Source organism: Ipomoea nil, unplaced genomic scaffold, assembly GCF_001879475.1.
Source record: "Ipomoea nil cultivar Tokyo-kokei standard unplaced genomic scaffold, Asagao_1.1 scaffold0761, whole genome shotgun sequence".
Lineage (NCBI taxonomy): Eukaryota > Viridiplantae > Streptophyta > Magnoliopsida > Solanales > Convolvulaceae > Ipomoea > Ipomoea nil.
Window position 1 is genome coordinate 1635769 of NW_017617189.1, and position 144179 is coordinate 1779947.

A 144179-nucleotide genomic window follows, 5' to 3' on the forward strand; every position below is an offset into this window, starting at 1 on the left:
CCAAATACCCCCCAAGAAACCAACAACTTTAATCCGAAGCCTAAATCGAAGCAGATGTTATCAGCATGGACCCCGGACACCTTAGGTTCAAGGAGGCATGTGATTACAGGTTTGTAATCAAGGATGAACTGATTTAAGGTGCGGCGAAATGATCGTGACGCCACACCTTGGCAACTCCAAACAAGTATAATCATTGAGAATCCAAATGGGGAAAAGTGTGAGAGTGACAACTGAACTGATTTATTCACTATCTTACAACGGGAATACATAGGGAACAAAGCACAGAAACAGGGAACTAGTTACAGAAAAACCTGAAGACTAGGTAAAAGAAAATAACAAAATAGCAACCACTAATTAAGTTTTAACACGCCCCCGCAAGACGGAGGCACCATCGGTGAGGCCAATCTTGGATATGAACTTAGTAAACAGCTGATTGCCAAGCGGCTTAGTCAAAAGATCCGCAACCTGGTCAGACGACTTCACGTAGCACACTCGCAGCGAACCAGAAGTAACTTGTTCCCGGACAAAAAAATAGTCAAGAGCTAAGTGCTTCATACGCGAGTGAAAGACCGGGTTCTTACACACGTAGGAAGCACTCAGATTGTCAGTAACCAGAACTGGAGAAGATGGTAACCGCACCCCAAGCTCATGTAGCAGATTGTGAACCCACATAACTTCAGTAGCGGAATTAGCAAGAGCCTGAAACTCAGCCTCCGTAGAGGACCGAGACACAAAATGTTGCTTAGCAGACTTCCAGGACACAACATTCGGACCAAAATAGACAACATAAGCCGTAGTTGAGCAACCCCCATCACGAGTGCCACCCCAGTCTGAGTCCGAATAGGCTACCAAGGAAAGAGACCGATCCCTGCGAAAATACAAACCATGGTGTAACGTACCCTTTAAATAGCGGAGCACCCGTTTCACCACTTGCCAGTGAAGCTCAGTACGCGAGGACATAAATTGAGCCAGACGGTTGACTGCAAACGAAATCTCCGGTCTGGTAATAGCCAAATACTACAACCGGCCAATGGCTTGCCGAAACCTGGTAGCATCAAAAGCTGGTGATGTAGCGCACAAATCCACAGCAATACTCATCGACGTCGATACCTCTTTCGCCCTCGTCATACCAAAATGTTCCAAAACGTCAACTACGTACTGAGACTGCGACAAAAACAGACCACTGGTGGTAGGAACTACCTCAACACCCAAGAAGTGATGAAGCGGGCCCAAATCTTTAAGCGCAAACCGACGCACAAGGTGACCTACAAACGCACTAATAAATGTGTCACTGTTGCCTGTCAGAATAATATCATCTACGTACACTAAAAAGTATACAATTACATCATTCATGCAGTAAATAAAAAGAGAGTTATCAACTACAGATTTCTTGAACCCGGATACAATAAGGAACTTAGATAGCTCCAGGTACCAAGCCTGCGGGGCTTGTTTTGGACCATAAATCGCCTTCTGGGGCTTGCAAACATAACCAGGCACCTGTTGATCAACAAAACTAGTCGGCTGGTCCACATATACTTCCTCGAACAGGGTACCATTCAGAAAGGCGTTGTTTACGTCCAACTGTCGAAGCGGCCACCCTTGCGACAAAGAGATAGTGAGAATAATGCGAATGGTCACAGGTTTTACCACCGGACTAAACGTCTCGAAATAGTCACGACGCGGCTCCTGCAAAAATCCTTTGGCCACCAATCGGGCCTTGAACCTGTCTACAGAACCATCCGACTTTCGTTTCACCCGGAAGACCCATTTGCAACCGACCACATCCCGACTAGGTTGCGGCACTAAATCCCACGTTTCATTTTTTACCAACGCATTGAATTCATCAATCATGATAACCTTCCATTGCTCATTCTTTAACGCATGTGACACTGTTCGCGGCTCAACTGATGATGCGATAGGATGAGCAGTGGTCAGATTCACAAACTTATCGTTGAAGTATTTGGGATTCTTTCGTCGTTGACGTTGAGGCCGGGACACCGCGAGGGGCTGAGAAGCCGGGACTGGGGCGTTAGTCCCCGAGGTCGTTGACACCGCCGGTGGTCACGTTGCAGTAGTCAAAGAAGCTGATGCCGACACGGCTGCTGGTTCTGAGGTCACTGCTGCAGGTTCCATGGTGGCCGCCGGTGGTTCCGAAACGGTAGCTTCAGGCCCCGAGGTGGCAATCGCAAGCTCCGATGTTGCTGCTTCTGACGCGGCAGCTGCAGGCTCCAAGGATGCAGCCGTTGTTTCTGAGGTTGCAGCTGTAGGTGTACTTGAAAGAGGAGGCACGGTGGAAGACGTAGAGTCTCCAGGTGAGTGACACTGATTAGGTACGGGAGCAAATGAGTTGGTCATGGACGAAGTATCTTCTATACCGGAGGGAGACACTATAGGCAGCATAGATGCAACAATGTGTGGTCCTGAAACAGTAGACAAAACCGACAATGCTGGCAGATGTGTATTGTGTGTGGAAACTTCTTGCGACACTTGACTCAGCTTATGGAATATAAACTTTTCAGGTACAAACGAGACATGGCGCGAAACATATATACGACCAGTCGCCGGGTCAAGGCATTTGTAGACCGACTGACTCAGAGAGTAACCCAGGAAGACACACGAGATAGACTCGGGGTTTAGTTTATCCGAAAAATATGGCTTTAGCCATGGAAAGCATAGACATCTGAAGGGTTGGATTTTGTTGTAATTCGGCTTTTTGTGGAACAGTTTTTTATATGGTGAGGAGTTGTGTAGGATAGGAGTTGGCATACGGTTGATTAAATATACCGTTGTTTGAAAGGCGTACGACCAATACGAGGATGGCATGACCGCAAAGTGTAAGAGTGCCATACCACTTTCTACAATATTTCTGTGGCGCCTCTCCGCAGAACCATTGTGTTCCGGGGTGTGGGGAGGCGAGGTAAAGTGTGAGATGCCCATACTATTGAAGTTGGAATTAACTTAGTGTATTCCCCGCCATTATCTGAAAAAACAAAGATTATTCTGTACCCAAAGTAGTTTTCGACCAGAACTTTAAATTGAACAAATATTCTGTGAACGTTAGACTTAAGTTTCAAGGGAAATAACCAGACATACTTTGTGTAGTGATCTATAAAATTAATGTAATACTTGAAACCATCTACAGAAACTGTTGATGAACACCAAACATCAGTGTATATAAGTTTAAATGGTTTGGTATTAGACATGGAGTTAAATGAAAATGGCAATTTATGACTTTTATTTATATGACAGGAACGTTATTACTTCTGAGAACAGGACCATGTGGTTGGGATGACCATATTGATGATGCCACTTAGGAACTGAGGATGTGACATTGGCTTGACACTTCTGGACAGCGATATTGTAGACGTCATTCACGACCGGACCTCGCACTAGAGGGTTGCCCGATGCCCGATCCTTAAGCAAAAAATAAGAGTCAAATAATTCAAACGACACCGAGTTAGTTTGACATAGTTTGGAAATAGACACCTAGTTCTTTCGTAACCTAGGAACACATAGGACATTTGAGAGAAGAAGGGGAAGACTTGCAGAGGGAAGATAGACAAAACCTGTATGTGAGATACTCAAGGACTTACTATCGCCCAGAACAATTTCGTCCGGGATACTCAAGGACTTACTATCGCCCAGAACAATTTCGTCTGGACCTGTGTAGTCAGGAAATGATTGTAAAGACATAGGATTTGTAACAGTATGGTGCAAGGCACCAGAGTCCATCAGCCATGATTTGGATGTCGCAGGACTAGTAGCAGTAGTGTGCACCATAGGGGACTGATAACCATTGTTCTGAGGGTCAACAACTATCACATTATTTTTTTTTCAAGAATTTAGCCAGTTTGCGGTAGTATTTGGCGTCATGGCCGGGGTAATTGCAGTGCCGAGATGGACGGTTGCCGGTGTACCGTGTTTGATTGTGCCTGCCATTAGACATATTCGCTCCACCTCTACCGCAACGATTATTGGAATGAAAACTAGAGTCAGGCATTGCATTGGCCATGGGCATGTGAACCTTAGAGGAGGCGTCATTCTCCTTTAGTAGCTGCTCGTAGTTTGTGAGAACATCATGTAGTTCACCGAATAAAATAGCCTCAGTCCGCACACGGAGCGCTGCCACAACTGAATTGTATTCATCACCAAGTTGGGTGAAGATATGCGCAACCAGGTCCTCGTCATCCACCGGACTTTGAGCAAGGGCGAGGTCGTCCGCAATGGTGCGCATCTCCCGCATGTAGGAGTCAATGGACCTGTTGCCTTTGGGGTTCTTTGCTAACTTCGCTTTGAGTGAGATGATGCGTCCCCAGGAAGAAACCGCACACGTAGTGGATAAACGAGTTATGCTTCTCGCGCAGATGATGCCATTGAAATGACCGGTTGTAGGGTGTCTGTCAAGCTGCCTAAAATTGCACTCAGGATAATCTGGTCCTGTCTATACCACGCCGTATATGCTGGGTTGGGTGTTGTTCGCGCGCGTTTGATCGGAGTATTTGGCCGGGCAGATGTCGTGCCATTCACGTAGCCTACAAGGTCCATGCCTGTGAGTGTAGACTCCACTTGTTTTTTCCAAATGGGAAAGTTAGAGTTTGTAAGTTTGATGGGCAGGTGTGATGGGGCAAAGATTTGAATAATAGTTGGTGGAGTTGCGGCAGCCATAGAGAAGCGAGTAGAGGGAGGAAGCTAAGGGAAAAAAAAAAAAGCTCGCTAGAGTATAGGCTGTGATACCATGTGAGAGTGACAACTGAACTGATTTATTCACTATCTGACAATGGGAATAAATAAGGAACAAAGCACAGAAACAGGGAACTAGTTACAAAAAACCTAAAGACTTGGCAAAAGAGAATAACAAAATAACAATCACTAACTAAGTCTTAACAAAAAGCGCTCAAATGAGCGTGCGGGAATCTGCAAGCAGGCCAATCTGGTAGGACCGTTTCCATCTTCGTCCATTTGCATCCTTCGAGGTATCACAATAAAAAAAAATCCAATCCTTTGTCCGGTGGCAGGTTAAGGATAGGAAGCTTGGGAGTCAAGGGCAAGGATAATCCTGGGTCGTCTTTCGGCCGATGGTTCACAACCGTTTTGGTAACAGATCCTCCCCTAGCTGAGCCTCTAACTATAATTTGGAATTCTTCAGCCGTTGCTCTGGGAGGGATGTTCCCTCTGCCACCTCTTCCTCTGAAGTTGGTATGGCAGCCTACTTGGTTGTCCCTAGAAATCTGTAAGGGTGTAAATGGTTTCTCTGGTATAGCGCTTGACCCATCCTCCGGTTGCATGTTTCCTGAGGGCCTTCTTGCGTTTGTTTTAGCATCCTAGTTTGATACACTGTTTGGGCTGATATTTTTCTAGGTTATCTAACGGGGCAAATATCGAGTTGAAAAGTTGATTGTTGTAGACCGTTGTTCTGGATGGGGCTAGATTTTTCCCAGCCACTGCTGGCCTATTTTGGCTAGGCTTATTCTCAGCTCTCTTTGGCGGGAGCCTAACCTTCCTCGTGACTATCATCCATGATCCATACTTGTCCTTCAAGTGAGCTTGAACATTAACATCTTTCTTGAGGAGGGCGGTTTGTAAACTGTTGCACCTTCTGGTTCTTTGTCTTTGTCCTCATCCATTTGATTCAATTCACTTCTGGAGTTGAGTTCGCTGACTCTGTCAATCAGTGTTCTTGTCTATAGCCATAAGTGCCACACTTGAAGCAAATCTTGTGAATCCCTTCATACTCTACCGGGCATACTTTTTTGGTGAAGCCAAAACTTAGCACTCAAAGGCTTTGTTATATCGACTTCTACGCAAATAAGCGCAAACTTTCCTCTCAAAACCAAGTTGTTCGTGTCGTCAATCTTGATAGCTCGTCCAATCTTTTCATTGATCCTCAACAATCCGAATCAAAATATTCGATAGGTTGGGAGGGCAGGTCAACCCAAACAAAGATCTTTTCTGTTTTATTTGTCTAGGGGTTGAAGTTCGGATGCCATTCTTGAACGATGAAGTAGTGATCTTGTATCATCTAAGGGCCTTCATACTTGGCGTAGTCATAATCACATTGTGATTCAAATCTAGCCAAGTAATAGTCTTGATCTAGATCTATTAGCTCCATGTGGCTCTCCGGCCTCCATAGTGTCTGGAGCCGTCCTAGAAGATACTTAGAACCTATGGATTTGTCAAGAACTAACCCGTATAATGAGCATACGCTTCCAAGGCCGTCGAATTCTTGTCTTCTCTTCTTTGGAAATCAGAACTCTGGGACAGTCACGTTCCCCTTGAATATCCATTGCTTCTTCATCAGAAACAGGATCGTCATCCACAGCTGGTTCGTCTTTTCTGTACAGGATGAAATTGAACAGGCTGGTCTTGTAGTTGACACGTACCGGTTGGTCTATCACCTCCATATGATGCTCGCACTACAAGAAAAATGCACATAGACAACGGTTATTAACCGTTGTCGTAGGGGTATACTTTCTGTTGTTGAAGCCGGTGTTGTTGTAGGTCATGCGCATAGACAACGGTTTTTTAACCGTTGTCTTTTCTACCAACGACAACGGTTTTTTAACCGTTGTCTATTAAGTGTTGTTGAAGCCGGTGTTGTTGTAGGTCATGCGCATAGACAACGGTTATTAACCGTTGTCTTTTCTACCAACGACAACGGTTTTTTAACCGTTGTCTATTAAGTGTTGTTGAAGCCGGTGTTGTTGTAGGTCCTGCGCATAGACAACGGTTAATAACCGTTGTCTTTTCTACCAACGACAACGGTTTTTTAACCGTTGTCTATTTAGTGTTGTTGAAACCGGTGTTGTTAAAAGTCACGCAATAGACAACGGTTATTAACCGTTGTCTTTTCTACCAACGACAACGGTTTTTTAACCGTTGTCTATTTAGTGTTGTTGAAACCGGTGTTGTTAAAAGTCACGCAATAGACAACGGTTATTAACCGTTGTCTTTTCTACCAACGACAACGGTTTTTTAACCGTTGTCTATTAAGTGTTGTTGAAACCGGTGTTGTTAAAAGTCACGCAATAGACAACGGTTTTTAACCGTTGTCTTTTCTACCAACGACAACGGTTTTTTAACCGTTGTCTATTAAGCGTTGTTGAAACCAGTGTTGTTAAAAATCACGTACATAGACAACGGTTTTTAACTGTTGTCTTTTCTTTAAAAGACAACAGTTATAAAACGTTGTCTATTGGGTGTTGTTGAAACACCCATAAACTGTTGTCTTTTGTAGAAAAGTCAACGGTTTCTAACTGTTGTCTATTGTAAAATAGACAACGGTTTTTAACTGTTTTTCACCTGCTTAAATTATAATCATATAAAAAAACAATTTATCCATTCACCATATGTTGCAAAGCGTAGTTACATAATTGTTCACAAGCTAATAAGGTTCAAAATAACAAGTCAAAAGACTTCCATGACCAATTCTAATTATCATCCAAGTCATAATACTACTACACAAAAAACAATTCCACGAACCAATTCAAGTCCAAATGATCACAACGTTCTAATGACCAAATCATACCTACTCTATATGACTTGATAGAATATCGGCCCATTCAGAACGCACCAGATCAATAACCGCTTTGTCATAATCAACTTGTTGAAACTACATGTAAACAATAAGAAAATAAATTAGTATAGATATAAATAATTTGCAATGAAATGCAAAATAAGTTAGGAGTAATTCGGAAAGCTCTCCAATCTGGAAGGTTATAGTACAGAAAAGCTAGACAAGAAACACTAAAATGGCAACTTGCTAGACAGGAAACGCTAAAATGGCATACTAGAGTCTATTCAAGTAGAGTAAAATCAATGCATTGACAATACTTTCCTAATATGAATACAAATGCTCCCAATTGGCAACTACCATGTGGGATGGATGGCATTTATCAATCTACCAGTCATGTTTTGCCTACTTTCTAGTTTTCTCTTCCTCAAGGCCCAAACAAAACAAAACACATCCTCTATATAATGCCACTGCAACCAAGAACTTGACAATCTGGATTGATGAGAATCCTAATTAGCTCTTTAACTGTATGCAAATACTATCAAGTCAAATATGCTCTATACCAAAGTTGGTTGACTTGTTTCTATATTCTGCCATATTTCCATGAAAAAGATCAAATCTTTGTAATTGAGTATTTATAAGCCGGCAGGATTTTGGCACTTAACACCAAAAGTTGATTTTGGCATTTATAAGCCGGCAGGATAATGGGAGGGAACAAAAATTTTTGTTTGAGAGGGAAATAAAAAAAAAATTCGCTAAGTGTACTGTGAGGTTTTTTTTATTTATTTAGTTTTTTTTTTTGGAGGAAACATATACTATATACTATGTACTAATATAATTAGGAAAATAACGAAATTTTATTTTAATTTTATAATAAACTTTCGTTTTTTTTTCAAATTAAATAAGTATATTCATGGTTTTATAGGGACCGGGTCCACCTAAACGGGGTATATAAGTATAGAACGGGGTAAGAAAATATTAACTTTATAATTTTATTATCCGGGGCGCTAGACCCAAAATAGTACCGGGTATATAGGTACAGAACGCGAGGTAAGAAAATAGTAACTTTATTACTCGGGGTGTACCGCGTATATTGGTGCAGAACGGGAAGTAAGAAAATAATAGTTTTATTACCTTAGATGTTGCACTTAAATACATAAGTGTTGGTGTCACTTGGTGGGTTTAGCTTAGTTTGTTATGTTAGATTGTGTTAGAAGTATTGGGTTCTATTCTTCTTAGAGGCATCCTTAACTTATTTTATAAAATCGTTGTCTTGGTTTTCACAGACAACATAGAAGCAACCCAGTTATATATCAGTTGTTGCACTTTGACACATAAGAGTTTGTGTTGCTTAGTTGGTTAAACTTTAATCATTATGTTTGAGGTTAAAGGTTTGACTCTTGTTGTTAACATCCTTGTTTTTATTTTATAAAATAATCAAAGACAACGGTTTTTTATAACCGTTGTCTTTGTAGTGTTGTGTATTCTTTTTTTTTTTTGACGATTAGTGTTGTGTATTCAAATACGCTTAAAGACAACATACCAAAGACAACGGTTAAATAAAGCCGTTGTCTTAAACAAATAAAGAACGCGCAACGACAACGGTTATATAAAACCGTTGTCGTTGTAGTGTTGTGTATTCAAGTGCTATTAAAGACAACACATAAATGACAACGGTTAAATAAAACTGTTGTCTTTTATAAAATAATAATGCGCAAAGACAACGGTTTTAAGCAACCGTTGTCTTTGTAGTGTTGTGTATTCTAGTGCGCTTAAAGACAACACACCAACGACAACGGTTAAATAAAACCGTTGTCTTTTTTTTTTTTAAAAGAGTGCACAAAGACAACGGTTTTAAACAACCGTTGTCTTTCTAGTGTTGTGTATTCTAGTGCGCTTAAAGACAACACGCCAACGACAACGGTTAAAAAAACCGTTGTCTTTAAAAAAAAAAAAACGCACATAGACAACGGTTTTAAAAAACTGTTGTCGTTGTGGTGTTGTCTTTTTACAAAATGCACAAAGACAACACACTTATAACAACGGTTAAGTAAAAACCGTTGTCTTTGACAAAAGTGTTGCATCAAAGACAACGGTTTTGGACCAAACTGTTGTCTTTTATACAAAAGACAACACTTTTCTTAAAAACTGTTGTCTTTCTAGTGTTGTCTATGTGCATTTTTCTTGTAGTGTCGCCTAACTCGGGCATGGGAGTTTCTGGGACCATCTCCGGTAAGGAAACAGTATCGGAGGCCTTCGGAGATGAAGCATGGAGTTTGGATTTCTTAGTGGATCGTTAAAGGAGTTCTTAAACTTCCGACGGTCTTTACCTGGTTTCCAGCGATGATGATGATGAGAGTATTTTTCTCTCTCTAAATTATTGCTTTTCTTCGCTTCTTTAAAGTTGTTATTAAATTTGAAGAATTTGTAAATGATTATGCATTTAAGTAAACTAGTATTTTCGCTCGTGCGATGCACTAAATGAATTTGTTGTAATATATTAAGAATATTTAGATCGATATTTAATTATTTAAATTAGAATATCAAATATTATATAGTGCAATTGAATATGTAGTTTGGATCATTTATGTGTTTTGATGTTATCATTGCTTGAATTTAAGCAATAGTTATTCAAATTAATAACTAATGTGTAAATATATGCATGCGATGCTGTAACTTTGGAGATTTTATTTATCATTGTTTAGTATTTTTTTTATAAATTAGGCAAATGCGCTCGTTCTCTAGAGTGAATTACTATCTTAATTCATTTGTATGGAAGATAATTATATTTTTTTTTTGTTTAGATATATAGCACTTTCGTCATTTAAATAAACATAATATCAATTATTGAATTTACACATTCACTACTGAAAATTATGAAATTTCTGACCACCTGAAAGTGATCTTAAATCAAGTCGAAAACCTTGTTCCGACCACTTTTGGTATTCGGAAAAATCTTTGTTGCTATTTCCGACCACTTTTTGGTTTCAACTTGATTTAAGATCAATTTCAGATGGTCGGAAATTTCATAATTTCCAGTAGTGATTATTGAAACCTCTTTGTAGACGACATTGGTAGTAGCAACACAATCTTGTCCATCATCGTTTAGAGCTAACACCATCAGTCCACCAAGATGGGTGACTCGGGTGAAAATATATAATGGTAGAATATTGCTCAATTAGCGATCTTTTTATATTTTAAGTCGATTAGTAATATCAGATTCATTTTCAACCAATTATTCTTTTTTATTTTTAGTCAATTAGTCAATTATAATATCATATGCACTGTTATTTTTACCTAATTTCCGTTCCATTTTTAATTGATGATGTGTAATATTATTATTGAAATATTTCTGTTCCATTTTTAATTTACATGTACTATTGTTTAAAATATGTATTTACTATTTATGATGTAGAATATTATTATTGAAATATTGCCGTCCAATTTTATTTTATGTTCTATTTTTAATAAAAATGCAATGATCTAAACATTTATTTTTCATATTAGTAAATTATGGATCATTTTTTTTATTTGCAGTCAACTATTAATATTCATTTCCTTTTATATTTTCTGTCAATTAGTAATATCATATTCATTTTCAGAATTTCAGCCAATTATTCTTTTTTATTTTCAGTCAATTAGTCAAGAGTTAATTCCAGCAATGGTCCCCCGAGTATGATGATTTTCCAGATTTGGTCCCCGTCTTTTAATTTGGACAATTTAACCACCCGTCTATTAAATTCTTTCCAATTGAGGTCATTCCGTCAAATGGGTGTTATGTTAGCGTCAATTTCAGGGGCATTTTGGTACATTTACTTGATATGCATATTTGTACCCTTTAATACGTGAAATAAAATAAAAAAATACCCATCTTATACGCAGTCGCTGAGATGCTCTGAAATACCCAATTTATTCTATAAAATCATTTTGATTTGCCCAACCCTAATCGCAGTAGCTGAGAAGGAAGGAAGCAAGCTAGGTAATGAAAATCCCCAAATTTCCCCATCTTAAACCATAATCGCAGTCTAGCGTTGAAGCTTGAGAGAGAACGAACGAAGAACATTGATGGAATCGAGAGGGAAGCAAGCTAGCGTTGGTTGCAACTCTGCTCCAGCAGGTAAGTTTGGTTCCCCGACTTGTTTTTATGGTGTAGGAGAACGAAATGGTACATGTGGGTCCGAATGTCTGTGTTGTGTTGTTTAGTATATAATTTCTGTGTTGTCTGTTGTATATTGTGCTTAGCATAGGTACATGTGGGGACCATAGGTACATGTGGGGACATTTTTGTGGTTGAAAATGGTGTGTGGACCAATGTTGGTCTGATTATGCACATGTTGGGGACCATAGTTGTTGTTATTTTCTAAAGCATTTACTATAAAGTAGTGTAAAGTGGACTTCCATGTTGTGTGCATTACAGTGGACCATTATATGTTGTCTAAAGTGCATTGGAAATTTGAATCATTGATTTCAGGGATTTTTACTCTTAAACTAAGACATGGAGGAATGATAAGTCAAGATTTACCAGCTAAATATTTAGGAGGCAGTGTTAGTGTATTTAATGATATGGTAGAAGATGAGTGGGGGTTAATTTGTTTAAAGGAGAAGGTTGGGGAGATTGGTTATGCAATGGATGATACTTTGAGGTACTTCATGGCCACAGAGATGGGGTTGCAAGAATTGGTTAAAGACTTTGAGTGTTGGAATTTACTTAACAAATGTTGTAGTCCTAAGGTCTTAGAAATCTGGATGGTAAAAGGAGGGATTGGTGATGATGCAGATGTTGGCAGTGCAAATGAAGAGGAGTATGATGGCAGTGGGTCTGAGTGGTGTGGCAGTGGGGATGAATTGGATTGTACTGATGAGGAATACAATTCAGATGAGTTAGAGGATATAAGTGTGCATGATGATGAAAAATTTGTCAAGAATATAGATATTACTGCAGAGTTTGGAGGCTTAGGTGATGTATGTAACACCCTGTGTTACGACCCCTAAAACCAATTAAATCATTTAATCAATTACCTAAAAATAGGATTGAATTACAATAAATAATTTAGAAGAGGCCCACCATAGTCCGTGGCCCCCCCACCCCTAAAACCTAACCCTAGCCCTAAAAGGAATAGAATTAGTAAGCCCACAGTATTAGACCTTAATTAGGAATCCTAGGTATATAAATAGGGGACATAAGGGACACCTAGAACCCCCACCACAATAATCTCTCACCACCCAAAGAGTTCCAAGAACTCCCTTAGGAGATATCAAGAAAGAAGGAAGCTTAAAGAAAGACCCTTCATAGCCAAGGAATTAAATAAGGCTAAGAGGTAACCCATGTCTCAACAAAACCTATTTTCATAGCTATGATTCCCCTCTTAGGATTTCCCCCATATTCATGTGTGATTGATGATTCGTTATATTGATCTTGATAATTGGCATTGTGATTCCATGGGTGATCTTGAGAGGTTCTTGATGATTATATGGTGTTCTTTATGATTATATGATGTTCTTGATAATTGTATGATGTCCTTGATGTTTACGTGATATTCCTACCGAATCTTGATATTAAAGGATGAATTGTGTTCTTGTTAATTTAAAAGTGATTAGAACCCTAAGTTGTATCGTGAAATTCGTGTGGTATTATTCTTGGTGTATTGGGTGGGAATTCACATGTTTGGGTGTTAATTATGTTTAGAAAAGCACGATAGGATTGGTGCCATATGTTTCTTGATTTTGATCCGTTAATTGTCTACGTGTGTTATCAATTGCGTTTGAAAGTGTCTAAGCATGGTTTCAGGTTCCACAAAGGTTCCCGGGGCGTTTTTGGTGAAAAAGAGTCAGTGGGGGGTAGGTGGGGGTAGGGGACCCGCCACCTAACCGCGGCCCATTTGGGCAACGCCGGCAGCGGGCAGCTGCCCGCCGGGCACCCGCTGCCTGGAGTCACGCCACCGGCGGGCAGCCGACGGGTGAACCCTCACCCACCGGCTAACCGCTGGAAAATACCCTACCTCGGGTTTCCGGCTTCCCCGTTTGATGTTCCCCCGACCCCCGTGGCGTCCCAACGGACTCCGTCCATCGTGCCTATGTCTAGTTTGATGTTCGGGTACCATTCGTAGGTTGAATAAGTCTTATATATATATATTGCATGCTAGTGAATCGGTATCCCGTTGACCTAGGTATGAGAAGTATGAACCCCTTAGGATTATTCTTAGTATGTGGATGACCACGCATAGGTTTCGTTATATGATTTCTTCCCCCTTCCCAATGTGCTAATGTGAGCTGCATGTACTTGCTATGTGTTATGTGTGCATGTTACCCCAATTTGGTTGCGATCAAATTGGTTATACGGGCAGTTGGATGGGTTGAGAACCATACTGACTGTTAACCAGGCCGGTTGCGATCGGTCAGGTATATAAATATTATATAGGGCTGCGGTCCATCGTTTGGTTGCGATCAAACGTTCTACATGAGCTGCGGTTCATTTTCCTGGCTGCGGTCAAATGACATACTCTTGGGCTGCGGTCCACTGTTTGGTTGCGATCAAACTATGATGAGCTGCGGTTCATCGGTCGATTGCGATCGACCCCTCCGTGTTGCGATACGGGGCAGGGTGCTGCGGGGCCGTGTCAGAGCTATATGCGCTGACCCTCATGTATGGGCATGCGATTGGTCCTGTGGCGCCAACAAAGTGTGTTACGTGACGAGATCAGGAGGATTGATGTTATGACTGTTATGAAAACGTGACCATAGGATACATGCTAGTAAACTGTATATGCTTGCTTATGATTATTGGTTGTGTTTATCTATCGCATGCTTGTAAATTGTCTACGCTTGGTTATGCCTGTTAGTTGTGATTACCCCTATCTGTCGAGTCTATTCCCTGATTTGAAATCTAGAGTCTCTCAGGATATATCTTCATGCTTCGAAATGGTTTTTCCGTATATCTATGTATATATCTATATGTATTGTATTTCAACGCGTTGGAGTGGGTTACCAGCATCTCTCGCTGAACAGATATATTTGGCTTTCAGGCACGGAAGAGTAGACACTGGAGCGCGCTAGAACCCTGGAGTATAGACGTAGATAGTTTTCCTTTCGGCCTGCGTGCCATGTTATGCATTCCCTTTATTAAGGATATTAGTTAGTTAGCCTGTGCACCCGAGTTCTCCAGCTCAGGTGTGGCATAGCACCCCGTACTCATTGTATCGTATTTTGAGATTTAATGAGATTCTACATTTATTATATAAGTTTTAAAAGTCTTGAAAATCTGGGGTGTTACAATGTAAAACCCCAACTCCCACAACCCATACAACCCCCACCAGTAGATGATATTGTCAACTACTCTGATGAAGGGAACATGGTAGGCAGTGATGGTGAGGGTATAGGGATCAAATGGCAAAAGTTTTTGAAAGAATCTGAACGTACTTGTCCTAAATTTGAATTGGGACTGACCTTTGAAGATAAAGGGGAGTTTAGTGAAGCTATAACAAATTATGCAATCAAGGAGGGGAAGGAAATGAAATATCACAAAAATGACAAAGTTAGATGTGTGGTGAAGTGCAAGCATGAAAGCTGTCCTTGGCAGGTTACCCTTAGGTTTAATAAAGATGATAAATGTTGGAGGGTATCAGTGGTGAAGGACAAACATGATGGCTGTGTAAGGACTCAGAATAATTCAATGGTCAATTCCTCTATTGTTGCTAAGAGATGGAAACAGCAAATTAGAGGAAATTTGGAATGGAAAACTAATTCATTTTTAGAAAAAGTCCTAACCGATGGCCATTACATTCTGAGTAAGAAGCAAGCATGGAGGGCTTTAGTGAAAGCAAAAGGTGAAATTAAACATGAAGCAGAAGATTACTTCAATAAGATTTGGAACTATGTCTTGGAAATAAAAAGAACTAATCCAAACTGTACTTGTGAAGTGAAGGTGAGTGACCTTAAAGAAAATAGAAAAGAGAGATTTTTAAGGATGTATATCTGTTGGGAAGCTACAAGGGAAGGATTTAAGCACTGCAGGAAAATCATTGACCTAGATGGGTGTCACTTGAAGTGTAAAACTGGAGGACAATTGTTGACAGCAGTTGGAATAGATGCAAATGAAAGTTTATTCCCAATTGCCTATGCAGTTGTAGAAGGTGAGAACAAAGACTCTTGGACTTGGTTTCTACAGTTTCTAAAGAAAGACTTGAAGCTTGGTCCCTTAGTACAGAGTGAGTACACACTAATGTCAGACAAGCAAAAAGGGTCTCATACAAGCTTGTGAAAGTACCTTACAAGGAGTTAGGCATAGATTTTGTGTCAGACACTTGCACAATAACATGAGGGTGGCTGGTTTCACTGCTAATGCTATAAAGGATGCCTTGTGGAAAGCAGCAAGAGCCATTATTGTGAATAACTTTTCAACAGCACTACTTGAGTTAAGAAAATTGGATGAAAATGCTTATGTTTGGCTTGGTGATAAGCACCCATCTGAGTGGTCAAGATCCCACTTCACTACAGCTGCCAATTGTGACATCCTAGTGAATAAGATCTCAGAATCATTCAATGCAATGATCTTGACAGCAAGGAAAAGTCCTGTTATTAATTGCTTGGAGATAATTAGGAAAAAGATCATGCTAAGGCTATTTGAGTCAAGGACTAAAGCTGCTGAATGGACTGGATTACTCTGTCCAACTATTGTGAAAAAAATTGATGACATTAAGTTAAGCTGCAGGTGGAATGATTGGCTATCAGTGTGCTCCCATGTTGTTTCAGGTAATTGGGACACATACCGGGCAGTATACTGTTGATCTAGGTAGAAGATCTTGTTCCTGTAGGAGATGGGACCTAACTGGAATCCCTTGCCCCCATGATGTGTGTGCAATATGGATGAAAAATGGGAAAGGACCTATTTGGCATTATGTGGATCCTTGCTACTCAATATCCACTTACTGCCAAACATATGATGGATGTATAAAACCAATGTCTGGTCATGAAGAGTGGCCTGCAACAAGTAGACCACCTCCTTTGCCACCACTGTAATTTGCAAGGCCTGGAAGGCCTAGAAAGTTGAGGATGAAGTCTGCAGGAGAGATAAGTAAATGTGGGCAGTATTTGTCTAGGAGCCTTGTTACTTTACATTGCACCAAATGCAAGGAATTGGGTCATAACCAAAGAAAGTGTCCAAAATACCCAGTTGCCAGGCTTGCCAATCAGGTTAGATACTTTCACATTTGACTTTAAATTTGTCTAAACTTGTTGTGTTAAATAACATAATGAATTTGCAGGTCAAAAGAAGAAAATCAAGTTGTAGGTCAACAAAAGGAGTACATGTTGCTGTTACAAATGAAGTTGCTGCTCAGCCTGAAGTCCATGATGCTGCTCATTCCCAAATCCATGAAGCTGCTCAGCCTGAAGTCCAACCTGATGTAATTACTCAACCTGAAATTCAAGAGACTCAATGGGAGATTCCAGATGAGATATTGGATGAGCAATGGCACCAAATCCAAATTGAGGCAGAGGACATTGTTAGAGGTATGTTATACTGCTTATCCATGTGCCATCTAAATGCAAATATTTGACTCTTATGTATTGTAGGGCCTTCACTAAGTTCCAGTCTGTCCATTCCAGTCACTGTTGTGGGAGAATCAATGCAAGCAAATGTGCCTTGTAAGTTATACAACCAGTCCATTCAGTGCACTTATAATGTCAAAACACACCTTATAATTTCATCTAATCTATTACTATGTGCATATCAACAACACAATAAAATTGATGCAAACCACCAAGTAACAGGAAAAAGAAAATGTCAAAGTGATGGAACCAAGTCTACTCGGAAGAAATTACCAATCAAGAAGCATCGTACAAGATCATCAACCACATTCAAGTCTAAATTCTATGGGAATGACAAAGATCCAATCACTTTGGATTAAGGGAACTACTAGTTACTGCTTTTTTGGATTAGTGACTTTTATGAATTGTTAGGTCACTATTTGGCATGTGTTAATGTTGGCTTAGATAATTGCCTTTTGATCTGTAATGGGATTTATATGCCAATTATGATGTGTTTTGGGGTCTACAGACCTTTAGATATGTAATGGGATCTATCTACTATGTTTTGAAATACATTTGTAATGATTATATTTATATGATATTTTTGTTATAAATGGTATTTGGCCTTCAGATCGCAGTATGCAGTGTGCAAATATGGTATGCATTATGCATTGTCAGAAGCAATTTAATACAAAAAACCATAACTCAATTTTGATTGCATTGTGCTTAGACTCACAATTGTCAAATTACAAATACAATTCTTCAATAAGCATAACTACTACTTAACATAAGGTTATTTTTTCCTCTAGTTACGTTCACAACTATAACTGCAAATAACACAATGCATACTGCTATAACTACACATATCCTAATACCCTTGCCATGTCCACATTTGTTTCTTTTGACAACAACATTAGTTTGTAGCCTCATTTTTAGCAGTGCAATCTCTTCTTCATCTCGATTGATCCTTCTCAATAAACCAGGAATAATTCTTCTTGACCTTGTGCACATTGGAGGATCATGCCATCTAACAAAACCACACCTTTGACCTCCCTGCACCAAAAGCCAATAATTACATATCATTTTGAATTCATTTGCCTTACTTAACAGACATTGTGCCTTCAAATAATACTTGACAGAATGTATTGCTCGAAGAAAAAACAATACATTCACACTCAAATTTTTTTTTTTTGTTTCAACTGCAAAAAGAACCATTAACTATAATGAAAGCACTCACATTTTCAATAGAACATTGCCAATATCTTCTACCGGGATTATCATTCGTCCATGATGTTTGAAGCTTCAGACGTTGCCCACACTCACAATTTGGAATGGAAACCAACTCACCATATATGTATTCCTGCATTCTTGAAGATGAAGAGTTCTCGCTGCTATATCTTCTATCCATCTCGCTGCTAATTCGCTGGAAGGAAGAGGAAGTTGAATTCAGAGTTGGGCTTTAATGAGGAAGATGAATTCGGAGGAGGAAGATGAATTCGGATGAGGGCTTCGATGAGAAAGATAATTCGGACTTCTAGGGCTTCGATGAGGAAGATGAATTCCGACTTCAAGGGCTTCGATGAGGAAGATCAATTCAGACTTCTAGGGCTTCGATGAGGAAGATGTAGTCAGACCTCTAAGGGAGACGATGAATGACTTCTAAGGGCTTTGATGAGTATTTATTCGCGTATATTTCACGTATTAAAGAGTACAAATACGCATATCAAGTAAATGTACCAAAATGCCCCTGAAATTGACGCTGACATAACACCCATTTGACGGAAGGACCTCAATTGGAAAGAATTTAATAGACGGGTGGTTAAATTGTCCAAATGAAAAGACGGGGACCAAATTTAAAAAATCATCATACTCGAGGGACCATTGCTGGAATTAACTCATTAGTCAATTAGCCAATTAGAATATCAGATGTAGTGATATTTTTACCCAATTTCGTCCCATTTTTAATTGATGATGTAGAATATTATTATTTAAATATTTTTGTTTCAGTTTTAATTTTCGTTGCATTTTTAATTTACCTTTACTATTGTTTAAAATATGTCTTTACTATTGATGATGTAAAATATTATTATTGAAATATTTTCTTTTCATTTTTAATTTATCTTTACTTGATGATGATGTAGTATATTATTATTGAAATATTTCCGTTCCATTTTTAATTTCCGTTCCATTGTTTAAAATTATGAAAGATTTATGACATAATTGTGATTTGATGTATTATACTGTGCAATATTATTGTGAAAAATTAAAATCCAATTATCTGAACATTTTCTTTTCCATTTTAATCAGTTATGGATCATTTTTTATTTTCACCCAATTATTAATATTAATTTTCTTTCTAACTAACATAATTTATGTCCCTTTTCGTTCAAGGAGTTCTTGAACATCCTGTGGTCTTTGTCTGGTTTCCAGCGATGATGATGAGGAGAGCATTTTCTCTCTCTATATTATTGCATTTATGAAGAATTTGTAAATGATTATGCATTTATGTAAATTTCAAAGAATGAATTAATATTGCATCTCAAAATTTTAAATTGCTAGTTCTATTTTTATTATTTTTTTAATTAACCAAATTTGATAAAAAAAAATTATGTGGTATTGGATGAATTCTATTTAGCAGTTTGTAATATGTAATGTACGAGTGATTCTTCTGTGAGATCGTGTCACGAATTTTTATATGTGAAATGAGTTGGATCATGATGAAAATGTAAAGATGTAATACTTTATGCTGAAAAATGTAATATTAATCAGAAATAAATTGTTTGTTACAAAAGTCAAATGTAATATTTTTTTTTTTGAAAATAATCAAATGTAATATTATTTATAGATAAATTGTTTAATTCTTACTTATAAGAGAAAATATAATAATTACTACGAAAATATGATATTTTTAAATCAAAATTTAATATTAAGAGTTGGAGAATTATTTATGCGAGAAATGTAATATTTATACGAGAAGTGTAATATTTATAAAGAATTTGATCTCTCTGAAGATCTATGGATGAGAATATATTTTCTGTGTATTGATCAAAAGCAGCCGGATACAAAGTATATAAAGACATGAAATAGAGATCTAGTCTAATACTACTAATATAATAGAGATCTAGTCTAATACTACTATTAGAATCCTAATACTCCCCCTCAAGCACAAGGCTGGGCAGCCAAAACATTGAGCTTGCAACGGAGTAAATTAAAACGCACAGACGAAAGAGACTTAGTAAAAATATCCGCTATCTGATCTTTGGTAGAAATAAAATTGACTTGCAATTCCGTCTTTGCGACTTTATCACGAACAAAGTTGTAGTCAATATCAATGTGCTTGGTGCGAGCATGAAACACCGGATTAGCACACAGATAAGTAGCTCCCAGATTATCACACCAGAGTTTGGGCACAGAAGGCGGCGCAAACCCGATTTCCTTCATCAAAGAGACAAGCCAAGTAACCTCTGTAGAGACATCAGCCAGTCCTTTGTATTCAGCCTCAGTTGATGAACGAGCCACAGTACGTTGTTTTCGACAAACCCATGAAACAAGATTGGTCCCCAAAAACACAGCAAAACCACTAGTAGATTTGCGATCATCAGGATTGCTAGCCCAATTCGAATCAGAATATGCATGAATATCCAGAGAAGGAGAAGAAGCAATCTTAAGACCAAGATGTAGTGTCCCATTTACATACCGTAACACCCTCTTGAGAGCCTCACAATCCGCAGTAGAGGGAGAGTGCATGTGCTGACACAAATGATTGACTGCATAGGAAAGATCAGGCCGAGTTACCATAAGATATTGCAGAGCACCTGCAAAGCTTCGATACTGAGTGGGATCAGCGTATGGTACCACGACATCAGTCTCGGCCTTCATGGTTGAAATCGGAGTGGCTACGGGCTTGCAATCAACCATACCTGCTCGTTTTAGAATATCCTTCATGTACAGTTGTTGAGACAGAAGTATGCCATCAGACAACAAAACGGTCTCAATACCCAGAAAAAATGAGGGCACACCCATATCACGAACTTTAAACTCAAGAGCCAACTTGTCAATAAGAGCAGTCACATGAGCCGAATCAGAACCCATAACCAAAATATCATCCACATAAACCAGAAAATATAGACGAGTATTGCCATGTGAATATATAAATAAAGAGACATCCGTCTTGGATGGTGAGAAACCAACAGAAACCAGAAAATCATGCAAACGAGTGAAACAAGCACGAGGAGCTTGCTTAAGCCCATATAAAGAACGTTGAAGGAGACAAACGTGCCCGGGCATCGTTTTGTCTTCATAGCCTGCAGGGGGCTGGCGCATATAAACCGTCTCAGCGAGATTGTCATTTAGGAAAGCATTGTGTATGTCCAACTGTCGAATAGTCCATCCACGAGAAATAACTAAAGATAAAAGAAAACGTACAGTAGTCGGTTTAACCACGGGATTAAAGGTCTCAAAGAAATCCTCACTAGCAACCTGATTGAATCCTTGGCAACCAAACGAGCCTTGTAATGCTCAATCGAACCATAAGCTTTCCTCTTGCTTCTAAACACCCACTTACATCCAACCACATTCATACCTGATTTAAAAGGAACAAGCCGTCATGTATTGTTGTGCACCAAGGCATTAAATTCCAAATCCATTGCATCCCGCCATTCGGGAAATTTGACCGCTTGAGTAAAACATGTAGGCTCAGTAGTGACATCAGTAGATAGAGCAACATGGTCATGCGGTCCCGAGCTCCGCGTATTCATCGTATGAGACCGAACGGGCGAGGGCGCGGGACGAGATCGACCACGGGGTCGGCCCCTCGGCCGAGCTGGTGGCTGGTCCGTGACTGTCCGCTCGGACTCGGTCATGGATGACTCCAGAAACGGGCTGCTGACGGCGTGGCTCGGGTCTGGTTATGGGCACGGCATGAGGGTCAAAGGCCGAGACAGCACTCGGCTCACCAGGAGGCACAACTGCTGCAATCCCTCATGGCTCCGGGCGTGGTGCGGGTACCTGTGAATCAACAGAAGCAACAAAAGGAAAGACAGTCTCAACGAATTGCACATGGCGACAGATAAAAACCTTTTTAGTGTTAGTGTCTAAACAACAATAGCCACGAAAAGACGGAAGATATCCTAGAAAGACACAAGGAGACGACCGAAACTGCAGTTTGTTGCGATTATAGGGCCGCAGATTAGGAAAACACAAACACCTAAAAACCCGTAAGTATGAGTAAGAGGGCGGAGACCGATGCAAGAGCTAGTGAGGAAACTTATCAGAAAGACACGAGTGGGCATTTTATTGATAAGATACACAGCAGTTTCGAAGGCATAATCCCAGAAACAAGACGGAACAAAGGATTGGGCCATTAGCGCCAGTCCCGTTTCGACAACATGGCTATGCTTGCGTTCTACTCTGCTGTTTTATTCATGAGTATACGCACATGATTGCCTGTGACGAATACCCAATGACGCGATAGTCGAACCAAGCTTTTTGTATTCTCCCCCTAAATCAGACTGAAAAGACAGAATTTTACGAGAGAAGGAACGTTCAACAAGTGACCGAAGCTTATCAAATATCGCATATAAATCAAACTTAGCTCGCATAGGATAATACCACACGTAACGAGTGTAATCATCAACAAATAATACAAAATATTTAAAGCCATTTACAGAAAGTATCGGCTTAGGGTCCCAAATATCTGAATATATTAATTCTAAAGGATGCGAACTAGTACATTCAACACGCGATAAAGGAAAACGAGACGACTTGCCTAATTGACAAGAGGAACAAATATTGGGCAGATCACTGGAATTAAACGAACTAAGACTAGAAGAGGCTAAAACTTGACGCAGGACCCGAGAGTGTGGATGCCCAAGCCGCATATGCCAAACGAAAGAAAACTATGCAGCAACGAAAGCAGCGGGAGCCGGACGCGAGGCAGGCCAGGCATATAAACCCCCGGACGCATGCCCCTTAAAAAGAGTGTTCCTGGTTTGAATGTCCTTCACAAAGAAACACGAAGGGTGAAACTCAAAAAGGACATTATTTTCTTTAGCAAAACGCTAAACAGATAATAATGAAGAAGATAAACCAAGAACATGCAAGACATCAAACATACGAAACGACCTAGAATTAGTGGCTAACGAAGTAGAACCAACAGTAACAATAGGCAAACCTGTACCATTGCCGACCCGAAGTGTCTCCAGACCATCATATGTAGTAGAGGGCGTCAATAAGGTGGGATCAGGGGTAGCATGATTTGTGGCACTAGTGTCGGGGAACCACTTATGAGAGTCGTCCATAGAACCATCAACACTAGAAACGACAACATTCGCCTGAGGATCTGGATCAGGAGTGAAACGACGCCAACACGCCGTAGCTATATGCTCTTGCTTATTGCAAATCTGACACCGAGGGCCTGAGTTGGACCGCCCTCGACCACGACCACCGCGCCCCCTGCCGCGGCCGCCGTGACCCCCACGGCTTACGGCCAAGGCCGTCGGTGCGCCGAGAGCCGCGCTGTCTTCCGAACAGATCCACTCCTGCGAAACCAGAAAATTCGCAACCTCTGGGAGGGGAACGGGAGCACCACGGGCTAGGGTTGCCACCAACGATCGGAACTCCGGGCGCAAACCACGAAACACGTACAGATTCTAATCATCCAACTCAACGTGATGACCGGCGAGAGCCAATTCATCCATCAACATCTTAGCGCGACCAAGGTAATCAGATATGGAGGAGTCACCTTGGCAGAGCCCTTGTAGTTCGCCGAGCAGCCAGAGAGCGCGAGAGCGAGTGGACGATCCTAGGGTTTGTTCGATCACCTGCCAAAGCTGCCGAGAAGTACCCTTGCCGACGGCGAAACGAAGGGTCTCCTCGGACAAGGAAGAGATGAGCATGGAGAGGATGGCTTTGTCTTGCCGACGCCATGCGAGCTGCAGCGTCGGGAGATCGGAAGCCACCGTCGGAGCACTGTCCGCGGTCGACGCCAGCGCCGGTGACTCCGTCAAAAAGGGCGTAGTACCATCAACAAGCCCTAGAAGCCCTTGGCCTTCAAGAAACGGAAACATCTGAGTTCGCCAGAACAGATAGTTCCGGGAGGTCAACTTTAAGGAAACGAAGTGGTGAGCCGATGAAAGGCTACCACTCGCAGGCAATGAAGGAATCTCGGTAACGGTCCGTTCAGAGGAACCAAGAACAGAGCCGTTATTAACACCGACGTTTTTCATGGGAGAAAACCTAGCTAATACCAGATGAGAATATATTTTCTGTGTATTGATCAAGAGCAGCGGATACAAAGTATATAAAGATATGAAATAGAGATCTAGTCTAATACTACTAATATAATAGAGATCTAGTCTAATACTACTAGTAGAGTCCTAATACTATGAGATAATCTTATAGGAGAATTCACTATAATGACATGTACTAAAGGGAAAATGTGCCATTAGCCACAATAATCAAGAATGTGACATTAGTCACAGTAAAAAAATTTCATAAATTTAATCAAGAATGTCAAAGTATAGTGCAAACATACCACGGTACATACATGACCAAATTAAAGAAATTTTATAATATCATGAACTTTACACAGTTATACATTATGCTCTGTTAGAAGTATATATATAGAAGAAGGCAAGAAGCCATAGAAGGAAGAGTACAACTTTGTAAATCACTAAATACACTTCAAAAGTGCATATTACATCCGATCCACGGTATTGTAATCTACAATATTGTAAATTTTTCTTTTACAATAATGAGTTTCAAGAGTTTTGTCACAATAAAATATAAATGAACTTATTTCAGCAATAACTTTTTTTTTTTAATTTATTATAGCGATATATTAATATCTCTATTTACAACATTAATATGAACTTTAATTAAATTTCTCAAATATTTGACTATAATTATTTTAAAGTAGCAAAAATGTTGTCACATGCTTAACTTTTATGATCTCACGTATGGAGCACATATAGTACTATATTGCTTCCAGACTTGTTCAGTTCTTGACTTTGCAAACAAGGTACATACCCCATCAAAGGGGACCATCTAGCTAGCAAGCACATCCCAATTTTTGTGTAACTTGTACTCAAATACCATACCTCAAAGTATAGTAACAAACTTACATATACCTCATGCTTCAAGCAAAAGTTTACCATCTCCATACAATTATCTACTCGAACTCCAGTTCTTACAAATAACTCAATTGATTGATCAATCTAAAAATAGTTAATAGATTTGTCAAAAGACATACAACTACAGAGATATCTATCCACAACTTATGCACCACCTAACAAATTTTCGTTTCACTCAAAGAATACTAAGAGTCAAGGTAGGTGTTTACTTCAAGTGAACAACCAAGAGGGATAATGATGGGATAACCCCAGCTAAGATAGCAAGAGATTCACATCTGTAAGTTGTAACCACAAAGTCACGAGTTCGAATTCTTGTTCGACCCTTTAGTTTGAGTCGGTCAGCTGTGAATAACCTATACTGGTTTACTTCCTTGTGGTCCTTTAATTTACTGACTAGGGTCACAAGACGAGATTTACTCGGTCAAAGTACCTATTAAGTCCCTATACTATACTGTTTTGTTCAATTTAGTCCTTTTACCTTAGTTTTATTCAATTTAGTCCATGTACTACAGTTTATTCTTCCGAAGAATCGGAAGCGAAACGCTATGCCGGGGCGGGGGACGGGAAAAGAAACGGCTCCGAAGAAAGAAATTGGGGTTCCCAATGCTTCTCCACGCTCAACAAGATGCGCCAACCTCGGGATGCTTTACTCCTAACCCCACAAGGTTCCAAGACGGAGCTTAACCTGAGTCTCGGTTAAGAATGGCGATGATCTACGTTTCAGTGAAACAATTAAGGACAATAGCTTATATTTATGTATTTATTTTGGACATATTAATGTATATATTAACGGTAAAAATAATTAATTTTAAATATTTATAAAATAATATATGAGTTGACATGTAAGTATGATGACGTGACAAATATAATGTCAGCGCCATGCCGCCATATCATATATTGCCCTTATTTGTTTCACTTTTAAACATACATAGACTAAATTGAACAAAATTAAGGTAGAAGGACTAAATTGAACAAAACACGTATTATAGTACATGGACCTTATATATACTTTGATCGATTTACTCACACTCAAAAGGGTTCTGGGGTTTCTCAAGTCATCCAAAAAAAAAAAAAAAAGAGGGATAATGATTAGCTAGCTAGGTACCTAGAAGTGATGATGTATATATAAAGGAGAAGTTGAGAATGATGAAGCTAAGCTAAGGTGTAGGGGAATGAGCCAAAAGATGATGATGAGTATTACAAGTGTTGGGAGTGGTGGGAGATTGTCAATGGAGGAGAACGAGGAGGAGGAGATCACCAGAATGGCCATAACTTCATTCCAAGCTAGAGAAGAAGAGATTGAGAAGAGGAAAATGGAGGTGAAGATTAAAGTGGAATCTCAACTCAACCGAGCAGAACAACAAACCAAACACCTCGCACATATTTGGGAAGTATGCACCATATATACATATATTATATATCAATTATTCTCTTCCTTCATATCATCATATACATATGACATTTCAGATTTTTCAGTGTAGTACATAATGTTGTCTTGTGTTCTTTTGAGTACAAAATCTTGCATCATAACTTCAAGATGAACTAAAATTGCATCGTTGATAGATCCACCCAAAACTATCAAAAGTAGACTGAAAATTAAAATAATACATTTTTAATTTCAATCTGAAAAATGAGTTTCTATCTAACTTTTGGTTTGTGGCTTGCTATGGTGGCTGGCTAGAAATTGATCAACTCCACATTGATCAAAGTATTAGCCTTTTTCAATCAAGTTGGTCAGATTATTGACTTGGTAACAAAATGATTACAAGTTCGACTCTCGGATATAATGACTACGAATTTCATTCGTCACTCAAAAAAAACATTAGCCTCTTTCAATTAATTTCATTTATTTATTTATTTATGAATGTTGTATATTATTTATTGCAATTAGAGTTAATGCCATATGGGATCCTCTGAGTATAGTGATTTTGTCACGTTTAGCCTTAAACTTTCAAATTGACCACCTGTGGTCCTTCAACTTTCAAATTGTTACTATCCCTAGTCCAAGTTAAACACCTATGCTCCTTCAATTTTCCAAATTTAACCAACCGCGGTCCTCCTAGAAGGACCATGAGTGGTTAAAATTGATAGTTGAAGGATCATAGATGGATAACTTTGGACAATAAATAGTAAAAATTTAAAAGTCGAAGAACCACAAGTGATTAATTTAAAAGTTTAAGACTAAACAGAGCAAAATCACTATACTCAGAAAGATTCCAGATGATATTAACTCATTGCAATTATAACAATGCATTCACTTGCAAACTTATAATATTAAATATGATTCATAAATTGTTGGTTTTACTGCTACATAAAAAAGAAAATTAATATAATGGGTTTAATTTGGAAATGGTGCAAAATGTACCTGCAGGAACTAGAGGTGTTAACTGACCCTATGCGGAAGGAAGTTGGCATGGTTAGAAAGAAGATAGATACGGTAAATCGTGAACTCAAATCACTCACTCAAGCCTGCCAAAAGAAGGTATAGTAATTAACTACACTCTACAAAAACATCTGTCATATATCCAGCCAAGTTGGTATTAAAAATATATATATGAAACAAATTAAATTCTAACATTATATATTGATGTTATCAAAATATATATATATATATATATATATATATATATATATAGGGATGTCAATTTAGCCCGAATCCGATGGGCCAACCCGATAAAAAACGAAACCGACAGGGCTATGGCCCGAACGGGCTAGCCCGATAAAACACATTAGCCCGACGAGCCCGAAACCGATTAGCCCGAGGCCCGATAGGGCTAGCCCGAAATTAAAAGGGCTAACCCGACAACCCGATCTATTGAAAACTATTCTTTGTTATAAAAGTGATGTGAAACCTAACATACATGAAATAATTATTATAATTAAAAATAAATAAATAAATAAATAAATAAATAAATATATATATATATATATATATATATATATATATATATATATATATATATATATATATATATATAACTAAATGCTACTGTACAGTAAGCATTACACTACTGTACAGTAAGCATTACTAATATATATATATATATATATATATATATATATATATATATATATATATATATATTGCTACTGTACAGTAAGCATTTCTAATATATATATATATATATATATATATATATATATATATATATATATATATATATATAATTTAAATTAAAACTTAAGTTTTTAGTTTTTTAAAATTTAAAACAACATTAATTAAATATTTTAATTAAAAATTAATGATGACGGGATTTTTCGTTCTTGTCAAATTCTAAGGACTATTTTCAATTTCTCAATTTCTCATTGAGGATGGAGACGGGGAGTATACTTCTCGCCCCGACCCGTTATTATTCCGACTCTAAATATGAGTACTCACTTTTAGTTTCTAATATTAGTTCAGATTGTTCAACCCGCCCGATTAGCCCGACAACCCGAAGTTTAGGGTTAGGGCCAAACCGAACCCGAGAATAAAATATTAATTAACCGATTAGCCCGACAACCCGACAGGGTTAGCCCGAAACCGAGTGGGCTGGCCCGATTGACATCCCTATATATATATATATATATATATATATATATATATATATATATATATATATATATATATATATATATATATATATATATATATAGACTTGCACTCGGGTGCGAACGGCTCGCCCAGGCGCGAAACAAGAATGAATTCTGTTCGTCCACGTGTCCAGATCTAATGGATGAGAAACACTGATTTTTAAAAAAAATGCGGTGACATTTTCGTAAATAATTGAACATCGAAGTGCAAGTAAAATGTATTACAAGTGCATGTAAAATGTACTATAGGTGCAAATAAAAATTTACACTGAGCATCAATACTTAGTTGCACTTATAGTAAGTATTTGCACCTATAGTTCTAAGTAGTTGCACAAATAGGTATAAGTAGTTGCATCTAGGTGTATGAATGTTTGCGAGTGGTTTTCAGAAGTATTACTACCCGCTGACTCAGATCAATGAATGTTAACAAGGCAAAATTACATGCACTTATAGGTGAAAGTAGGTGCACCTATAGTTATAAATAGTTGCACCTATAGTTATAAATAGTTGCACATATAGTTATAAGCACACCCAGGTGCATGAATGGTTGCGGAAAGTGAATGATAACAAGGCAAAATTACATGCACTTATAGGTGAAAATAGGTGCACTTATAAGAGATTTTACTTGCACTTCGATGTTCAATTATTTATGAAAATGCCACCGCATTTTTTTTAAGTAATTAGATCTGGACACGTGTCGCGCGCTGATTCGTTCGCATTTCCTTCCTGGGCACTTATTCGCACCTGAGTGCGTCCCTATATATGTGTGTGTGTGTGTGTGTGTGTGTATACACTTTTTTTTTTCGATGAGGAAAACCTGGCTTAGGCATTATGGGAAACCTACAATTTGTATATTTGGTGCATAGTATTTAAGACATGAAAATAACAACAACAACAACAACAACAATAATAATAATAATAATAATAATAATATTAACATCATTATTATTATTATTATTATTATTATTATTATTATTATTATTATTATTATTATTATTATATGTCTCGTTAATTATCATTAATGTATGCTAGCTGTTACAAAATTATGAAACAAATATATATTTGAATTAATTTCAAGAAAACTGGATAATTAACACTTTAGTGTGAAATGGGTGGCAGGAAAAGGAATACAAAGAAGCATTGGAGGCCTTCCAAGAAAAGAACAATGAAAAAACTCAACTCACCTCCACATTAATAGAGGTGATGATTCTCAAATTAAACCCTAGAATCTCACTCACACAAACGCACACATATATAATCTCCCTTTCAAATGTGAACATAACATCTGATCACATCAATATTTGATAAAAAATTTACTCTGATCGATCTGTCAAATTGTATTCTTTATTTTAAATGTCATTCAAGCATTTACAAAATGTGAAAATTTCATAAACTCTTATAATAACAAATATTATATAATTTTCCTAAAAACTCAATGCTATATCTACTTAATTGCATTTTTACGCTTATTTATAAATCATATTTGTAATGATTATTCATTATTAACTATCTTTTTTTTTTTTTTTTCCTTCTATTCAAATTTTGGTTCATAATTTATGGGCTACATTTATCAGTTGGTTAATGAAAGCGAAAAATTCAGACTGGGAAAACTGGAAGAGCTGAGCAAGATAGTAGATCCCACTCATCGCTAATACATACACATACGTATACGTATGTATTTCAAGACACTTGCGTATAAAATACTCCTGGCTTTTAATAAACTTTTGCTTTGGTTGATTTGGTATTCGATATCTTTAGTTTATAAATTTAAGTTTAATTTCATGTGCTTGAATTTCACTTCATATCTTGCTACGTTTTCTTTTTAAGGTTACCTCCTATGTTTATTTATTTTGTAATATTGTAATAATATTACATTATATTATTGTGTTGGTTCTTTTTATATTGAATTACTATATAATTTTTTTAATAATAATGTTTATTTAATTAACTCGTTTACATATAAATTTTTTTTTTTCATGACCATTATAGATGTATATATATGTATGTGTGAGTGAATAGTGAAATGTGAATATTAAAACGTAATTTTAGAAAATGAAAACATCAAAATTTTGCCCTATCAATTCGGCAATTTATATCCCACACCTTGTGCGCCCTGATGCAAAATGACGTCGTTTCAATATTTTTTTTTTTTTTGAAATTTCGCTACTCTGTGTTGGCAGTTAATTTTCTTTAAAAAAATCTCATGTTAAAAAATGTACATAATTTTATACTAGAATACACATATTTGTATACATGAATATACATAATTGTATAACAAAATACACATACTTCTTTTTTTTAAAAGATACTCCGTAATACATATAATCTAACACAATAGATAATATACATAAACTTTTAACATAATAAACATCAACTCTTAACATAATACACATAAATTTCTTGTTTCGGATGTACATAATTGCATAAAAAAGATGTACATGATTGTATTAAAAAAAGAGAGTAAATACCCAAAATGGTCCCTCGACTATAGCTAAATTCACAAATTGGTCCTCGACTTTCAATTTCAACCAATTAAGTCCTTAACTTTGTAATTTTGACACGATTTGGTCCTCCATCTATTTGATCGTTTGTTGACCGTGATAGACAATCTCCAGAAGAACCTTCAGCTCTCGTTGGAGCACGTGGAGGCCTCCAGGATGACATTGCACTGGTTTGGAAACACGTCGTCTTCTTCGCTCTGGTACGAACTCAACTACATTGAATCCAAAGGGAGGAAGAAGAAAGACGACCGGATTTGGTAGATTGCTTTTCGGCAGTGGATTTAAATGTAACAGTGCAGTCTGGAAATGCAACTAGAACCTTAAAAAATCGACGATGGACCATGAAATTGCATATATATCCTCAAAAATCACAGTCAACAAACGGTCAAATAGACAGAGGACCAAATTGTGTTAAAATTACAAAGTTAAGGACTTAATTGGTTGAAATTGAAAGTCGATGACCAATTTGTGAATTTAGCTATAGTCGAGGGACCATTTTGGGTATTTACTCTAAAAAAGATGTACACAATTGTATAAAAAATATATATAATTGTATAAACAAATACACATAATTGTATAAACAAATACACATAATTTATAAACAAATACACATAATCACGTCAACTCCCTACATAACTTACCAAAACAACATTGTTTTGGAAGGCGCGGGGCGCACAGTTCTATGTGCGCCGTGGTGCAGGGTATAACGATTGTATCAATTCATACTTTGTAAATTCATTGGGCTTAGTGGTAGTGTTGAACTTAATAAATAAATTCTAATTCTTCTTCTTCTCCCAAAGAAGAAGTATAAGAAGAATTTGAATTTATTTATTAATTCTTCTTATTCTTCTATAAGGCAAATGGCTTCTCTAGTCATTTTCTAAGTATGATGGATAGAAATTACTTGCATAACTCATTATGCTGTATAATAGTATTTGTTAAGGTTTAGTCTATTCATATTACATTTGTTTAGATTATATTTGTTTATATTTTCCTAGTCTTATGTTTCAGGTGTAACTGCTCCTTCTTTCGTGGCTCTGTATATTATTTAAACACTTTGGTTTACAATGAGTAAACTACAGAACTTCATATTCTCACATGGTATCAGAGCTATCTGTCTAACGAGATTTTTTTTTTCATTCCCTCCTTCCTTTTTTTCGTCAATCATGGTTGTTGCTAATCCCACAGTTATCATTCACATCCATGCTCTGACCCACCTACCAATCAAACTTAGCACCGCAAATTTCCCTATTTGGAAGAAACAGGTAGAATCCACGCTCATAGGACTTTGACCTTCTCGATTATGTCACGGGTTCTACTACAGCTCCGGCTCAGTATTTCAATGAAACTCACACTGCATTGAATCCTGCCTACACTACTTGGTTCAAACAGGACCATGCTAAATAATCTTGAGTACTATCCTGGCCAGTCTTTCGGATGTTTTGCAGTCGGTCATTTCGTCCGCTACTTCTGCATGTGATGCGTGGACTCGTTTGTCCACTAGCTATGCGTTCCAAGTTTGCAACAAAATCTTGTTTCAGTTTCTAAACTCTGTAAGACTAAGTCTGTCTCGTTTGAATTCTTTAACACACATTTTGTTGTTAAGGATTGGCAATCGGGAACTTCTCTCGTCCGGGGACCGTTCGTGAGTGATGTCTACAGCCTTCCTGTACAGCGATCTTAGGGCAATATCACCCTCAAGTCGTCGTTGTCGAATTGGCATCATTAGTTTAGTCATCCCAGTACTCAAATTCTAGCTTGTCTGCTTAGAAATAATAATGTAAATTTTAAGCTTAAAGAGCTTAAATCGTTTGCATGTAATTCTTGTCATATCAAAAAAAGTCACAAACTTCCATTTTCTTTTAGTTCCATGTCTAGTATTCGACCGTTGCAGTTAATTTACATGGATGTGTGGAGTTCTACAACAGTCTCTGTGGATGGCTTTAAATAGGTACTACGTAAATTTTGTCGACCACTACACTAAATATGTTTGGTTGTTTCCCCTAAAACTTCAGTCAGATGTTCACACTCTCTTCCTTTAGTTTAAACGTATGGTCAAGAACTATTTTGATTATAAAATTGTTTCGATCTTTTCTGATAATGGGGGTTAATGCGTTAAGTTAATTCCTATCTTTAATACTCTAGGAATTTCTCATTTCACTTCGCCTCCGCACACTCCGGAGCACAATGGTTTGGCTGAATGACGACGCAGGCACATAGTCGAGAGTGATATGGCGCTACTACATTACACGTCCTTGCCCTCCTCGTTTTGGTCTAATGCCTTTCAAACTGTCGTTTATTTAACTAGTATTTGTCCCGTGCAATGCACGGAAAATATGTTATAAAAATATACCATATATGAGGTTCATTCATATATAAAATTTTTGTTATTTAATAATTATTATGAGTAAATTCCTATGATAAAATTATGAACATAAATATATTTACAATTAAAATAATATTTAAGGTGGGTGATTACTACAAATCTTAAACTATATTAAAAATTTAGTACATAGTATTTAATATTACAAATTTTTAAGAACTTAGTAAACTACAATAGTAATTGAATTATAATTTTAGAGTCACCACGGATCAAAATTTTTAGACCTTTGAAATTTCTAACTCTAGATGTAGCAACATACAATTGACCTTTAAAGACCAAAATCAAAATCTTAGTTCGAACATTGATTTTTTCTTCCAAATACTATCGAATTAAGTGTGTAATCAATAAAAGTTGAGAACTAATAATTCGAGAATATAATCTTAATGTTACTAAGCCTATTTCACGTCAATTAAGTTGGAGAGTATCCGATGAATCCACGAATAACGCATCTTTGTCTCCGTAGTCCTCAATATGTACATCAACAATCTTAAATATTAGGCCGCCTAGCTATGCCATATATTAATTTCAAACTTATGAACTTTGGGGTTGCATGCAATAAAAAGTATATTTTAAATATACTAAGGGTACATTATATATGTATGTAAGGTACTTTTAATATAAAAATAATATATTTTTAATATATTAAAAATGTATTTGATATTCATGATCCATACAATTATGTGGACCATCGTTCACACAATAATTTGCCAGTAGAAATTGAAATATAAATAAATAAATAAATAAATAAATAAATAAATAAATATATATATATATATATATATATATATATATATATATATATATATATATATATATATATATTAGAAACTGTCAGTGGAAATTATTATCATTATTATTATTGCAATTATTATTATTATTGTTATTGTTATTATAATTAACAATATTATTATGGTCTTGTGAAAATTTAATGTTGATTATCACCATTTAATTTTCACAAGACCATATAGCTTTATTATATATAGGATTAATAGCATGCCCACTACACTTCTTAATTATTCCTCGTCATATGAAAAGATGTTCAATAAACACCCGAATTACCAGAAAATTCGGCCATTTGGGTGTTTGTGTTATCCCTGACAAAAACCTTATTTTCCAGCCAAATTGAGTCATAAGTCTCTACCGTGTGTCCTTTTAGGTTATTCGTTAAGTCAGTCTACGTATAGGTGTTTAGAAATATCTAGTGGTCGAAATGTCGAATTTATGTTTCACGTCATGTTGAGTTTGTCCCAAATGAGTTCCCATTTCGCAAACTGAGTTGTTGCTCTGTGTCCACTGTCGCACCATCGACCATGTCCGTGTATATGAGTTTGGATGTCTCTGCCTCCTCCTACTCCTCGCACTGCAGGTACAAATTTTCTACAGCCACTGCCACCTCATCCATCACCGAGTCCTGCCACTCATATACCGACGGTGGCTTCTGCGTTGGGCCCAGCCGTGGCTATACCGCCGATCACAATTCCGCCAGCACCGGCTTTAGAGGTTCCAGTCACTGCCCTGGAGTCGTCGGCGGGTGCTTTGCCTGTCGGTGCGTCGCCATTTCGCACAACACTTCCTTCGTCTACTTCGAAGTCCGTCTCTAGCGTCTGTCGTTCCCGTGGGAAGTTTCTCGCCAACTGGTTCACATATTCATGTGCCTATTTCATCTTCTTTGCCGGTTGATAATCTTCAAGAACAAGAGGGCGAGTTGGTTCAAACGGTGGAAGCAGCAGGTGTTTTGGAGTCAGCGTCGGTAGCATGTTCATTGGAGTCGGCTGCACCATCAACGACTCAGCTGACCAACAAGCTATTTTTGTTCCCTTGCGTAGGTCTACCCAGTCGCGCTGTCCGAATCTAGGTACTTTGATTATAAGTTCCTTAATCTGACGAATTCTCATCCCATTGCTTCGTCGATTGAACCACGCACTGTGGACCTTGCTTTAAAAAGTGATTTGTGGCGGGATGCTATGACCGATAAATTTAATGCATTGGTTAAAAACTCTACCTAGGAGTTAGTGCCCTGGGCCAATCGCAATGTGGTTGGCTGGAAGTGGGTGTTTAGAGTTAAACGCAAGGTTAATGGCTCTATGGATAGGTTCAAGTCCCGACTGGTTGCTAAGGGCTTTCTACAAGAACTGGGACGGGACTATTTTGAGACTTTTAGTTTGGTGGTAAAATCGGTCACTATTCGTGTCATTCTGAGTATTGCATTGTCACATGACTAGGCGTTGCGTCAAATGGATGTCAACAATGCCTTTTTTAATGTCACATTGTAGGAAGAAGTCTATATAGCACAGTCGGCAGGTTTCGTTGATGAGGAGAGGCCCAGTCATGTTTGTTGGTTGAAAAAGGCGATTTATGGATTAAAGCAAGCCCCGCGGGCTTGGTACCTTGAATTATCTGATTTTCTTGTTTCTGTTGGTTTTAAGAAATCTGTAGCAGATACTTCTTTGTTTATTTAATGTACCTGTAGTGCCACTCTATACTTCTTGGTATATACCGATGACATAATTGTTACAGGCAATAATGAAGCTTTCACTGCGGACTTTGTCCGTCGCCTTGCCCTCGCGGTTTTCTTTTAGGGGTTTGGGGGCCTTACACCATTTTTGGGTGTTGAAGTAGTTTCTACTGCGACTGGTATGTTTTTGTCTTAAAGCCAGTACATGGTTGATATTCTAGAATAGTTTAACATTACGAGGGCGAAGCTAGTCTCCACTCCAATGTACCCTTCGGCTGATTTGCATGCAGACACCACGCTTTTTGACTCCATATCCTATCACCAAGCTATTGGTCGCTTGAAGTACGTGGCAATTACCAGGCCTAGTGTTTCTTTTACGGTAAATCGCTTGGCACAATTTATGGCATCGCCGACTGAGGGTCACTGGCAAACGGTGAAGCGAGTTCTGCGCTACGTTAAAGGTACATTACACTTTGGTCTATATTTTCGGCGTGGTTGTCATCTCTCTCTTGTGTCTTATTCGGACACTGACTAAGGTGGCGTTCGTGACGGTGGATGGTCTACCACTGCCTATTGTGTGTTTTTTGGCTCCAATCTCATTTCCTGGAAGTCTGTGAAACAACAGTCAGTTTCTCGGTCCTCCACAGAGGCCGAGTTCTGGGAACTTGCCAATTCTGCTACTAAAGTGATGTGGGTTCAGAATTTGTTGCTTGAGCTTAGGGTTCGTCTGCAATCCACACCGCTGCTAGTCACTGATAACTTGAGTGCCTCGTATGTGTGCAGAAATCTGGTTTTTCACTCACAAATTAAACACTTGGCACTTGACTATTTCTTTGTGCATGAACATGTTACTTCGGGCTCCCTGCGAGTTAGCTATGTCCGTTCAGTTGAGCAGGTGGCTGATCTCCTCACTAAACCTCTTAGTTTTCGTTTGTTTGCTGCGTTTGGTCCAAGCTAGGGCTCGCTGACGGCGCCCCAATCTTGTGGGGGCGTGTTAAGACTTAGGGTCCATTTGGAAACCCGGAAAATGACTTCTGGAAAATGTTTTCTGAGTTTTTAGTGTTTGGATGCAACAGTAAAATCCAGTCAACGGAAAACATTTTCCGTTGACTGGGGAAAATGAAGCCATTTTGGCGGAAAATGACTTCCGCCAAAATTTGGGGGAAGTCATTTTCCGCCAAAATATTTAAACATACAATTTTACTCATTTTTCTAGAAAAGAAAATAAACACACCAAGTTTTCCAAAATGCAACCAAACACTGGAAAGGAAAATGTTTTCTGGAAAATGACTCATTTTCCAAAAAACATTTTCCAGAAGTCATTTTCCTGCTTTCCAAACGGACCCTTAGTATAGTCATATTATATTTGTTTATATTTTCCTAGTCTTATGTTTCAAGTGTAACTGCTCCTTCTTTCGTGGCTCTGCACATTATTTAAACACTTTGGTTTACGATAAAATAAACTACAGAATGAGTCACACGATGGCACAAATGAGTCACACATAACCCTTTAAAAATTACATGTTGCAATGACATGTGAGCGGAGCAATCCATCAATGTTCCATTTTTCGCATTTGCACATACGATTCTCCAAGTGAACTTTCACAAATCTTAGATTCTTAGGGGATCTTGAGAAATGTGGTTTGTGTCAAGAGCAACGACGTACAATCATGTCGCATCATTATATCTTTGAATAGTTGAATTGCATTGCGCATGCTCTCATTTAGACAACTCACAAAATTTTCTTTGCCAACACAACCCAACTACTTCCATCCTCTATCCCAATGTTCGCTTGTCAGCAAACATTGTGCTTAACTTGTGAAAAGTTAGCGTTGCTATTGCTGTGGCAACATCCGACAACTCTTAAGGGAGTTATTAAAAGATTCAGATGAACTGGTTGTCATTATGCCAAATCGATAACCACCATAATAAGACAATAATGTCCACGCTTGGGGGTCGATTTTTGACAAGTAGTTGTATTTATGCATCTAGCTAGAGTTGTCTTAGGGTTTCCATTATTTTTCAAAAATCATATCGTGTGATTGCAGTACCTGCTTCTAAAATTAATACTTTTAGCCTTTTATTTATGAACTTGGTAATCACATTACTACAAATGTGTTTTCGATAATAGCGGCGCTAGACACGGGGGCTTTTTAATTTAGGCAAATCATTAAACGCCACCCAATCTTAGCATGCCTATCCGAAATGATTTACATTGAATCATAATCAGCAAAGACAATACATGTGTTGCTACTAGTTTGAGAAACCAAGTCCAAGTGACATCATTCTCAGAATCGTCAATTGAGTATGTGAGTGGAAATATTTCCTTCTTACCGTTCATTCTCACGGCTAATAGGAAATGACCTTTGTATTTCACATAGAGGTGTATACCGCCAATGGCGATAATAGGGATGCAAATCGAAAACCTTCGATCGTTGGCTTAAAATGCATGCAAGAAATTGCAATACTAAGGTCCCTTTGAGAACTCTGTTATTTGAATGTCAACAATGATACCTGGGTTGGCGATTTGTAAAGAATGCAAGAATTGGTGGAGGTCAATATAAGATTCCTCAAATTTTCCATACAACCTTTCAATGCATTTTTATCGGCTGTACCATACATTTTTTTTCTTAATATCAATCCCATACTCCAATTTCACATCACTTTGGACGTATTTTATTTTGTACTTAGGATCAACAGCGATCTTACATGTTATCAAATTGGTAATTAGTTTACTTGTGCATATTTTGTCCTCACCTCGTGGTTGAAATCATGTATGCAAATGTGTATGTCCGTGAACTTTGTGGACGACCATTCTTCCTTTGCCGCCCCACAATTTTGCTTTGTTTTGTTTTTTTGTTTTTTTTTTTTAAGTTTTTGTTTTTATTTTTTTGTTTGTTTTTGTTTTGGGACAATGCTCAAAACATTTTAATATTGTTTTAATATTAACTTGTATGATTTCAAACTCACTTGTGCATTATCACGATCTAATAACAAGTACGATCGCTTGGTTTTTAACTAGCATTAGACACTCAAACTAACTGGTAAGTAACGTCTAAGAAAACATTCAAATTTTTATTGAACTTTTGCTATTAACAAATATAACTTGCAAGAAATTTTTCTATACATGCACAAACACAACATGTCAATGCTACTGGCACCTACTGCACAACTATTTCATGCGAATAGTCATCCTTGGGAAGTATGTGTTGAACAGATGCAATTCAGGACCAGGTTAATTAATGAAATTAATGGTTATACAAAAATGCCCTTGAATATGGTACTAGTCTCACATGATCCTTAGCATATATATATATGAGAGGATTCAGGTGCGGGTATAAGTTTTCTGTACGGTTGTGTGGTTGACGCATCTAAGTATTAAAATGACGCACCTTAAGTACACAAACCACGCACCTTAAGCACACAAATAAACCACCTTAAGATCACAAACCACGTACCTTAAGTACGCAAACCACGCACCTTAAGCACACAACAAAGCACCTTAAGAACACAAACCACGCATCTAAGGTTTTAAAATGGCTCACCTTAAGTTTCACACAACTAACGCACCTTAAGCATACAAATCACGCACATTAAGAAGGAAAATAACGCACCTTAAGAAGGAAACAATCATGCACCTGAAGTTTTAACAACTACTCACATTAAACACAAAACTCACGCACCTTAAGCACAAAACTCACGCACCTTAAGAAGGAAAATCATGCCCCTTTAAGTTTCAACAAATACTAAGATTAAGCACAAAACTCACGCACCTTAAGCACAAAACCCACGCACCTTAAGCACAAAAACCACACACCTTAAGAAGGAAAATCACGCACCTTAAATTTGACCTAGATGCAAAAATTACCAAATTACCATTGAGGGTTTTTTTTTTTTTTTTTAATTTCGGTAATCCTGGACGTTGATTTAAACAAGATCAATGGCTCAAATTTAATCGCACAATCGCACCTAGGTGCACCAACCGCATTTGAGCCTAATTCTCTCTCTCCCTCCCTGTGTGTGTGTGTGTGTGTGTGTATCTATATATATATATATATATATATATATATATATATATATATATATATATATATATATATATATATATATATATATATATATATATATATATATATATATATATATATATATATATATATATATATATATATATATATATATATATATATGGTCTAGTTTCTGTGCGGTCATGTCAGGTTTGCAAGAATGCACCACAACGTGTTGAGAAATCCACTAGGGTGTGGTGTATTTGTGCATTTCGCCATGGTGCATTTATGCATACCTAATGGTGTATGACCGCACGTTTTAGGGTCGTGGTGCAGTTGTGCATTTTCACTCTAGTGCATTTTTGAATACGTTATGACGCATTTGTGCATACTTAATAGTGCAATCCGCACAATCGCACGGGAAGGCATGTCCACCTTTGAAAACACACACACACACACATAACAGATCAAATGCGAAGAATTGCTTAGGTAAAAACATGGTTAAATCTCACTCATTTATCTAGTCTTTATCAACAGTCCAGAATGAAGATAATTTTTATTAAAAAAAAACGGTGGGATTCTGATAATTTTTGTAAGTTATTTTTTTTTGTTTCCTTTGGGTGCATTATTTCCCTACTTCGAGTTCATATTTTTCCTTGTTCGAGTTTGAGTTCAAATTTTAGTGCCTTTGATTGCACAATATATTTTCGCCTTCGAGTGCACATTATGCCTTGGAGTGCACAATTTTGTGCCTTTGAGTGAACAAATTTGGATGAGGGCACAATATTGGCCTTTAATTGCACTTTTTATGTCTTCAAGTGCCAAATTATGTACAAGTGCAATGTGACACCCCGCAAATCTAAATTCTATTTAGGAATTAATTAAGTAATTAATCCTAATCTAATTGGTGAATTATTCTTTAAATTCCTGAAAATTCAATAGTCGGGGACTAGTAATTGACTAGTCAACCCAAGTCAAGGTGTTGTACCTAAAGCTTTGAGAATAGTTCCCTTGTTCCCTTACACTTCTTCATCTTAGTAAGGGTAATGAAGACATGCATTTCACCTCATGTTTGTATTACAAGCTAACCTAGAAGACACCTTTCATTCTTTCCCTTACACTTTCAAAACACAAGCTCTTCCTTCTCTCTAAAAGTTAGCTAGCTTTTCTTCCAAGCTAAGTTGAGGCTTTCCAAGATCTTCAAAGTTTGTCTCTAAGGTTCCACCTTTCCTACTCTTGAGCATCTAGGAGAGTAAGATCTATGTTCCTTTTGTGTTTTTAGTGCTTTCTAAGGTATCTTTTCCTAAAGATGAAATCTTTTTTATCTTTTGGTGTGTTCTTGAAGTGGGTGTTGAAGGTGAAACTTGTTAGGGGCTTTGAGGAGTGTTTTAAGTGAAGGATTTGTCTTCAAGAGGTAACCCATACTTTACAAAATCTATTTTACTTACCTATATGATGATTTCTTGGATTCTACATGTGATTTTGCTATGAAATGTGAGTGTTAATGCATTGTCTTGTGAAAATGCATATCTAGAGCTTGTTATTAGGGTTCTTGTATGTCATTGTTTGGCTATTCCTTTGATTCAAGTCATTTTGTTGTATTTGGTAAGGTTTTGCATGTTTTGGACTTGAATTTGAGCTTGGTGTTGAAAATCCCCGAAGGGATTAATTTGTTCAGGGTTCGGTACCCGCGGGCGGAAAGGCGGGTAGGGGTCCACCCGCCACCCCACCCGCGGGGTACGTTGGCTTGTGGGACTTGGTTCCCGCGGGCGGAACCACGGGTGGGGGTCCACCCGTGGCTCTACCCGCGGGTACGTGTGTGGTGATGTGTGAGAATTTGTTTCCCGTGATTCTTTTGACTCGGTAATTGATGTTTTGACTTTCTGATGTTCTTTTGTTGGGCTTTTGAGTGTCTTCTTGATGTTTCGTATGTCTAGAACTATATGGTAGGATTCCATGTAGGTGTTTGGTGTCTTGAATCGTGCTAAGTGTTCAACATTGTGATTCGTTAAACCATGATGAGTCTTGTGTGTTCTTCGGAACTATGTTTTGTTTACCCGTTTGATAAGCATGCTAGTTTGATGTTGAAATGCTAGCGTGTGTGGTTTGTTCATTCCTATTGTGGATGATAACTTGTGTTGATCATCGTTGTCGTCGGATTGTGATCCTTCTTTGATTGAGTATGGTTTCATATCTTCGTTGTGATCCGTTGATTGATTCTTATGATGAATGTGTGTGTTGGCTGTACTTGGATTACACGATTAATGGAATGTGACATTAATCACCAAGGTACATATGTGGTCCTCGTGGTAGCCATGCATGAGTTTGGTGGTTTGTTATCGTGAGTATAGCTCACACGGTTTGGCGGTTTTGTGATGTGATCTTGCAATGTACCCTCGTGTACTATGCGTTCGGTGGTTTTGTTTGGCGATTGTTGGAAGGGGAACGACGGTTCCCGGAGGCAAAAGGTAGGACTTGGAAGTATAGGGTGGTACACAGAGGTAAAGGTTGGAACCGTAATAAGGCCGGGGATAGGCATAAGGTTGGAATAGAGCATTAGGTTGGAACTTGGAACTTGTGACATGAAGTGTCATTGTGGCATGAAGTGTCAGTGTGTGGATGTTTATCCTTATCTGTTGAGTTGTTCTGTTGTTGCTCGTGTCTTGATGTGTTTTTGGGATGTGTTTCCCTTGTCCTTGTTGTGAGTGATATAGAGTCTTGTGGTTGACTTCTATCTTTGGTTTTGAACCTCTATATACAGTATTCCGTTTCGAAATGATTTTGTATATATTATCTATCTATATATGCTTTTGACATGTATTGGTGTGTTACCAGCATCATTCGCTGACTGGGCCTCGTCCCATTTATTTATGTGTTTTTCAGGTCCCGAATTGTGGCGAGCACGATCTAGTAATGGATAGTATAGATCCCTCAGACTTTGTAGTTTGTTTTTGGGCATATGTGTCTTCTATGTTGGATTTTAGACTTATGGGTTGTGTAACACCCCTGATTTTCAAGACATTTAAAACTTAATAATAAAGGTAACATCTCATTAAATCCCAAAGCGTAACATAAGTGTACGGGGTGCTATGCCACACCTGGGCTAGAGAACCCAGGTGCACAGGCTGTCTAACTACTATCCTCCGAAATATAAATGCATAACGTGGCACGCAGGCCGAAAGGGAAACTATACTACTTCTACGCTCCAGTTCTAGCGCGCTCCAGTGCTCTAATCCTCTGTGCCTGAAAGCCAAATATATCTGTTCAGCGAGAGATGCTGGTAACCCACTCCAACGCGTTGAAATACAATACATATAGAGATATATATATAGATATACGAAAACCATTGTGAGCATGAAGATATATCCTACGAACTCTAGCTTTTAAAACCGGGAATGACTCGACAGATAAGGTCAGACACAAGCAATAGTTATAACAGTCATATGCAGTTCACAATAGATAAGGCAGATAAGGCAAGGCATAAACAATAATCACAACCCATCATAAACAATCCCCAATACGAATCCCATAGTCACATCCCAAGGCACACATAATCACAATCTCGCCCATATCACACACATAACGCACATTGTTGGCGCCACAGGACCGATCGCATGCCCATACATGAGGGTCAGCGCATATAGCTCTGACACAGCCCCACAGCACCATGCCCCGTATCGCAACACGGGGAGGTCGATCGCAACCGACCGATGAACCGCAGCTCATCATAATGTTTGATCGCAACCAAATAGTGGACCGCAGCCCAAGAGAGTATGTCATCTGACTGTAGCCAGGAATTCCCATCTGACTACAGCCAGCCTCTGAACCGCAGCTCAGGAAAGATGTCACCTGATTGCAGCCAGGAATTCCCATCTGACTACAACCAGCTTCTGGACCGCAGCCCAGGATACCGTCATCCGACTACAGCCAGGAATTCCCATCTGACCATAGCCGGCTTCTGAACCGCAGCTCAGGATAACCAATCCGATCGCAACCGAATTGGGGTAACACGCACACATAACATATAGCAAGCACATGCAACCCACATTACACATTGGGAAGGGGGATAAAGCGTATAACAACCTTATGCGTGATCCATCACGTACTAAGAATAGTCCTAAGGGGTTCATACTTCTTCCACCTAAGTCAACGGGATACCAATTCAACTAGCATGCAATATAATAGACTCATAAACCTACGGACGGTACCCGAAATATCAAACTAGACATAGGCACGACAAACGGGGTCCGTTGGGACACCACAGGGATCGGGGAAACATCAAACGGGGAAGCCGGGGTCCCGAGGGGGGGAAGATTCCAGCGGGTAGCCGGTGGGTGGGGGTCCACTCGCCGGCTGCCCGCCGGTAACGCTGTTCCGGGCAGCGGGTGCCCGGCGGGCAGCTGCCCGCCCGCCGGCTGCCCGCTGCCGGAGCTGCCCGTGAACGCCGCGGGTAGGTGGCGGGTCCCCTACCCCCACCTACCCCCCACTGACTCTTTTCATCACTTTTCGCCCCGGGAACCGATGTGGAACCCGAAACCATGCTTAGACACTTTTCAACGTAATTAACGACCAGGCAATTAACGGATCAAATACGGTAAACGAACGGCACATAACCTATCATGCTTTTCTAATCATAATCAACACCCAAACATGCGATTTCCCCACCCGATAATCCAAGAATAATATCATACGATACAACCTAGGGTTCTAATCACTTTTATATCAACAAGAATACAATTCGTCTTCTTATTGCAAGATTCGGTAGGAACAACACATAGTCATCAAGGATACCAATTAATCATCAAAAACATCATAATCATCAAGAACAATACGTAATCATCAAAACCCCAATTAATCATCAAGAACATCATAATTATCAAGAAACTCCCAATATCAAGATTATCAAGATTCCTCATGGAATCATTATATCGACATCAATTATAATCATCATCAATCGCCATTTACAACAATATGGGGGAAACCCTAAGGGGAAATCATAGCTATGAAAATAGGTTTTGTTGAGACATGGGTTACCTCTTAGCCTTAATTAATTCCTTGGCTATGAAGGATCTTTCTTTAAGCTTTCTTGCTTTCTTGATTTCTTCTAAGGGAATTCTTGGAGCTCTCCTGGGGCGATGTGGCGTTTAGGCGTGTGGGAGGGGGTTCTAGGTGCTCCCTAAGTTCCCTATTTATAGATCCAAGGGTTTATTTAGAGTTTATTCCTATTGGGTTTAGGGGTTGGGTTTATATAATTGGGCCTATGGGCTATGGTGGCCTTTTTCCCTAATTAACCATTATAGTTTATTCTTTCTCCTGGGTTATTAATTAATTAATTAATTAATCAGTTGGTTTTAGGATCCGTAACACGGGGTGTTACAGGTTGTTTGACCTTATCCTTTGTAGACTGATTATGTTGATGTTGTTTACGCATGTGCGTTCACCTTAGCATGGACGTGGCATAACACTCTTAGTTTTCCAGCTTTTATATAGTTAAGACTTCCGCTGTATATGCTTATATTATGGTTAGATTAACTGAATGTTTAAATTTAAATTGGTCTGAAAATCGGGGGTGTGACATGCAAACTTCAGGAACACATTCTGTTTTATGTTTTTATTCTCCTCATGGAAAGATCGTTTATGATTTGTGTTGAAGATGTTGTTTTATTTAGAAATTAAAGACTAACATACAAATTACTAAATGTTATTATGATTGACATACTAGTAAGACATTGTTTATTACATCTTTTGTCTTCTTTTCAATTACGTAACTAAATCTGTAATGGATTTGTGAGATGTACAAGGGATTTGTGAGGGTAATTGCTTCAATAACACTTAAGTTGAATAACTCTCCTTTTTGGTACCCTAATTGCTTTATTTGCACATCTTTCTACCTTCGAGTGTGAAATTTCTACCTTCGAGTACACATTTTTGTAGATTCGAAGTATAATTTCTTTTAAAGAGTAGTAGACCTAGACGAAATCAATGGCAGTCCACATTACTGTTCTCTGGTGTAACATGGAGAGAATCTTATTTTTTGCGACCAAGATCGAGAAATCTCCATAGGAGCTCAATCCTTCATTCTTTATTCCCTCGATGATCTTGTCGCCCAAACTCTGCTTCACACCTCCGTATCTATCTCCAGTTGGCTGTGATATGAGACTTATTTATAATGTTGAAGTAGGTATAGATGTTAATGTAAATACAAATTTTGAATTTTAAATTCACCTCCAATTAATTAATATTAGTCTTGGAGATTGTAAAAGTCATTTACATTTCAAAACATGTGATTTTTAGAATTTGCAAGCATACTTTTTTTATTGTAGTAAATATCTAAAAACATAATAAGCTTCAATCAAGGTTATGTCCCTGCTTTTATATCCGTTTTTTCTGTTAATTTTTTTTGTACCTTATGCTATAAATGTTGTACTACATAATTATTTGGACAAAAATATCACTGCCGTTATAACTTTTGTTATCTTTCACATTATTATTACCATGCACATGCATACACAATATCTTTTTTCTTTTACATTCTTCAATTGGTAAGTTTGATTTTATTTAGATTTAATTAAATGTTACCATAGTTATATTGGTAATATATCATTTTTATAATTCTTACTTCATTAATATTAATATGAATTCTACAATTATATATATATATATATATATATATATATATATATATATATATATATATATATATATATATATATATATATATATATATATATATATATATAGGGTTGAGTTCAAATGAGGACAACAATATATAGAGGACTGTGAGGACAAATAATGGGCACACAACAAATTAATTTCTGGCACACAACTTAATACATAATGGCACACAAGAATAAATGTAAACATCAGGTTTCGAACCCAGGCTCTATAAATTAACAAATCTAGCACGCGACATACAGACTGTGGCACACGACTACATTCGGCCATGCACACGTCATACCGGCTAATGGCACACACTACATCTGTCCTCACAGTCCTCTATAATATACTTGTCCTCATTTGAATACACACACACACACACACACACACACACACACACACACATATATATATATATATATATATATATATATATATATATATATATATATATATATATATATATATATATATATATATATATATATATATTAATATAATTAAGATTTTAACATTAAATATTAATATTGAGCATATATTTTTGCGCATCGCGCATATGAAGTACTAGTAAACACAATAAATGCACTCATGCATGTTAATCTCAATCTATCAAAACTACATCGGTTTCACTGGTCAGGAAAACGAAAATAATTTTTTTTTTCAAAAAGGTTCTGCTTTATTATAGTATGCTAGTTTTTTACTCGCATTGCGCGAAAGGGATAATGCCCAATGTTTATTTTTAACAAGTACTTTAAAGTATATCAATGCAAGATTATATAGGAGATGGTCATGCATAGGTAATTGAATGTTGAATTTGTTTATTTAAACCAGTAATTCAAAGTATATGAATGCAAGATAATATATGAGAGATTGATTATAATTATCACTAAAATAAATATTTGCAACTTTATAATAACGCTAGTCTAAATACTTAGCCTAAAAATGATAGTTTAAATAAATATTACTTTTGGTTGAATTTCTCTAAGTCTTCTTAATTCTCTTTTGCGTAGCATTGTCATTGTTTTTATCATCAGTATTTGTCATCTTCTTTTTATTAGTAGTGTGTCATGTGCAATTGGGTTACTGGTGGTAGCATAGATGTCAGCGTCATGCAATGAGATTATGGTGTAGGAAACTATGAATTTGCATTGTAGTGTATATGACTCAGATTTTAGTTGTACTATGAACTCTTGATCTTGCATGCGTCTGTTCATATTTGGCAGTGATAATTTTTTCCTCTACATGTTTCATGTATTGTGAGATATGTGTCGTAGATTCTCATGTGCAAGTATTGAACAAATATTAATATTTATTATGAGTAGTACCTCTTGTTATAGTTTCATAACTTGTTTACTTGATAGTAACAACAATGACTTTGCAGGTAGTCCAAATACTCAGTGTTTTTGTTGTCAAGGTTGATGCTAATTTTGCCTTTAATCCAAATAGGTTAAGTCTAGAAAATGAAATAAATTGTAAATTTATATTAGTTCTAATATATTTAAATGATGCCAATAAATATTTTACATACAAGATAATGAATGTGCAACGATGACTATTTTTGATTTTTTTTTTCTTCATTTTCTTCAATGCGTCAAATGTGTCATGATGTTCTATTGCCTTACATTGGTATTTTTAATAATGAGTTTTAAATGTATCTACTTAAGATAATAATGTAATTACCATTTACATATTATTATCAACATAAAAACATACAAGTCCTTTAGGTGTTCTCCTCGAGGTACTTTTGGTTCAACCATTATTGTTGAATGAGTTCTCTTGAAGATAGAGAAATTCCTAATTTATTTAAGGAATAAGATTATATAAGATAGTAAAAATTTATACATTTTAAATCATCATAATAAATAAATATGATTTACCTTTAAGTAAACAACTGTGATGTAGTCCATAAATATTACGGGGTAGTTTTTCGCTTCAATTTTTTGGATTATTTGAATACCTTCTTTGTCAACAAATCATCCCAAGTAGTTAATATGACTGGCTTCAAATTATTTTTTATTTTTTTATGGTATTAATAAAATAATTGGTAAATAAATATATAACATATTTTTTTATTATAACTTTGATATTTAATTACAAGATAGTCTAAAAAGAAGACAATGGACAATAATTAATGAATTTGAAAGTAAGAAATCTTTGCATTGTAGAAAAAAGAGTTAAATCCACTTTTGGTCCTATATTTATTGTGCGATTGACACATTTTGCCTGATTTTATTAATTTAACCACATTTTACCCAGTCTTTTTAAAATGTAGAAAAAAGAGTTAAATCCTCATTGACACATTTGTTGTTAATGAGCCGTGAAGTGGGAGGACAATTGTGTCATTTCACGTGCTCTTATTCATTTCTTGGTCTCCCTCGTACCGAAATCTAGACAAGATTAATCCTTGATCTAGTTTATCTCTGCACGGGAATTTGGGCGAGAAGTCACATTTCGTGATCCACAACGCCGACGGCATCCACCCGGCCGTGATGGAGGTTCTGCAGCTGTGGATGGAGAAAGGCTTCGTCACGCTACAGGACATTAGGGATCAAGAAAGGTTCGACGGCTACTATCACAATCAATTCCTCATCATCAACGATTGCTTACATAGGTACAAATTCCAGGCGAAATGGATGTTCTTCTTTGATGTGGACGAGTTCATCTTCATCCCCAAGAAGAGCACTCTCAAATCTGTCCTCGATTCACTCTTCGCCTACACTCAGTTCACAATCGAGCAAATGCCCATGTCTAACAAGCCCTGTCTCCGTGAAGTCGATTCATTCATTGATTTAAACATCTTTGTTTAAATTAATGTAATATAGTTAGATTGATTGCGGTGTTGTTGTGTGTTGTTGTTCTGACGGAGTGGACTGATCCATGGACTCTGTTTTCGCTTCGATTCAGTGCCGACACAGAGAGAATTGCATTCTCACAGCGCGGGGAGTGAAGAATGTCGGCGTGGCGGCGTGTTGTCTTCATTCATCTCTTGTCTTCATCTAGTATCTATTCTAATGTAAATGTTTCTGTGTTGGTAATGTAAATGTTTACTGTGTGTGTGTTGGGATTGTTTCTTACTGAAATTTTGGCATTTTACCTTCATTTTTGTAGTGGAGCCTTATTTTAACTTAGTTTTTTATTTTATTTTTAACGCTTTTGGCTTTATTTTTACCTTGAAGTTGTTGACAAATTTGTTTTTGTGATTGGCAGTATTTTGATGGTGAAAGCTTGGGTCTGCAAATGGTGAAGTTTTGGTCTACAAACAGTGAAGAAGCTGGTGAAATTACAACTGATGAATAATTGCACATGAAAGGACATAATTGCCCTTCTACTTCACGGTAACTTAACAGCAAATGTAACGGTGGACCAAAGCTGTCCACTTTTTAAAAAGGTTGGACAAAATGTGACTAAATTAATAAAACCGGGTAAAATGTGTCCTTCGCGCAATAAATGTAGGACCAAAAATGGATTTAACTCTAGAAAAAATAAAGACAATATAACTAATGAAATTATATTTTTATTTAATTTTTTGATAATGTTTTTTTTTTTTAAATAAAGACATTATAGACATTTAATTTTTAAATTAAAGAAATGCATATGTATTTTTTTTTTGTTTTAGCTATTAATTTATTTAATTTAATAAGAGTAATAGAGTTGAGTACTTACTTTTCATCCATAATAATGAAGTCCTTGATTTTTTTTTTTTTTAAATTTCCGTTCGTTGTTAAGACAAATTATTTTGGAAGTTTTTTAATGACAATTGCTACAATTGTTGTCAATAGTGGATGATGATAAACAATTGCTACAATTGTTATAATGATATAGTAAAAATTAACATACAAATTCTTTAGAAGTTTTCATGCATTGATAAACTTTTGAAAATGATGTGTAATTTGTTCAAATTTATTGGTAAAGTTTTATATTTAATATAATTTGTGTATATATTCAATTTAAACCTCAATTATAATTAATTTGACTCCACATATATAAAGAGGAGAAATTAGATATAAAATAAATATAGTTCTTACATATATAATCTTTTTCAAATGAATAAGTTTTTGGTGGAGGTTTTTGACAAATATCACCTGTTATTTTATTTATTACAAGTTTTATTTAAATACGTTAGTTATATAATTAAAGTAGTTATTACAAATTCAAATTCTTTAAAAAAAATAATCCAATTCAAATAATAATACAATCAACAATAAACTTTAAAATCAACATAATAATAGCATAATTAAACTTTTAAAAATATTAAATATTACATTGTATAGTTATATTAAAATTTTTAATCAAACTAATTCTGATCTCAAGAACTCAAGTACGTATTTTTGTTTCCACAACCATTACTTTATTTGCCAATTCAGAGAATGCCAAAAATTTAATTGGTAAATTTGTTAAATTAATAATAGTTCGTGCATTGCACGAGACAATTACTAGTAATAAGAATGATAACAGGACGTTTGGTTGGAGAGGAGGAATTACGTGGGAAATGAATTGCAATTCCATGAGAGATGAATTACTGAGAATAAACTGGGAATTTAAATTTCAGTGTTTGGTTTACAGGAATAGAATTACTGGGAATTTCAATTTCAATATTTGGTATACATGGTAATTGAAAGGGAATAAGTAGTATAAAGTCAAAAATGTCCATTGTTGTTGTTAACCATTAATTTTAAGTTGAAAATGGAAGGGGTCATTTTGATTCATCACTATCTTTTTTACTTCCTAAAATCATAGGAATTAAAATCTCAAGAAATACATAAGATTTTAATTCCATGAAAATGGGGGCATTGCAATTCCGTAATTCCATTCAACCAAACAATGAATTTTGTGATCTTTGAAATTAGGTGGGAAGAAAATTTAAATTCCCTTCAAACGCTGTATAATAATAATATCGCTAGTCTATAAGTCACGTCGGTCAATATACAAATAGTATTAACATTAACAATACGATATAAACCCTAGCTATTTAATAACTGCCTCCTCTCGTCGCCGACCTTCAACGAACCTATTCTCGGCTCTCTTCATACGGCGGCCTTCTAGGGTTTTCGTTCATCAACATTCAACACAATGGTAAATCTTCCTGGACCTCGATTGTTTTTTTTTTTTTTTTTTTTTTCTTTCAGATCATTGATTATCGATTATTATACTGATCTTTTGTTGTATGAATGCGTGGATAATTGTAGGTTCTACCGAACGATATCGATTTGTTGAACCCTCCTGCCGAGCTCGAGAAGAAGAAGCACAAGCTCAAGCGTCTCGTGCAGTCTCCCAACTCTTTCTTCATGGTGCGTCTCTTTTACGTTAGATTTGTTTCTATGCTGTGTTCTCCTTTAAGTATAATCTGTTTTAGTGAAATTTTTTCGTTACTGTGCTGGGATTTTCAAGTTGTTTTGTGATTTGGGTTTTCTTGTAGGATGTCAAGTGCCAAGGCTGCTTCAACATGTAAGTTCTGTATTCTCTTTATTTGTAATTTTGTATGTAATCTGTCTTGAATTTAGGTTTTTAGGTTTGGTGTTAATGTTAATTACCAATGTAAATCATGATGCTGTTAATGATATTATTTGGGGTGGATGTATGCAGAACAACTGTGTTCAGTCACTCTCAGACGGTTGTGGTGTGTGGGAACTGCCAGACAGTGTTGTGCCAGCCGACTGGTGGGCGTGCCAGGCTCACTGAGGGATGCTCTTTCAGGAGAAAGGGTGACTAATCACAGACCTTTGTCCTATTTCCATTTGAAGTTTAATGGGGAACTGATATGCCTAAATTTTGAGTTAGTTTGTTTTAAGACTCACATTTCAGATTTGTGGCGTTTCAAAATTATGCATCTGAAAGATTATGTTATTGAATGAAAGATTCAATTTTTACTAGCACATGCATCTGTAGTTACTTAATTATTGTTGAGTTGGATTTAAGTTGCGACCACTTTCATATTTCCTTACTTTTACTTGATGATGCCCTACTTGAAACAATTATGAGATTCTGATTTGAGCTATGATGATTCATCAGTGAAATTAGTCAATTTATATAATCATATATACAGCACAAGATGGTGATCTTTTGTCATTAATTCAATCTTGAGATGTGCTTAGTGTTAGGTTGAATGATTTTTACTTTATATATTCATCGTTTGAGTGTTAGCTTTTGCTTGTCTATTGCCCACTAAGATGATGGGATTGGTCCTTCCTGTTTTTCCTTTATTACAAGTTATAGTCAGGTTTGTGCTATACAGAATTATAGGTGTGTACCGGCCTGATGCTTTCCATAAACAAAATTTTTTTTTTAGTGATGTAGTGCTATTGATTTATAGTTATAATTTGTTTGAAGTTGATTGAGCATACTGTTGAATTAGTACATAATTAGTTACGGAGTATAATTTTTTTGATTCTGGCAATGATGAGAAAATGTAGAAACCACATAAATATTCCATGCCACCACTAAATTATGCACCCTTTTGGTATTGGTTTTTCTTTACTTCAAATTGTCTGTACTATCATGTTTCTCTTAACCATGATTCGGCCCTGTGCCATTCCATATCCTGTTTAAATACTAATCTTACTTTTTGCTGGATAAGCTTTTTTCATGGCCACCATTGTTTTCTTCTGCTTTACTGTTTTCCTCATCTCCTTTAATCCTTAATCTACATTTGTTTTTCTTCTTTCTGCACTCCCATCTGCAACACATACTTCAGCTTAGATGTGCACTTGAATATCTTTGGAAATTATAACATGAATATCTCAATGGTAATATTATCTCCTTGTGTGCATTACTTTCTCTGTCACAGTAAAGCTGAATTCTTCATATTCAAATTCATTTTGGAATTACTCCTGCATAATAATCATTGTCTTGACACCCTGTATCTCTCTGGGATCTCTCAAATACCCTTATTATAGTGACTGAATCTCAGGAATGTGAATATGGTAATATTAGATTTTTCTTGTTTGACTCGGGGGGTGTGGGATTTTTGAACTCTTTTTAGGTCCATTTAGATTATAACATACCCTCCGAGTAACAAAACAGCAGCATACATAGCTCCCATAAGATTTGCCAGGTCTTGTTTGGATCTGTTACATATTCATGATTTGATAGATGGAAGTCAAAAAGAAAGTAATCCATTGAGAGTGAAAAGAAGGCAGTTCTGATATTTCTTATGCTATGTTTGGGTCTTAGGCAAGCGTGGCATTGAGTGATGAAAGGTTAGGCGTATTTTGTTGGTAAGTGAAGGTCTTGGGAACCCGGGGCTGGAGTGCTATTCCTCCTGAGAAAATTAGTAAATTTTATGTCTTCTAGTTACCAGTAGAGATCCCTCAACTGCAGGAGCAATGAACAAGATTTAATAAGATAAATCCAGCGACATCATTTTTGAACTGTGGTCCATGGTTCACGCTATTTCTATTATATCATGTGCACCCAGAGCTGCTACCATCTTCACCCCTTCTAACACAATAAACAATCACTCTTTATCTTTTTTTTTGGTTTTGTTTCAACTTCCAAACACAGAAAAGATACTCAAATTCACCGATCCATATACTCAATTTCAATCATCCAGAAGCACACCTGGAATGCCAATATGCCAAATATCATCACATGCTGATCAAATAAAGAACTCTTTCCTTTTCTCACCAAAGTTGATTAAAAACAAGAATTGACCGGGCAATTCCCACTACCAGTTGCATCTTGTTAAAAGGCTATTTTAGAATAATATTACAATGTTTCTTATTCATCTGTATTACTCTAGATTGCATATCAATATATAGGCTTAAAGAAAGCATTGGGAAGAGGCATAATAAAAATCAAACTGCCTGTTGAATTTTGTGGTGAAAGAAGAAATCAAGCTCAATGGTATATTATTTCTCACTTTAGAATTAGATACAAAACAAATTATAAATAGGAGTTTGTCAACCAGAAAAAATTATTTATCAGCTATACAAGTTAAACTAACTTATTTAACGAAAATAATAAGTTGATCTAGTCTACTCCTACTCTAATGCATTCATGGCTTCTTGTGGCTGTAGATTTTAACACCCCCTCACAAGCTAGAGTGTATGCCTAGCTTGGTCTTGAATCGTTGAAATAAAGTGAGAGCATGTGGCTTCGTAAAGAAATTTGCTAATTGATTGGCACTAAAAACATATATAATTTTCAAAATTCATTTTTTGATATGTTCTTGAACAAAATGACAATCAATTTCTATGTGTTTTGTCCGCTCATGAAATACTGGATTCGCAACAATAGCAAATGCAGATTGACTATAAGAAAATAACAATGCCGGAGAAGGTATCGTAATTTCCAGATCAACAAGCAAGAATAAAAACCATTGGATCTCACAGCTAGTAGTTGTAAGGCTTTATACAGCCAAAATATGTTGATGCTTGCGTTCAACAATACTATTCTGTTGTGGCGTGTCTTAGCAAGAAGTTTGATGTTCAATACCTTGACTTTCATAAAAATTTTTCATATTAAATTCCTGGCCATTATTCGTTCGAATACACTTAATATTACTCTCAAATTGTGTAGAAACAAAACAACAAAATTTTTAAGCAATAAGTGTGTTTCTTGTTTACTTTGCATAAAAAAATACCCACGTAGCACGAGTAAAATCATCTACAATTGTCAAAAATAATAGTGCCCATAAATAGACGGAACGTGATATGGACCCCAAATATCCACATGAATCAACTCAAAACTTTTAGTACATGATGTAATACTAGTGGGAAATTGTAACCGTTTTTGTTTAGCCAAAGGACAAATACCACAAACCAAATGGGGATTGCATTCTATTGAATTATCAAGCATTCGCAAGCCTTTTAGTTTCCTGGAAGAGGGATGACCTAGTCTCAAATGCCATATATCAAAGCTAGAAATAGGAGACATAGCATATCTTTCTATAGATAACTCTTCCTCTGTCTCTCTGAAATGATATAGATCCTGCCCCTTCTCAGCATAACCAATCGTCTTCCTGCTCATCCCAGTATGTATCTCACAATATCCAGCAAAAAAAAAAAAAAAAAAAAAAAAAAAACCACACAACAACACATATCCTTGGTTAGCTTGCCAACAGAAATCAAGTGAAAATCAAATTCTGGAACACACATAACATCCCGTAAAATTATGTGTGAAGATAACTGTACATCACCCACATGTGTAACTACAGTTTTATTTCCATTGGGCAACATAACATGCATACGATTAGTTTTGCGAAAAGTCATAAAACATGCAATGTTATTAACAATATGGTCCGTTGCACCTGTATCAACAATCCAGATGGGTGTATGGGAAGAAAAAATATTTTTACCTTCGTAAGCAATCAGCTTAAAAGATGCTACTAATGCATTAGCCTTGACTATCAAATCTGACAATTTTGTAATATGACAGTTTGGTAATGTTTCTTCCGAATTATTACTAGTCATAGGGAATGAAAATAAATAACAACGGAAACAACTTAAAAAAGCTTTGATACCATGTTGAATTTTGTGGTGAAAGAAGAAACCAAGCTCAATGGTATATTATTTCTCACTTTAGAATTAGATACAAAAAAAACTATAAATAAGAGTTTGTCCACCAGAAAAAGCAATTTATCAACTATACAAGCTGAACTAACTTATTTAACAAAAATAATAAGTTGATATAGTCTACTCCTACTCTAATGCATGCATGGCTTCTTGTGGCTGTAGATTTTAACACTGCCTAAGAAAAGTACAAAACTACTCTCCTCAAGGCTCTAGTTGCTAGAGAAAATAGGGATGAGAAAGGGCTGCCAAGACAAATATTTTCTAATATTTCTAACACTCCTCTTTAAATTGAAGTGCACAAATCAAATGCTCCAAGCTTGTTACAAATGTATTCAATTCTAGATCCACAAAAGGATTTAGTGAGAACATTACCAAGTTGATCATTTGACCCAACAAATGTGGTAATGATGTCTTCGGATGCAACCTTCTCTCGGATAAAGTGCCTTGGTCTACTCCTACTCTAATGCATGCATGGCTTCTTGTGGCTGTAGATTTTAACACTGCCTAAGAAAAGTACAAAACTACTCTCCTCAAGGCTCTAGTTGCTAGAGTAAATAGGGATGAGAAAGGGCTGCCAAGACAAATATTTTCTAATATTTCTAACACTCCTCTTTAAATTGAAGTGCACAAATCAAATGCTCCAAGCTTGTTACAAATGTATTCAATTCTAGATCCACAAAATGATTTAGTGAGAACATTACCAAGTTGATCATTTGACCCAACAAATGTGGTAATGATGTCTTCGGATGCAACCTTCTCTCGGATAAAGTGCCTTGGTCTTGGGCGAGGCCTCGGGGCCTTGGCTTTAGCCGAGGCCTCGTGCCTTGGTTTTGGCCGAGGCCTCGGGCCTTGTTTTGGCCAAGGCCTCGTGCCTTGGCCTTAACTAAACGAAGTTCGTGGAGCCGGGAGGTGAAAGCAGTGATGAGGAAATGCAAATATTTCATTCAAAATATCAAGTCCAAATACAGAGCAAAATAAGGAGATAACCAAAGCAAGCTAAATCTAAGCATTCAGGTCGGGAGCACTGGTGGAGGCATTGTAAGCTGCGATCTCATCGCCGAGGGTCTCCATGCTCGCGGGAAGGTGAATATTCTCCAAGGAAGGGGAGATAAGGCTAGCATGTGTAGGTTGATTTTCGAGAAACTGATCCAGCCCTCTCAGTTCCGTCGCACCATTATGGGTAGGGACTCCATCTGATGGGGTTGGTGAGCCGCATGCAGAAGTACCCGGATGGGAAAGTATGTCCGGTAGGCCCCTCGCCACTAGATCAAAAGAGTTATCCTCTTGCTGCAAGATGGTGTAAATGTCCTACTGCATTGTGTATAAACCCGCCTCATAGGCGGCCAATCCCTCATCTACCAGACGGTTCTTCCCGTCCTCCGAAGCGAGCCACTCCTCTAACAGCTCGTGCATGTGACCTCGGGCGTGTGCCATGGTGACCAACTTGAATTGGTGGGACCTATGATAGGTTGGGACGACGCGACCCAGCTCATCCTTCAGCCTCTTCTGCTCAAGCCTGTGAAATTGCCTCTCCTGCTCCAAAACTTCCTCCTTCGACTCCAAAGTCCGAGAGAGCCCAGCAACCCGCCTCTTGAGAGTCTCGTGACTCTCGTAAACGGAGTCGCAGTGAAGGACAATTTGCAAAAAAGAGGGGTGAGACACTTGGTTTTAATTAAGGTGCAAGAGAAGAGAGGGGAGACTTACCTCAAAGAGACGGGAGTTAGCATCATCCAAGTGAATAGTCTCCGGACCGTTGGAAGATATCAAGCCACAGAATAGCTCATGAGTCCGGGTGGGGTCCCCCACGAACTCGGGTAGGACTTGAACGGTGAGGCAAAGGCGGCGGCCGAGGTGCGGCAGGAGGCACTAGGAGCACCGAGGCGGCTGGAGCGGTGTCGCGGCGGGTGGTGCGTGCCCCACCACCTCGGTAGTCTTTTGCCTTTTGGATTGCAATCTCTTGCGGTATTTATCCACACGGTCGCCCATGGTACAAAGAGAGGGCAAACGAAGGGAATGTAGAAGACAACATCTTGGCGAGGATATGGAGAGCTCGAGCTCGGCCTAAGGCGGGGGTGCGGAGGTATCCCCAGAGGAGGGCTCGGTCGTGGCTGAGCTCAAGCGAGAACTCGGCCGTACGCGGTCCGCGCAACATAAGCGGAAGAGGGGTGCCCGGTGTGAAGCATAAACCAGCCATGCTCTCCTCACTCAACATAGGCTCTATGCATGGTGGGGTTGTGCCGAGGGTCTTGTATTTTTGAAAGCGGTCATTCCAAGGGGATGATGAGGAGTTCGGGCTTACAGAAACAAACACAAATGCGAGTTTCCAAGTTTTGTTGGAAGAGTGTATGTCCTGTAGGGTTTTTGTAACACCCCACTTTTCTTAAACTTAATTACAGTTCTAAAACCAAAATCAAGATAATCTAAACATCGGATAAACAAACTAAAATAACCAACTAGTGGGAATGTCACCGCCACAATCACATCTCCACGGTGATTGCACAGGCTAAGGATGGAACTAATTCATTAAAACAAACTAACATTCAAATTACTTAGTTTAAAGTCACTTGGGGAAAAACACCCCGATGTCTATCATCAAACATAGGTAGCATAAGTCTACAATCCTTCATCATAACATCATAAAAATAAAAAGAGTTTGGACTACTAGATCTACTAAGCTAGTCTAACTCGATCAACTCTCAAACGCTAGGCCCACCTGAAAGGGGTTTTGCAAAACAACAAGTAGACAAGTAGGAAAACTCCCGTTAGCACGAAGCTAAGTATAACCACACTCAACCCTGTAAAGTACTACAGTATATACTTTGGAAAAACATTTGTTCACAAATCTAATCAAACAATCTCAACACTTAGACAATTTTAAGATACATCACAGACTTTCTATATGCTCGCAACCTATAATATCAACAAAATCACTCCAACACATACTTCTCATAACAAAACTCATCATAACGAACTCATGCTATTGCTATCAATCAATACGAAATTATTCTCATGCTTTCGAATTCTCATCATGCAAACTAGATATATAAGGCATCAAAATGCAACTAAAGCAATCATGCTCAATATACAATCTTGGTTAATCATTCTCATTATGCAATCTAGTGCAAACATTCTCATCATGCAATCTCGTGCAACATTCTCATTATGCAATCTCGTGCAATACTATAAGTATACTTATACACTCGTTTGTAAATAGAATATTTTTCTGTGGAGGTCTATTAGAGCCACAAGGACTCGCTTACTTTCATTTCTTAGAGTCGCAATGACTTGCTTTCTTTACAAATGGATGAGGTAGGAACTTCACCGTAGCGTGAACGAACCTATCCCGGTACGGCCTCTAGCCGACCTATGCTCATCTCATCCACCGAACCACTTTCTTGGTTCAAAAATCAAATCTGTGGAATCAGGTATCGAACTTTTGGCCTGCACACCCCCTGACCAGGATTCCAAGCCTGGCAGGCAGTTTCCAACCTCGTAACGTGGGAATACGCCACGTTACATAAATTTGGACCGCAATGCCCATTTCTTTCTTCCGAGAGGACGTAGTCCAAACGGGTCCTCCAAAACCTCACATATATAGATAGATAATATATATATCTCTCATGCACCAAACTTATGCATGCCACAACTCAACAACTTCTCAGTGCAACAAGGTAATGATATACCATATGCTCATGAATTTTGGAAAATAATACTTAGGCTCACATTGGCCATTTATGCTCTTATAAAGACATGATTTGCTTGAAATGCAAGAATACTATACAATCATACTTCAATTCTATATAGCACAGTGAACTCTCAAGAATATACAATCATGCTTGTTTGCAAAATGACAAACTCTGTACATTTCTACCAACAAAATAGGCTTCAAATTCCATTGAACATACAACACATTCTAGTCATGTTTTTCTAACAACTCTTATTCACAAAGTGTTCATGCTTCTCTATTCAATACACAAATAGCATTAGGAGGATAAAACAAAGCAATTCCCAAAGGCAGTGAACTCAAATTATATAACAGTGAAGCATTTCATCACAAATTCCATCATAACATGCTCATTTCTAATCCAAATTCAACGAAATAAAAGCCCAAACGTGCGTCAAGACGGCCCCGAGGTACCGAGCCACAAGGGCCCGTGACACCTGGTCCAAAACGACACGTAGCTGAGCCACAAGGGCCCGGCCACTGCACAGGAGCATCTCACGGACCATGGGGCGGGGCTCAGCAAGGCCCGCCCCCTCAATCCGCTAGCTTGCCGGCTCTAGGCAACGACCCTCCCCTAGGGCCGTTCCCTAGGCCCGGCTGGCACGACTCTAACCAACGGTCCCCTTGTTGGGCCGTTGGTTGGGGCCGGTGCCTCTACTGGTGCACACTGCTTGTGCACCAGATGATTTCTTTTCATCTGTAAAGCATTCTCAAGCAATTCTAGCACATCCAAAACATCAACAATACATCATAGGCAAGTAATAGATCACTTAATAGCTCAAATACTTCAAGAATCAAGCATTTATACTCATTTCTATCTATAAAACAATGACTTCGCAGAGCCAAACATATGATGGGAGTCCATGGGGTTATTGTTAGGAATAAATTGTAAATTTTGATGAGCCGAATGTATTTTTTGAAAAATCAAGTAGTCCCCAATTCTATTTTGTTTGAGTCAGTTTTGAGTCTACAGAGTATGGTGCACCCATATCATGCAACCCACGTACAAGTCTTGAAGATCATAATTTATTTGAGGAAGTTAAGCGGTATTATAGCTTAACACAATTATGATGCATATAAGTCACCAAGAACCATGCTAGAAGAGTTGGATGATACGCGTGTGAGCTATGCCAAATGATCTTAGAAAATACCCCTGCACCTCTGAGTTGGTCAAACAAGTCATCGATCCTTGGTAGTGGATATTTGTTCTTGATTGTTACTTGGTTTAACTCGCGATAATCAATGCACAGTCTCATGCTTCCATCCTTCTTCTTTACGAAAAGCATAGGCGCTCCCCACGGTGATGTACTAGGTCGAATATGCCCCTTGTCCAACAACTCTTGCAACTGAACCTTCAACTCTTGCATCTCTTTGGGTGCTAAACGGTAAGGAGCCTTCAATATAGGCGCCGTTCCAGGCACAAGATCTACAGAGAACTCAAATTCTCTAGGGGGAGGCATGCCCGGGATTTCCTCGGGAAATACGTCAAGGAACTCGCACACCACAGGTATGGATTGAGCCGCATCTCCCTTTGCCTTCAAATTCTCGACGGATCACAGATAGACTTCGTGACCTTTCTCAACGTACTTCTTCATCCTTAACATCGATACCAACTTGACTCCGGACTCCCCTGCTGTCCCTCGATAAGACACCCTCTTCCCGCTTGGTCCTCTAAGTACCACCTTCTGCTCACCACAAAGAATCTGAGCTTTGAACTGTCCCAGCCAATCCATGCCTAAGACTACATCTACACCGTCCAAGCCGAACTGGATCAGATTACTGGGGAACTCCTCTCCACCGATGACTATCTTAACATCTTTGAAGAGACGGTCGCACGACCTGATTTCCTCGGAAGCCACCTTCACATTCAGCTTCACTTCAACGCCATTAGACAAACCCAGCTTCTTCACGAGCCCTGGCGATATGAACGAGTTGGATGCACCGGAGTCGAACAAGATTACGGCCGGAAGCGATTGCACCATAAAGGTTCCTGTCACCACGTCGCCGTCTCCAGCCTGAGCTTCACTTAAGACAAGAGTCTTCTCACGTGAAGACTCTCCAGATGAGTTCTGAACTCCCAAGCTTCCAATCGGTTTTTGCTCACGAGGGGGCGGTACCGTAGCATCACTGGGGCTTACTCGAGTGGACGTACCACTCCTGATCCATTGCTCTACGACACTGGGAGTGTTGTGAACTCCCACCATCCTGGGTTTCTTAGCCCCACCGCTAGCATCGTCAAGCGCTACCGCACGTTGGCGAGGCGGAGCCATAGCGATACTTCTACAACAACAACACGGTTACGATAGGCACAAACAACAACGCACCCTTACATGTCGCTAACCAAAGGAACACGAAACTAAACAGAAACAACAAGCAAGCAGAAAAAACTATAAGCAACACACAGCTCACCATGCGTCCTAAAAGTCCTAAGTTTTAAACACTTAGATACTTATGGTCATCTTAGGGTCTCAAACCACACTTAACTTCTTAAAAGTGTAGACTCTAACATCCTAGACTAAAACCTAGGCTCTGATACCAACTATAACACCCCCAATTTTCATGCCATTTTAAAACTTAAATACGCAAGGTAAGGTAGCTAACATATATTATAAAACGTAAGCACAACGAAAGTCTAATATAAAAACAGGGAAAACCAAGGAGTGTTATGCCACATTCACCTCAACGTGAATGCACAGGCAAGTCTAAAACCATCAAACTATTTTGTTCAACAACTGTGGTACACAGGCCAAAACACTAACTACATTGTTCAAGGGAGCTAAACTACTAACGGCTAACGCTCTTGCCATGTCTACTCAAGACCTGTAAAGCAACATAAAGAAAGGGGACGACGCCTGGTCAACGAATATTGCTGGTAACCCATCAATACGTGTTCAATAGCATATATATATATATATATATATATATATATATATATATATATATATATATATATATATATATATATATATATATATATAGTATAATACAAAATCATTTTCGAAACGGAATACAGTATATATCAATTCAAAGTCAAAGAGAGAAGTCAACTGCAAAGACTCTATTTCACTCTCAAAAGAACAAGGGAAATCAACATCCCAAGAAAACGTCAAGACAAGACAACAACAGCACAACTCAACGCGGCTCAAGATGTAATCTACTAATCACAAAGTAGAAGACATCAAGGCAAAGACAACAACAATAAACAAGTACAACTCGAGGCGTATTCTACTGATCACAAAGTAGAATACCACTCGACATGCTCATCAGAAAAGAATAGACATTAGTCATTGGCACTACATGCCACCGTGACACTTCATGTCACATGTTCCAACCTTATGTCTACCCCCGGCCTTATTACGGTTCCAACCTTTACCTCCGAGAACCCCTGTACTTCTGAGTCCAACCTTATGCCTCCGGGAACCGTCGTTCCCCCACCAACAATAGCCAAATAATACTGCCGAACGCTTAGTACACGAGGGTACATTGCAAGATCATATAACAAAACCACCAAACATGTGAGCTAAACTCACGATAACAAACCACCAAACTCAATTCATGGCCACCACGAGGACCACATCTGTACCTTGGTGATTAATGTCCCATACAATTAACCGTGCAATCAAGGTACAGCCAATACACACATTTTCCATCACAAGAGTCAATCAATGGATCACAACAAAGATATGAAACCATACTCAATCAAGGAAGGACTACAATCCGACTCCAAACAATGATCAACACAAGTTGTCATTCTCACAAGGGAAGAACAAACCGCACACACTAGCATTTCAACATCAAACTAGCATGCTTATCAAACGGGTAAACCAAACATAGTTCCGTAGAACATACAAGACTCATCATAGTCCAATGAATCACAAAGTTGGACACTTAGCACGATTCAAGACACCAAAATCCTACATGGATTCCTAACATACCGTTCTAGACATACGAAACATCAAGAAGACACTCAAATAGCCCAATAAAACAACATCGGGAGGTCAAAAATCAATTACCAAGTCAAAAGAATCACGGGGAACAAATCCCTGAACATCACCAAACGTGTACCCCCCGGGTGGGGCCACGGGTGGACCTCCACCCGTGGTTCTGCCCGCGGGAACCATTCTCCCAGCCAAGTGTACCCCGCGGGTGGGGCGGCGGGTATGCCACTGCCCGCCGTTCCGCCCGCGGGTACGTCCTGTACCACAAAATAATCCCTTCGAGGATTTTCAACAAGAAGTCCAAAACACCCAAAATCTCACAAAATAAAAATATGACTTGAATCCAAGAAATAGCCAAGCAATGGTATACAAGAACCCTAATAACAAACTCTAGATATGCATTTTCATAAGACAATGCATCAAAACTCACATTTCATATCAAAAATCACAAGTAGAAGTCAAGAAATCATCATATAGGTCGGAAAATAGATTTTGTAAAGCATGGGTTACCTCTTGTAGCCTAAACCTTCACTTTTCACACTGTTAAAGCTTCTCCTAAAGCACTCCTTCAACTTCAACTTCAAGAACACACCAAAAGACAACAAAGATTCTATCTTTTAGAAAAGACACCTAAAAAGGTACTAAAAACACTAAGGAATCAAGTATCTTACCCTCCCTTATGCTCAAGGCCAAGAAAGTTTGAATCTTGGAGACCAACTTGAAGAATCTGGGATTGCCCAAAACTTGGCTTGAAGAAGAAGCTAACAATTTTCTAGAAAGAAGGTGGAGCTTTTGTGTGTAGGGTGTTAGGGAAAGAAATGAAGGATGACTCTAGGTTAGCTTGGGACACAAACATAAGGTGAAAAGTCTTCTTTGCCCTTACTAAAGTGGGAAGTGTAAGGATACAAGGGAACAATTCATAAAGCATGGAGTACAACCCATTGACTTGGATTGACTAGTCAATTTCTAGTCCTCTGACTATTGAATTTTCAGGATTTTAGGAATAAATTATCAATTAAGCTAGGATTAATTATCTAATTAATCCTTAAATAGAATTTGGATTTACGGCGTGTCAAAAGATCTGCCTAAAGACAAGACACCAATTAGTTGTAGATGGGTTTATAAAGTTAAACACAAGGCTGTTGGGTCTATTGAAAGACATAAGGCAAGGTTGGTTGCAAAAGATTTCACTCAACAGTTGGGGGTGGATTACTTTGAAACCTTTTCTCCTGTGGCTAGGATAACTACCATTAAGACATTCTTAGCCATAGAAGTAGCCATAGGATGGGACATTCAACAGCTTGACATCAACAATGCCTTTTTACATGGAGATCTTAATGAAGAAGTATATATGGTTCTACCTCCAGGATTTAAGAGTGATAAGCCAAATCAAGTGTGCAAGTTTCTAAGATCTTTATATGGTCTAAGACAAGTTAGTAGACAGTGGAATGCTAAACTCACAAAAGCATTACAAAACAATGGCTTTCAACAGTCATCAGCTGATCCCTCACTCTTTACTAAATCCACCACTGCTTCTTACCTGGCTTTGCTTATATATGTAGATGATATTCTTATAGCAGGTACAAACTCTAATCAGATCAAGGAGCTGAAGCAAGTGTTAGACACATCCTTCAAAATCAAAGATCTGGGGAAACTAAACTATTTCTTAGGGATTGAAGCCATGAGAACTCTAGATGGCCTCAGCCTATGTCAAAAAAAATATGCCTTAGAGATTCTTGAATCAAAGCCTGCTAAGACACCATGTGTCATAGGGCAAAGACTCACAAACAATGAAGGACAGCTTCTTGACAGTCCAGAAATTTACAGGAAATTAGTTGGCAAACTCTTGTGCTTAACCAATACATACAAGACCTGATATTTCCTTTGTTGTCCAGCAGTTGAGTCAGTTTGTAGATAAACCAAGAGATGTACATCTGACTGCAGCTCACAGAGTGTTAAGGTACCTCAAGGGAAATCCAGGCAAAGGTCTATTCTACTCTTCCAAATCTGAAATCAAACTCCAAGCCTTTTTTTTGATTCAGATTGAGCAACATGTGTTGAAACCAAGAAGTCTGTCACAGGGTAGTGTGTTTACCTTCGAAGTTCCCTTATTTCTTGGAAGACTAAGAAGCAGGCTACTGTTTCAAGATCCTCATCTGAAGCTGAGTATAGAGCTTTGGCAAGCACAGTTTGTGAGATTCAATGGCTCATCTATTTGCTAGCAGATTTAAGAGCAGATATTAGCAGTCCCATTATTGTCTTCTGTAACAACCATTCAACCATTGCTATAGGGGAAAATTATGTATTTCATGAGCGTACAAAGCATATTGAGATTGATTTCCATGTGGTTAGACAAAAAGTTAATGAAAGGATAATCAAACTGATGAGTGTTCCTTCACATCAGCAAGTGGCAGATTGATTTACCAAGGCTTTACCTAAACCTTTGTTTGATATCTTCCATGATAAGATGGTCATTCAAGATATTCATGCTCCAACTTACAGGGGGTGATGAAGTAGTTGATGTAATTAGGGGCAGTTATTTCTTTTCCTTATCTTGATTAGTTTTAACCGTACCGTTAGTTAGTTCTCCTTTGTATTAAGAGCAGTTGCTCTGCTCATTAGACAATTAGTGTATTCTTTCATTCCTTTAGCTTTCCCCTTCCAGTATGAACAATGTTCACTTTTGTCTCTAATCAAGCTTCTACTCATCTTCTTCCTACTTGACTTCAATGTGATTCAGTTGATTCATCAAAAGCTAATTGAAGAAATCCAAGTAAGGGGTGACAGGAATCTCCCTACACCATAGAAGGAAGGCTAGGAGCAACAAAGGGATAATTATTCTCACTGTGAGTAGGATATCCGAAGTGGGTTATGTTGATAGACAAATGCTGGGGAATCTATCACATCTAGCAGCAGATAGTCTAGAGGATTGTGGCTGCTGTAATCCTTCAGTGATGTGCTTATGTACTGCTTCGTAAAAGATCAATATGCATAAAGCTAAGTATTTTATATCTTTGCTACGGTACTTCAATAAATCTCAAATATATATATATATATATATATATATATATATATATATATATATATATATATATATATATATATATATATATATATATTTTGTTAGACTAAAATATCACATGCATCATATAATATGTGATAACAGGACCGACTAACCTCCAGCCATAGCTCTTAACACGGTTGAACGATCTGGGCTGCTGCAGAGATAACGAGTATTTTGTCTCTCACTTTACTCAGCTCTCTCTAGATGGTGTATGAGGTATGTAATGTGAACAGTGAGAGGACTAGTGACCTTATATAACCACTGGCCATCATTGTGGTTGATTGTCTTTAAGTTTCCTAAACCCTAACTAGACTCCTAATCATAATGGTAGTCTAGCTATTAGGTTATTAGTGTTGCACCACACATCAAATACTGAATATTATCATAACTTATCCTAATGTTATAATAATAGTAACGGATAAACGTTACATTCTCCCACTTGGTGCAAGCACTACCACTCAATAACAGAAAAACACCAACCATAATGATATGTTCTCATTAGCACAAGTAGTATCCATTATGATCAAATGCAAACTGCCATTGAGCACTTAATTAGGAAACAAAACCCAACGAAATAAACCCTATGTTTATTCCAAGTCCCTGAAGTACATTTTCTCATAAATATAAAGCAAATGAAGGTGTACACACTTAATTGAGAAAATGTCCGAATGTCAAAGAATTTTATTAAAACTGAATGTATATATACAAATTACAAATTGGGCGAAAGTCCCATTTTCTGAATCAGATCCTTGAACTTAAATGGTGGCATGCCTTTATTCAAGGGATCTGCTAACATCAACTCAGTACTAATGTGTTCAATGAATACAACTTTATTTTTGACACGCTCCCTAATTGCTAAGAACTTGATGTCGATGTGCTTAGTTCGACTTCCACTTTTGTCGCTCTTAGCTAGGAAGACTGCAGCTGACTTGTCACAGTAGACTTTCAATGGCTTAGATATAGAATCCATAATTCTAAGCTCAGAGATAAAATTCTTTAGCCAAACACCTTGTGAAGTAGCCTCGAAACAGGAAACGAACTCGGCGTCCATGGTAGAAGTAGCTATTAAGGACTGTTTAACACTTCTCCATGAGATAGCCCCACCAGCCATAATGAAGATGCACCCCGAAGTTGATTTTTGAGAATCAACACAGCCAGCGAAGTCCGCGTCTGAATAACCGACAACATTCAAATTGTCCGTCTGCCTAAACCCAAGCTTGTAACCTTTGGTTCCTTTGAGATACCTTAGATATATCCAAGACATCCAACTGCTGCAGCATAAGGGATGTTCTCCATGGATTCTTTCTCCAAATCATTTTTCGGACATTGGTCCAAACTGAATCTATCCCCCTTAGATATAGGAGCAGCGTTTGGTGAACAATTTTGCATATGAAATCTCTCCAAAACTTTGTTTATATAGGTTTCTTGAGATAAACCCAGTATACCACGGGACCTATCTCTCTGAATTTTAATGCCAATTACATAAGAGGCATCACCCATATCCTTCATATCAAAATTCTTAGAAAGAAATTGTTTCACATCATGAAGCATCCCCTTATCATTGGTGGCAAGTAAGATGTCATCCACATATAAAACAAGAAAGCAAATTTTACTCCCACTCACCTTTTGGTATATATAGTTATCTGAGGGATTTTCAACAAAACCAAATGAAGAAATTACCCCATCGAACTTGATGTACCATTGACAGGAGGCTTGTTTTAAACCGTATATGGATTTCTTAAGCTTACACACTAAATGCTCACCACCCCTAGAAGAGAAACATTCAAGTTGTTTCATATAAACCTCCTCTTCTATATCACCATTTAGGAAAGCGGTTTTCACATCCATTTTTTGCAACTCAAGATTAAAATGTGCAACTAATGCCAGAATGACCCGAAGTGAATCTTTCTTTGATACAAGAGAAAAGGTCTCCTTGTAATCGATTCCTTCTTTTTGAGTAAATCCCTTGGCAACAAGCCGGGCCTTGTATCTCTCAATGTTGCCTAATGAGTTTCGTTTAGTCTTAAAAACCCATTTACAGCCAATGGCCTTGGCCCCATTAGGCAACTCAACAAGATCCCAAACTCCATTGTCCTTCATGGAATTCATTTCATCCTTCATGGCTTCTAACCATAAGTCAGACTATGCACAATTTGTGGCTTGAGAGAATGTTTCAGGATCATTTTCGGCCCCTATGTCAGATTCTTGTAGATACGAAACATAATAACTAGGAACTGCTGATCGCCTTATCCGAGTAGACCGTCTTAAAGTTGGACCCTCATCACCTTGTACAGGTTGCAGGGCAACTACCTCTTCAGGAATTGGTGACAGTTCTTGAATTGGTTCAGTCTGCATCGGCTCAGAATCTTGCTGTATATCCTGAGTTGGTTCAACCATTGGTTCGAAATCTAGTTCAGGTGGTTGTTGTAAGTCCTGAACTGGTGATCCTCAACAGTTTGTGGAACTTCAACAGTAGGTGGTATATCTGTAGGCAGAACTAAAGGAGCACTGCGGATAAGTACAACCCCACCAGATGACGTAGAAGGTTGAGAGTCAATATGATCGAAGGAAGGAACTAAGTCCTTAAACCGATCACTCCCACTAATCAAGTCATCTTCAAGAAATTTAGCATTCCTTGATTCCATTATCCTAGTAGTATGAGATGGGCAATAGAATCTATAACCCTTAGAAGATTGTGCATATCCAATAAAGAAAGCACTAATCGTCCTTGGGTCAAGTTTCTTCTCGTGTGGGTTATATATCCTCACCTCAGACGGACATCCCCAAACACGCATATGTTGCAAACTCGGTTTCCAACCTTTGAATAACTCAAATGGTGTCTTAGGGACAACCTTGGTTGGAACACGGTTTAATATATACGTTGCTGTCTTAAGTGCTTCATCCCACAACGACTTAGGAAGCTTAGAGTTGCTAAGCATACTCCACACCATATCCAGAAGGGTCTGGTTTCTTCTTTCAGCTACACCATTTTGGTCCGGAGAACCAGGCATGGTGTATTGGGCAACAATCCCATGCTCTTGAAGAAACTTAGCAAAGGGACCAGGTGTCTGTCCATTCTCAGTATATCTACCATAGTATTCACCACCCCTATCAAACCTAACTATGTGTATTTTCCTGTTACATTGGTGATAAGCTTAATTTCTAGACATTATTTAGAGTAATTTTAGTTAGTGAGTTGCATAAATAAATTAAGTTTTAAGGTTAATTATATTATAAATATTATATTTAGTATATGTTACTAGTTTAGACTAGTTTAGATGAGTTTTAATAAATATTAGGCTAATGTTGCATTTTTATTAATATATAAAGAAGAGTTTTATTTTATCTATATTATTAAATTTATTTGTTAGTTTTATTTATTCTACTTTTAATAAGTGTTTTAATATTTAAGTTTAATTGAGTTATTATGCCATTAGTTTATAATTATTTTATTTTAACTTAATTTGTTTTGTTTTTTTAGGGATTGGCGTAGCAGAGAAAGAGAAAGGGAAGAGATTAAAAAGGTTTTAGGGATTTGGCTTTTGTTGGTGGAGTCGGCAGATTAAGTAAGAAATGAAAAAGAAAAAAAAAGAGAGAGGAAGGAGAGAATAAAACGAAAGCCAGGGAGCTGCAGTAGTTTGGTCGGCGAGGAGATTTCAGTGAGGAAGCAAGGGATTATTCAAGATTCCATCGCCAGAATTCTTGAGCTTCAATCGCGGCTACCTTCTTCTTAGGCTTGAATTACTTTCTTTCATCTCTATTTTTATTCTTGTTCAAATTTCCAGAATACTATTTATTGAACAATTTATGCATTTAATTATTATTATTGGCTAGAACTTTAATTGGGGATTTAGATTAGCCTTGATTAGATTAATTGACTATTATTCATGTGTTGATTCTTCTAATTCCAGTTTAATAATTGAATTTGATTATATTTATTTTATGTATTTTAATTGTGAATTGTGTGACTGGCCATTGCATAATTCTAATATCAGGTTCATAAGAAGAACTGACAGGTGAATTATGAACCTAGAACTCGTAAGATAGACACAATTGACCTAGACAAGACATAGCTTTAGGTATTTGTGGTAATATTGATTGTTGCTTAATGAGTTCAATTAATGTTGGTGAGATATCGACGGATGATCACAGTTAATTGGATACAACATAGTAGCTCGACGGAGTATTAGGATATATATGGAGCAATTGTCACTATAATCATAAGAATCAATACTTAGGAGAGTTAGTTAATTATCTAATAGGTGAACCCCAATTCCCTAATCTTTTCTCAATTGGATTTTCCCTTTGCTTAAAATTCATAAATATTCTTCTTAATCACATTAATTCTATTTATTTGCGAATTCCTTATCAACAATTTGATTATTTAAGATAACAGTTAATAGTGTTCTTCGTGGGATCGACCCTGGAATACTCCAGGAATTTATACTGTGATTGACTCTGTGCACTTGCAGATTATAGCAATCAAGTTTTTGACGCCGTTGTCGGGGAACACTTTTATTAAAATGTTTTCTTTAAGTTTTTCTTTTCAAATTTATTTTAATGGTTAGGTTCGTTATTATTTTATTTTTATTTTTATTTAGTTTTTGTTTTTCTATTTTTATTTTGTGTGTTTATGAACTTAAGGCGATCACTGAGGAATAAAAATACTGAGTTATTTCCGATTGATCTTGAAATTGAGCGTACTAATAGAAAAAACAGCGTACGCAGGCGGCTTGAAATGGCTGAAAACAATAGAGTGGGTCAACAGGATGACCCCGTACCGCCAATAGTTCCACCTCCTCACAATCAAGCAGCTCAACCACGTCTTCGAGACATCCAAAGATCGGTAATAGCCGTTAACCCTTCTTGCATTCAATTATCTGATGCAGCTAGAAATTATGAACTCAAGACCTTCCATCTGAATATGTTCCCGACCTTTAACGGTTTGGGAAGTGAAGATGCTTTGGGTTTCATGCGAGAGCTCTATAGTACGGTACAAACTTTACCTTTAAATAATTTATCTGAAGAAGAGCTTAGAATGAAATGTTTTCCATATTGCATGAGGGGTGATGCTAGGCAATGGTTATTAAATTAAACAAAGGGTTCTTTAAGAACTTGGGATGATGTTTACAATGCTTTCATGTTTAAATATTATTCATCTCAAAAGACAATGGACTATAGGAGTAGGATGTGCACTTTTACTCAAAGAGAGACTGAGTTATTCCATGAAGCATGGGATCGTTTTAAATTGCTTTTGACACAATGTCCACACCATCAATTCCCATTGTTATTGTTGACAATTCTTTTATGATGGTTTAACTCCTAATTGTCAGTCTCTTGTAGACACTGCTGCAGGTGGATACACAGGTGATAAAAATAGTGATGAATTAGAAGCTATCTATGAGAACTTAGCTAGTAATTCTCGACAAAAGGCAGTGAGAGGTCGAAGAGCTGCTGTGCATGAAATTAGCACACAATCTGAGTTGACAACACAAGTGGCTGAATCTCTATATATATTAAAGCAAAATAACATAGCTAAAAAAATTCCTGCCCAAATTGAACGGCGTCGTTTACAGCACAGCCGATTATTTATTGTTCTTGCGTAGGATTCCATGTGAAACCGTTCAGTTACCAACAAATTTCAAACAATAAAATTGTTTCCTTTTAATTTTTGTTTACAGAATCAATTTCCACCAATCAAATTAAAGACCTAATTTGAAATAGGTTGGTCTTTGCGTTTTCCGATAACATATTTATGTAAATAATTATGTTCACATATTCATTACGCCGAATTTGGGTTTCCAACGATAGTGCAGGCCATGTATATATAAATCACATTCTCAGCATTTGTAGACCAGTGCTCATCTTCGAATCAAACACGCTCATCTACACGTAATAGCAAAATTTGCAGGTGATACACGAAGGCAACAATGTACGTTCTTGCAAGTGATATATCTCCAATGAATACACGCAACGCACTGCGTTTGCAAACTGTGAGGGCGTATGACATCAAAGAAAGGAAGTCGTCTTCCGTACTCAAATCGAAAGAAATTGTGTTCCATGATCAGCAGGTAATTTTTTTTTAAAAGCACTGGGTAATCTAGAAAAAATCTAGCATATTACTGACCATTACATCAAACAATAAAATCATAAATTGCTATTTCTTGTAGGGCACATTTTTGCATGCCCACATACCCAAGGAATTTGTAGACAAATTCCGGACGACTTTTACAGAAGGAAGTTTACGGTGTTAAGAACTTTGTAGTCATCACTAATTTCTACTCTTTCAAAACCAGTCCACACAAATTCATGATAAAGTTTAATTATCAAACTATTGTAAAAGAGTTGAAGGGTATAAATTTCCCAATGCACATGTACAGGTTGATGGATTTCAAGACACTAAAAGCTAATCAATCTGTTGATGAAAAGCAACTATTTGGTAAGGCTATATTCTTATATTTTATTTATCTCAATTTATATATTTTCTATTTCTTTTACTAACATTCCACTTTTCATTGTCAAAAATGTGTTAGATGTAATTGGCCGTGTGGTAGAGATACATGCTCCCCAAGAGAAGATAATAAATGGCAAAAACTCAAGGTTGATCGACTTTGTAATTGAGGATTCTGAGTATGTTTCTAATTTTCTGCCGTTTATAACTTTCTATTCCTAAATTGTTTGTACTCATAACTAACATCTATTACAAATTGTAGTGGTATTCAATTGGGTTGTACGGTATGGGATGACCACGTAAACAAAGTGGAAGTGTACTACAATTCAGCTACTGAAGAACCATTATTGGTTTTAATACAGTTTTGTAGAGCTAGACCCTGTTTGAGAAGTAACTACTAATCTCTTTACTCAAATCAGGTTTTTAATAAATATTAGCTAAAGTTGGCTTAACTAATAATGGTTTTTATTTATTTAGGTGGTGATATCAAAATCTGTTCCTCATATGATGTTACACAACTCCTATTCAATCAATAAAGCCCAGAGTTCATGCAGTTTAGAGAAAGGTATGTGAAACCTTTCCACTGTTTATCTACAAATCATTTTTACATATTATTTTATAACTTCTATAAAAAAAACATGACTCAAGATAGTGTCTAATATAATTCTATGAACAGTTTGTGCCTTGAACAAACTCCGATGAGGAGTATTGTTTCACAGTCCAGTTTCAACCCCAGAAGTTCATACACTGTCTCCCTCAAGGATGATTTGCAACTAAGAACTTTAACAGAAGTCTATGCAAAGAAAGAGGTAGGAAACCAATTTCACAAACTAACCAATAATGGTTAACATCTTATTTTTGGTACTAACTCCTATTTAATTATATATGCTGCAGTTTGGAGAGTTCTGGGTAGCTGCTCGAATAATTTTCATTGACTGTGATGGTGAGTGGTTCTATCCATCATGTCGTACAAAAGCATGCTACAAGAAGTTGGAGCCCAAACAAGAGTATCTATATTGCAAAGACTGTGATAGGACTTGGGGAGATGGGATTTTGAGGTATAGGAATAAAATCAGGGTTGTAGACATAAAGGGAAATGCTCCCTTTATCATGTGGGATAGGGAATGCACTGAGTTGTTAGGTATGAGTGCACTGGAATTGAAACAGAGAAATTATGAGGTAACACAATACATTTCCTTGAAATCTTAACTACTTATATTTTTGATTCACTCAATGAACATCTAATCCCCTTAAATTTTTATCCTTTTGTACTGTAGGGAAAAAATGGTGTGCCTGCTGAGATTCAAGCATTGGTTGGCCTCAACCAAATTTTCAGAATTGTACGTGGTTCGAAGGGAACAATTTCTAAACCTCCTAAATGCGTTTTCTATTATGAGGATTATAAATGATGTGGAAATGTTAGAGCTACATGCCCCACAGTTGATGCAGGGAAGGGATAAAGACCTTAGCTCGAAGTTGGAACTTGAGCTTACAGAAGAAGATCTGTGGGAGGATGAGGTATTTAGAACTCATAAATATGGTTGTATGGGTGTTAACTCTGGGTCTCAGTGTTTGTATACCTGACCCATAAAATCATTATTTTGGTGTAGGATGAGTTAGATGTCAATGAAGCCGAGAGTCCTCTCCAGGCTATTGCTCAAAACCTCACCGGTGATGGCTATGAAGCAGGGGCAGTTGAAAGGTAATTGATGGATGAATTTTCAAGTACCCAAAGCTCCAAAAAAAACTAAGGAGCTGGTTGTGAAATTAGAGAAATTGAAGGAACCTTGAAATAGTAGCCGGGGTCTGTTAAATTTAAACAATTGGATAATGGTTTTTGAGTATTTTGGGCTAAGTTGTTTGCCCTATGTGGATGAGACCAGTTAGACATTTCTATTCGTTTTTAATTATTTTCTTTTTTGTTAAACTTGGGAAATTTTTCAATTATGTAGTGAATGCCTGCTTTCTATGCTATTTGTGACTAATTTCCAGGACTTCACCACTATTCCTACAATAGCCTATCACAATAATCAAATGATAGGTCTTAACAGGGATAAGAGCAATTGGGTAGCATTTTTGTATGACAAAAATGTAGAAAACAACCTATAACTACCCATAATATATGATTTTATGTCATTACTGTTGTTGTCTTTATGTTTATAGTTTTGCAGGCTGTTGGAATACAAATATAGCAACCAAACACAAATATCAAATTATCCATGCATTGCAAGAAGAGTGGACCAATCAATTTCAAGGAACATATGTTATGCATGAAGATCAAACAAGAAGATTCTAGATTGTTAGAGAATAGTTTAGGTGATCTATAATAAACTCCAGAAGTTCTATTTAGATATAGAATACTATAGGATTTGTATTCTAATCACAAGTAATGTGTGAAGTGATATTCTATAAACTTAAATTTATTGGAAGATGCTTATTAATTGGAAATAGGCATTGAGAACAAATGCAATCAAATACAATCATAATAACACTAAAACACATATAATAGATGTTTTCCTTCAAAAAAAGAAAAAATACAACATACAGGCACAGTAAATTATATATAAAATTTGTATTTATACTTATGTTACCTGCTTTGCCTTCAAAAAAAAATATCACAATGTGTATCCCTTTCGCCCTCACAACTTTGGATCATCCTGTCAAGTTTATTGTTACAACTGTGGTTAGTAAATTAGAAAAATAAAATTCAAATATCCTAACTATTATTACTGCAAAACACTTCTAAACTCACAATTAAAATAACAATTTTAAACTTACATTTAAACAGTTTCGATCTGTTCTGCATACTCTGTTTGGTTCCCAAGTTTACGTTTGGGTCAGGTAAGATCTCAGATCTGTGACCCCAACACCTTCACTGCAAAATCAAAGGTCATTTTAGAAAAATTGACATAAAATACTTCAATTACTAAATGTCTCTTGAAAATTAGTAAAGTAACATGACCTGCTCAAAAATCGAATTCAAGATCCCCTGCAAAAATCGATTTTTTAATAAGTTTAAATGAAGTCAAACTTATATATACTTATTCAAATTTTATCTTAATTCAGTTTTCAAATGAATTGGCCACTCTTTCATTTTAAACTCTAACATGACCTGTATACAGTTTTCCTATCAAAGTATACTTAAATTAACTTCAACATGTTCTCAAAAAAAAAAATATGTATAAACAAGTTCATTTCGTAATTACAAATGAGGCAATTTAAACTACTTACACGGGCTAATAGTTTACAACAATCATTTTAGGACATAGAAGGCACAAAAATATACATTCAGTTACCAAGTGAACAGTATCACCACCTAAATAAATAAAACTATAACAACACACAATGACCTTTCAGCTTCATTAAAATAATAACAAAAAAAAAAACAATATTACAAATTGGGTTTAATTCACAACACTTTAAAAAACCTTTCAGGTTCTCTATGTACTTGATAACATGAATAATTAAGCCCTACAATTTTGTTTTTCAAGACAAATCAGTTTACCCTCTCTATAAATACACAACTAATAACAACAATATTGGATTTACAACACTGATCTGAACACAATAAACTCATCCAATCAAAAACACAGTAGGTAAAGCATTTCTATTGCAGAACATGAGGAAGATTACATCATCATGCACGATTGGATCCAAGAGGAAACAGTGTCGTCAAACAAAAGGTATGTCTCCTTCAAATGCATTACATACACTATCAAATAGGTAGTAAAAGCATGTAATCAATCATATAATATTACATATTTAATTGTAATATTAGGAAAACTTATCTCTTTTCTAAGCTCTCTGTGAAAACTATAAACCCTTCCATGTAGACAAAACAATAACTTCGATTCATAGGAAACTGCAATAAAATCAACAAATATCAAAGTCAGGCACACAATAGCTCGAAGTCAGACAAAATTACCAAACCATTAATTTGCATGTTTAGATCGAAAGTTAAAAATTCAAATTAGAGATTTTTAGTTTTAGATTTGATAACAAATTACCTATGCAAAAGTCGGAAACTCTAAATTTGGAGTTTTAGATCTTCGAATAATTAACATCAGTTCACCCAAAAAATCGAAAAAAAGAATAAATCATAAATTCAAGCTTATAATTCAATTTTAAAGTTATAGATCGGAGAAAAGAAGAATCAGAATTAGTAACTTATAAATATAGGTGTGAGACTTCATCTTCGCTTTTCACTGCTGCAAAATCTCCCAGGAAACGCGAACTCCGACTAGGGTTTCCAAATCGGTACTCGAACAATAGTGTAAAAATTGACTCAATTAGAGATGATGTAGGTAGATTACATAGGAACGACAACTGATTAGGTTCAGATAGAGCATGATCTGGAAAACAAATGGAGAAATAGAACGAATTCGAGAGAAATGGGTGCAGAAGCGAAAAGTGCGAGCGATGCGAATGTAATGAGAACACTCCTCCTAGACAAAATCTACCGCAGATTTGATTCCAACAGATAAGGTCAACAAAGACCCAATACTGCTTTTATTTGTTTCCTAAAACTATGCTTACTTAATGGACTAATATTTATAATATTTATAATATTATAAAACTGATTAAAATTATTAGTATAGGATTATCTATATTATATATAAACTGTCCTATTGCACTTTTCATTAATCAAATACTTTGGGTTTATATAAATATAGAGATAGAGATTTGTTATATGTTTGGAATTTAAAGTTTTATAATTATTTTAGTTGCGACATAGTATGGAAAGCGGATGCAGGTAGTGGAATAATGGGTGATGTCCACACACCTGAGTTTTTGAACGGCATTAGAGCTTCAGGTATCCCAAACCATGCATTGACTATAAAAATTGGGTCCCCAGTAATGTTATTAAGAAATATTGATCACTCAGTTGGATTGTGTAATGGTACGCAGTTGGTAATCACCAAGTTAGCAGACCGTGTAATTGAAGCTGAATTAATAGATGGTGCTAACAAAGGTGCAAAAGTGTTGATACCCAGAATGTCAATGTCACCCTCAGACACAAGATTACCATTCAAATTTCAATGGCGACAATTCTCACTAATGTTAGCATATGCAATGACTATTAACAAAAGTCAAGGTCAAACACTGTCACATGTAGGTTTGCTACTAAAAAAATCGGTTTTTGTGCATGGTCAATTGTACGTTGCTGCATCTCGAGTTAACAACCCAAGTGGGCTTAAAATATTGATTGCCAACGACTCAAGGACAACTGCTACATCAACAACCAACGTAGTATACCATGAAATCTTCAATAATTTGTAATTGTCTACTGAACGATATTTTTGGATATTCTGTGTAAACGTATTGTCATTATTGTTTCTATTTGTTAATTTCGAAATTTTTTTTCCACTAATGTAACCAATTATTCACACAATTGGACACTATCTTGAACAATATCCATCCCGTGCATCGCACGAGGACTATACTAGTTGACTAAACAGATGAACTTGATGACTCGTGATAGTTTGAATAAAGAATTTTGTGTTTATTGCAATGCATATGGTCATAATTCTTCTATTTGTATGAATGCAGAGTCATCGCAACCATCTTATGAAGAAGCCAATTACATGGGATCCAATATGGGTAGGCAACAAGCAAGGAGTGATCCATTTTCCCATACCTATAATCCAGGTTGGCGAAACCATCTTAACTTCTCATGGAGAGATCAAGGTAATGCAAGACCAATGGGACCACCTGGATTTCAGCAACAAGGACCATCAGGATTCCAGCATCAGCAATACAGACCTTTCCAGCAGCCACCTGCACCACAACAGTCTCAACTTTCTGCTCAGGAGAAAAAACCTCAATTGGAAGAGATGTTCATGCAATACATGGCTAGCCAGGACACGATGATGAAGAAAATGGATGCAAAGATTGATAAGGTTGCTCAGTCAAACCAAGCATCTATTCATAATTTAGAGGTGCAAGTAGGTCAGTTGGCTAAATTGGTTGCAGAAAAAGATCGAGGTAAGTTTCCTAGTACCACTGAAATAAACCCTAGGGAAGGAGCTATGGCTGTCACCTTGAGAAGTGGTAAGATATTGAATGAAGTTATGAAAGAAAAAGTGTGACACCCCAAAAATCCAAATTCAATTCATGGATTAATTGAGTAATTAATCATATTTCAATTGAGGAATTAATTTCTAAAATCCTGAAATTTAATAGTTGGGGACTAGTATTTGACTAGTCAACTCCAAAGTCAAGTTGTACCTTGAGCTTTGAAGGGAGTTCCCTTGTTCCTTACACCTTTCTAATGTTAGTAAGGGCATTCTTGACCTTTCACCAAGTGTTGGTATTGTAACCTAACCTAGAAGACATCTTCATTCTATCCCTTACAATTTCTAAAATTTAGCTCTTCTTTCTCTCTAGAAAGGTGAGTAACTTTTCCTCCAAGCTAAGTTGAGACCTTGCCAAGACTTCAAGATTTGCTTCCAAGATTCAACCTTTCACCTATTTGGGCATCTAGGAGGGTAAGATCTAAGCATATCTTGTGTTTTTGGTTCCATCTTAAGTGTCTTTTTCTTAAAGGTCGAATCTTTATGATCTTTTGGTTTGTTCTTGAAGTGGGTTTGGAAAATGAGCCTTGTAAGGAGCTTGTTGTGGTGTGAAGTGAAGTCTTTAGTCTACAAGAGGTAACCCATGCTCTACAAAACCAATTTTGCTTACCTATATGTGATTTCTTGGATTCTACTTGTGTTTTGCTATGAAATGTGAGTGTTGATGCATGATCTTGTGAAAATGCATATCTAGAGCTTGTGTTTAGGGTTCTTGTGTGCCATTGCTTGGCATTTCCTTTGATTCAAGTCATTTTGTTGTGTTTGGTGAGATTTGGCATGTTTTGGACTTGAACTTGAGTTGGAGATGAAAAATCCGCGAAGTGTATTGTTGGTGGTATAGGTGGTACCCGCGGGCGGAACGACTGGTAGGAGGCCCACTCGCCGCCCACCCGCGGGGTACAATGTCAGAGAAGGCCTGTACCCGCGGGCAGGACCACGGGTAGGGGCCTACCTGTGGGCCCACCCGCGGGTACATGATGTTGGTTGTTGGGGATTTGTTCCCCGTGATTCTTTTGACTCGGTATTTGATCTTTTGACTTCCCAATGTTCTTTTATGGAATTATTTGAGTGTCTTCTTGATGTTTCGTATGTCTAGAACTATATGCTAGGTATCCATGTAGGTCTTTGGTGTCTTGAATCGTGCTAAGTGTTCAACATTGTGTTTTGTTGAACCGTGATGAGTCTTGTGTGTTCTTTGGAACTACGTTTGGTTTACCTGTTTGATAAGCATGCTAGTTTGGTATCTAAATGCTAGCGTGTGTGTTGTTTGTACCTTCCTATTGGTTGATGATAACTTGTGTTATTCATCGTTGTTGTTGGGCTGTGACCCATTCTTTGATTGAGTATGGTTTCATATTTTCGTTGTGATCCGTTGATTGATTCCGGTTGTGGTGTGATGCGTGTGTGGCTTTACCTGGATTGCACGATTAGTGGTATGGGACACTAGTCACCAAGGTATTGCAGCGGTCCTTGTGGTGGCCGTGATGTGATTATGGAGTTGTGGCCTCTGTGTAAGGTTCACGTGTTTATGGGGGATAACATGTGTTATCCGAGGCATGTATTTCCATGTGTGAACGGTTCCTCGTGTACTATGAAATCGGTGGTTTTGTTGGAGGGACAGTTGGAGGGGAAACGACGGTTCCCGGGGGAATAAGGTTGGACTTGGTGTACAGGGGTCCTGGAGGTAAAGGTTGGAACTAGATATAAGGTTGGGGGTAGCCATAAGGTTGGAATAGGGCATAAGGAAGGCATATCAACTCGTGATGAGTGATGTCACGAGGGCTTGTGTAGCCGTGGTTGTGTGTTCTCTTCTTGTAACGTTGTAGTCACAATGGCATGTGTTGCCTAGGCATGTGTTGCCAATGGTCTTGTCGTTACCTTTTGTATTGTGATTAACCTTTGTGGTTTGGGATGTGTTCCCGTATCCTTGTTGAGAGTATTGAGTCTTGTGTTGACTATTGATCTTGGTTTTTGACTTATATACTTATATATTCCGTTTCGAAAATGGTTTTACAACTTATATCATACCTATGTATGTTATTTCACATGTATTGGTGGGTTACCAGCATTATTCGCTGACCGGGCGTCGTCCCATGTTTATCTTTGTGTTCTTTCAGGTGATGTCTAGACGAGCGCGGTGTCTAGTGCCCGACAGTTTAGTACCTTTCCTTTGCTTTTGGCCTGTGAGCCGATGTAGTGATAGACTTATAGCTTTGGGGTAGTTGTGTACACAATGCAGATTTGATCGCCGTAGCGTTTATCATTGTTGGTAAACGTGGCATAACACCCCTGTTTGGATTTGCTTTTATCCAGTTACCTTTTTATCTTCCGCTGTGCTAGTGTTTTGTTGTGTTATCTGCATGTGTTAAGGCTTTTTATATAGCTTGTTTTGGGGGTGTTACAGTTGGTATCAGAGCCAAGTTTTGAGCTTAGGAAGAGTTACATCTAGACTTTCTAAGTGGTTAAGTGTGGTTTGAGACCTCTAAGCGACCTTAAGAAGCTAAGTGTTAGGCTTAGGACTCTAGGTTGAGCGGTGAGCTGTGTGTTGCTTTCTGTTCTTGGTTGTTTGCTCTCTTTTGGTAACCGTGTTGTTGTTGTAGAAGTTGCGATGCCTCTTCGTCCCCGAGCACGCACCCTGGAGACCCCGACCAACGAGCAGCTCGCTCAGAATCTCCACCAGGTGACGCAGACAATGCAGACGCTCAGTGAAGCCTTGCTGAACAACAATCACGTTGTGCCGCCTCCTCCCCCTGTAAGACACCGTGATGTAGGTCGTTTGGTGTCGGGACATCAGCCGCCAACCTTCGCCGGTGAAGAAGACCCGGTAGTCTTGGAAGAGTGGCTACGGGTGTTTGATAAGATCTTCACCGTTGTGGGTTGCCCCGAAGAGAGAAGGGTAGAACTGTCAACATTCTACTTCTGCTAAGAAGCGGATTTGTGGTGGGTCCATGAAGGTCCGACCCTCTTTGAAGAGCCTGAGTTTGGCTGGACCGCGCTCAAGGACAGAATGCGCGAGAGGTTCTACCCAGCACATGTGTGAGCCGCCATGTTTGATGAGTTCCTTCACCTGCAGCAAGGATCCCTGTCTGTGGTCGAGTACCACAAGAAGTTCTTGGAGTTGGCGCGCTTTGCTAGGATGTTTGTGCCTACGGAGCTTGCTAAAGTTGAGAGATTCGTTGCCGGTCTGAATTATGAGGCACAAAAAACGTTGACGGTGAGTAGGCCAAGTTCCTTTAAGGACGCGTATCTGAGTGTCGCGGATCTGTATCGCGTGCAGCAGCTTCAGAGAGGATCATTCGAGCAAGCTAGGAATAGGACCGAGGGCGGAGGTTCTTCCACCTTCAAGAAGCCTCGACCGAGTTTTCAAGTCAAGGGCGTGTCATCCTCATCTGAAGGACCTAACCGGATGGAGCAAGGGAATCAAGTCAAACCACCTCCTTGTCATAGGTGTGGAAAGATGCATGTCGGTCAAAGATGCAACGGCTTCGCGCTTCGGTGTTTCCGATGTGGAGATCGAGGTCACAAAGTCGCGGAGTGTCCTCAGCTAGCCGGTCAGAGAGCGTTGCCGCCACCCCCGGGAGTCGGAGGAGCATCGGGAGGTAGTTCGGGTTGTCGAGCAGTTGGAGCTAGGCCACCCGGGAGAGTCTTTGTGATGGGGCGATCGCAGGCAGAGTCGGAGGGTTTGGTGGAGGAGGAGTTGGCAGGTAACCCTATCCTAGCCTATCCTTGTTTTTCGCAAATATCGTGTCATTGTTGTCTTGAGTGTTATCTTGTGTTCCGTAGTTGTCTATTTGAGTTACTTGGCAATCCTTGGCATGCTTTTCTTGAGTAGTTATTCTTTTGGAGCTTAGTGTAATCTCTTCTTGCTAAGTGACTTCCTTAGTTCGGCATATAAGTTTCGTTGTGAAGTTAGCAATCCATCCTTGTAATGTCTTGTGATTTGGGGCCAATTCTACACTCCTTATACTTGGTTGTTCTTACAACAATTCCTTGTGAGTTCCCTAAATTTTCCAAGTATTCCTTGAATTTGGAAATAGAAAAATTCATACCAAAAACCTTCTCTTGTGTAGCTTAAAAGCCAAGCCTAATGTTTAATTATAACCTTTGAGTTTCAAACTCAAGCCTATTCTTTGTCAACCCAACCTCTAAACCACTTGAGCCAATTATCTTTCTTGGAACCTATCCAATTTTAATTCCATCTAAGCCATAAATTCTCATCTTTACCCAAATCCCCAAATTAAATTATCTTTTCCCCAATTTTCTCCCAAATCCCTAAAATCCCAAACTCTTTCATTCTTCTTCTCTTCTCTACCCGTGAGAACACCGAACCCCACCCCCAACCCGTAGCTCCACCGCCAACCCGTCGCCCCACCGTCGCCGAGCCACCGCCTCGCCGCTGTCGCAGCAGCCGGAGCTCCGCCGTGCCGCCGCCGTCCTGCTGTGTCGCCGAGAGAAAAGCAGCGAGAGAGAGAGAGAGAGAGATCGGGCAGCGTGAGTGAAGAAGAAAAAGAGGAGGAGTTGTGGGTTTCTTTTGTTGAGCTTTGGGTCATCTCTTGCCATGCCTAGAAGATCAAGTTTGGCTAGAAAGGCAGAATGGGTGGATGCCCATTACCTCGTTCTTGAAGGTAAAACCTTTGATCCAGAATCTTTTCCTAATTCCTTGTTGGATATGCTTAGGTTCCAAGGTTTGTTGAATGGGTTTCTCGCCATAAGGGCCGATACTTACCTGAGCCTGGTTAAAGAGTTTTATCGTCACATGGTGGTGACAAGGGAAGGTGATAAGCTTGAGATCACTTCTAAGGTGAGAGGTGTAAAGTTGGTGCTTTCTGAGAAGAGGTTGGCTCAGCTTTTGAGTTTGTCTGCTACCGGAATGGCTCAGTACAGTGGTCATGCTTGGATTAGTACGGATACCATGGGGGTACCGTGACTACTTGAGCTATTTGTTGGGCCGTACGAGTGGTTTCACTCAAGCTTCAAGGCCGGAGAAAAAGTGGTTGTCTGCGGAACAGAGGATCGTGGTTATGATGGTATCAGATTGATTGTTACCTAATAACAACAAAAGCAGTTTGTTGGGAAAGTTGGAGTGCACCTTTGCCTTTTGTCTCACGAATATGGCTAAGTCCAACTTGCCAGCTTTGATGTTACAACACATGGTGTTTTTCCGGGATCATAATCGGAAGAGTTTACCGTACGGGATGGTGTTGAGTTGGATCTTGGTTAGGAAGGGTGTCAGTGTGGATGGTTGTCTCCCGAAGGCTGTGGGAAAGATGGTGTTGGATGCCGCCAACCTTCGGAGTTGTAACCTGTTTCAGATGGATGATGGTGAGTACATCACGCTGGAGGAAGTTGCAAGAAAAGCACCCGGAGAAAGGGCCGAGTTGGCAGCTGAGCTTGGAATCCATGCCGGGAAGTTGAACCTCGCCGTTCAGAGCTTGGGAGGTGATGAGGAAGTCGAGGATGAAGCCGATCGTGAGGATGTGGTGGGAGCACCAGAAGTTGCTGAAGCTGAAGAAAGTGATTCGGATAGTGAAGAGAACCGACGAAGAAAGGAAGCTCGCACGAAGAAGGAGCATGATGCCATGGCACACGAGGAGCGTGTTATCGCCTTGCTTCGCCAGCAGAACCGCTTGATCAAGGAGGGTTTCGCCTTTAAGAAGACGCAGTTCGTTGCCGTGCATCAGAGGCTAGACCAGGTTGAGGCCAGTTCGAGTCGCAGAGACGAAGATGAGGAGGAGTCTGAGGAGGTCGAGGAGTCTGAAGAGGCCGAGGAGTCGGAAAATGAGGAGTTCTAGCTTGTGTTGTGGTAATCCCATTTGCCTTTTTCTTTGTTGTTTCCTTTTAGCCGTTGTTAGTTTGGTGGTAGTTTGTTGCTGGCCTTGTGTGTTTGCTTGCTTTTCTTGTTACCTTGTTGTTAGCTAGCTTAGTAGTTGGTGTTTGGAGTTAGCTGTCTAGCTCTTGGTTGTTGTCTAGAAGTCGGTGTTGGTGTTAAATCTAGAGTTCGTGATGCTCAATCCAACCCTTTGTTAAACTCTTGCCAATTTTTGACTTCATATAAGCCTTCCCTCTTGTTTGGAATTCTTGTGAAACCTTTTGAGTTTTGACCAAAAGAGCTTATTCTTGAACCTCTTATCACAATGTTATTTCCTATCACCGTTTGTTCTAATTCGTCGTACCCAAGCTTCGGGGACGAAGCTTCTTTGAAGGGGGAGAGGATGTGACACCCCAAAAATCCAAATTCAATTCATGGATTAATTGAGTAATTAATCCTATTTCAATTGAGGAATTAATTTCTAAAATCCTGAAATTTAATAGTGGGGGACTAGTATTTGACTAGTCAACTCCAAAGTAAAGTTGTACCTTGAGCTTTGAAGGGAGTTCCCTTGTTCCTTACACCTTTCTAATGTTAGTAAGGGCATTCTTGACCTTCCACCAAGTGTTGTGTTGGTATTGTAACCTAACCTAGAAGACATCTTCATTCTATCCCTTACAATTTCTAAAATTTAGCTCTACCTTCTCTCTAGAAAGGTGAGTAGCTTTTCCTCCAAGCTAAGTTGAGACCTTGCCAAGACTTCAAGATTTGCTTCCAAGATTCAACCTTTCACCTATTTGGGCATCTAGGAGGGTAAGATCTAAGCCTATCTTGTGTTTTTGGTTCCATCTTAGGTGTCTATTTCTTAAAGGTAGGATCTTTATGATCTTTTGGTTTGTTCTTGAAGTGGGTTTGGAAAGTGAGCCTTGTAAGGAGCTTGTTGAGGTGTGAAGTGAAGTCTTTTAGTCTACAAGAGGTAACCCATGCTCAACAAAACCTATTTTGCTTACCTATATGTGATTTCTTGGATTCTACTTGTGTTTTGCTATGAAATGTGAGTGTTGATGCATGATCTTGTGAAAATGCATATCTAGAGCTTGTGTTTAGGGTTCTTGTGTGCCATTGCTTGGCATTTCCTTTGATTCAAGTCATTTTGTTGTGTTTGGTGAGATTTGGCATGTTTTGGACTTGAACTTGAGTTGGAGATGCAAAATCCGCGAAGTGTATTGTTGGTGGTACAGGTGGTACCCGCGGGCGGAGCGGCGGGTAGGAGGCCCACCCGCCGCCCACCCGCAAGGTACAATGTCAGAGAAGGCCTGTACCCGCGGGCAGGACCACAGGTAGGGGCCTACCTGTGGGCCCACCAGCGGGTACGTGATGTTGGTTGTTGGGGATTTGTTCCCCGTGATTCTTTTGACTCGGTATTTGATCTTTTGACTTCCCGATGTTCTTTTGTGGAACTATTTGAGTGTCTTCTTGATGTTTCGTATGTCTAGAACTATATGGTAGGTATCCATGTAGGTCTTTGGTGTCTTGAATCGTGCTAAGTGTTCAACATTGTGTTTCGTTGAACCGTGATGAGTCTTGTGTGTTCTTCGGAACAATGTTTGGTTTACCCGTTTGATAAGCATGCTAGTTTGGTATCTAAATGCTAGCGTGTGTGTTGTTTGTACCTCCGTATTGGTTGATGATAACTTGTGTTATTCATCGTTGTTGTTGGGTTGTGACCCATTCGTTGTGATCTGTTGATTGATTCCGGTTGTGGTTTGATGCGTGTGTGGCTTTACCTGGATTGCACGATTAGTGGTATGGGACACTAGTCACCAAGGTATTGCAGCGGTCCTCGTGGTGGCCGTGACGTGATTATGGAGTTGTGGCCTTTGTGTACGGTTCAAGTGTTTATGGGGGATAGCATGTGTTATCTGGGGCATGTGTTGCCATGTGTGAACGGTACCTCGTGTACTATGAAATCGGTGTTTTAGTTGGAGGGACAGTTGGAGGGGGAACGACGGTTCCCGGGGGAATAAGGTTGGACTTGGTGTACAGGGGTCCTGGAGGTAAAGGTTGGAACTAGATATAAGGTTGGGGGTAGCCATAAGGTTGGAACAGGGCATAAGGAAGGCATATCAACTCGTGATGAGTGATGTCACGAGGGCTTGTGTAGCCGTGGTTGTGTGTTCTCTTCTTGTGACGTGTGTAGTCACAAAGGCATGTGTTGCATAGGCATGTGTTGCCATTGGTCTTGTCGTTACCTTTTGTATTGTGATTAACCTTTGTGGTTTGGGATGTGTTCCCGTATCCTTGTTGAGAGTGTTGATTCTTGTGTTGACTATTGATCTTGGTTTTTGACTTATATAGTTATATATTCCGTTTCGAAAATGGTTTTACAACTTATATCTTACCTATGTATGTTATTTCTCATGTATTGGTGGGTTACCAGCATTATTCGCTAACCGGGCGTCATCCCATGTTTATCTGTGTGTTCTTTCAGGTGATGTCTAGACTAGCGCGATGTCTAGTGCCCGATAGTTTAGTACCTTTCCTTTGCTTTTGGCTTGTGAGCCGATGTAGTGATAGACTTATGGCTTTGGGATAGTTGTGTACACAATGCAGATTTGACTGCCGTAGCGTTTATCATTGTTGGTAAACGTGGCATAACACCCCTGTTTGGATTCGCTTTTATCCAGTTACCTTTTTATCTTCCGCTGTGCTAGTGTTTTGTTGTGTTATCTGCATGTGTTAAGGCTTTTTATATAGCTTTTTTTGGGGGGGTGTTACAAAAAGAACCCACGAATGTTGAAAAAGAGAGTGATAAAGAAGAAGAGCAAGTGCCTAAAGAGAATTCTAGTGATCAAAACCTCACTTCCTCTACAGTAAAACCTTATGTACCCCCCATTCCATACCCACAAAGGTTACAAAAGAGGAACCAGGACAATAACTTTAAAAGATTTTTGGAGGTTTTAAAAAAATTGCACATTAATATTCCTTTTGCAGAAGCACTTGCTAATATGCCATCTTATGCCAAGTACATTAAGGAAATTGTGTCTAATAAAAAGAAATTGGAAGAGTTTGCTACTGTGCACCTAAATGAGGAGTGTAGTGCTATTCTATAAAGAAAATTACCTCCTAAGTTAATGGATCTAGGAAGTTTTTCTATTCCTTGCACTATTGGTAATACTGTTATTGATAAATGCTTATGTGATCTAGGTGCCAGTATTAACCTTATGCCATTAACTCTTTTTAAGAAGTTGGAAATAGCTGAAATGAAGCCAACAACAATCTCTCTTCAACTTGCTGATAGATCAATCAAGTACCCGCTTGGAGTAGTGGAGGATATCTTGGTAAAAGTTGGTAAATTTTATTTTCCTGTTGATTTTCTGATTCTTGATATGGGTAGTGACACAGATACATCTCTTATACTTGGTAGGCCATTTTTGTTGACAGGAGGAGTATTAATTGATATGCCTTTAGGGAAATTGATTTTTAGAGTAGGTACAGAAAAAGAGGAATTCTCTATCTCTAAAGCTGTAAAATTACCAACTTTTGATGAATCATGTCTTTTTGTTGATGTTATTGAGAAACCGTCAGAAGAAGAATTTTTTAAGCATTCACCTAGTGAAACACCACATCAGCTTGAACTTAAACCACCTTCATTGCGGTTCAAATACGAATTTTTGAGTAACAATGATACTTTTCTTATGTTTTCTTATGCTCATTTACTTCATGCAAAAGAAGAGAGATTGTGGAGAACATTGACTAAAGCTTTGCATGACAAAAATAATTTTTGGAGAGAATTCAATGTAGGGCAAGAAGTTTTGTTGTCTAATTCTTGTCTTAAGCTTTTTCTAGAGAAATTGAAGTCTAGATGGTTTGGTCCTTTCATGGTCACTCAAGTTTGTTCGTATGAGGCCATAGAGATTGACAGAGAGAAAAAGAGACCATTCATGGTTGCTTCACCAAAAGGCAGCCCTGGAAGAAACTGGAAATTAACAGGGAAGTTTCCTGTTTATTTCATTTCTCATACTTGCTTTTATATTTAACATTGAGGACAATATTGAGTTTGAGTGTAGGGAAGGGAAAGTAAGATTAGGGGATGTTTTCTGCAAGTTTTATGCAAAATAGGCAATATAAAAAAAAATTCTGCATTTTTCCTGCAATTTTCTGCAACATTTACTGCATTTTCTCTATTTTTCTGCATTTTGCTACAGTAAAATTCTGCACTAATTTTCTGCAATTTTTCAGCAAAATAAAGTTTTTTAAAAAATGCCTTCTAATGACTATGTTGATTGGGAGATAAGTTCTAGAGTTTTGGGAATGCATAATATCAATGAATGTGTTTGGCAGTATGTATGCTTGCACATCGTGAGTTGTTGAGCCTAGAGGTTGCCCAGTGCAACTTATTTTCATTTTTGAGTGTTTATTTACCCTCTTTGATTGTGTAAGTTCTAGAACTTGCTTCATACCGTTTCAGAACTACATGTTATATGATGACACGAGAATGATATATGCCTAGTGAACCACATCCTTATACATGTTATATCTCCCCTAGTGAACCATTTTTGAGCTTTAAAATGAATAAGACATTTTTCTTCATTAGCCAATTCCAAAGAGCCTTAGCTCATAAAAAGAAGCCTTTTAACCCGTCCTTGGGTCAGTTTGTAACACCCCGTGTTACGACCCCTAAGATCAATTAAATCATTTAATCAATTACCCAAAAGAAAGAATTAAATCACAATAATTAATTAGGAAGGCCCACCATAGTCCACGGGCCCTTATCCCTAAACCCAATCCTTAGTCCCAAAAGAAATAGAACTAGCAAGCCCATAATATTAGTTCCTAACTAGGACTCCTAAATATATAAACAGGGGACTTAAGAGGCACCTAGAAACCCCCACAAGAATAACGCCCCACCTCCCCGAAGAGCTCCAAGAATCCCCCTAGAAGAAATCAAGAAAGCAAGAAAGCTTAAAGAAAGACCCTTCATAGCCAAGGAATTAATTAAGGCTAAGAGGTAACCCATGTCTCAACAAAACCTATTTTCATAGCTATGATTTCCCCCGTAGGATTTCCCCGTATTATTGTGTATTGATGACTTGTGATATTATTATTGATGATTGATGGGATAATTCCATGGGTGATCTTGATATTGGGAGATTCTTGATAATTATGGTGTTCTTGATGATTATGTGGAGCTCTTGATGATTATATGTCGTTCTTGATTATTGTATGGCATTCTTAATGCTTATGTGTTATTTGTACCGAATCTTGTAATGAGAAGATGAACCGTATTCTTGTTGATATAAAAGTGATTAGAACCCTAGGTTGTATCGTATGATCTTATTCTTGGTTTATCGGGTGGGGAAATCGCATGTTTGGGTGTTGATTATGTTTAGAAAAGCATGATAGGTTATGTGCCGATCGTTTCCTGATTCTGATCCGTTAATTGTCTACGTGTGTTATCAATTGCGTTTGAAAGTGTCCAAGCATGGTTTCGGGTTCCACAAAGGTTCCCGGGGCGAATTTGTGTGATAAGAGTCAGTGGGGGGTAGGGGACCCGCCACCCACCCGCGGCCTCCTTGGGCAACGCCGGCAGCGGGCAGCCGGCGGGCGGGCAGCTGCCCGGTCTTGTTACCGCCGGCGGGCAGCCGGCGGGTGATCCCTCACCCACCGGCTACCCGCTGGTTTGCACCCCAATTGGGGATTTCGGCTTCCCCGTTTGATGTTTCCCCGACCCCCGAGGTGTCCCAACGGACTCCGTGTATCGTGCCTGTGTCTAGTTTGATATTTCGGGTACCGTTCGTAGGTTTATAAGTCTACTGTATTGCATGCTAGTTGAATTGGTATCCCGTTGACCTAGGTGGAAGAAGTATGAACCCCTTAGGACCATTCTTAGTATGTGATGAATCACGCATAGGTTTTGTTATACGTTTTCTCCCCCTTCCCAATGTGTCAATGTGGGCTGCATGTACTTGCTATGTGTTATGTGTGCATGTAACCCCGAGTTGGTTAAGATCAATCGGGCTATACGGGCAGTCGGGTGGGCTGAGAACCATACCGGCTGTTAACCAGGCTGGTAGAGACCGGTCAGGTATATAAATATTATATAGGACTAAGTTCCACTATACGGGCAGTCGGATGGGCTGAGAACCATACCGGCTGTTAAAAAGGCTGGTAGAGACCGGTCAGGTATATAAATATTATATAGGACAAAGGTCCACTATACGGGCAGTTGAATGGGCTGAGAACCATCTCAACTGTTAACCAGGCTGGTAAAGACCGGTCAGGTATATAAATATTATGTAGGACAAAGGTCCATCAGTCGGTTGCGATCGACTCCTCCGTAATGTGAGACGGGGCAGGGTGCTGCGGGGCCGTGTCAGAGCTATATGCGCTGACCCTCATGTATGGGCATGCGATTGGTCCTGTGGCGCCAACAAAGTGTGCTATTTGATGAGATATGGACGAGTTGTGTTTATGAGTATATTGGGGGAATGTGACTATGGGATTTATGCTGGGGATTGTTTATGTTGGGTTATGATTATTATTCGTGAACAGCTTTACCTGTCTTGCCTGTTGTGGATTATATACGCTTGATTATAACTGTTGCTTGTGTCTAGCCTTATTTGTCGAGTCATTCCCGGTTTTAAAAGCTAGAGTTCGTAGGATATATCTTCATGCTCAAAATTATTTTCGTATATCTATATATATCTCTATATGTAATGTATTTCCACGCGTTAGAGTGGGTTACCAGCATCTCTCGCTGAACAGATATATTTGGCTTTCAGGCACAGACGAGTAGATCACTGGAGCGCGCTAGAAGCTTGGGCATAGCTTAGATAGTTTTCCCTTTCGGCCTGCGTGCCATGATTTAGTATTGATACTATTTGAGGATATTAGTTAGTTAGCCTGTGCACCTGAGTTCTCTAGCTCAGGTGTGGCATAGCACCCCATACTCTTGTGTTATGTTTTGGGATTTAATGGGATTTCACCTTTATTTTATAAGTTTTAAATATCTTGAAAATCCTCGGGTTAGTGGAATGCCCAGAAGAACGCCGCGTGGAGATAGCCTCGTTCTACTTCGGACACGAGGCCGATCTCTGGTGGATCCACGAGGGTCCCACTTACCAACAAGAACCGGGATTCAGCTGGGAACAACTCAAAACACGACTACGGGAGAGGTTCTACCCAACACACGTGAGAGCGTCCATGTACGAGGAGTTTCTCCATCTGAAACAAGGGACAGCCACCGTTATGGAATACCACAAACGATTCCTTGAACTAGCACGCTTCGCGCCCGAACTTGTCCCCACCGAGGTAACCAAAATAGAGAGATTCGTATCGGGCCTCAACTTTGAAGCCCGAAAAGCACTAGTGGTAAGCAGACCTCGGACTCTCAACGAGGCTTACTCCAGTGCCGCCAATCTCTACCGAATCCAACTACTCCAACGCGGGGTTCAGGAGCAAATACGGAAGAGGAACCCCGGAGGAGGGACGCCACCAGTAAAAAGAACAAGAATCGACACCAACACGAGACCCGGCAACCCGACCAACCAAAGGCTACCTCGGGAGAACAACGACGCTAGCGTCAGGGGCTTTCCTTGCCCGAAGTGCAACAAGAACCATAGAGGCAAGGATTGCATGGGCAAACCCTTGCGATGCTTCAACTGCGGAGAAGAAGGACACAAGGCCTTCCTTTGCACCCAACCCCAAAGGCCACGCACTACCACCATGGGACAACATGGGGGCACCACTCATCAAGGAAACTACGGCACTCCCGGAAAAATATTCGTCATGAGCCGCACTCAAGCCGACCTCGGGAACGAAGGCGGTCTCGAAGAAGGGAACCTAAGCCCAGGAGACGAGGACCACGCAAACTCGAAGAAGGGAACCTAAGCCCAGGAGACGAGGACCACGCAAACCCCGTGGGAGAAAGCCAAGAAGACGAATTCTGCCTAGGTTAGGTTGGCAATCTCTTGTAATCACCTTCGTGGTAGAATTACTTACTTAGCTTAATTACTTGGGAATATTATAAGTAAAGGATTAGTTCATAATTCGGTTCTATTTGCAAACTAGCCAAACCTCACCACTAGAAGCCGAAATAAGGAAAAAGACAAGGGCCCCATCATCAAAGAGCCTAGTGTTACCAATGAGAATTGAACTCCTGACCTCCCACTTACAAAACCAAGGTCTTGACCACTAAACTAAAGGTGTTTCTTGAAACCTCAAGGGAACACTCCCTTGTTAAAGCCCCTACAATCCCTAAAACCCACAAAATCCCCAAATCAAAAACCCTTCCTCTCCTTCTTCCACACCCTCTCTCTCTCTCTCCCTCCTCTCTTCCTCCCTCTCCCGCTCGTCCGACCACCCCCACAAATCACTACCGCCAACCACCAAAACCACGAGCAGCCAAACGCCGCCACCGGCCGAACGCCACCCGTCCGCCCGCGCCACCGCGCCGCCGCCCGAGCAGACCGCCCCACCGTCGCCCGCGCTGCACCCAGCTGCAACCCGCTGCCACCACTGCTCGACGTCGCCACCTCGCCATCGCCCCCTCGCCGCCCTGCGTTGGAACCCGCCTAGCCGCCGTCTCCCTCGCAAAACACCGCGCCACCGGGAACCTCGCCGGAAAACGTGCCGCCGTCGACTCGCCAGAAAGCCACCGGAAAAGTTCACCGGATAAATTTCCACCAAGAGAAGCTCCACAATGCCGAAGAAGCCCCTCGGAATCCGCACCCCGGAGTGGAGCAACGCCGATTACACCGTGATCGGAGGTAAAGCCCTTGAACCCGACCAATTTTCTCCGGAATTGGTTGATATGCTTAAACACCAAGGGCTTTTAGATACATATCTCGCCATCAAGGGGGATACGTACCCCGAATTGGTGAAGGAATTCTATCAACACCTTGTAGCCACCAAACGGGGCGATAAGCTAGAAATCACCACCAAGGTCCGCGGCAAGGAAATCATACTTTCCGAAGGCCGTTTGGCCAAGCTTTTGAAATTGACCACCACGGGTGTGTCAAACTATGACCGGAAAGGGTGGATCGATACCCAAAACACGGGGTACAAGGACTATCCCGTTGCCCAGTCTTGTTACCGCCGGCGGGCAGCCGGCGGGTGATCCCTCACCCACCGGCTACCCGCTGGTTTGCACCCCAATTGGGGATTTCGGCTTCCCCGTTTGATGTTTCCCCGACCCCCGAGGTGTCCCAACGGACTCCGTGTATCGTGCCTGTGTCTAGTTTGATATTTCGGGTACCGTTCGTAGGTTTATAAGTCTACTGTATTGCATGCTAGTTGAATTGGTATCCCGTTGACCTAGGTGGAAGAAGTATGAACCCCTTAGGACCATTCTTAGTATGTGATGAATCACGCATAGGTTTTGTTATACGTTTTCTCCCCCTTCCCAATGTGTCAATGTGGGCTGCATGTACTTGCTATGTGTTATGTGTGCATGTAACCCCGAGTTGGTTAAGATCAATCGGGCTATACGGGCAGTCAGGTGGGCTGAGAACCATACCGGCTGTTAACCAGGCTGGTAGAGACCGGTCAGGTATATAAATATTATATAGGACTAAGTTCCACTATACGGGCAGTCGGATGGGCTGAGAACCATACCGGCTGTTAACCAGGCTGGTAGAGACCGGTCAGGTATATAAATATTATATAGGACAAAGGTCCACTATACGGGCAGTTGAATGGGCTGAGAACCATCTCAACTGTTAACCAGGCTGGTAAAGACCGGTCAGGTATATAAATATTATGTAGGACAAAGGTCCATCAGTCGGTTGCGATCGACTCCTCCGTAATGTGAGACGGGGCAGGGTGCTGCGGGGCCGTGTCAGAGCTATATGCGCTGACCCTCATGTATGGGCATGCGATTGGTCCTGTGGCGCCAACAAAGTTTGCTATTTGATGAGATATGGACGAGTTGTGTTTATGAGTATATTGGGGGAATGTGACTATGGGATTTATGCTGGGGATTGTTTATGTTGGGTTATGATTATTATTCGTGAACAGCTTTACCTGTCTTGCCTGTTGTGGATTATATACGCTTGATTATAACTGTTGCTTGTGTCTAGCCTTATTTGTCGAGTCATTCCCGGTTTTAAAAGCTAGAGTTCGTAGGATATATCTTCATGCTCAAAATGATTTTCGTATATCTATATATATCTCTATATGTAATGTATTTCCACGCGTTGGAGTGGGTTACCAGCATCTCTCGCTGAACAGATATATTTGGCTTTCAGGCACAGACGAGTAGATCACTGGAGCGCGCTAGAAGCTTGGGCATAGCTTAGATAGTTTTCCCTTTTGGCCTGCGTGCCATGATTTAGTATTGATACTATTTGAGGATATTAGTTAGTTAGCCTGTGCACCTGAGTTCTCTAGCTCAGGTGTGGCATAGCACCCCATACTCTTGTGTTATGTTTTGGGATTTAATGGGATTTCACCTTTATTTTATAAGTTTTAAATATCTTGAAAATCTGGGGTGTTACACAGTTGATGTCATTATTTCATTTATCTGTGCAAGATGACCAAAAGTGATGAAGTATGGGTGAGATTGGATTTGAAAGGTGATTGCACAATTGGTTTTCTTTGAGTGAAGAATTGTTTGTGATCAAAGGGGGTGAAAAAAAAAAAAAAAAAAAAAAAAAAAAAAAAAAAAAAAGAACAAACTGATATGTTCTAATTCGTGGGTTGAAAATCTTGATAGTCCAAACTTCTGTGCTCATTTTATTATGAAAATTATTTATGAGCAATGAAGGCATGATAGAAATTTGATGATTACGGGAAGAGTACCGTTGAGGGTTGTGTGGAAAAGGAAAGCTATTTATTCGGTTTTACTAGAAAAAAAATGAAAAAAGAAAAAAAAAATGAAAAAAGATGGAAAAAAATGAGATTTTGAAAGTTGTTTTGCGAGTTATCCAGTGAAAAGGATGAGAGAGAATGAAGTAGAAGTGATGATTTGTTTTGGTAGAGTTTATTGCATTGGTAGAATACAGTTTCTTGTTCTTGATATGGTGAAATTATGGATCTACTGATTCATTGGACTTTCTTTGTATTTCCTTATATCTTTTCTTTCATAAACCACATACCCTCGGCCACATTACAACCTAGAAATAAAGGCCTTCTGACTCGTATTCTTCATATAATTTTGGTAGTGGAGTTTTGGTGGACAAACAAGCCTATGGCAAGTGCACTTTCAGTAGAGGATGGTGTGTACATTTCTTATACATATATTTATGAGAGATTGACTGAACAACCGTGAGGACTACTATTCTCTATTGTCTTGTGTGCGTATGACTTTGAACTCTCATGAAGTATTATGTGTTCACCCATTCCCTTGAATTGAATGCCTAGTTGACATGGTTATGGTTGGTAGTTTTATTCATTGCATAAGTTTGCTTGGGGACAAGAAAAACCTTGAGTGTGGGGAAGTTTGATAAGCTTAATTTCTAGATAATATTTAGAGTAATTTTAGTTAGTGAGTTGCATAAATAAATTAAGTTTTAGGGTTAATTATATTATAAATATTATATTTAGTATATGTTACTAGTTTAGATGAGTTTTAATAAATATTAGGCTAATGTTGCATTTTTATTAATATATAAAGAAGAGTTTTATTTTATCTATATTATTAAATTTATTTGTTAATTTTATTCGTTCTATTTTTAATAAGTGTTTTAATATTTAAGTTTAATTGAGTTATTATGCCATTAGTTTATAATTATTTTATTTTAACTTAATTTGTTTTGTTTTTTTAGGGATTGGCGTAGCAAAGAAAGAGAAAGGGAAGAGATTAAAAAGGTTTTAGGGATTTGGCTTTTGTTGGTGGAGTCGGCAGATTAACTGATTAAGTACGAAACGAAAAAGGAAAAAAGAGAGAGGAAGGAGAGAATAAAACGAAAGCCAGGGAGCTACAGTAGTTTGGTCGGCGAGGAGATTTCAGTGAGGAAGTAAGGGATTATTCAAGATTCCATCGCTAGAATTCTTGAGCTTCAATCGCGGCTACCTTCTTCTTAGGCTTGAATTACTTTCTTTCATCTCTATTTTTATTCTTGTTCAAATTTCCAGAATACTATTTATTGAACAATTTATGCATTTAATTATTATTATTGGCTAGAACTTTAATTGGGGAATTGGATTAGCCTTAATTAGATTAATTGACTATTATTCATGTGTTGATTCTTCTAATTCCAGTTTAATAATTGAATTTGATTATATTTATTTTATGTATTTTAATTGTGAATTGTGTGACTGGCCATTGCGTAATTCTAATATCAGGTTCATAAGAAGAACTGACAGGTGAATTATGAACCTAGAACTCGTAAGATAGACACAATTGACCTAGACTAGACATAGTTTTAGGTATGTGTGGTAATATTGATTGTTGCTTAATGAGTTCAATTAATGTTGGTGAGATATCGACGGATGATCACAGTTAATTGGATACAACCTAGTAGCTCGACGGAGTATTAGGATATAGATGGAGCAATTGTCACTATAATCATAAGAATCAATACTTAGGAGAGTTAGTTAATTATCTAATAGGTGAACCCCAATTCCCTAATCTTTTCTCAATTGGATTTTCCCTTTGCTTAAAATTCATAAATATTCTTCTTAATCACATTAATTCTATTTATTTGCGAATTCCTTATCAACAATTTGATTATTTAAGATAACAATTAATAGTGTTCTTCGTGGGATCGACCTTGGAATACTCCAGGAATTTATACTGTGATTGACTCTGTACGCTTGCAGATTATAGCAATCAATTGGTTTTCAACTTCAGCTTTAAATGATTTAAAGGCATCCAATGCTTCATGTTTATGATGAAGTAAATACACATAGGAAAATCTTGAGAAGTCATCAATAAAGGTGATGAAATATTTCTGTAACACCCCGAAATTCTTCAACTTTTAAGACTTGTATAATAAAGGAAATTCTCATTAAATCCCAAAACATAATATAAAGAGTACAGGGTGCTATGCCACACCTGAGCTAGAGAACTCAGGTGCACAGGCTAACTAACTAATATCCTCAATAATGTAAATGCATAAGCGTGGCACGCAGGCCGAAAGGGAAACTATCTATTTCTACGCTCCAAGACTCTAGCACGCTCCAGTGTCTACCCCTCTGTGCCTGAAAGCCAAATATATCTGTTCAGCGAGAGATGATGGTAACCCACTCCAACGCGTTGAAATACAATACATATAGGCATATATATATAGATATAAGAAAAACCATTTCGAAGCCTGAAGATATATCCTACGAGACTCTAGCTTTTAAAATAGGGAATAGACTCGACAGATAGGGGTAAGCACAGTCAACAGTCATATAATTCACAAGCATAGGGAACAGACTCGACAGATAGAGATCAGCACAACCAATAGTCATAACCAAGCATATACGGTTTACTAGCATGTATCCTATTGTCACAGTTTCATAACATTCGTAACATCAAACCATCCATATCTCATCACATACCACACTTTGTTGGCGCCACAGGACCAATCGCATGCCCATACATGAGGGTCAGCGCATATAGCTCTGACACAGCTGCGCAGCACCCTGCCCCGTATCGCAACACGGAGGGGTCGATCGCATCCGACCGATGAACCGCAGCTCATCATAATGTTTGATCGCAACCAAACAATGGATCGCAGCCCAAGAGTAGTCATCTGACTGCAGCCAGGAATATGAACCGCAGCTCATGTAAAACGTTTGATCGCAACCAAACGGTGGACCGCAGCCCGAGAGTGTAAATCTGACCGCAGCCAGCTTCTGAACCGCAGCTCAGGAATAACCAATTTGATCGCAACCAAATTGGGGTATCATGCACACATAACACATAGCAAACACATGCAACCCACATTGACACATTGGGAAGGGGGAGAAATCGTATAACGAAACCTATGCGTGATCATCCACCTACTAAGAATAATCCTAAGGGGTTCATATTTCTTACACCTAGGTCAACGGGATACCGATTCAACTAGCATGTAATATATAACACTCATTCATCCTACGAATGGTACCCGAACATCAAACTAGACATAGGCACGATAGACGGAGTCCGTTGGGACACCGCGGGGGTCGGGGGAATAACAAACGGGGAAGCCGGGATCCCGAAGTGGGACTATTTCCAGCGGGTAGCCGGTGGGTGAAGGGTCACCCGCCGGCTGCCCGCCGGCGACAAATCGGGCAGCGGGTGCCTGGCGGGCAGTCGCCTGCCCGCCGGCTGCCCGCTGCCGGCGACGTCCATTCTGGCCGCGGGTAGGTGGCGGGTCCCCTACCCCCACCTACCCCGCACTGACTCTTTTTCACAAGTAACGCCCCGGGAACCTTTGTGGAACCCGAAACCATGCTTAGACACCTTTAAACGCAATTGATGACAACACGTAGACAATTAACGGATCAAAAGCAAGAAACATACGGCACATATCCTATCATGCTTTCTAAACATAATTAACACCCAAACATGCGAATTCCCACCCAATATATCAAGAATAACACCACACGAGTTTCACGATACATCCTAGGGCTCTAATTATATTTAAATCATCAAGAACGTAATTCATCCTTTAATCATCAAGAACCAATCCAATTTATCAAGAACATCACACAATCATTAGGAATCTAGGTTTATCAAGAATATCACACAATCGTCAAGAATCTCTTTCCATCATCAAGATTATCAAGATTACCCAAGAAATCATAACATCAATTATCAAGATCACACCATCAATATCATAGACGAATCATCAATACACAAGAATGTAGAGGGATGCCTAGAGGGAGATCATAGCTAAGAAAATAGGTTTTGTTGAGACATGGGTTACCTCTTAGCCTTAGTTGATTTCCTTGGCTATGAAAGGTCTTTCTCTAAGTCTTTCTTCTTTCTTGATTTCTCCTAGGGGAATTCTTGGAATTCCTTGTGTGGTGAGAGATTATTGTGGTGGGGGTTCTAGGTGCCACCTATGTCCCCTATTTATATATCTAAGAGTCCTAATTAGGGCCCAATTACTATAGGCTTGCTAACTCTATTCCTTTTAGGACTAGGGGTTGGGTTTTAGAGATGAGGGCCCACGGACTATGGTGGGCCTTTTCCTAATTAATTATTGTAATTTAATTCTTTCTTTGGATAATTGGTTAAGTGATTAATTGGTTTTAGGGGTCGTAACACGGGGTGTTACAATTTCTGACCAGGTATTGTCATATCAAGACAACATATGTCAGTATGAATAATTTCCAACAACGTTGAACTTCTATTGGCACCTTTCTTTGACTTGTTTGTCTGCTTACCCTTAATGCAGTCAACGCAAGTCTCCAAGTCAGTATAGTCTAGAGTAGAAAGTACTCCATCCTTTACCAACCTTTTAATACGTTCAAGGAAGATATGACCTAATCTCCGATGCCACAACATTGAGGAATTATCGTTAATACTACACCGTTTGGTGCCGTTTTGAACATGTAAAGAATTGTAAACTGAATCATTCTTTAATTTAAGACGGAAAAGACCATCAGACATTGTATCAGTACCAACACAAGTAGAATAACGAAATAACTTGAAATTATTGGCATTAAATTCAAAAGAATATCCGAAGGGTACAAGTCTAGATACTGAAACTAAGTTCCTAGAAAAACTAGGAACATAAAATGTCTTTTCTAACGTCAATACAAAACCATTGTCCAAAACTAAATTGCAAACTCCGACAGCTTCTACTGGTGATGCAATCTTGTTTCCAGAGAAGATGCTACACTCAGTTCCCGACGGCTGTCTCAGTTTTGTCATATCCTGCAAAGAGTTCGCAATGTGGATTGTTGAACCAGAGTCAACCCACCAGGAATTAGTATTAACTTCTGACATGTTAGATTCGAAACAAACAAAAGAAGATGAAATGTTACCTTTTTGGGACATCCATTTCTTAAACTTGATACAATCAATCTTCATGTGTCCCTTCTTTTTACAAAAGAAACACTTTTGTGTCTTCTTAATATCTGCTTTCGGGGTTAGTTTTCCTTAGCAGCCATGGTAAGTCCCTTAGGCTCTCCAGACTTTCTTTTAGGCCTTGTTGTGGCCATTAAAGCACTTTCCCCAAGCTTAGTTATAAGTCGTGTTTCCTCTTGAGTACACATGGTAATCAATTGATTGATAGACCATTCATCCTTATGTGTATTATAGGATATTTTAAATGCATTATAGTCCTAAGATAGGGTATTTAGTGCAAAGTGCACCACAAAGGCATCTGGAAGTATAATTTTCAACTTCTTCAATTGAGCCGCAATGTCCCTGAGTTGCATGATGTGTTTCCGCGTTCCCTTAACAGTGGAAAGACGCATATTGATAAACTTCATTATCAGGGTACTTGCTAAAGATTTGTTCGCGTCAACAAATTGCTCATCGATGGATGTGAGTAATGGCTCAATTTCCACAATTTCATCGACGAGACCACGAATCTCTCTGGCAATTTTGGGCTTAATAAGGAATACGCCCAAGCGATTGGCTGTTGCCCATCGCTCGTATAGCGTCTTTTGTTCCTCAGTGCTTGCCGCAATAAGCTCAGTAGGCTTCTCGTTGCGAATAGCATAATCAAACCCTAATATTCCCAAATTCAATAGAACAGCGTTTTTCCACTCTTTGTGATTATATCAGTAAGGATAGGAATATCAATAGTTATTGATTGAGTGATTGGAAGAGTGACTGTAAAAGAAAATTGAAAGCTTGGTTAGAATATTTTCGAGGCACATAATTAGAGAGAGATACTGAAGTACATAATATTACCAATGTAAAATTATGCAAAAGATAAATTCGGATGCCATAAAAATTACCAGTGGGCTAAATTTTTACGCATAATGAATTTACCAAAATTGAATGGTGGAAACGGAATGGGTGCGATTTTAGTTTTTCCACCCTTAATGACAAAACTACCAAAACCATATGCCGATACATAATCTCTGTGGGCAAATTATGATCATAGTATGGTATTTCATCCTAATTAACCCTACAAATATAACAAAATTGCCTGTGGGCTAAATTTTGCCATATATCACGCAGAATTAGCTACAATATTCTTGCTTTAACTTTATGTGAGTAAAACTTAATATGTAATTTTAGAAAATTAAAGATGCTGTGGCTACTCTTTAATTAACCAAAGAACATAATCACATTAGCAAGAAACCTAATAAACAAACAGATTAAACCAAAATATGATAGAAATCCTTAGGTATATTCCCAGGAAAGTTGGTCGAGACGAAGCTCGGTTAAAAACCAACTCCTTAGACAGAGTAGTGTCGAAAGGGGACTAGTAGCAACAAGGCTTTTAAGCCAGGGCCATAGAATGAGTACACACATATCAGTATGTGACCATTTACAAGTAATATGTGCATCTGAACATGAATTTTCTAATGATCTTTGTTATGGTGATGAATTTTTCTTCCCAGAAATTTAAGGTCCTGGACTCCTGTATTATCAAAATTGTTGCTATAATGCTATTGATGAAACAAGAAGAAAGGAAGCTAAGATGCTGCCCATGTTGAAATTCACAGCAAGCGGTCAGGCGGTCACCAATTTTGGATATCACTGTTCACATTTTCTACGAACTAAACGCTAAGTAGCATTCTTGCTCACAAAGAGAATTCTTTTGCATGAATATATTTATATGATAGATGTTTGTTTTGTGTCGTTGGTCATATTTTCTTGAAAACTACTTATATCACACGAAACCTAGAAGAGTGATAATCATCATAGTATTACATCCCGTAAATAAATTTGATAGCTACAACTTGATGTGAGCTTCTAGAATATATTGTTAAGAGCTGAGCATAGTATGTGATATCTTACTATTGAGTTTGCATACCACAAAACAATGATATGGTTTTGTAAGATTTCACTTGTAGATGTTAAACCTTTGCTCACTCTTGTGATAATAATTAGATGATATATATATATATATATATATATATATATATATATATATATATATATATATATATAGACGAGTTCAGGTGCGGCAGTGTCTTACAGTGGGGTGATTTCTTACGGTGCGGCAACACCAATAGTTCAACAAATATGCACCATCAACGTTAGGAAAATACACCACAAAAAACAGAGTAAACAGAGCCCTGCATCACCAAACACACACCATTAGGTGTGAGTAAAAACACCATACACTGTTCAGAAATACACCATTGGGGTGGTGAGTTATATGGTGTATTTTTTTTGAGTCTGTTGTGTATTTTCTGATGTTTTATTGCATTTCATTGTGGTGTGTTTTTGTTACACTGTTGTTGCATATTGTTAACACCGTTGGTGTATTCTGGAATTCCGCCGCACCGCCGCACGGGAAGACCTCGCCGCATTTGAACTTTATTATATATATATATATATATATATATATATATATATATATATATATATATATATATATATATATATATGTATATATATATATATATATATATATATATATATATATATATATATATATATGAACCTAAATATTATGATATCTAGCAGTGGCGGACCCAGAACTTTTTTCCAGTGGGGGCGAAACATTATAATTTAAAAAATAATAAAACACTTTATAAATTACACATCTCATTATTAATATAAAAAATGTTATATATATATATATATATATATATATATATATATATATATATATATATATATATATATATATATACTAGTATTTTTTATGCGCGATGCGCAAAAATAGGTGCCCAATATTAATACATTATATGAAAATTTTAAATTTATTTAAATTATTCTAAATAATAATAATAATAATGTAAATCATTTTTATAAATTTGATATTTATATTTATGTAATAATTAACATATAACTCAAATATTTAATGTGTATATATTATTATTAATGAAGAAGATAAGAAAATACATGGGTGGATGCATGTGCATGGTAACAATAGTGGAAAAGATAACGGAAGTTATAACGGTAGGGGTATGTTTGTCCAAAATATTTTAATGTACAACCTTTATAGCATAATGTACAAAAAAACATAACGAAAAAAAACGGATATAAATCAGGGGTATAACTTTCATTCACACTTAAAAAAGTCAAATAGATTTAAAATCAAATCATGAAAATTCTGTAGAAGAACAAACAAGGGATTCAAACCTCAAACCTTTCCCAACACTAAACACGCACCTTGCCAACTCGCCCAGCTTGTCTACTAGTTACTTTTATCTGTTTTTTTATATTTATATCTAAAACATGTATATATATATATATATACACACACACGCACACATATACATACAAGGGCTATATATGGGGTGGGGGTAGGGTGAGTGGGGGCAGCTGCCCCCACTGTAGGTCCGCCCCTGATATATAGCATGAATATTGAGTATAGTTTTGCAAGGAAGGTGAATACATAAAACTAATTATATGATAACAATAGTAGGACAAATTATATGACTCCAATGTGAAATTGACTTCATGCGATTCAAAAGTCAATTATTATTTGTCAAAATCCAAGTTCTTTGACTCTTGGTTATAACAATTATTATTGGTCATGAGTCTATAACATTAAAGATCTAAATACTTAGTATTTAAATAAGATGATAGTACCTAATTTTTAATATAGTTTTACCCAAAAGGTAAACAAAGAGCACTAATTTATCTGTCACTCGTTATCTTGCCCGTCATTTATGATAGTCACATTGTACTCCAGTACTAGTACATAACTAAATTATACTATGTGTTTTGAATGTCATTGATTTTTTTTTTTTTTGAAAGATATCAAAAAATTAGTTTTCTTTGCGAGAATATACTCTCTAAATTTTAAATCTTCCCTACTCGACAATGTATTTGGCCATTTTGGGCTATTTTCTAATAAGGTCTGGAAGACCTCAAATAGGATTGATCTTTAAAAGTGACTAATGACTCATGAATGAAGTTTGCAACTTCTATTTCTAATGCTATGCTACTCTCCAAAAGTCAAAATTGACTCACATCATGTTGGTTTGCCTGGAGCAAACAAATTGTGAATATGTGATATGATGGTTTGTCATAAATTGAGAAAATAGATTTTAGAAATATTTGAACTTATTTGGTATTTAATTTCCACGTGATTGTTCAGTGAGGTTATTATTTAATGTGTATGCTTTCCCTATTTAAACATATATGACTGTATATACTTTTGAGCACTCATATGTTGCGATATTCTTTCAAATTGTAAAGACCCAAATTCTTTTAAATTATGGCATGAGCAATTGGGTCACTTTGGGTCAATTATGATGAATCACATGATTTACTAATCTAGATAAACAGTAGATATATGTCAAGCACTAGTCTTCCTTTTCACATGTCTTTTTTGGGGATATCGAACTAAATATACTACTGCTTTAAATCCAAATCTAACTCACTGCATATCAATATTATACCCCCCTACACTTAGTACGTGGTTTCAAAATAGACATTCCCTGTCTGCCTTATTATTTTAGTGCGCAGTTTATTTTTCACATGTTACCGCCATAGCGTACCTCTAGGGGCTATAACAGAAAACTAGGTATATCTCTTGATTATAAACCTCCGTCTGTTACCTAAATACCTAGAGCTCTCGATAGGGAATCAATAAGTATTAAGCTAAGGTACGCTGACTGCATACTTTATGAAGAGCGGTTCACGGCATTAGAAGGAGATGATGAGCCCAAATTTAATGAAATTCTGAAAAGTTTCATGGAACAGAAAGACCTTCATTAGTTAAGAAATCCACGTACTAATTAGACTGGACTGGAAGTTCAGAAGATAATTGTAACACCCTCGATTTTACCATAATTTTTAAAACTTAAATGCAAGAGATAAACAATCTAAATATCCATTAAACACAAGCGGAAGCAAGTCTAATCGGGAGTATTATGCCACATCTTACAATACTAAAGATGCATAGGCGGGAAAACTAAACAGTAAAAACAAGTCATAAAGAGTCAAGGCACGCAGGCCGCTCAAAAGGCTCACAGGCCAACAAACACAACGTCAAGACAGGGTGACTAATCTAACTAACGCTCCAAATCTAGCGCACTCGGGCATCTACTCAAAACCTGTAGAACAAGGAAAACATAACATGGGGATGACACCCGATCAGCGAATATTGCTGGTAACCTATCAATACGCGTTAAATAACATATATAGATAAGTATAAGTCAAAACCATTTTCGAAACGGAATACAGTATATATCATTTCAAAAGCCAAGAGAGAGGTCAACTTCAAGGACTCATTCACACTCTCAAAAGGGAAGGAAATCAACATCCTTACGACATTAACAAGACAAGAATCATGAAAGACAATACAACTCAAGATGCATTCTACTTATCACAAAGTAGAATACATCAAGACATGCTAATTAGCAAAGAATACACATTCACACATTGGCAACTACATGCCACAAGTATCATAATTCCAAGTTCCAACCTTATGCCCTATTCCAACCTTATGGCTACCCCCGGCCTTATTTCAGTTCCAACCATTACCTCCGAGTAACGCCTGTACTTCTGAGTCCAACCTTTTGCCTCCGGGGACCGTCGCTCCCCCACCAACATCCGCCAACATTTCCGCCAAACTCTCAGTACACGAGGGTACCATTAAATATATCACAAAACCTCCAAACTCGTGAACAAAGCTCAAGTAACAAACCACCAATCTCAATCATAATTACACAAGTCATCATCATTACCAAGAAGACTAAGGTTCCACAATAACCTTAATCAAGTATCAATCAAAGGGTACAACGATTACATACGTTCATATCATAGGAATCAATCAATGGATCACAATAAAGATATTAAACCATAATCAACAACGAAGGATCACAATCCGACACCAAACGATGGTCAACACAAGTTGCCAATCTCAATAATAAAGAACAAACTACACACACTAGCATTTCAACATCAAACTAGCATGCTTATCAAACGGGTAAACCAAAAGTAGTTCCATAGAACATTCAAGACTCACGATTAGCCCAACGAATCACAAGGTTGGACCCTTAGCACGATTCAAGACACCAAATCCTATATAGATTCCTAACATACCGTTCTAGACGTACGAAACATCAAGAAGACTCACAAATAGCCCAATAAAACAACATCGGGAGGTCAAAACATCAATACCGAGTCAAAAGAATCACAGGGAACAAATCCCCGCACATTGCCAATGACGTTCCACGCGGGTGGGGCCACGGGTGGACAACCACCCGCGGGTACATAACCCACGAGTCACCTGTTCCCCGCGGGTGGGGCGGCGGGTAGGCCTCTGCCCGTCGTTCCGCCCGCGGGTACCACCCTGTACACCAAAATAATCCCTTCGGGGATTTTCAACAACAAGTCTAAATTCAAGTCCAAAACACCCAAAATCTCACACAAAACAACAATATGACTTGAACCCAAGAAATAGCCAAGCAATGGCATTCAAGAACCCTAAGAACAAGCTCTAGACATGCATCACCACAAGACAATGTATCAAATCTCACAAATCAACACAAGAATCACAAGTAGAAGCCAAGAAATCATCATATAAGTAAGAAAATATGTTTTGTAAAGCATGGGTTACCTTTGTAGCCTAAAACTTCTCTTTCTCACCCTTAGAAAGCCTTTCCTAAAGCTCTTCTTCCACACCAACTTCATACACAAACCAAAAGACAACAAAGATTCTATCTTTAGAAAAAAGACATCTAAAAGGAGGTTAAAAACACTAAAAGATCAAGGATCTTACCCTCCCCTATGCCCGAGATAAGCAAAGTTGGAATCTTGGAAGACAACTTGCAAGATTTAGGATGCCCAAATTCTAGCTTGGAGAAGAAGCTACACCATTTTAGAGAGAAGTTAGAGATTTTGTGTTTAGATTGTAGGTGAATGAAATGAAGAGATGTTGCTAGGTTAGCTTGAATCACAAAATTTAGGTAGAAAGACATCTCTACCCTTACTAAAGTTGGAAGAATAAGGGAACAAGGGCACAACAAAAGAAGCACAAGGTACAACCCTTTGACTTTAAGTGACTAGTCAAATTCTAGTCCTTCGACTATTGAATTTCAGGATTTTTAGGAATAAATTAACAAGGAAACTAGGATTAATTCTCTAATTAATCCTTGATTAGAGTTTGGATTTGCGGGGTGTCACATCCTCTCCCCCTAACAATAAGCTTCGTCCCCGAAGCTTAGGCACGACGAGTTCAAAACAAACGGGTAACAACGAATCAACCATGTGACAAACGAAATGCAAGAATATTATTTAACCAAAACTTCAAGGTTCCAAAAGGTGTAAAGTTTGTAAAAGTCAAGAAATTGCAAGGTTTTCAAAAGGATCACAAAAGAGGTTTTCTTGAGCACACAACGCTAAGGCCAAGACAACAACAACGACTAAAAGCCTTCTAACCCGCGTCTAAACTCAAACAAATTAATCCTACCTAGGCAAAGCACAAAACTAACTATCCAAGCAGCAACCTATCAAACAAGATAAACAAGAAAGAGCCACAAGCACAACCAACAAGCAACAACTACTAAACAACAGCAACAAACGAGAAAAGAAACGAGCTTACCCCAACTCCGGTCTAAAATGACTCACTCTCCGACTCCTCTGCATCCTCGTCCGAGTCTCCCTCAGCTCCCCCATGACTAGAACCGGCCTCCAACTGGTCCAACCTCTGGTTGACAGCGACGAACTGAGTCTTCATGAAAGCGAAACCTTCCTCAATCATCCGGTTTTGCTGACGAAGAAGGGTGACCACACGCTCCTCGTGTGTCATAGCGTCATGCTCCCTTTTGGTTCTCGCCTCCTTTCTCCTTAGGTTTTCTTCACTTTCGGAGTCGCTCTCCTCGGCCTCTTCGGTTCCTACTCCACCTTCTTCATCTTCCCGTTCCTCTTCACCTTCATTCCCAGCATCTCCTCCCAAGCTTTGAACTGTGAGGTTCAACTTTCCAATAGGAATCTCAAGCTCTGCAACCAATGTATTCCTCTCGGCAGGGTCTTTTCTGGCTACCTCTTCAAGAGTGATGTACTCCCCATCATCCAGCTGGGACAGGTTGCAACTACGGAGGTTTGTGGCATCCAAAACCATCTTGCCCACCGGCTTAGGCACACAACCGTCAACACTCACTCCCTTCTTGGCAAAGATCCAGCTCAAAACCATGCCATAAGGCAAACTCTTGCCGTTATGGTCTCGACAAAAGACCATGTGTTGCAACATTAACGCCGCCAAGTTGAACTTCACCAAATTCTTCAGACAGAAACCAAACGTGCACTCCAACTTTCCTAACAAACGACTCTTATTATTATCGGGCAACAAACAGTCATAAACAAGCATGACCAAAATCTTTTACTCAGCAGATAACCACTTTTTCTCCGGCCTCGTGGCTTGAGTAAAACCACTAGCTCTTCCCAAAAGGTAACTCAGATAATTCTGATAACTCATGTTATCCGTCTCAATCCAAGAGTCACCACTGTACTGCGAGACTCCCGTAGTTGTTAAACTCAAAAGTTGAGCCAACCTTTTCTCAGACAAAACAACCTTCATACCTCTCACTTTATAGGTTACCTCCAACCTTCCACTATCTTTAGTCACACTCATGTGACGGTAGAACTTTTTCACCAAGCTTGGGTAAGTCTCTGTCCTAATGGCGAGAAATCCATCCAACAACCCTTGGTAGTTCAACATTTCCAACAACGAACTCGAAAACGAGTTGGGATCAAAAGCTTTACCTTCTAAAACTAGGTAGTGGACATCCACCCATTCCACTCTTCTCAACAAATTAGACCTCCTAGGCATGATTCTGAGATGTCCAAAGATCCAAGGTAGACCCAAAATTCTCTTCTTCCTTTCTTCTTCTTCTTTCTCTTTCTCTTCCTCTCTCTCGGCTTTGATTCTGACTGGGCGACGGCGGTGAACGTTCGGCGACAGTGGGATGACTGACCGGCGACGAGCGGTGGTGGTAGCGTACTCCGGCTGCGACGAGGAGGGGTTGGCGATGGGCAGGGGGTCTCGGTGACTTGTGGGTGGGGAAAAAGAAGAGGAAGGGTTTGGGGAATTTGGGGGAAAAAATGGGAAAAGGAGTTTTAATTTGGGGATTTTTGGGTAAAAATGGAAATTACAGGTTAAAAGAAATTTAAGTGGGATTGTAACACCCCCCAAACAAGACCTATAAAAAAGCCTTAATACATGCAGATTAAACAACAAAACTAGCACAGCGGAAGATAAAATGAAACTGGATAAAAGAAATCCAACGGGGTGTCACGCCACGTCTACAAAACACGGTAAACGCTACGGCAAACAATCTGCAAGTGTATACATCTATCCCAAAACATCAGTCTAACTACACTGGCGCACAGGCCACAAAAGCAAGGATAAAGGTGCTAAGCTACCAGGCTCTAGACATCGCGCTCGTCTAAAATCACCTGAAAGATACAAAGATAAACATTGGGACGACGCCCGGTCAGCGAATAATGCTGGTAACCCACCAATATCGTTAAGTATCATAAATAGATAGATATAAGTCATAAAAACCATTTTCGAAACGGAATACATATATATATAAGTCAAAACCAAGATCAACTGTCAACACAAGACTCATCACTCTCAAGGATAACACGGGAACACATCCCAAACCACAAAGGTTAACCACACGCAAAGGATAAAGACTCACCCAACGGAAACACATGCCAAAACAACACAAGCCTCCGTGACTACACACGTCACGAGAGAAGATCACACAACGCCGGCTTTACAAGCCCTCGCAACATCACCCATCACGAGTTGGTATGCCTTCCTTATGCCCTGTTCCAACCTTATGGCTACCCCCAACCTTGTACCTTCTTTCCAACCATTACCTCCAGGACCCCTGTACTTCTTAGTCCAACCTTATTCCCCCGGGACCGTCGTCCCCCACCAACAACCACCAACGAAAACCACCAATCACGGCAACACATGCCCGGGTAACACATGTTATCCCCCAAAAATGTGGACCCATCACTCAGGCCACAACTCCATAATCACGTCACGGCCACCACGAGGACCGCTGCAATACCTTGGTGACTAGTGTCCCATACCACTAATCGTGCAATCCAGGTAGAGCCACACACGCACCACAACTCAACGAGAATCAAGCAACGGATCACAACGAAGGTATGAAACATACTCAATCAAGGAATGGGTCACAGCCCAACGACAACAACGATGGATAACACAAGTTATCATCAACCAAACGGAAGGTACAAACCACACACACGCTAGCATTAAGACAATAAACTAGCATGCTTAACAACGGAGAAACTCAAGATAGTTCCGAGGAACACACAAGACACCTCTTGGTCCAACGAAACACAATGTTGAACACTTAGCACGATTCAAGACACCAAAGTCCTACATGGATACCTACCATATAGTTCTAGACGTACGAAACATCAAGAAGACGCTCAAATAGTTCCACAAAAGAACAATGGGAAGCGAAAAGACCAAATACCGAGCCAAACAAATCACGAGGAACAAATCCCGAATGAACACCATCGTGTTCCCCGCGGGTGGACCCACGGGTAGTGCCCCACCCGTGGTCCCGCCCGCAGGAACACATCCCCACAGGCCTATGTACCCGCGGGTAGGCCGGCAGGTGGTGCCCCACCCGCCGTTCCGCCTGCGGGAACATCCCTGTTCCACAACAAATCCCTTCAGGGATTTTCTTCTCCAAACACAAATTCAAGTTCAAAACATGGCAAATCTCACCAAACACAACAAAATGACTTGAACCATGGAAAATGCCAAGCAATAGCACAAAGGAACCCTAAACACAAGCTCTAGATATGCAATATCACAAGACAAATGCATAAACCCTCACATTTCATAGCAAAACACATGTAGAATCCAAGAAATCACATATAGGTAAGCAAAAATAGGTTTTGTAGAGCATGGGTTACCTCTTGAAGACCAAAAGACTTCACTTTACACCACAACAAGCTCTCTACAAGGCTTACTTTCCAAACCCACTTCAAGATCAAACCAAAAGATCATAAAGATCCTACCTTTAAGAAAAAGACAACTAAGATGGAACCAAAAACACAAGAGACTACTTAGATCTTACCCTCAAATAAAAATAGAATTAATTACTCAATTAATCCATGGATTGAATGTGGATTTTTGGGGTTTCACGGGGATAGAGTTCAAGAAATGGAATTGGTTTAGATGGTTCAAAGGTTGGGGTTGGAAACTTGGACACCCAAGTTCAAATCTTAGTGTTTATGAATTAAATGTTTTTAGCTTTTTAGGCTTCACTTGTAGGCTTCACAAGGGAATCTCACTTGAAAGGCATAAGAGGATCACATAGCAAAGGATAAGGAAAACACAAGAAAGGCATAATCTCAAGGTAATGGTAGGCTTTAAGAAAAGTTACCTCCCGACTCTTCTAGGTAAAGGTAGGCTTTAAGAAAAGTTACCTCCCGACTCTTCCTCCACCAAACCCTCAGACTCGGCCTAAGACCGACCCATCACGAACACTCGGCCCGAAGGCTTCGCTCCAACTACACCTCGGCCTGAACTCCCTCCCGAGGGCCCACTAGGTCTCACACCGGATGGCAAGGCTCTCTGATTAACTTGGAGAGGGCACACGAAAGCCTTGTGGCCTCTTTCCTCGCACTTGAAACATCGAAGCGCGTTCCCTTGGCAGTCCTTCCCTACATGGTCCTTCCCACATCTCCAGTATGCCAAAGTCCTCTCTTGAGCTCCACCCTCGACCCGAGTTGATCCTTGAGGCGGAGAGGGGGCGGGTCTGGCTCGGGAGTCTTGTCTCGGCTTCTTGAAACTATGGGACCCACTTCCTTCATTCCTCCTCTTGGCGAACTCAAACGACCCTCGCTGCAGTTGTTGTACACGATACATATCGGCCGCGCTCAGATAAGCCTCCTTCAGGGTTCTCGGCTTGCTCAAAGTCAACGCCTTCCAGGCTTCATAGTTGAGCCCCGCCACAAACTTCTCCACCTTTGCGAGCTCGGTGGGGACCAGCATCCTTGCAAAACGGGCAAGCTCCAAGAAGCGCTTGTGGTATTCCACCACAGATGACAAGCTCTGCTGAAGGTGTAAAAACTCCTCATACATAGCGGCTCGGACGTGCGATGGATAAAACCTCTCTTTCATCCTGTCCTTCAAGACTGTCCAGTCGAAGTCGGGCTCTTCTTGACACGCGGGACCCTCGTGTACCCACCAGAGATCAGCCTCATGACTGAAGTAGAAAGAAGCCAGCTCCACTCGGCGATCCTCAGGGCAACCCACAACGGCAAAGATCTTATCGACGGACCGGATCCACTCCTCGAGTATCACGGGATCCTCCTCTCCAGCGAACACTAGTGGCCTATGTCCCGACTCCCGAGACTAGATGTCCCACATCCCGATTCCCAGCAGGCTGCGGCAGAGGAGCAGGGTGGTTGTTGTGTAGAAGGGCTTCACTCAAGGTCTGCATCGTTTGCGTTAGATGTTGCAAGTTCTGGGCCAGTTGCTCGTTGGTCGGCATCTCGGGCGTAGGGGCGCGATGACGAGGCGGAGCCATGGCGATACTTCTACAACAACAACACGGTTACGGTAGGCACAAACAAACAACGCACCCTTACTTGGCGCTAACTACAAGAACACTAAAACTAAACAGAAACAACAAAGCAAACATAACAAATGGTAACAACAAACAGCTCACCACAAATCCTAAAAGTCCTAAGTCCTAGACACTTAGATACTTAAAGGTCATCTTATGGTCTCAAACCACACTTAACTTCTTAAAGTCCAAACTCTAACATCCTAGGCTCAAACCTAGGCTTTGATACCAACTGTAACACCCCCGATTTTACCATAACTTTTAATACTTAAACGCACGAAATAAACAATCTAAATATCCATTAAACACAAACGGAAGCAAGTCTAATCGGGAGTATTATGCCACATCTTACAATACTAAAGATGCAAATGCGGGAAAACTAAACAGTAAAAACCAGTCATAAAGAGTCAAGGCACACAGGCCGCTCAAAAGGCCCACAGGCCAACAAACACAACGTCAAGACAGGGTGACTAATCTAACTAATGCTCCAAATCTAGCGCTCTCGGGCATCTACTCAAAACCTGTAGAACAAGGAAAACATAACGTGGGAATGACACCCGGTCAGCGAATATTGCTCGTAACCCATCAATACGCGTTAAATAACATATATAGATAAGTATAAGTCAAAACCATTTTCGAAACGGAATACAGTATATATCATTTCAAAAGCCAAGAGAGAAGTCAACTTCAATGACTCATTCACACTCTCAAAAGGGAAGGAAATCAACATCCTTACGACATTAACAAGACAAGAATCATGAAAGACAATACAACTCAAGATGCATTCTACTGATCACAAAGTAGAATACATCAAGACATGCTCATTAGCAAAGAATACACATTCACACATTGGCAACTACATGCCACAAGTATCATATTTCCAAGTTCCAACCTTATGCCCTGTTCCAACCTTATGGCTACCCCCGGCCTTATTTCAGTTCCAACCATTACCTCCGAGTAACCCCTGTGCTTCTGAGTCCAACCTTTTGTCTCCGGGGACCGTTACCCCCCCCCCCCCCACCAACATCCGCCAACATTTCTGCCGAACTCTCAGTACACGAGGGTACCATTAAATATCATTTCACAAAACCGCCAAACTCGTGAGCAAAGCTCAAGTAACAAACCACCAATCTCAATCATAATTACACAAGTCATCATCATTACCAAGAAGACTAAGGTTCCACAATAACCTTAATCAAGTATCAATCAAAGGGTACAACGATTACATACGTTCATATCATAGGAATCAATCAATGGATCACAACAAAGATATGAAACCATACTCAACAATGAAGGATCACAATCTGACACCAAACGATGGTCAACACAAGTTGCCAATCTCAATAAGAAAGAACAAACTGCACACACTAGCATTTCATCATCAAACTAGCATGCTTATCAAACGGGTAAACGAAAAGTAGTTCCATAGAACATTCAAGACTCACAATTAGCCCAACGAATCACAAGGTTGGACCCTTAGCACGATTCAAGACACCAAATCCTACACAGATTCCTAACATAACGTTCTAGACGTACAAAACATCAAGAAGACTCACAAATAGCCCAATAAAACAACATCGGGAGGTCAAAACATCAATACTGAGTCAAAAGAATCACAGGGAACAAATCCTTGCACATTGCCAACGACGGGTGGACAACCACCCTCAGTTCCGCCCGCGGGTACATAGCCCACGAGTCACCTGTTCCCCGCGGGTGGGGCGGCGGGTAGGCCCGCGGGTACCACCCTGTACACCAAAATAATCCCTTCGGGGATTTTCAACAACAAGACCAAATTCAAGTCCAAAACACCCAAAATCTCACACAAAACAACAATATGACTTGAACCCAAGAAATAGCCAAGCAATGGCATTCAAGAACCCTAAGAACAAGCTCTAGACATGCATCACCACAAGACAATGCATCAAATCTAACAAATCAACACAAGAATCACAAGTAGAAGCCAAGAAATCATCATATAAGTAAGAAAATAGGTTTTGTAAAGCATGGGTTACCTTTGTAGCCTAAAACTTCTCTTTCTCACCCTTAGAAAGCCTTTCCTAAAGCTCTTCTTCCACACCAACTTCATACACAAACCAAAAGACAACAAAGATTCTATCTTTAGAAAAAAAACATCTAAAAGGAGGTTAAAAACACTAAATGATCAAGGATCTTACCCTCCCCTATACCCAAGATAAGCAAATTTGGAATCTTGGAAGACAACTTGCAAGATTTAGGATGCCCAAATTCTAGCTTGGAGAAGAGGCTACACCTTTTTAGAGAGAAGTTAGAGATTTTGTGTTTAGATTGTAGGTGAATGAAATGATGGGATGTTGCTAGGTTAGCTTGAATCACAAACTTTAGGTAGAAAGACATCTTTACCCTTACTAAAGTTGGAAGAATAAGGGAACAAGGGCACAACCCAAGAAGCACAAGGTACAACCCTTTGACTTTAAGTGACTAGTCAAATTCTAGTCCCTCGATTATTGAATTTTAGGATTTTTAGGAATAAATTTACAAGGAAACTAGGATTAATTCTCTAATTAATCCTTGATTAGAGTTTGGATTTGCGGGGTGTCACAATAATCTATTTGCGATATTAAAGATTGTGTTGCACCAATGATAAAAGGGTATATAATGACCTTTTTTGACTAAATATCATAATGTGAATATTATACCCACGTGAGCTCCAGAAGAGTCACTAGATTATTATAAAGTATATTCATTGCATTGACAGTTGGACATACTTATTCACAAAATTCCTCTATACATTTTGGAAATTCAGTGTATGGAACTTAAAGAATGTTATTTCCAAGGGGGTTATCATTTTACTTAAATCATGAAAATTATGCCCTGAAGTTTATGATGGGATCACGGTTGTACTCTTTTCCCCTTAACTAAGTTTTTCCCACTAGGTTTGCTTAGTAAGGTTTTTAATGAGGCAATCAGTGCAACACATGTTTTCACAAATATCATGTACTCTTTTCCTTAGCTAGGTTTTTCCCACGTGATTTTCCTAGTGAGGTTTTTAACGAGGCATGAATATATGTTAATATATACTTTATACTCCTTTTGTCTAGGTTTTTCTCACAAGGTTTTCCTAGCAAGTTTTTACGAGGCAGAATCATGTCAAATAATGTCCAAGGGGGAGTGTTGTAAACAAAACATTATTGTGAACGTTATTATAACATCTTGTAACAGTTCTAACTGATATATCTTGCATGTCATAAGAATGGCTAATGAAGAATGAGAAGATCTGCATTCCCTCTCCATTCTCATTGTATTCCTTCTTCTCCTTACTTGTGTTTTTCTTATTTCTTCAACAAAAATCACCACCTCGTAAAAAGAGGGATCAAAATCATCACTTTGTAAAAATTGAGACTGAAATTGGTATTTTGTATGAATATATGATGAAAAACATCAAAAGTAGTATAGAACAGATATTACCTTGTAATAGAGTCAATAGTATTCAAATAATAATAATAATAACATAAAGGGCGGGGGATGAAAAATAGAATTGTTATATCATGGGTGGTCCTAAACGACGTATAAATTGTGTATTTTTAGTAATTGAATTTTGAATTTTTTTTTTATTATTATTATGTTTTTTTTGAAACCAAACGAAACTATGTATATTAATTTTCCAAAAGGTCTGCACCAACAATACAAGAGATAAATCTAGGAATACAGTCCACATATTCTACCCTGCCCATCCCTTCATCAAACAGTGAGCGTTTTGCAATTTCATGAGCTAAGGTGTTTGCATTTCTTTTGACAAAATGTAATGTAACTGAATGCAACTGGTTTAAGAGAGAACGGATGTCATGAATAATTAGCCCGAAAGGAGAATTATGCGTTCCTTCCTTCACTGCCGTAGTCACGATCTGAGCATCCGTTTCAACGATAACTCTATTCCATCCCTTGCACTTTATAAAGCTTAGAGCTTCTCTTACCCCTACTGCCTCTGCTTCCCGAACCGAATAGAGGCTCCCTACCTTATGCCACCCCATATTCACCACCACTCCCATCCCATCTCTCACTACCCAACCAAACCCCATCCTGTGTCTCTCAAAATCCATTGCTACATCCACGTTAATTTTCATACTGCCTTGCATGGGAGGCTGCCAGCTTTCCAGAGCATAATATTGGCCTTGCTGGGGGCATGGTCCATTACTTTCTATATGGACTTGCTTCCAATTTTGCATGTACAGTAAAGCTTGAGTAACTAGTGTCTTTGCATCCATGCTTTGATCTTTGAACACCATATTATTTCGGTTGTCCCATATCGCCCAACACACAATGATAATCTTCTCAATCATCTCAAATGGCAAGCTTGTCCACATATCCCCAAGCCATGCCTCAATAGAGTCCACATGCGCCATTCTCCATGTTCTATCCAATTCGCTCAGGCATGCACGGGCAAAGGAACAGTTTGCGAAGAGATGGACTGGTGATTCATACTTCACACCGCACATAGGACACATCGGGTCACAAGCTACCTGCTTTATGATCAAGACATCTTTAGTAGGTAAGCGGTGAGTACATAAAGCCCAAAAGAAGGATTTTGTTTTAGGAGGCAATTTCATTACCCACATCCCCGCCCATGTCGCCTCTTCCTCACCATCCCAATTCTTTGTTATCATTCTATACGCACTCCTTACCGTAAATTCCCCCTTCTCCTCCCCCTTCCAGTACCAATCATCTTGAACACAAGTGGTAGCAGTAGGCAAACTCAGAATAAGTTTCTGATCCCTTTGGTTGAACATGTCACACACCAACTCTCTATCCCATATATGAGTATTTATGCAAAACAAAGAAGACACCTGTGGAATCCCCAAATACCCCGGGTTTGGAGTTGAAATATACGGGTTATTTAAATCTGGAAGCCATGGGTCCCCCCAAACATTTATGTGCATACCATCCCCCAATCGTTATATCCTACACCACGGCGCACATAGCACTGTGCGCCGCGCGCCTCCCAAAACGACGTCGTTTTGGGTAGTGTTGGGAGGCGCGGTAGGAAGTTGCTGAGATTATGTGTATTTGTTCACAACGTTATGTGTATTGGTTCATACAGTTATGTGTATTTTTTATACAATTATGTACATCCGAATCAGAAAATTTGTGTGTATTATGTTAAGAGTTGATGTGTATTATGTTAAAAGTTTATGTTTATTATGTATTATGTTAGATTATGTGTATTATCTTTTAAAAAGAGTATGTATATTTTGTTATATAATTATGTACATTCAAGTATAACATTATGTACATTCTTGAACAGCGGGTTTTTTTTTAAAGAAAAAACTACTGCCCTGGGCGGGAAATTTCAAAAAAAAAAAAAAAAAAATTAAAACGACGTCGTTTTGCATCTGGGCGCATAGTGCAACGCGCGCCGTGGTGTAGGATATAAATTGCCCCATCCCCCACTCTCAACCGAGCCCCTTCTTTAATTAACGCATGGGTCGCCCGAATACTAGACCACACGAAAGATGGGTTCGATCCTGCATTCGCCTCTAAAAAAGAACAATTTGGGAAATATTTAGCCTTAAAAACTCTAGAAACCAAAGCATCTGGGTCTGTTAAGAACTTCCATCCTTATTTTCCCAGCATTGCCAGGTTCATCTCTTGTACCGCCCTAAAACCCATTCCCCCGAATTTTTTCGGCTTACAAAGATCCTTCCAAGTACTCCACCGGATTCTTGCACCACCTCTACCCTCACACCCCCACCAGAAAGCATTCATAAGCCTCTCCACCTCAACACACAAGGTTTTTGGTAGTAAGAAAACATTCATTGCATAATTTGGGATGCTCTGTAATACGGTTTTCAAAAGAATCTCTCGGCCCGCTCTAGAAAGAAACCGGTTCCCCCAGTGCAGAATTCTGGTTCGGACTTTTTCGCGAATAAATCCCAGGATCTCCCTTTTCGTGAATTTTGAATTTCTAGAATATAAATTGTGTTTTTAAGTCCAAACACATAACAACCGTAGAAATGAATTTGTGAGTGTTGAGCATATAACCATTAATGTGCAATCCAACTATCAGCTTAGGCTTTTAGTTGAGATGGAGTACATGCTTTAATTTGGTATCAGAGCCAGACCAAAGATCATGGTATACAAATTATGAACATTTAATATGTAAATTGTAAATATTTAGATCCAGATCCACCTTGCAAGGTGGACTCGGATCTATAAAATAATTTGCGTGAAAAATATGAACAAAGAAACTATAAACTAAACCGATGAATCGATGATGGAGCTATATGCATAAAATATTCCCTTCATAAATTTTTCCTTCATTATTTTACTTTGTGATAAGCTTCCATTTATTGGTTGTTCATGAATTGGTAACTCATGAATAATTAAAAATAACATTTAATTACCAATTATATATTATCATGTCACAAGGGATGGATTGGATGGGAAAAACATATGAGGTATCTAGCATTACTTTCTAAAATAATAACCGAAACAGCGTGAGTGGGAGAAACTTTGGTGTTCTTTTGTATATGTATCTATAAGATTTTGTGGATCATAATATCAATAAGACCGCATAGCGCAGTGGATTAGCGCGTTTGACTTCGGATCAAAAGGTCGTGGGTTCGACTCCCCTGTGGTCATAAATATTTTTCACCTTTCACACCCCAAACGCCCGCCATAATTGTGCGCACCAAGCCTCCACCCTGACACCTACGCCTGTTCGACGAAATGCCTCAACGGGACTCCATGATTTCTGGCCACTGTGACAATGCTCGCATCGATGATGGCTAAGAATGTGCGGACTTGGACCTCGATGCTGTCTAGGTACGTGAAAGCCGGCAGAATTTATAAGGCGGTCTTGATTTTTGACGCCATGCCGGAGAAGAACATTGTCTCCTATAATGCAATGCTTAGTGGCTACTTGCAGAACGGAGAAGTTGCGAGTGCGAGGAAGCTATTTGATGTCATGAGTGATTGGAATTGTATGATCACGGGGTACTACAGGATTGGTTGGATGCGCGAAGCGCGCCAAGTGTTTGATTTTATGTCGGGGAGGTATGAGGTTTCGTATATGGTTATGATTTCTGGGTATGCCGAAATGAGGGAGTACGAGGAAGCATGGAGGTTAGTTAGTTTTGGATATGCAAAGGTGAGGTGAGGTGAGACTGTGAGACCAGACCAGCAAATATTCTTGGTAGTGATGTCTGTGATCTCGATCGGGATTGGATGATGATGTGGGGTTGGTTACATACTTTCTGCCACTTCCATTGAAGATGGGATACAGCAATGATGATGTGGTGGGAACTGCAATTCTCGATCAATACCTTCAAACGAATTGGGAGTTTGGATTTGGCATTTAAGTATTTCAATGATATGCCAGAAAAGAATGATTATATGCCATGGTTGTCTTTGAAATGGCAGCCACCGGCTGTCCTGCGAGGACAGCCGGTGGCTGTATTCTTTTTTTTTTTTTTTTTTTAAATAATTTTTAAATTATTTTTTTAATAATTGAATTGGTAACCTGCAAAAAAAAAAAAAAAAAAAAAAATTAATTGAACAAATTTAGTAGGTAAGTTTGATTAATTAACCTTTAATTTAGTTCATGATGGGAATTGAGCACTTGACAATAGTATATGGGCCTATTTGACACTTCCCCTTTGAAAATTTAAATCTACTTCAACCACTAACCACTAAAGCTCCAAAAACCACATGCCAAACATCCCAGATCCAAAATTAACATCCTCATTTTTCAATTGCATTTCATGATTGAGGCGGTGACCAACCTACGCTTATACAATTTTTTTTGAAAAACAAAAAGAAAAAAAGAAAAAAAATCCATTCTCCTCTCTCCTTGGTACTATTTTATTGTTTGTAGAATGTCATCCTCAACGTTCACTTGCGATTCTACTTGGTGTTCACGAACAACCCGAGGCTCCTTACCTGCACAGAATATTGAGGTGCAATAAATACACAGTATAGAAGAAAACAAAGAATATATGCACACACAAATGTGCATATATGAACAACAAAACAGTGAATATATATATATATGCACACACAAATGTGTGCAACTGCACATGCCAATACTAACCAACCTAAAATGTACACAACAAAGTATATTAGCCAACACTCCCAACTAAAAACCATTATTGTAAAAATCAGTCTAGGCGCCTAACTCGGCCGACTAGGCCGCTTAGACAGTCGCCTATCGCTTAACTCGGTCAAATTCGGTCGAGTTAACTTATCCATTTCGATCGAATTAGCCAAGTTAAAGGCTACATAGAAGTATAAAGGAAACAACCATCATCAACGCACGAATAGCCACTAACAAGAACCATAAAATGCACTGCAGAAACGTCAAGAATGCACAACACCTAACCCAACAATGCACCTTACTGGAAACCCCAATGCACCATCACTACGGTGACTACTCAAAGAAACTCATGAATTATCATTATTTCATTATTTGGATGTGTTATTTGATTGAATGCTGAAAACAGCCTCATTAAAATTGTCAAACTGCAAGTCTGCCACTATTTTTTTAATACATCAAATGTTTATTTTTAGATTTTTTTTTTTTAGAACGAAAAATTAATTCATTAAATCACGAGAAAGACAGTTTACAAGATAAGAGGGAGGAGTATCAAATCATTCGTACTTGACTCAGAAAAAGCCTCCCTAGCAACTAAGTGGGCGGCGCAATTCGCAGAGTGCTTGAGAAAACGGAATTCAACATCACCAATCGTGAATGCTAATTCTTTAACATCTTCAATTAACAAGCCAAAAGCATAAATAAAAGGTGTAGTACGGATGACATGAAAAACAATCTGTGAATCCATCTCGACTTCTACATTACTCATACCTGTATCCTAGACCTTTCAAATTAGTTGTGTAATTAGGTGTTGTATTAATATTTTAAAATTATGATGCTAATAAGACTTAAATACTTGCCCTTTCACTTTACATATCATTATTGAAACCAACTATATTAAGAGCACATATTGAATATCTTTAAATAATTATATAGAGCAAATTACGCTTTTGGTCCTGTGACTATTGGGGTCTTGTTAATTTCAGTACTCGACTTTAAAAATTAACAATTTAGTCCTGTAACTATGTAATTTTTAACACATTTGGTCCAACCGGCCAAATGTCGCCGAAAATGGTAAAATCATTTTAATTTGTTTAATTCGAGGGCAATATGATAATTTCATGTTATTTCTTCTTCTTCCTTGCACCTGATAGTTGTTGGTCATGAATTTGTACGCGGTGCTGTGAAGTTCTCCAACCAGTCGAAAACATTTGGTCAAGCATTCAAAGACTTCGCACCTCTCGCTCCAAGAAAGGCCGCGTTTCTTTTGATTCTAAACATCTTTTCTGCTTCTTATTATGTTACCAACCCGATCATCTAAAAGTAGATGCCAAACCCGACTTGAAAATAAGCAACTCAAGTCCTCGCTTTGCTTTTTACAGATAAGAAATCCTCGGTTGTGTTGTCGATGTAGAAGCTGAAATTAAAGATGCAGAGTGAGCATTGATCTCCGATTATGTACATTCCACGTGTGTTAGACTGTTTTGCTGCTCTGTTAATTTCCTATGGATTAGAGGGTATTCGTCGGAGTTCTGCTGCTGTAACAGATACGAGATTCCGAGATTCTGTGCATATTTAGGAAGAAGGAAATCTGCTGAACATCTTTCGTTTCTTTGAATGTGAAACTCCTCAATCATGTCTTTTGATCAATTACTGCATTGCAGCTCATGAAGTTCGGGCTATGGAGTCTGTTTTTGCCTCGATTTTCCATTTTTGTAATACTATAATGCACTTATTTATTGAGTTCTACAACCACAACTAAGCTCGAAAATGGCTGTTCTCCGGCAACCTTAAAAAAGAAATGACATGAAATGACCATATTACCCTCGAATTAAACAAATTAAAATGATTTTACAATTTCCGACGACATTTGGCCGGTGATTTGGCCGGGTGGACCAAATGTATAAAAAATTGCATAGTTACAAGACTAAATTATTAGTTTTTAAAGTCGAGTGCTGAAATTAACAAGACCCCAATAGTCACAGGATCAAAAGTGTAATTTGCTCTAATTATATATTTATTTAGATCATTCACAACCATTATATATATATATATATATATATATATATATATATATATATATATATATATATATATATATATATATATATATATTAATACAATTAATTTTATCTTTATATAAATATATATATAATTAACTATTATATATAAATTTCGCGAGTGGTTCGGAACGGGAAATCCACGCGGTTTTGGATGGATTCTTGGCTAACACCCAAACCCCTCTATGAGAAACTACAGGGCATCTTGAGTCTCCCAGACCTATACGCCAATGTGGAGGATTATTGGGACAGACTTAGGGGTTGGAAATGGGAGAAACTAGAGCAACATCTCCCTCCTGAGGATCTTGAAAGGTTGGCAGGGTATGGCTTGGCGGAAGAAGAGATTAACGACGGCTGGGGCTGGAACCCGGACCCCCGGGGGCGATTCTCGGTGAAGTCAGCGTATAGCTTATTGGTTCATTCCGGAGGTCAAGAGCTGGACAAGGATTGGGATCTTATCTGGGCTATGAAGGTGCCGGCGAGAATAGCGATGTTCGTCTGGCTTGTCAAACACGAGAGAATCATGACTAACCATGAACGTACTAAACGCCATTTAACTGCTGATGCTAGTTGTGTTTTATGTGCAGGTCATTGCGAGGATTTAAACCATTTGTTTCGTAGCTGCGGTGCTGCTAAGCAGATTTGGGAGCAGTCCTTACCAAGGAGTACGCGGGAAGCTTTGCGAGACCTTGACTGGAAAACGTGGCTCACTTTGAACCTTCGAGGGGATAACAGGCGCGGCTTTGAAGACGGATGGCCGGAGCGATTTTGCACAAGACTCTGGTGGCTGTGGAGATGGCGAAATGAAAGGATTTTTAATGGCATTTCTACACCGCTGGAACAAAAGTTACAGTGGCTTCGGCAGTGTGATGATGAGACGAAAAGGGCGTTCGAGTCCGTGCAAAGACCTCTACCGAGATTTTCCCGGGGTGTAGATGCGCGGCTCACTTGGTCGAGACCAGAGGAAGGATGGTTAAAGCTGAATGTTGACGGCAGTCGGCAGGGAGATGGGAGGGCTAGTTGTAGGGGTGTCCTTCGAGATCATAATGGAGTCTGGCGGAGAGGTTTCTTATATAAAATCGGCAGGTGTTCGGTTGAAGCTGCGGAAGCCTGGGGTATTCTACAGGGTCTTCGGATGGCACATGAGTATGGAGCAAGACGCGTCGTCCTTGAGTGCGATTCGAAACACCTGATGGATAGTCTTCGAAATGGCGAAGGGTTGAGGGACATGTCAAATAACATCCTCTGCATGTGTTACCGAGAAGCAGCAGGTTTCTCCGAGTTGAGATACGTTCACATTTTTAGAGAGCAGAATAGACTTGCGGACAGGCTAGCTCACATGGCAGCAACGCATCAAGGCGGAGTCGCCATTCTTGATAGACCGCCACTTGAGATGGAGGAGTTGATCGAGTTAGACCGGATCGGAGCGACGTCAATTAGACGGGTCTCCCACTTGTGATTTTCTTTTGGGTTTTTTTACGGGTATCCCCCTCTCAACAGAAGAAAAAAAAAACTATATAATATATAATATTATAATTACACAATAAAAAAATATTACATGTAAACAATATTAGTATTAACTATTATATATATATATATATATATATATATATATATATATATACACACATACATAACATATATATATTCATTCTTCATACATATATGTTATGTAAAATTCCTATGTTATTTAAAAATGATACATTTTAATAATACAAAAAAAAATAAAAAAAAAAATGGCTGACAGGCTGGCCCGTTTAACACGAGTTGGGTTTGGAAAATCCCAACCCATGCAAAAAAACGGATCGACCCGATTTGTTTCCGAATGAACCCGAGACAGGCTAGCTCGTTTTGACAATTTTACTGTACCCTTTAAGCCAACTGAGAGCCTCCCGAAGACTTAGGGCCTCAGCTTCTTTCACACTAAAATAGTCAGGTACACACATTTTTTGTAGCAAGAAAACGACCTATATCATCTCTCAATACCCAGCCCAGACCCATCTTATTATTTCCTTGATTCATTGCCACATCAGTGTTCAGCTTGAGTTTTCCTCGTTGCGGCCTAATCCAACGTATCACGTCATTATTAGCTGTTCCAATACTCTCAATTTCATTTGCCGCCCTCCAGTTTTCAAGGAAAAGCAAAGCCTTCTGAAGCGTCAAATTCAAATCAAAATTAGTCACCTTCCAGACTGCTTCGTTTCTACTTCCCCAGCAAGCCACCACAAAGTTAGCAAGCAAATCTCCACTCATAACTTTAATACAATCAAAGAACCATGTAGTAACATCAAATCAAATAAATTAGCATGAGCAGGAACTGGTACCATCAATTTATTACGTGCATTCACGGCTTCCCGGCAGTTAGCAAACAGATGGATGGCACTTTCATCTTCCTCCCTACACATGTGACAAACCAATGAGCACGCTACATGTTTTGATAGAAAAGCATCCCGGGTTGGGAGATAAGACGATGCCAATTGCCAACAAAAAGATTTCACCTTTTGTGGAATATGTAGGTTCCAAATTTTATTCCAAGGTCCGGACTATCCTAAGCCACCAAAGTGAGTTGCTTATAACATGATTTAACTGTATAAGCACCTTTTTTAATCCCAAAATCATATCCAATCATCTCGAGGCTGTCGCAAACTAATGGGAATATTAAGAATTAAATTAGCATCTCGAGCATCAAAAATATCTTTAACACACTCAACATCTCATTTTGTACCTTGCTCATTAAGTAAAGATGATACCGGGGCCTCAAACACGGACCCATGCAAAATAGTCTGGACATAAGGGTTGACATCAGTAGGCAGCCACGGATCAGCCCCAATTGTGGTCTCTTTATCGTTTCCAACTCTTCTCCTACAATCCTCATTAATAACCAGTTGCACCGCCATCATACTCTTCCAAATATATGAGGGATTGCTACCCTCTTTAGCATCAAAGTAAGAACATTTTGGGTAATAACGTGCTTTAAAAACACATGCCACAAGGGACGAAGGCGCCGTAACAAAACGCCACGCATGTTTACTAAGGAGTGCTTTATTCATTTTGTGCAATTTCCGGAAACCCATTCCTCCATCATACGTAGGCATAACTTGAATGATATTTTTCAACAGTACCTCTTTACACGTTTGAGATAAAAATTTGGCATTCCAACTCTTAATTCTTGGGAGTATTCAGTCCTTCAAAAAATTCAAAATTACCTACTTCCTTTTTCCAATGAGTAAAGGGAAGCCCAAATATCTTCCACAAATATCACCCTCTGCCGCTCGGCTAACATTAAGAGCTAAAACAAACTTAAATTGCTCCATTAAAACTAAAACAAACTTAAAATGAGCATTTACCCTGTAAACCCTAGTTCACAATATAATTTGTCCATAAAATATGTATAAACATTTTGATGTAGCTTTTTTTTTTTTTTTCCTTCTGTTTCCATGTGTCAATAATAATAAAAAGAAATAAGAGAATAGTTATCAATTCCTTATTAATCTAGTTATTATTGGCCAATGCTATTCATATTTTATTTATTTAACAATAAGAAATAAAAGATTAATTAAAAATAATCCAACAAGAAAGCAATAAATTTGGACCCCATTATAAAACCTACTTAACCTTTGCATCCAAAAGAAATCATAGTTTTGAGTACAACTACTGGGCATACAGCCTGATCCAAATACAAAATTACATGGACCTATGCCAGAGCTCTAGAAACAAGATACACAAAACTGTTAGTAAAGGCCATGGCTTAAGCTTCTCATACCTCGCACAGATCCATACTTTAAATTGCCCAAAAAAAAAAAAAAAAAAAAATCTTAATCTGCATTAAATTTAATCTTCTTTGGAGCAGACTCAACGTAACCAACCTGCAAATGGCACATCAGTTTTTAGAGAAAAAGCAGAGTAGTTTTTATTCACACAAGAGTAACAATGCCGGAAAGTAGAGATGCAATATGATTAAAGCATAAAATCCCAACAGTATAATTGAAGAAATCGAAGAAATAATTCAAATTTGATCATTTCTTTAATGCCAACAGTACAATACTGCTAATGTCCATCAAACAAATCACTATCTCCACTTCTCCAGTCTAGTCCCCATCCATTAGAACAACCACATAGGCAAAAAATTTCATCAAAATACCTTGTAATTATAAGTTTTTTAAAGATAGCTTTCTGATGGCCTAAAGTAATTCCATAGATTAAATATTTAACCAGAACAAGTTTAACAATCAGAATGGTATAGATAAATAAAAATAGTCAAGTTTTAGGAGGGTTTTCAAGAATTTTTTTTAGTAGCAATGCCTTGTATTATCTAATTCACATTAGATTACTAAGAGATTGTATTTCATTCATGTATGTTCCTGACCATTGACTTGTGATGTGAGCTAATAAGCATTATTTGCAACATCATGGAAAAAAAAAAAAGTTGGGGCATTCTTACAATTTCCCGGCATTCATAATCTATACCAGCAGCCTCAATCTTCTTATGCCTCTTGCGATCCCGTTTCTTTATTCCTTCAACCAATTTCTTGTGCTCTTCCAATGTCCGTTCCTGAATATATTATCTCAGATCAAGAGCATATTTTTCAAAGATGCAATGCTATCATGTAATAAAGACAATTCTAGTAGAGTATTTGGAACACAAGTATTTTGCTAGAACTACCAACAATTCTGTCCATGCTCTACCATACCTTGTTGTGATTCTTTCGTTCAATTTTAACCCAGTCCAAAGGTTTGTACCAACGGCTCACACCATTCCACCTAGAGAAAATTAAAAATAATAATCATGAGTTCCATGGCAGAAGGCAAAAAGGAGACACTGGCAAACCAATTTCCAGGCCAATAAAAAATAAGTAAAACTGGGGGTAACCCCATGGCAAGAGACACACGCTTGTAACCGCAAGGTCACGAGTTCGAATCCTTGCCCCCTTGGTTTGAGCCGATCAACTACGGGTAACCGGCTGGTTTACTTCCTTGTGGTCCTTTGCCGACTAGGTACACAACGTGGGATTTACTCACACTCGAAAGGATAAAGATGCTTTACAAATATGAGAATCTAGATGACTGAAAATTTGTTATGACAAAGTCAACCAACCTCAGGGGACTCAAATTCTATGAAGCCAAAATGCTTGGATCTTCCAGTCTGTAAAACATGTCACAATAACCACAAATATCAGTAAAGAAAATATCCACTTATAAAACAGGAAATAAATAATTACATCAAACAGAAATTAAAGAACATTGCCAATGTGTAGAACAGTAATGAAAGTGGACATAGTCATGAAGTAAAACTGCTGAAGGGCCATTTTCATAAATTATTGAACAGGAAACTTGGTGCAAGCATTTCAGTTCCCAAACCTCAATTCTAATTTGACAGTTCATTCTTTCCCCAAGAGACGACGGATGGAATTTAAATAAGATGAAGGTAAAGTTACCCAGCCATCAAGGGCAAATAACTCAATATTCTTAAATCATAAATTCCTCTTTATTGTCTGATAATTCTCGCCACTATTTTCACATGGCACAATCTTAAGATCTTTACAAAATCAAGAGAATTTTTAATATTGATGAACTAGATTTATCTTTAAAAATTGCTTTTAATCAATATTGCAATTCAGTTTTGTGTGACACAAAACCATCCAACAAAAGTGCATGATAAAAAACTTAAGGCATTAAGAAATGAGCTTTTAAAACAAAAGAACATTTTACTAGGCTAATTGGAGTAACAAATTAGCTGATAGTTGAAGAGCTCAACCTTCTTATTCCTAGCAATTCTAAGTCTCTTGATAGTACCAAATTGCTTAAAAAATTCTGCAGAAAATCATTGTATCATCTCAATATTACACTTCATACATAGATGCCATAAACACCCTATAATAAGCTCATAATCACATTAGAAAAGAGAAATACAAACCTTCCATTTCATTCTCATAAAATGATAAAATCCATGTGGAATTCTACCAATGTACAAAACTACCGATGCTTTAGTGTCAAATAGATGGAGGACCAAATCGTGTCAAAATTACAAAGTTAAGGACTTAATTGGTTGAAATTGAAAATCAAGGACCAATTTATAAATCAAGAATCAATTTGTGAATTTAGCTATAGTCGAGGGACCATTTTGGGTATTTACTCTTTATTTATTTATTTATTTCTGATATACTACAACCAAATTGTATGAACTAATTTGACAAGAAGTTTCAAATACTTTCTTGAAAGAGCTTATAAATTCAATTAAATAATTTTAATTAATTTCTATAATCTATTCTACAATGACATTTTATAATTATAATTAAAAAAAATGATATTCATTACAATGTACATCAAAAATGAAAAATGAAAAATGAAAAAAAAAAAAAAAAACTTTGCAAATTCTTTCTCCTTTATTTTTATTACTAGTTAATGATTAAAACATATTTAATTTGAGGCGGGAATTTTTAAATTTTATTTTTTCTAATCCTAGTTAACCAAACGAAACAGACCCAAAACTATGAACTAATTAATGATTAAAACATATTTAATTTGAGCCGGGGAATTTTTAATTATTTTTTGTAATCCTAGTTTAACTAAAATTGGATGATTGCACGGGAGGTGCTGCCCAAATTCCAAATTGAGTCGAATTGGATAAAAAAAATATCCCATTTCTATACGGACATGGATGCAGTACACACCTATAAAAAGGGATATATACTTCACCATTCCATCATCTTCAACCCACAGCTCTCTTCGATCTCCATATAATCTTGAACAGTGCTTGATTTGTTGTAGTTTCGTAGCGCAAACGAACGTAGGTCTTGGAAATTAGTAACAATGGTGGTCCAAATCATGTCTTTAGAGAATGGTAATAAAGATGACGTTCCGGCGAAACTCACTACACAAGTAATAATCTGTTCCATTATAGCTGCCTTTGCTGGTCTAATGTTCGGTTATGATATTGGAATTTCTGGTATGCTACGCTATCTAGCTAATTTATCTTAATTGTACCGTACTATTCATTTAGTTCTTGGTTTAATTTAACCAAATTATTTTTAATTTATTGTAGGTGGAGTAACTTCAATGGATGAATTTTTGAAAAAATTCTTTCCAGTCGTGTACGTGAAAAAACACTACTGGAAATTCTGAAATTTCCGACCACCTGAAAGTGATCTTAAATCAAGTCAAAAGCCTTGTTCCGATCACTTTTGGTATCCGGAAAAACCTTTGTTGCTATTTCCGACCACTTTTTGGTATCAACTTGATTTAAGACCATTTTCAGGTGGTCGGAAATTCCATAATTTCCAATAGTGAAACACATGATTCATGAAGATAACTATTGCAAATATGACAATCAGACGCTTCAGCTTTTCACATCTTCACTCTATCTTGCTGCTGTTGTCGCTAGTTTCTTCGCTTCTCATTGTTGCAAGCGCTATGGGAGGAAATTAACCATTCAACTCGCTTCTATCTTTTTCATCATTGGAATTGTCCTCAATACCACGGCTGTTAATCTTATGATGCTCATCTTCGGACGCCTCTTTCTCGGCGCTGGTGTCGGTTTTGACAACCAGGTATTTATTTATTCTCTAATCTATACAAAGTATATATATATATATATATATATATATATATATATATATATATATATATATATATTATTGTTCTAAATTCGCGATCTAGCTTTGAACTATGATTTTACGATATTAATGCATTGTTTCATTCTTCCAGGCAGTGCCACTATTCATATCGGAAATTGCTCCTTCCAACAAAAGAGGACTTCTCAATGTTCTTTTTCAATTTTTGATCACAATAGGCATTTTCTTTGCCAATATTGTCAACTATTTATCTTCTAAATATATACGCTCCAATGGTTGGAGGGTATCTCTCGGTGTAGCTGCAATTCCTTCCATTTTTCTAGGTTTGGGCTCTCTGATAATCGTCGAAACTCCTACCAGTTTGATTGAACGAGGGAAGAATGAGGAGGGTTTGCGAGCGCTGAAGAAGATTAGGGGCGTGGAAAACGTAGAGAAAGAGTACAACGACATTTTACGCTCCACTGAGATGGCTAAAAAGATCAAAACCCCATTTAGAAACCTAATGAAGCGTTATAGCTGGCCTCAACTTTTCTGTGGCTCTATTCTTCAGGTATTTCAGCAGTTGACCGGCATCAACGTTGTCATATTCTACGCTCCTGTGTTGTTCCAAACAATGGGGTTAGGAGCAAATGCATCTCTATTGTCTACTCTTATCACTGGATCAGTTAATTCACTTTCCACAATTGTGGCAATCTTTGGAGCTGATTATTTTGGGAGAAGAGTGTTACTCATTGAAGGTGCCATTCAAATGCTTGTAGCCCAGAGTGTGGTAGGGGGAATTCTCGTGGCATATCTCAAAGCTACAAATATGATACCAAAGTTTGCGGCAGTAATTGTGTTGGTGATGATTTGTGTGTTTGTGATGGGTTTCGCCTGGTCTTGGGGTCCATTAGGGTGGTTGATTGCTAGTGAAATATATCCACTGAAAATCAGAACGGCAGGATTTTTCTTTGCGGTTAGCACCAATATGATATTCACTTTTATTGTGGCGCAGACTTTTCTTTCCATGCTTTGCACAATGAAATCCTCCATCTTCTTCATGTTTGCTTCCGTTGTTTTGGTTATGGGGTTGTTTGTTGTGTTCTTGCTGCCTGAAACCAAGGGAATTTCCATTGATGAGATGAATGAAAAAGTATGGAAGAAACACTGGTTGTGGAAGAGATGCTTTGATGATAAGGAGGATGCCAACGCTGATTCAGTTTGATGAGAACGAAGGAAGTGCCATTAAAGAAAGTTTGAAACTCAATATTTTTTTTCATTGTATTTCTAAGAATTTTAAATTTTTAGATTTATTATTGTAATTCGAATTCTTATATTAGGCTTTAATTTTTATTTTACATTTATTACGGACCTCAATTTTAGCTGGTACCTTGTTTTTAATTATTAGAATGAATGAATATTCAGTCTAGCTTAGCTTGGTCTCCCGCACTTATATTTTAGATTTTTTTTTTAAAGGACTTAGACGTACAACTAGACAAGCAAATAATAATAATAAGACTTAATGACCGATCTGTGCCTTGTTGCTACTGTTTGCATTTGTTATTCTGGAGATGATGAGATAACTGTTAATTTTAGATTTAGGGTTCTAGCGAGTGATTGATGATATGAAATTTGGGTTTGTGAATTCCATGAATTTACCATTAGTAACTTAGGGAGTTTCTGCTTCATTGCATTGCTTGTGTCCATTTTTTCCAGTTTTGAGTGTTGTATTTGTTGGATGAAGAAGAGGAAGAGACGAGAGAGAATTCAGTCGGTCGGGGATGATTATCCCGTCTGAATCCTTGTCGCCCAAGTCGAAGCTGGCGGATTTTGTCGCCTTGGGGACCGCCGGCGCCATGGAGAAGACTGAAGAGGCCAACGAAGATGACATGAGTATTTACATTATTGCCTTTCATTTAGACGGAGGTTTCACGGTCAAAGAGACAGATAATAAAATCGAGTAAAAATTGTAAAGTTGAAGATTTAATTTGGTAAGATTAATAATCGAGGATCAAATCGATAGTTTTGCAATAGTCAGAGGACCAAATCCGTCATTAAATTTAATAAGATAATATTAGGATGAGATCGAAAAACAGAAATTCAAGAATGCTAACTGCTTTTGCTTTGTGTTATAATTAGCAATTTTTAATATTTAACCGATTAACATAGAATGCTAACTGCTTTTGCTTTGTGTTATAATTTGCTAAAGTATTGGGGGTGTTTGGCAAATGGTTGATAGCTTATAGCTGATTGGTTTAGCTAGTTGTTGATGATTGATTGCGCTAGTTAGCTGGTTTGACTAGGGGTGTGCAAACTTTGGAGAATTTTCGGTTAACCGACCGAACCGACAAAGTTCGGTTAACCGTTTTTTAACCTAACTTTTTCGGTTCGATTAACGATTAATTCGGTTCGAAAGTGTCGGTTAACTGAATTAACCGAACGGTTAACCAAACTTTGGAATATATATATATATATATATATATATATATATATATATATATATATATATATATATATATATATATATATATATATATATATATATATATATATATATATATAATCGCACTCAGGTGCGAATGCTTCGCCCAGGCGCGAAATAGGAATGAATTCTGTTCGTCCACGTGTTCAGATCTAATGGATGAGAAACACTGATTTTTTTAAAAAACGTGGTGGCATTTTTGTAAATAATTGAACATCGAAGTGCAAGTAAAATGTATTACAAGTGCATGTAAAATGTATTATAGGTGCAAGTAAAAATTTACACTGAGCATCAATACTTAGTTGCACCTATAGTTCTAAGTAGGTGCACCTTTAGTTCTAAGTAGTTGCACACATAGTTATAAGTAGTTGCATCTAGGTGTATGAATCTATGCGAGTGGTTTTCAGGGGTATTACTACCCGCTGAACTCAGATCAATGAATGTTAACAAGGCAAAATTACATGCACTTATAGGTGAAAGTAGGTGCACCTATAGTTATAAGTAGTTGCACCTATAGTTATAAATAGTTGCACAAATAATTATAAGCACACCCAGGTGCATGAATGTTTGCGGAAAGTGAATGCTAACAAGGCAAAATTACATGCACTTATAGGTGAAAGTAGGTGCACTTATAGTTATAAGTAGTTGCACCTATAGTTATAAATAGTTGCACATATAGTTATAAGGACACCCAAGTGCATGAATGTTTGCGGAAAGTGAATGCTAACAAGGCAAAATTACATGCACTTATAGGTGAAAGTAGGTGCACTTGTAAGTGATTTTACTTGCACTTCGATGTTCAATTATTTACGAAAATGCCACCGCATTTTTTTTAAGTTATTAGATCTTGACACGTGTCGCGCGCTGATTCGTTCGCATTTCCCTCCTGAGCACTTATTCGCACCTGAGTGCATCCCTATATATATATATATATATATATATATATATATATATATATATATATATATATATATATATATTAAATATAATATGTACTAAAATCCCAAATAGTCAAATAGAATCCTGAAATTTGAAATCCATAATAATGGTTTATTATCATATGTATTTTTATTTTAATTGAATTTATTATTTTAGGTGTTATTTTTAGAATTTTAAATTTTAGTTTTAAAAAGTTCGGTTAATCGGTTAACCGAAAAAAATTTTGGTTCAGTGAATTCGGTAGAGTAAACTTCGATTCAGTTAACGGTTAAAGAAAAAAAAAACTTCGGTTAACCGATTGAACACCCCTAGGTTTGACCAGTTGGTTGTATTAGCTGGTTAAAAAAAAAAACTGTTTGGCAAATTAGCTGTTTACTAGTAGCGGATTGAATGTAAAATGACATAGGCCCTGTTTGGTAAAATGGCTGTTAGCTGATAGCTGATAGCTGATAGCTGTTAGCTGATTGTGTTAATTAGATGGTATAAATAGTTGATAACATTAGCTGATTTTAGAAAAGTGTTTGGTAAATTAGCTGTTTGGTATAATTTCTTTTCTCAAAAAGCTAATTGAAAAAGTTGGTTGGAGTACCAGGACCATGTGGTCCAATGGTACCTGGGTTGGACTTCTATTTGGAAAGTTGTGAGTTCAAGCCTCAGCGGAAAGTTGCTTGGAGTACCTTTTTGAATTTTAGCCTTTTGAAGTTTTGGAGTTGCAAAAAGCTAATTAACCAAACATCTATATTAATATTTTAACTAAATCAAACAATTAATAATGGTCAAATAAACCAAACTTGACCTATAGGTCAATTTTTTACCAAACAGGGTCATAACCTTTAAATATAACAAGATGATAAACGCTTATTGATAAATAATTATAAAATTTGGGCTTTAAGGACATAAGTTAATTGTTTTTGTTATTTAACTCTTATTAAATTATATTCTAAAATAATTTTTATTAATTATTTTTAATTTTAATAATTTAAAATGATTTACTATAATAATAATAATGATAATAATTATAATAATAATAATAATAATAATAATTATTATTATTATTATTATTATTATTATTTTCGCCCGTGCGATGCACGGAATGTATACTCATTAGTATTGTTAGTTTTTATCACTTTTAACTGGTTTTCGATCTGCAAGCACAATTGCTTGCTTTAATGAAACAAAGTAGTGAAGTACTGTATATAAAGAACAAGTAACAAGAATGTAAGCAAGAATTTAAAGAAGACAATACTTAAAAAATTGCCTCTTTACATGTCCCATCAAGGTATTTATACATAGGTAGAAAACAAAAATCAGTCTAAATCTTGTTAGCAAATCAATGATCTATTTTCTCTAACATTTCTCTTTGGATTTTTCTTCATAGAAACTGTCCCAAATATTTCTACATTGAAGTGGATATAATTCAACATTTAGCAAACTGATAGGTCCCAACTACAATTATATATACAGCTTCCAAAAATCAAGGCATCATGGTTTCATTACTCTTCAATACAATATTTCGACCTATAACAACCGTGTTATCATTTTCATCTCTTAGTTTAACAGACTGCCCTCTATATGAAATAGTCAAAGCTGTGCTCATTTGATTATTGGAATAAGGTTCAAATTGGCCACTGAACGTAACCTGAAAATGCAATTAGGCCACTGAACGAAAAAAAAGTGCAATTAGGCCATTGAACACTCAAAAAATGTGCAATTAGGCCACTGAACTCTCCAAACGTATGCAATTTTACCGGATAGCAGATTACCATCAATTTTAGCAGGTTACCTGCTTACGTGGCAGCTTAGTTGGCATTTTTAATAATTTTTAAATAATTTTTAATAATTGATTTTAATAATAAATTTTATAAACAATTAGAAAAAATTAAATAAAAAATAAAATAAAGTCGTTTTTATTTTTTAAAACATTTTTTTAATAAAAAGTTCTTATTAAAATTTATTAAAAATTAATTAAAATTTATTAAAAATGCCAACTCAGCTGCCACGTAAGCAGATAACCTGCTAAAATTGAGGGTAACCTGCTATCAGGTGAAATTGTACATTTTTGGAGTGTTCAGTGGCCTAATTGCACTTTTTTTCGTTCAGTGGCCTAATTGCATTTTCAAGTTACGTTCAGTGGTCAATTTGAACCTTATTCCTTGATTATTTCTAGAAGTTTCAGATTATGAAGTGTTGCCTGCCAACCTTGTTGCTTCTCTGAAATGGAAAACAAAATATTAAAAATATAAATTGAATGAAATGAGACATTTGTTTTTTTGTCAATGTAAGAAATATATATGAGTGTAAACAACACCAACACACCCCATACATAGAGAAAAATAAAAGACCCAAAGGAACTGCAATGACCCTAAAAATAAAAAATAAAACCAAGCCAGGAGATCCCTGAGACCCTAACACATGATCTTTTGTTCTATAGTCCAATATCTATTCACAAATAACTTTATCTAGTAATTGTTAGAGTTATCACTTTTATTCTTGGCCATACATCGGGAATACTTCAATGTGTCCTAATAATGGAGTTGTTTCCCCATTTTGGGAATTTAGGCTCAGTTACGAGGTTCTACAAATTAACCTTAAATCAGTGCATTAGGCCCACTACTTCTATTGCATATTGTATTGTTTGTTTCAACTTAAAGTCTAGCTTTGAGATTTTGGCTGCTAATGTGATTATGGTCAATAGCTTACCAGAGGAGGTGCTGGTTTAATTTCTTGGCTTAAGGGAGAGTTTATCTAATCTAAAAACATAATAAGTCTCAATTAAGGTTATATCCTTAATTTATGTTCCTCTTTTTGTATGTAAATAAATGTGTACGTTTTATTTTAAATGTTGTACATTCCAATATTATTAGACAAAACTATCTTTACACCGTTATAACATTGTTAGTTTTTAATTCTAACATTGATAACACATCATTATTACCATACACCTATATCTATCATATCTTTTTCCTATTTTTTAATTATTATTTTATTAAAATCATTATATATTAATTTAATACTTAATTATATTTTAATTAAATTTCTATGAATGATAAATTATATATGTGTGTACAAAATACATATATTATTTGTGTATATAAAATTCAAATTATAATTTTTAATTATTTGTATTTTATCAATGTATTAATATTGTGTATGAATTTTCACGCATCACGCGTACAAAATGCTAGTTCTTGCATAAATGATAGCTCAATGGATTTAATGACAACAACAATAATAGTAGTGCCAGTTTTCATTGAGGGGCATTCTAACAACCCAAAATTTTATTTTATAAATCCAATTTTAAGAAATTCGAAAATAGCCATTTTCACTCTATTAAAATTTTTTGCGATCAATTGGTGTTTGAATAAATTATTTTGAACACATTTTAAATTAATTCAACACCAAAACTTATTTTTAATCCAAAATCCTAAATTTTCGAGTACTTCGCGTACCAAGTTTTAAATTGAGAAACCAATCTGAGTGAGACCAGGAGAATTTTGAGAAGCCTTAAACAAGTGTTCATCTAGAAAACTTTTTGAGAAAATTCATTTTCAACCCCAAAGTATTTTAAATAGCAATCTTAGCCCTTGGTCCATGATACAAGGTGAACCCTAAAATTGTATCCTTACATTTTTACCCTCAAAACCTAGGTATAAAGAAAGCATTTTCCCTTGTTCCACTATTCACTCATTAGAATAATCAGCAGCTCTCTCTCTCTCTCGTGTCTCTCTCTTCACCTCCCTATCATCTTCATCTTCTTCATCTTGAAAGCTCCTCTTCTCCAAAACCTAGGTCCAAGATTTGGTAAGCTTCCTCCTCTCTTCTTCCATTCCATTTTCTAGTCTAGGTTGTTAAGATGATGTATTTATGTGGGTTTGTTTGTGTGCTTGAGTGGAAATGGTGAAGTTGTTGCTATGTTTTGGTTTGGAGAAGGAAGATGAAGGGTGAAGAAGAAGAGCTTAGACATGATTTTGGCTAGATCAAGGATGCTCAAGGTATAACCCATGGATTCCCAAACTTATTATTTTGCCCTAAGTATATGATTTAGTTGTCCAAGTGTGTGTACATTTGCATTTTGGGTATTTAGAATGATGAAATATATGTTGTTTGATATTTAAAATGATGAAATTGATGTTGTGAAGCTATCTGGTTTTCTGTAAATTTGGAGTATCTGATCTTTGTTATTTGGAGAAGGAAAGCAGAGAGCACAGAATTCCCCTCCTTGCTGCAACGGCCCTTGTAACGGATCTATACAAGATCCGTTACCAAGAGCCGTGCTACAACGGACCCCTTGTAACGGATCTATACAAGATCCATTACCAAGGGCCGTGCTGCAACGGATCTATACAAGATCCAGGACCCCTTGTAACGGATTTATACAAGATTTATTATCAAGGGTTGTGATAGCTCATTGGTTATCTAACTAGTGAGTATGGCCTAGGGCTTGGGATAGAATCCCAATGCCAAATTTTTTTTCCCTGTTCAGTTTTAGCTATAAATGTTATGATTTGAAAAATAATTTAAAGTGGGATTTGAATTCTTAACTCGTTGTTTATTTATTAATCAAAGCCCCTTCCACTTGAGCTACTTCACCCGATCCTTTAGAAAACTATCTTGGATTATTTAATATATTACTTAGACTTGAAGGATTATTTATTTTTTTAAAAGTATTTTTATAGAAAATCATAAATATGTTTGAGAAGGGATTAAACTACCAAAAGCTATGATTTGCCAAGAAAGCTCTATTTCAAGAATTATATATATGAGTATATATGTTTTGGGGAAATTACTAAATTTTGAGAATATATACTTATATAATTATGCATGAGGTGTATATTTGATTATTAAGATATTTGATGCTTATACTATTATTTCCCTAAAATTTCTTATTTATTAACATCGTATATTTTGGGAAATACTATGTATCCCTAGAAAGATTTTACTAAAAACTTTTGATCTATAAAGTGTATAACCCCTTGGACCGTGAGTTGCTCCTGTGCAGTGGCCGGACCCTTGTGGTTCAGCTACGTGTCATTTCGGATCAGGTGTCACGAACCCCTGTGGCTCAGTACCTCGGGGCTATCTCGACGCACGTTTTGACTTTGATTTCGTTGATTTTTGGGTTAGAAATGAGTATGTTATGATGAATTTATTGATCATTTTGCTACACAGTATGTATTTTGAAGTTCACTGTAAATGAGAAATGTCTTGCCTTGTTGCCTGATGTATATTTATGTGTTGAGTAGAGAAGCATGATCACTTTGAAAATATGAATTATTAGAAAAGCATGACTAGAATGTGTTGTTTGATAAATGGGATTTGGAGTATATTTTGATGATGGAATTAGATAGAATTTGTTATATTGCAAGCCTAGCATGAGATTGTATTCTTGAGAATTTTATGAATTATATACATGGATTTGAAGCATGTCGTAGAGTATTTCGCATCTCAAGTATATCATGTTTTTAAAAGTGCGTAAGTGGCCAACATGAGCCTAGTATTACTTTCAAAACCCATAAGCATGTGGTATATCATATTTTGATGCATTAAGAAGTTGTTGAGTTGTGGTATGCATGAGATTGATGCATGAGAGATATATTTATGTATTATCTATATCGGTGAGGTTTTGGAGGACCCCGTTTGGACTATGTCCTCTCGGATGATATTATGGACATTGCGGTCCCAGTATATGTAACGCGGTGTATTCCCACGTTACGAGGTTGAAAACTGCCCGCCAGGCTTGGAATCCTGGTCAGGGGGTGTGCACGCTAATAGTTCGATACCTGATTCCACAGAGTTTGAGCATAGAACCAAGAGAGTAGTTCAGTGGACGAGCAGAGTATTAGGTCGGCTAGACGCCGTGCCCGGATAGGTTCATTCACACTATGGTGAAGTTCCTAACTCATCCATTTAAAGAGAAAGAGTGAGTCATTGCGACTCTAAGAAAGAAAGAAGTGAGTCATTGCCACTCTTAGAAAAGAAAGAAAGAAAGCAAGTGATTTATGACTCAATGAGACCTCCACAGAAAGTATTCTATTTTACAAACCAGTGTATGAGTATATTTATAGTATTGCACGAAATTGCATACGAGTATAGTATTGCACGAGATTGCATATGAGTATAGTATTGCACAAGATTGCATTTGAGAATAGTATTGCACGAGATTGCATTTGAGTAGAGAATTACATGAGATTGTATAATGAGAATGATGAATCAAGATTGTATATCTAGCACGATTGTTTTAGTTACATTTTGAAGTCTTGTATAACCTGATCGCATGATGAGAACTTGAAAGCATGAAGATAACTTTCGTATGGATTATTAGTATGAAATTACTTGTAAGCATGAATTCGTTTTGATAAGTTTGATGTGATGTTAAGTGTTGGGATACCTATGTTGTTAAGTCATTTGTATTGAAGCATGCCTGTTGATATATATATATATATATATATATATATATATATATATATATATATATATATATATATATATATATATATATATATATATACTAGTATTTTTTATGCGCGATGCGCAAAAAATAGGTGCCCAATATTAATACATTATATTAAAATTTTAAATTTATTTAGATTTTAGATATTTAAATTATTGTAAATAATAATAATAATAATAATAATAATAATAATAATGTAAATCATTTTTATAAATTTGATATTTATATTTATGAAATAAGTAACATATAACTCAAATATTTAAAGTGTATATATTATTATTAATGAAGAAGATAAGAAAATATATGGTGGGTGCATGTGCATGGTAACAATAGTGGAAAAGATAACGTAAGTTATAACGGTAGGGGTATGTTTGTCCAAAATATTTTAATGTACAACCTTTATAGCATAATGTACAAAAAAACTTAACGGAAAAAACGGACATAAATTAGGGGTATAACTTTCAAAAAAACTTAACGGAAAAAACGGACATAAATTAGAGGATCAAATGAGGACGCATTCTTAGGTGAGGACGTGAGGACTAATCTTATGCGTTTGTTTTTTTTTTTATTTTGATGGCCCAGATTTGATTTTCTAAGATGACATGGATTGATTTTTTTGTTAAAGTTGGGTAGTAGTGTCTTTTTCTATTTTTTTAAAGTGTGAACACATGTGTAATCCTTGCCTTAATTGGTTTCCTTTTTTTTTTGGATCACCACCGTCGCGATTTGGAGCCGCGATTTCTTCACCATTGATTGAGTGTTCGCCCATGCAATGTAATCGGTATTTTTTATTTTTTTCGCTCGTTCTTTTGAATATAATATTATCTATATTTGGATGATCGTGTATATGTACAAATGCCTGGATAGGACGATTGTGCATTCGTGTGTGCTGGTTGTGCAACCTAGTCTTGTAAGTTGTGCACTGTGGGCTGGTGAGTTGTGCATTAGTGCACATATTTCAGTGCATCGTAGGACATTGAGATGTCCACTGTAGGATTTTTAGGTGGTGTTTGAATGCACAACTCTAGACTTACCGATGCACAATACTTTGTATAGTAATGCATAGATTCTAATTTACCCATAAATTTATATTTTTAAATATTTTAAAGGGATTTGTTTCCTTAATCCGTGTGATTTGTTCCTTTTAATCTCAGCGATGCTTTTATTCTGATTTAATGGTCTAGATTAGTCCTCACGTCCTCACCTATGATTATGTACTCACTTGATCCTCACCCTATATATATATATATATATATATATATATATATATATATATATATATATATATATATGTATATATGTATGTATGTATATATGTATGTATGTATGTATGTATGTATATATGTATGTATGTATGTATGTATGTATATATGTATGTATGTATGTATATATATATATATATATATATATATATATATATATATATATATATATATATATATATATATATATATATATATATATATATATATATATATACATACATACATACATATATACATACATACATACATACATACATATATACATACATACATATATACATATATATATATATATATATATATATATATATATGTATATATGTATGTATATATGTATGTATGTATATGTGTGTGTGTGTGTGTATACATATATACATACACTCGTAGACTAGTTTGATACTTTCAATCTTTGGATGATTGAAGTATTTGAGTATTTTTAATTTTTAATATTGTTTTGATGTTATGACTTATGAATTATGATTATTTCATTTATTTGGATGTGATATTTGATTGAAGTTGAAAACATGCTCATTAAAATTGTCAAACTGCAAGTCTGTCACTGATTTTTTGGCGCCACCTAGCGCCGCCTAGATTCCGACTAGGCGCCGCCTAGGCGCTAGGCGATGTCCGGACGCCCGACTAGCGCCTAGCGTCTACTGCAACCATGAAAATAGTATATTTACATCTCCTTTTTCCCATTGTGAAAATAGAACACCAATATGGGTATCATATGAATGTTTAAAGAGAGTAAAAAGCCTAGCAGGTTTCTAATGATAACAAAAACAAATTAAAGTTACTTAGTTACCCGCATGAAGCTGGTGCCCTCTCCATACTTCTCTTCCCATTCTCTCTGGGCTCTTTCCTCTGCTTCATATTGACCGATAAGCTGTGCTTGATGTTCTAATGCGCTTTCTAAGTCTTTGTCATCTTCAAGTTTACAGAATAAGTTGGTTTGATTTCTTGATACCTGCAAAGCTGGAATCCCTACTTGGCCTTTTTCATTTTGGTGTTCAAGATAACCTTTGCGACACCCCATAAATATAAATGCTAATTGGGATTAATTAAGGAATTAATCCTAGCCTTCCTTGGTAATTTCTTCCCAAAATCCTGAAATTTCATAGTCGAAGGACTAGAAATTGACTAGTTTTCTTGGTGTACCTTGTGCCTTGTGTGTTGTACCTCAATCCCTTATTCATCCAAATCTTAGTAAGGGTAACTTGGTCTTTTCACTAGTGAGAGGTGCTCATGTTTACCTAGCAAGACCTCTTGTCTTCATTCCATGCTAGCCAAAGTTCTAAAAACTCTCCAACCTTTCTCTAAAAGAATCCTAGCTTGCTCTCCAAGTCAAAAATGGAACTTCCAAGCTTTGCATAGTCTTCCACCAAGATTCCAACTTTCCAACATTACAAGGCTAGGAATGGTAAGATCTATCATTCCCTACCTTTTCCTTACAAGATGCCTCCAT

General features: G+C 38.0%; 5 protein-coding genes, 1 non-coding gene and 1 pseudogene across 6 annotated transcripts; 5 read left to right on the forward strand and 2 right to left on the reverse strand.

The window, feature by feature from the left end:
* The first annotated feature begins 14858 nt into the window (after nt 1-14858).
* LOC109176844 lies at nt 14859-15767 on the forward strand. The gene has a single exon (XM_019326241.1). The coding sequence runs from the start codon at nt 14859-14861 to the stop codon at nt 15765-15767; it is 909 nt and encodes a 302-aa protein (XP_019181786.1).
* A 10536-nt stretch (nt 15768-26303) lies between these two features.
* Nucleotides 26304-30548, forward strand: LOC109176875. The gene is made up of 4 exons (XM_019326272.1): nt 26304-26558; nt 27539-27649; nt 29860-29940; nt 30315-30548. Exons 1-4 carry the CDS (start codon nt 26340-26342, stop codon nt 30390-30392), a joined length of 489 nt encoding a protein of 162 aa, XP_019181817.1. The 5' UTR covers nt 26304-26339; the 3' UTR covers nt 30393-30548.
* Nucleotides 30549-51696: 21148 nt separating this feature from the next.
* On the forward strand, nt 51697-52632 carry LOC109176877 (40S ribosomal protein S27-2). The gene is made up of 4 exons (XM_019326274.1): nt 51697-51816; nt 51930-52031; nt 52160-52188; nt 52327-52632. The coding sequence occupies exons 1-4, from the start codon at nt 51814-51816 to the stop codon at nt 52451-52453; spliced, it is 261 nt and encodes an 86-aa protein (XP_019181819.1). The 5' UTR covers nt 51697-51813; the 3' UTR covers nt 52454-52632.
* Nucleotides 52633-57257: 4625 nt separating this feature from the next.
* Nucleotides 57258-61439, reverse strand: LOC109176846. Its single transcript, XM_019326242.1, has 3 exons — nt 61131-61439; nt 57615-57863; nt 57258-57542 (listed from the first exon to the last, which is right to left on the reverse strand). Exons 1-3 carry the CDS (start codon nt 61437-61439, stop codon nt 57258-57260), a joined length of 843 nt encoding a protein of 280 aa, XP_019181787.1.
* A 59004-nt stretch (nt 61440-120443) lies between these two features.
* TRNAR-UCG lies at nt 120444-120516 on the forward strand. Its single transcript has one exon. It is a non-coding gene; the product is annotated as a tRNA-Arg (tRNA).
* A 7084-nt stretch (nt 120517-127600) lies between these two features.
* LOC109176847 lies at nt 127601-130764 on the reverse strand (annotated as a pseudogene).
* A 554-nt stretch (nt 130765-131318) lies between these two features.
* Nucleotides 131319-132802, forward strand: LOC109176848 (sugar transport protein 6-like). Its single transcript, XM_019326244.1, has 2 exons — nt 131319-131574; nt 131732-132802. Exons 1-2 carry the CDS (start codon nt 131320-131322, stop codon nt 132800-132802), a joined length of 1326 nt encoding a protein of 441 aa, XP_019181789.1. The 5' UTR covers nt 131319.
* The last annotated feature ends 11377 nt before the right edge of the window (nt 132803-144179 follow it).

What these genes read in the sequence shown, in the direction of transcription:
- LOC109176875 (XM_019326272.1), top strand. Translation starts at nt 26,340, where the DNA reads ATGAGCCAAAAGATGATGATGAGTATTACAAGTGTTGGGAGTGGTGGG. An exon ending in ACCTCGCACATATTTGGGAA is followed by an intron (nt 26,559 to 27,538) that starts GTATGCACCATA and finishes ATGTACCTGCAG; the next exon opens with GAACTAGAGGTGTTAACTGA. An exon ending in CTCAAGCCTGCCAAAAGAAG is followed by an intron (nt 27,650 to 29,859) that starts GTATAGTAATTA and finishes AATGGGTGGCAG; the next exon opens with GAAAAGGAATACAAAGAAGC.
- LOC109176877 (XM_019326274.1), top strand. An exon ending in CTCCCAACTCTTTCTTCATG is followed by an intron (nt 52,032 to 52,159) that starts GTGCGTCTCTTT and finishes GTTTTCTTGTAG; the next exon opens with GATGTCAAGTGCCAAGGCTG. An exon ending in TGCCAAGGCTGCTTCAACAT is followed by an intron (nt 52,189 to 52,326) that starts GTAAGTTCTGTA and finishes GGATGTATGCAG; the next exon opens with AACAACTGTGTTCAGTCACT.
- LOC109176848 (XM_019326244.1), top strand. Translation starts at nt 131,320, where the DNA reads ATGATTCATGAAGATAACTATTGCAAATATGACAATCAGACGCTTCAG. An exon ending in GTGTCGGTTTTGACAACCAG is followed by an intron (nt 131,575 to 131,731) that starts GTATTTATTTAT and finishes TCATTCTTCCAG; the next exon opens with GCAGTGCCACTATTCATATC.
- LOC109176844 (XM_019326241.1), top strand. Translation starts at nt 14,859, where the DNA reads ATGGTAGGCAGTGATGGTGAGGGTATAGGGATCAAATGGCAAAAGTTT.
- LOC109176846 (XM_019326242.1), bottom strand. Translation starts at nt 61,439, where the DNA reads ATGCCTCCCCCTAGAGAATTTGAGTTCTCTGTAGATCTTGTGCCTGGA. An exon ending in ACCAACTCAGAGGTGCAGGG is followed by an intron (nt 57,864 to 61,130) that starts GTATTTTCTAAG and finishes TCCGTTTACGAG; the next exon opens with AGTCACGAGACTCTCAAGAG. An exon ending in AGGACGGGAAGAACCGTCTG is followed by an intron (nt 57,543 to 57,614) that starts GTAGATGAGGGA and finishes ACCATCTTGCAG; the next exon opens with CAAGAGGATAACTCTTTTGA.